Source organism: Rhinolophus sinicus, chromosome X, assembly GCF_036562045.2.
Source record: "Rhinolophus sinicus isolate RSC01 chromosome X, ASM3656204v1, whole genome shotgun sequence".
Classification (NCBI taxonomy): Eukaryota; Metazoa; Chordata; class Mammalia; order Chiroptera; family Rhinolophidae; genus Rhinolophus; species Rhinolophus sinicus.
In genome coordinates this window covers 82,874,638-83,018,816 of record NC_133768.1, presented here as the reverse complement: position 1 = coordinate 83,018,816, position 144,179 = coordinate 82,874,638, and the positions used below count along the sequence as shown (strand labels likewise).

The 144,179-nt window shown below is 40.4% G+C and overlaps 2 protein-coding genes, 1 non-coding gene and 1 pseudogene across 5 annotated transcripts; 1 reads left to right on the top strand and 3 right to left on the bottom strand.

Moving 5' to 3' along the window:
- The first annotated feature begins 38,789 nt into the window (after positions 1-38,789).
- Positions 38,790-119,105, top strand: TMEM255A (transmembrane protein 255A). Of its 3 annotated transcripts, XM_019719285.2 has the most exons (10): positions 38,790-39,061; positions 45,624-45,766; positions 54,192-54,254; positions 56,457-56,546; positions 77,827-77,895; positions 79,285-79,356; positions 79,780-79,868; positions 87,382-87,544; positions 109,083-109,226; positions 116,742-119,105. In XM_019719285.2, exons 1-10 carry the CDS (start codon positions 39,004-39,006, stop codon positions 116,898-116,900), a joined length of 1,050 nt encoding a protein of 349 aa, XP_019574844.2. In that variant the 5' UTR covers positions 38,790-39,003; the 3' UTR covers positions 116,901-119,105. The 3 variants fall into 3 exon arrangements, with proteins under 3 accessions (XP_019574844.2, XP_019574846.1, XP_019574847.1); XM_019719287.2 differs by lacking the exon at positions 79,285-79,356 and having other exon boundaries at positions 38,814-39,061; XM_019719288.2 differs by lacking the exons at positions 77,827-77,895; positions 79,285-79,356 and having other exon boundaries at positions 38,872-39,061.
- Positions 72,338-72,440, bottom strand: LOC141569764 (U6 spliceosomal RNA). The gene has a single exon (XR_012493564.1). It is a non-coding gene; the product is annotated as a U6 spliceosomal RNA (small nuclear RNA).
- LOC109439087 (eukaryotic translation initiation factor 4 gamma 3) lies at positions 103,187-107,996 on the bottom strand (annotated as a pseudogene).
- A 259-nt stretch (positions 119,106-119,364) lies between the features above and the next one.
- Positions 119,365-126,760, bottom strand: ZBTB33 (zinc finger and BTB domain containing 33). The gene is made up of 2 exons (XM_019719284.2): positions 126,622-126,760; positions 119,365-124,300 (listed from the first exon to the last, which is right to left on the bottom strand). The coding sequence occupies exon 2, from the start codon at positions 124,296-124,298 to the stop codon at positions 122,307-122,309; it is 1,992 nt and encodes a 663-aa protein (XP_019574843.2). The 5' UTR covers positions 124,299-124,300; positions 126,622-126,760; the 3' UTR covers positions 119,365-122,306.
- Positions 126,761-144,179: the final 17,419 nt, after the last annotated feature.

Below are 144,179 nucleotides of genomic sequence, written 5' to 3'. Positions count from 1 at the left end.
TCATTACAATATTATTGACTATAGTCCTTATGTTGTACCTTACATCCCTATGACTACTTTGTAACAACAAATTTGTACTTATTAATGCTTCCCCTTTTTTGCCCACTCCCTCAACCCCACTCCCATCTGGCAACCATAAAAATGTTCTCTGCATCTATGAGTTTGTTTCTGTTTCGTTTGTTTGTTTTGTTCTTTAGATTCCACAAATAAGCAAAATCACATTGCGCCTGTCTGATATCCTCCACTCAGCACAACACCCTCCAGGTCCATCCATGCTGCTGCAGATGGCAAGAACCCATTCCCTTCCATGGCCAAGCAATATTCCATTGTATATATGTACCACCTCCTCTTTATTCATTCATCCATCAATGGACACCCAGGCTGCCTCCACATCTTAGCCACTATAAACAATGCTGCAATGAACATATGGATGCACATATCCCCTCAAAATAGTGTTTTGAATTTTTTCAGATCAATACCCAGTGATAGGATTACTGGGTCCTTCTTTGTCTCTTATTATAGCCTTTTTTTTTTTTTAAAGTCTGTTTTATCTGGTATAAATATTGCTATCCCAGCTTTTTTTTATGTTTCCATTTTCATGAAATAACTTTTTCCATCCCTTTACTTTCAGTCTGTGTGTGACTGTCAATCTGAAGTCTTTTATAGGCAGCCTACGTAAGGGTTTTGTTTTCTTATCAATTCAGCTACCCTATATTTTGATTGCAGCATTTAATCCATTTACATTGAAAGCAATTGGTGATATGTAGCTGTTGCTATTTTATTATTCGTATTTTTAATCTTTTTCCATCTTAAAAAAGTCCCTCTAAAATTCCTTGTCATAATGGTTTAGTGGTGATGAACTCCTTTTGCTTTTTCTTGTCTGGGAAGCTCTTTACCTGTCCTTCGATTTTAAATGATAGCTTTGCTGGTTAGAGTAATCTTGGTTGTAGGTCCTGGCTTTTCATCACTTTGAATACTTTGTGCCAATCCCTTCTGGCCTGCAAAGTTTCTGTTCAGAAATCAACTAACAGTCTTATGGGAGCTCCCTTGTAGGTAACTAACTGCTTTTCTCTTCTAGCTTTTAAGATTCTCTTTTTGTCTTTAACCTTTGCTATTTTAATTATGATGTGTTTTGGTGTGGGCCTCTTTGGGTTCATCTTGTTTGGGACTCTCCTTGACATGTATGTCTATTTCCTTCACCAGGTTCGTCTTTCATCATTATTTGTTCAAATAGATTCTCAGTCCCTTGCTCTCTCTTCTTCTGGTACCCTTATTTTGCCAATGTTGTTATGCTTGATGTTGTCCCAGAAGTCGTTTAAACTATCCTCATTTTGGGGGGAGAGATTCTTGTTTCTTTTTGCTTTTCCAATTCGGTGTTTTATTCTACCTTGTCTTCCAAATCACTGACTGAATTGTCGGCTTTCATCTAGTCTGCTGGTGATTCCTTCTAGTGCATTCTTCATTTCAGTTATTGTATTTGTTACTTCTGACTGATTCTTTTTTATGGTTTCTATGTACTTTTTAATGCTTGCTATCTCTTTGTTGAAGTTCTCACTAAGTTCCTTAAGCATCCTTATAACCATTGTTTTGAACTCTGTATCTGATAGGTTGCTTGCCTCCATTTTATTTAGTTTTTTTTCTGGAGCTTTCTCTTGTTTTTTTATTTGGGACATATTTCTTTGTTTCCTCATTTAGACTACCTCTCTGCATTTGTTTCTATGTATTAGGTACATCTTCTATTTCTCTCAGTCTTGGCCAGATGACCTTATGTAGTAGGTGTCCTGTAGGGCCCAGTGGCACAGTCTCCCTGGTCACCTAAGCTGGGTGCTTCAGGAGCATCCCTTATGTGGGTTGTGTGTACCATCCTGATATAGTTGAGTCTTGATTGCTATTGGTGCATTAGTCAGTGGGATTGACCCTTATGCTGACTGACCTTGGTGTTTGGCCACATCCACAGCTTACAACTGCTATGCAGGGACTTACCCCCATGGGAGCAGGATTCACCCCAGTGAGCTCTGGGGCCTGTTGACATCACTCTTTGGGTATGCCACTTGTGGGGCTAATTGAGTGGTGCTCTGTTGTGGTGGTTCTGGGGCCTCTTGGTAGGGGCTCCGGTGCAGGCCCAGGTCAGCCACTGCCTGTGGCCAGCCAGGGAGTACCTGGCATGAGCTACAGTGATCCATGGTTGGTCACTGCCTATGTTGTACCTGGAGGCACGTGGGAGAGGCCATGCTGCAAACCGAGGATGGCTGCTACCAGGTCTGGGGTAGCTCTGCAAAAAGCCAGAATACTCTGAGGCCTGCTGCCATCTGTTGGTTTATGCAAGGTTCACCAGGTAATAAAGGCTCCTGCAGTACAGAGTTGGGTGTAGCAGAGTCTCAGTGAGTCACTAGGGTGGAGAAAGTGGAGCTTACCAGACCAATTCAGATTCAGATTTGGCCATGGGCATGGGGGAGGGGCTCAACACAGGAAAGATGTGCCCACCTGCTGGCTGCATGGGAGGAGGGCCTCACACAGGGAAAATGGTGACTGTCCCTCCAGTCCTCGCCCTGAAATTACCAAACTCAGTCTTTCCCCATATGTTCGGACTCCCCCTGGAGTCACCGTCCCTCCAGTGGAGCCCAGGATGAGTGCCTGTATGGGTCCTTTAAGAGAACAGCTGGGTTTCTTGCAGCCTTCCATCTCACCTGAACAGTTGGACTCTCCACTGTTTTTCACAGCCAGATGTTGTGGGGGCGCCTTTTCCCAGCATGAATAATCTGGGCTGGGGAGCCTGGTGTGGGGCTGGGGTCCCTCACCTCTCTGTGGAACCTCTCTCCTGATTTTCAACTGCCACACATGGGTGTGGGGCCAGCCCATTTTGCACATCTGCCCCTCCTACCAGTTTCAACTTGGCTTCTTCTTTATATACTTAGCTATAACACTTCTGTTCATCTAGACTTCAAATGGTTCTCCAGGTTGATTGTTTTATAATTTAGTTGTACTTTTGATGTGTTCACGGAATGAGGCAAGCACAGTGTTTGTCTACTCCACCATCTTGGATCTCCACAAAAGGGCACTTTTGCATCTCCAAAACATAGGTTCTGAATTAATTTCAACATTTGTTGAAATGCACCAATTGGTGGACCTTCACGGACTTAATCAAAACTGGGGCTCAAAATACAGTTATACTTGGGGGCCCATTAAATTTAAACAAGGTATGCTCTATAATCTTAAGGGAGTTACTGAATATAAAATAGAAGACAAATAGTTATGCCTCACCTGAACCCTCAGAATTATTATTTTGTCTAAATTCCCCATGGTTATAGTACCCATTACCACAAAATATCCAGTAATGGACATAGACACTCTGACCCAATGAGTAATAAATTAGAATTAAATAAAGTCTTTGGCACTTACAAAGTCATTTGCTTGACTAAATGAGATGCCATGAATTCCCCAGTTAAAATAGCTAATATGGCCCAATGTAAGTTACAATAGGGCCTTCAAACTTATTATATAAGATCTTATTATTAAAGGGGTGATTAGCCCCACTGATCTTGCATTTAGCACCTCAATATGGCATGTTCTTAAGCCTGGAAAGAGTGAATGGTGCCTACAGCAGATAACTACAACCTCAGTGTTGTGGTCCCATCCATTAAGGCCCCCATATCCAATAACTAGTATTTTTGAAATTACTAACTCCATCCACTCAGCAACTTGTAAATATTTTGCTATTATAGATTTGGATAATATATTCTGTTCAGTGTTTATTTCAACAGCTTCTCAATTACTATTTGGCTTCACCTCCAAAAGGACATAGTACACATTTACCAGTCTACCCATGGGGTACATCAGCAGCCTTGCTGTTACATACAGTCTTGCAGGCAAGATCCTAACTGCACCCACCTTTCTCTAGGAACAGATATGACACTACATTGATGACATCCTCCTCGTCCTCCATTTGACACATATTAAAGACATAATAATATTCACAAAGGAGCTCACATAAAGGGATAGACCATTACTCTACATATAGTGCAAGGTCCCGCCTTCTCTGTTACCTTTCTAAAATAATTTGTTAAACTAAGGGCTGCTCCATCTCTGACACTGCCAAGAAAAAACTACTGACCCTTTCAACACCCACAATGTTAATACAACTCCAACATCTTTCAGTTTGAGGTTTCTTTTTAGGGGGGTTCTGGAAGTACCATACTCTTCATTTACAAATTTTACTTAATATCAATGGTGTTGCTACTTGCAAATTGACTACCTTGAATGGGGACTTCTTCAATAATAAATGTTAGACTCTGTCCAAATTTAAATCAACAAGCTCTCATGTTAGTGTCCTCAGAGACTCCTTCATTGTCACTTTAGTAACTCCTTTCATGCCTCCTGGAATCTCTAGACCACCTATGAGGACCATAAGTTCTCCATAGGCTTCTAATGCAAGAAACTGTCCTTTGTAACCCTGCACTATATATATACCATTAGGGCAGCATACTGGCCACGTACTGACATCTGAAAATTGAGGCTCTTACAGTCCCTGAGCCTGTGACCTTCCATAACCAATTGCCCATTATGCCATGGGTCATGGAAGCACCATCCCACAAGCACAGCACAGCTATTGAGGCCTCGTGCCACAGGGTGGAACCAAACCTGGGACCTCTAGTAGATCCTACCTATAGGAGGGGTGGCCTCCTCTATCCTAAGTTACTTGCCAGATGCCATGATGTTGGAGTAGGTCAACCCTCTCCCAAACCCTTGGCTACCTGGGGACCACTTTCGGATCAACTGAGTGACAAACGATGGGAGTTCATACACTTTAAGAATGGCATTGCACCATCATACTTGATATAGTTCAGTAGAATGTTGCTGTTTTTTCATCCCTTAACCAAAATGTCCCTGAAAAAGCAAACAAGAGTCAGCACAATTGTAATTTTAACATTGGATGCCCTGGAAAAACAATAGTCCCATCTGTACATTTTTACAAAGTATTGGGAATCTCTTGCCTCATAAATGCCCAAAATATAAATCAAGGTGATGCATGTCTCTACATGTACTAATGCCAGAATACAAGGCCTTATCAGTATACTCCTTATCTCCTTGGAGTTACAGACATTACTGTGACAAAAGTACTCATTTCACTTCTCAGAATACACAGTGCTGGTTCTTAAATATTTAGTGGAACTTCCACCTCTCCTATAGGGTCCAGGAAGTTGGTTTAATTGAAAGGCATATTAGGGCCGGCCTGGTGGCTCAGGTGGTTGCAGCACTGTGCTCCTAACACTAAGGTCGCCGGTTCTATTCCCACATGGGCCAGTGAGCTGTGCCCTTTACAGCTAAGATTGTGAACAACGGCTCTCCCTGGAGCTGGGCTGCCGTGAGCAGACGGAGGTCAGCGTGAGCTGCCAGTGAGCTGCTGTGGGCTGCTGTGTGCTGCTGCGGGCTGCTGTGCTGCTGTGGGCTACCATGTGCTGCCAGGAGCAGCCAGTGGCTAGCGTGAGTGGCTGGCAGTCGGCGAGAGCTGCTGTGAGCTGCTGTGAGCGGCCCACCAATGACTGGTGACCAACTGCCTCAGCCGGGGGGAGCACAATGCTCATAATATCAGCACGGGCCAGGGAGCTGTGTCCTACACAACTAGACTGAGAAACAATGGCTTGAACCGGTGTGAGGGGGGAGGTGGAAGAAAGAGGAGGAAAAAAGGCATAGTGAGCCCCTCAGAGAACTCTTATTTAAGTTACAAACTGAGAAATGAACCCCCCCACTGGGTGTCACTATTACTATAGGCATTGATTAGTTTAAATTCATGCTCCCTATACCAATGCCACACAGTTCCCTCAAATGCCTTTATGGGCCACAAAGGGGGATGCCTCTAAAGTCAATGTTTTTTTATGATCACCTTGCCATGTGGCCCTTTTCCTTCTGGTCAAGTACCTATTTCTCTTCCTAAAGAGGCATTTTTCCTAGTCTGTAAAAGTCTCAGTCATAGCCAACAATTAAATTGATGTCAAGACATTCAAGAGTTCAGTTGTGATGTAAGTCTTAAAATTAATATTAAGTGCTGCCTTGACAGCTGGTAAAATCAGGAGGGCCTCAAATAGCCTAATTGTAAGTTCCCCTCCTCACTAATGTTCCCCGAGCCAAAGAACTCTCCTTATCATGGGAAACAGGCACAATTCTTGCTTATCTCTGAGTAATGGGCTTTGGTTCTGCACCAGCCCACGGAATTATTCAAATAATTACACCTTTCTGTGGGAAACAAAGGTCACCTCACCCTCTGGATACTACAAAGTTTGACTCTTATAGATCCTGTTTTTTCCCAAGTGCAACCCCCCTGTCGCCCTGCATGGCTTTCCCCTAGGCTGTGAGTATAAGTGACTGATAAACCGCTATCAATCTCATCTGTCCAGTACTGGGTGTTGTATATTTGACTATCCCCATGGCCCTAGGATGGAGAATCCATCCTTCACTGATAAGGTGAAGAGGGGAGTTATCAAAACAAGGAGTTATAATGAAAAAAATACACCTATATTGTCTTTTGTATTTACCTATACAATTAAATTTATCAGTTTATTTTTTCATGTGCATTTGAATTATTACCTAGAGTTCTTTCACTTAAGCCTAAAAACCTTCCTTTAGTATTTCCTCTAGGGCAGGTCTTCCAGCAATAAATTCTCTTAGTTTTTGTTTACCTGAGAATGTCTTCATTTCTCCTTTTATTATTTTTTTTTTTGAAGAAACATTTTGCTGGATATAGAATTCTTAGTTCACAGTCTTTTTCTTTCAGCACTTTTAATGTGTCATCTTACAGTTTTCTGGCCTCCATTATTTCTGATGAGAAATTAGCTGTTAGTCTTATTGAGCAACACTTATATCTAATGAGTCACTTCTCTCTTGCTGCTTTCAAGATGGTCTCTTTTTCTTTGTCTTTTGACATATTAATTATGATATGTCTAGATGTGGATCTTCTAAAGTTTATCCTAATTGGGTTTGTTTAGTTTATTGAATGTGTAAATTCGTGTTTTCTTTCTTTTCTGAAATAAAATTTGGAAAGCTTTCTGACATTATTTCTCCAAATAAATATACTTTTTGCCCCATTATTTCTCTCCTCTCCTTCTGGTGTCCCATTGTGCCTATACTTGGTTGTGTCCAACAGGTCTCTGAGGCTCTGTTTTTTTCTTTCTGAATCTCAAATTCAAAAAACTCAATTGACCTATATTCAAGTTCATTGATTCTTTCTTCTGCCTGCTCAATTTGTTGTCAAATCTCTCTAGTGAATTTTTCATTTCAATTATTGTTACTTTTCAATGCCATACTTTCTATTTCATTCATTATATACTTTCTGCATTTTTATTCATAATCACTACTTGGTGAGACATAATTTTCATACTTTGCTTTAGTTCTGTTAACTAAAACATCTCATTTAAAGTCTTTCTCTAGTAATTCCAATGCCTGATTTTTCTCAGGGACAGTTTCTACTGACTGCCTTCCCCATGTAAGAGCTAATCTTTCTTGTTTCTTTTCATGTCACATAATATTTTGAAACTGGATGTTTTCCATAATATAATATGGTATCTCCAGAAATTAGATTCTTTTTCATGCCTAGGGTGTTTTATATTTTGTTTTGTTCCTGATTGTTTTTATTATTGTTGCTGCTATTTGTTTAATAACTTTTCTGAAATAATTCTGTAAATTTTGTATTTTTTGTCATGTGTGACCCCTGAGAGTGCTGCTAGTCTTCTATTTCTTGAGCTGGATAGTGGTTTCCCCTATGGTGTTAGCTTTTTAAAATGTTTCATTAAAGCTGCATGACAATATATTATGCATCAAATTTGTACGTAATCAGTACTAAAATCAAATGAGCTATCAAGCCATGAAAAGACATGGAATAACCTTAAATGCATATGGGATTGGACAATTAAGTTTGCGAACTCATCCAAGAAAAAGTGCTACATACTTCATTGGTGAATATCACTATGGTCAACCTTGGGAAGCTATGCACCGATACCAGTAACTAGTCCAAACTTCAAAGCAATTTTGGAACTCTTTTTCTGGAATGGCCATCAGAGTTGTTGTCGTATTGCCCTTAATGTCCTGAATGTCATCAAAATATCTTCCTTTCAATATTTCCTTTACCTTTGGGTAAGGAAATAAGTCACTGGGGTCAGATTAGGTGAGTAGGGAGCGTGTTCCAATACAGTTATTTGTTTACTAGCTAAAAACTCCTTTACAGATAGTGCCATGTGAGCTGATACATTATCATGATGCAAGAACCATGAATTGTTGGCGAAAAGTTCAGGTTGTCTACCTTTTTCACGCAGCCTTTTCAGCACTTTCAAATAGTAAACTTGGTTAACTGTTTGTCCAGTTGGTACAAATTCATAATGAATAATCCCTCTGAGATACACACACACACACACACACACACACACACACACACATATATATATATATATTTTTTTTAAAAAAAAGTTAGCAACATCGTTGCAACAAGTTGCTTACTTTGCAGACCAGACCTCATATACTTAGTGAGAGAAGCCAATCTGAAAAGGTTATATACTGTATGACTCCAACTATACAACATCCCAGAAGAGGCAAAACTGAAAATAGTGAAAAGGTCAGTAGTTGCTAGGGGTTGGGAGGAGGGAAGGATGAATGACTAGGACAATTAAGTTTGTGAACATTCCACCATGTAAGTGCACAGTGGAAAGTTCGCAAACTTAATTGTCTGACCTTTGTATATGTAGCACAGGAGATTTTTAGGGCAGTGAAACTATTCTGTATGATACTATAATGGTGGATATATGCCATTACACATTTGTCAAAATGCATAGAATGCACAATACCAAGAGGGAACCCTAGTGTAAACTGTGGACTTTGGGTGATAATGACTTGACAATTTAGGTTCATTGATTGTAACAAATGTACCATTCTGCTGTCGAATGTTGATAGTGGAGGAGGTTGTATGTGTGTGGGAGGGCAGGGAGTATATTGAAACTCTCTGTACTTTCTGTTCAATTTTTCTATGAACCTAAAACTGCTCTAAAAAAAATTAAGTCTATTTAAAAATCTGTATGTGCATTATACTTCACAATTTTTTTAAAAGAGAAAATGTCTAGAGAGAAGTGATTACTGTGTTTCCCCGAAAATAAAACCTAGCTGGACCATCAACTCTAATGCATCTTTTGGAGCAAAAATTAATATAAAACCCAGTCTTATTTTACTATAAGACTGGGTATAATATAATATAATATAATATAATATAATATAATATAATAATGGGTCTTAAATTAATTTTTGCTCCAAAAGACACATTAGAGCTGATGGTCTGGCTAGGTCTTATTTTCAGGGAAACAGGGTAGTGTTGTAGAGCTCTTTAGGTGGTATATCAATATATTAACTTTAAACTTAATTGCATATAGTAGGCTGCCAAAATACAAATTCTATGCTTTTCTCATTACACCATCCTTCCTCTGTAGAATCAAGTTCAGAATTATTGACTTCCCAAGGTCTCCTATGGTAGGTCCAGTCCTGATAAGTAAACTGCAAAATTCAATGCCTGAGCTAATTTTTGCAGTTGTCATAGCTTCTTCCTCTTCCCTACTTGTGGAGGTCTCTTTGCTGTCACGTTTGAAAGTTCCTTCCAATCTCATTTTCTGCAATGAATTGGTTCCTTCCTTTGACCTCCAAGTTACAATAGCTGGGAGGTAATGACCTCTTCTCTCATGCTCTCCCCTGAAGAAATCACCTCTTACCCCCTGCCCCAGAAAGGAACAGTGACAGAAGCCTTGGCATACCACTTGGAAAGGTCCCTGACTTGTGATCAAGGGGATTAGACTAAGAAATAGACTGAACTAATGATTAAAGGGAGAGTTAGGGATCATGTTTCCTTGCTTCTATTCCTAGCAGTACTGTACTAGCATGGGATTGGTTTAAATAAACCCCTGCCTTTCTATCTGTAAAAGTAGGGAGACCAATCTATTTGGAATCACAAAATACTTGGGGAAAAATGTTTTTGTTGATACCATAAGAGTGACTGACCAGAGAAGTCTGGGAATTTTTATAAATAAATAACCATGAATCGGCTTGTAAGCACCATGCCATTCCATAGCATCAGTCCTTTTTTTAGCTAGTTATTTTTTTTAATTCTTTTAGAACACATTGTGTTACTGAACAGATGCAGGCTTTGCTAGGAGGGAAAGGAGTGAAAGTGTGTTACAAGAGAACTGTAAGGTACAGGTGTTGCCTTCACGGTTCTTATAATTCTATTGGAAAGAAAAAATATTCTTCTAGGAGGAGGAAGGGTGGTAGCACACCAGTGAAATGGCTCACTGGTTTGGAATCATGATCATTTCTTTATAAGCCAAATGTGAGGCTAACCTTGGAAGAAGTAGAGGAAGTTTGTGTAGATAATTAATTGTGAAAAATGAGGGCACTATGTCAGTTACTTAAGAGTGAAGGCCAACAGATTTGCTTTCAAACACTCGTTTGGCAGCTGTTTTGTCTTAAAGAATGACTCTGCTAATGTCAATTTGGATCTGTTCTTTCAAGTACTCAGCAGATTCTAGAAGCCTTATTTTCCTGGTTCTTTCTATCACAGTGCTGCTGCTGCCTGTCTTGGAAAGTAAGACTCTGGGCAGTGAACACACAATGTGATATATAGGTGATGTATTACAGAATTGTACATCTGAAATCTATGTAAATTTACTAATAATAGTCACCCCAATAAACTAAAAAGAAAGGAAGGAAGGAAGGAAGGAAGGAAGGAAGGAAGGAAGGAAGGAAGGAAGGCAGGAAAAGAAAGATGACTACATTCTTTGGACAGTGTTCTACATCCTAGCTGGTCCACAAGTTTAGATTGATGTTTTACTTAGTTAGGGCCCAGGAGTGGATTTTAACTCCATCAAGGAAGAGTGGTAAGATATATATGATCCATTGTGGACAGTGAGGCAGTGCAGATCAAATGAGGGAGATGGGGATAATTTTTTCTTCCATATGTTATGCTTTCCTGATGAGCAATAATTATGATTTATTTGTTTAATGTCTAGCTTCCTATCTAAAGAGCATGATCCATGAGGGTGGTGCCCATGTCTTTTTCATTATTTGTTGTATTTCCATTACCTAGCAGAGTATCTGACACATAGTAAGTGTTCTACAAATATTTGTTAAATAAATAAAGAATTAATTAATTACTTAAATGGGTCTTAAATCCTGACAAGATGTGGATGGAAACTAGCAAATGAGTGAGAAAAGGTGGTAAGAAGTAAACTGAGGTCTTTTTTGGTAGCCATGGAATGACTATAGAAATAGAACAGGAGGTGTGCTATAGTAGGGCCTTCTAGTAATAGTGATGAGAAAGTGAAAGTGAGAGGAATGAAACTAACATTCATTGAGCACCTCCTAGGTGCCTGGTGCTTTAACATGTATGAACTCAGTTACTCTTCACAACTCCATGAAGTACGTATTAATATGATACACATTTTACAGATAAACAAACAACAACAACAAACAACAAGACTCGGGGCAGCCGGATGGCTCAGTTGGTTAGAGCATGAGCTCTCAACAAGGTTGCCAGTTCAATTCCTGCATGGGATGGTGGGCTGCACCCCCTGCAACTAAAGAATGAAAATGGCAACTGGATTTGGAGCTGAAATGCGCCCTCCACAACTAGGTTGAAGGACAACGACTTGGAGCTGATGGGCCCTGGAGAAACATGCTGTTTCCCAATATTCCCCAATAAACAAACAAGCAAACAAACAAAAAACCACACAAGACTCAAAGAGGTTAGATAACTTGGATAACTTGCTCATGATCACTATTGTGAGACAATCTCCTGTGGATCTCTCATGTTTCTGCATGTCTTCTGAGCAGAAATATGGACTGATATTGTTCTAGAATGTTTTTCAAAGATGTTGGTATAGTGAACAGCTTTGGAGGATACAGTGCAGAGGAAAGGCATACTTATGGCCTATCTTAAGGATTCAGGTTCATTAAGCTCAATGTTGCTCTCCTGTAACACAACCCATAGCATGTGCAGGTGTTGCCTGGCCCTTTTTGAGTAGCTTCTTTGAGACTTGGGGGCAAGGGTAACTGGCACAAGAAAATGTTATACTCTGGCTATTACTATTGCTGTGAGAAATAAGGTCCCTTATTTCTGACCCAAGAGTCCCATGTCTTCCGCCAGCATCCATTAAAATGTGGCAGGCTAATTTGTTAGCTTGCAGGTACATCTATACAATGGCATACTATTCAGCCATAAAAAAGAATGAAATCTTGCCATTTGTGACAACATGGATGGACCTAGAGGGTATTATGCTAAGTGAAATAAATCAGACAGAGAAAGACAAATACTGTATGATTTCACTTATATGTAGAATCTAAGAAACAAAATAAATGAGCAAACAGAAACAAACTCATAGACACAGAGTACATTTTGATGTTTGCCAGATAGGAGAGGTATTGGCGGGATGGGTGAAAAAGGAGAAGAGATTAAGTACAAATTGGTAACTACAAAAGACTCATGGAGATGTAAAGTATAGCATAGGGAATATAGCCAATATATTGTAATAACTATCTATGGTGTCAGATAGGTACTAGATTTATTGGGGTGATCACTTTGTAAGTTACATAAATGTCCAATCACTATGTTGTACACCTGAAACTAATATAATATTGTATGCCAACTGTAATTAAAAAATTAAAAAAATATATTTAAAAAAGAAGTACAAACTTCCAGTTATAAAAATAGTCATGGGGATGTAAAGTATAGCATAGGGAATATAGTCAATAATATTGTAATAACTATGTATGGTGTCAGATAGGTAGTAGACTTATCGAGGTTATTACTTAATAAGTTATCTAAATGTCTAATCTCTATGTTGTGCACCTGAAATTAATATAATATGGTACGCAACTATAATTAAAAAATAAATTTTAAAAAATCTCAGAACCTTCACAATTCTTGACAGTCACACAGGTGAGCAGTAGCAGCACTGGGGATTGTACCCACATCTTTTTGACTCTGGAGCCCACACTCTTTTCTAAGGATGGTGTTGCTTCGTGAGCTATACTCCTAAGCTGCTACATCATATGATGTCATTTCTCCCTGCCCTTCCTCCATAACTGTGTCACTGGACCTGACCTTACTTCTCAAGTTGAATGACTTGGATGTCCCATTAATCAGAGAAGAGACTTAAAGTATCTGATTAATTGCCTTTCCTTCTGTTTCCTAGGTTAATGGAAGTCCTTACTCTGTCATCCTGTCTTCTCAATCATACAATTTTCCCAGAGCTACAGCTCTTGCAATAGTCAGGCTTGTGTCAGGGAGATTCATATTGATGGACAAGAATTCCCAGAGGAAACAAGAGCTGGAATACCTTAGATACCTCATAAATAACCAGCTAGGTTTAGTTCTTTGGGGGATACTTGCCAAATTCTACATGAAAAGGCACCTAGGTTCATGGGGTGTACAATGGTGGGATCACAAGATCACATTTTCCATATATTTCTAACCCCTAAATTAATTGTATAAAGTCGTTTCAGTAGAGATTTCTAATCTCAGGAGTCCCAAGTATCACTTTTGTTCATACAGGTCTTTTGCTCTCATTATCTACAAACTCTTTTTATCTTCAACAACATTGGGACATTAAACAATCAATCTCTCTTTTTACTAAAGCTGGAGCAGCAGCTGCCAGCATAAGGTTGGGGAGAGGAGAAATAGGAGGCTGCGGAGGAATGAAGCCATTCCCAATTATCATATCTCTAGAGAACTGCTCTACCAGAAGGTCTGATGATTTGTCTAGCACTTTCACCAAAATGATTACATGCTATCCTCACAACAGCCCTTTGAGGATATCGAGGTCCTAAGAGTTTGAGTGACTAACTAGTCCAACATTACACTGTGCATTTAGAGCAGATCTGGGTTAGAATTTCTCTCCCTACTCTGTGTACTTAGTGAGTTCATAGAATAGTGCCCTGGTTTCAAGGAAGTAGAGGAGTGGGAACTTTAAGATGATAATTCTTCCTTTTGACAGCTTGTGGTTTTCCTGGCCAGAAGATAGAATCTCAGGAGTCAAAGGGCAGGGCAAATTCAATGTCAAGCCATGGCATGATTCCTTCCACAAAGGCTGAGTGGAAGGGTGGTATAAATACTGGTATACTGCAAAGAGCTGAAGACTGGAAGGCCCAAAGTCTGACTGTACCATGAATTTTTCTTTCACCTCCTTGCATCCAAAATCTATAATGCGTAGGTATCTTTGGGCCTGAGATGGTAGTCCGCCTCCCAGGAGTCCAGCTAGATGGGTGGAAGCTTGGTCGAATGGCCCACGGGCAGAATCCTGAGCAATAGAAACAACGTCCTTACAGCCTCCAGCCATGCCATCCCCTGACCCCCTTCAGCAGTTGCTGCTCTTGCCTGAACAGAAGAGGATTGTCTCACTTCTTGACTTCTGAGCATGGATTTACCAAGCTTGGCTCTGGTTGGGTTGTAGAAGGAGGTGGTGGGAAGAAAATTATTTAAGAAAGTACTGAACAAGGTGAGTCTTCCACAATTATAAACCAAGGAAGGAGGACTGGATACAGGGAAGGGAGGCATTTGGGACACAGGCGTCTATAAAACAGGGAGGGTCTCAAGAAAGTGGGCTCAGAGTTTCTTTTCTTGATTTGTATATGTCTGCTTGAAGAGGCAAGAGACAAGGAGTTTGCCTATTTCTGTCTTGCCAGCTCCTCAGGCGAGCATCAACATGTGGTAGAGAAACTTTCTTTTTTGGTGTGAGCATTAGAAGTTCCCTAAGAACTTGGAACCTCATAGAAGGAGCATTAATTTAATCCTTTTGTTATAGATAACAGAAGTCCACTTAGGAGACCTCAAGAAAAGAAAGGTTACTTCCATGGTGCAGATAGCCTATGAAGCTATGAGATTCCAAAGCAGCTATAGTCATCAGTGTCTTGTTCTCTTGTATAATGTCCCTGCTTCCCTCTCTAAGTCTGCTCCATTCTCCTCCTGCCCCTGACTGGAAAATTCCCTCCATAGTCTATCATAAGAGTTCCACAGTGTGCTGGTTGAATTGCCTTACCTTGTTATTTTCAGTTCTATTGGGCAGAGCTCTTCATGCCTGGCTACCTCATCTGCCAATAAATAGTGGGGCTCATTCCTTGTACAGTCAAGGATGCATACCCCTATGCAACAACTAGCTGAATTTGCTTTCCTGAGCAGGAGGCAGTGAGCAGAGTATTGGACACGGCAGACACCATGACTAACAGGTCTAGTACAGAGGACTTCTCTCTGAAGGTTTATGTCAGCCTTGGTGACAATTCACCTATGACAGATTCAGCTGAATAGGAGAGACAGGGCCAGTTTCTGTGTATGCAGAATAGGCAACTGTTTATGCCAGTGTTTCCCAAGTCATGGTCCTCAAGCCCCTGCATCAGATTCATCTTAGTGCTTTTTAAACATTCAAATTTCTGGGCCCTACTTCAGACCTATAGAATCATAATTTTGGAGTTGGGATCAGAAAATCTGCATAGTTAACAGGCTCCTCACATAACTCTGTGCACACTAAATTTGAGGATCTATGTTCTATATTCTTTGAACTTCACGTGAGTTGTTCTTCTTTCTGGGAAGTTCTTTCCCTGCTATCTCTTCTTACAAAATCCTGCCACATCTCTGGAGGCTAAGCTCAGATGAAGCTTTCCATAATTTAATGTATCCTTAACCCAACAATCTCCAGTTGCTATGGGATAGGGGATATTAGGAATCTAAGAGCTGGGGTGCAGGGGACTGTTGGGAAAATGAGAAGGCACATCTGGGGTAGAGCTGTAAGAACGGATTTGTGTTTTACCCCCAACTTTTTTTTCAATTTATTTTTTAAATTTATTGGGGTGACAACTGTTAGTAAAATTACATAGATTTCAGGTGTACAATTCTGTATTACATCATCTATAAATCCCATTGTGTGTTCATCACCCAGAGTCAGTTCTCCTTCCATCACCATATATTCGATCCCACTTACCCTCATCTCCACCCCCCACGCCCCGCCCCCCCTTACCCTCTGGCAACCACTAAACTATTGTCCGTGTCTATGAGTTTCTGTTTCTCATTTGTTTGTCTTGTTCTTTTGTTGTTTTTGGTTTATATACCACATATCAGTGAAATCACATGGTTCTCTGCTTTTTCTGTCTGACTTGTTTTGCTCAGCATTACTCTCTCAAGATCCATCCATGTTGTCACAAATGTTCCTATATCATCTTTTCTTACTGCCGAATAGTATTCCATTGTGTATATATACCACAACTTCTTTATCCATTCATCTATCGAAGGACATTTTGGTTGTTTCCATGTCTTGGCCACCGTAAACAAAGCTGCAATGAACATTGGAGCACACGTGTCTTTATCTCTAAATGTTTTCAGATTTTTGGGTAGATACCCAGGAGAGGGATTGCTGGGTCATATGGCAATTCTATTCGTAATTCTTTGAGGAACCTCCACACTGCCTTCCATAACGGCTGCACCAGTCTGCATTCCACCAACAGTGTATGAGGGTTCCTTTTTCTCCACAGCCTCTCCAACATTTGTTATTATTTGTCTTGTTGATGATAGCCATTCTGACTGGGGTGAGGTGATATCTCATTGTGGTTTTGATTTGCATTTCTCTGATGATTAGTGATGTTGAGCATTTTTCATATGTCTATTTGCCATTTGTATGTCCTCTTTGGAGAAATGTCTCTTCAAGTCCTCTGCCCATTTTTCAATTGGGTTGTTTGTTTTTTGTTGTTGAGTTGCATGAGTTCCTTGTATATTCTGGATACTAGCCCCTTATCGGAGGCACTGTTTGCAAAATCTTCTCCCATTCAGTTGGTGGCCTCTTTATTTTGTCAATGGTTTCTTTTGCTGTGCAGAAGCTTTTAAGTTTCATATAGTCCCATTCGTTTATTTTAGCTTTTACTTCCATTGCCTTTGGAGTCAAGTTCATAAAATGCTCTTTGAACCCAAGGTCCATAAGTTTAGTACCTATGTTTTCTTCTATGCAGTTTATTGTGTCAGGTCTTATGCTTAAGTCTTTGATCCATTTTGAATTAACTTTGGTACATGGTGACAAATAGCAGTCCAGTTTCATTCTTTTGCGTGGCTATCCAATTCTCCCAGCACCATTTATTGAAGAGGCTGTCTTTGCTCCATTGTATGTTTTAGCTTCTTTGTCAAAATTATCTGTCCATATTTATGTGGTTTTATTTCTGGGTTCTCAATTCTATTCCATTGGTCTATGTGTCTTTTTCTGCCAATACCATGCTGTTTTGATTATTGTAGCCCTGTAGTACAAGCCAAAGTCAGGAAGTGTGATACCTCCATTATTGTTCTTTTTTCTTAAGATTGCTTTGGCTATTCGGGGTCTTTTGTGGTTCCAAACAAATCTGATGATTTTTTGTTCTATTTCTTTAAAATATGCCATTGGGATTTTGATGGGGATTGCATTGAATCTGTATATTGCTTTGGGTAATATGGCCATTTTAACTATGTTGATTCTTCCAATCCATGAGCACGGAATGTCTTTCCATTTCTTTGTGTCTTCTTCAATTTCTTTCAAAAATGTCTTATAGTTTTCAGCATATAGGTCTTTCACATCCTGGGTTAAGTTTATTCCTAGGTATTTTATTCTTTTTTGCTGCAATTGCAAAAGGAATTGTTTTTTGTATTTCTTTTTCTGAGATTTCATTATCAGTATATAGGAAAGCAATGGACTTTTGTACGTTGATTTTGTAGCCAGCAACTTTACTGTATTCGTTGATTGTTTCTAATAGCTTTCTGGTGGAGTCTTTAGGGTTTTCTATATATAGCATCATGTCATCTGCAAAGAGTGATAATTTAACTTCTTCATTCCCAATTTGGATGCCTTTTATTTCTTTCTCTTGCCTGATTGCTCTGGCAAGGACTTCCAACACTATGTTGAAAAGCAGAGGGGTTAGGGGACAGATCTGCCGTGTTACTGAACATAGAGCAAAGGGCTTCAGGTTTTCACCATTAATCACGAGATTAGCTGTGGGCTTGCCATATATGGCCTTTATTATGTTAAGGTATTTTCCTTCTATACCCATTTTATTAAGTGTTTTAAACATAAATGGATGTTGTATCTTGTCAAATGCTTTTCTGCATCAATTGATATAATCATATGATTTTTGTCCTTTATTGTGTTTATGTGATATATCACATTGATGGATTTGCGTATGTTGAAGCATCCTTGTGCCCCAGGGATGAACCCCCCTTGGTCGTGATGAATAATCTTTTTAATGCATTGTTGTATTCAATTTGCTAAAATGTTATTTAGGATTTTTCAATCTGTATTCACCAGAGATACTGGTCTTTAGTTTTCTTTTTTTGTGCTGTCCTTACCAGGTTTTGGTATCAGGGTAATGTTGGCCTCATAAAATGAGTTAGGGAGTACTGTCTCTTCTTCAATTTTTTGGAAGAGTTTGTGCAGAATTGGTATTAGATCCTCTTGGAAGGTTTGGTAGAATTCACTAGTGAAGCCATCTGGTCCCAGACTTTTGCATTTGGGAAGGTTTTGGATGAGAATTCAGTTTCCTTACTGGTGATTGGTCTGTTTAGATTCTCCACTTCTTCATGGTTCAGCATTGGAAGGCTGTATGTTTCTAAGAACTTGTCCATTTCTTCTAGGTTATTGAATTTAGTGGCATAGAGTCCTTCATAGTATTCTTGGATGATCCTTTGTATTTCTGTGGTGTCCGTGATAACTTCCCCTTTTTCATTTCTGATTTTGTTAATTAGTGCCTTCTCTCTTTTTACCTTACTGAGTCTAGCCAAGGGTTTGTCAATTTTTTTTTTTTAATTAAATTTATTGCGGTGACAATTGTTAGTAAAATTACATAGATTTCAGGTGTACAATTCTGTATTACATCATCTATAAATCCCATTGTATGTTCATCACCCAGAGTCAGTTCTTCCATCACCATATATTCGATCCCCTTACCCTCATCTCCCCCCCACCGCCCTTACCCTCTGGCAACCACTAAACTATTGTCCGTGTCTATGAGTTTCTGTTTCTCATTTGTTTGTCTTGTTCTTTTGTTGTTTTTGGTTTATATACCACATATCAGTGAAATCACATGGTTCTCTGCTTTTCTGTCTGACTTGTTTCGCTCAGCATTACTCTCTCAAGATCCATCCATGTTGTCACAAATGTTCCTATATCATCTTTTCTCACTGCGAATAGTATTCCATTGTGTATATATACCACAACTTCTTTATCCATTCATCTATCGAAGGACATTTTGGTTGTTTCCATGTCTTGGCCACGTAAACAAAGCTGCAATGAACATTGGAGCACACGTGTCTTTATCTCTAAATGTTTTCAGATTTTTGGGTAGATACCCAGGAGAGGATTGCTGGGTCATATGGCAATTCTATTCGTAATTCTTTGAGGAACCTCCACACTGCCTTCCATAACGGCTGCACCAGTCTGCATTCCCACCAACAGTGTATGAGGGTTCCTTTTCTCCACAACCTCTCCAACATTTGTTACTATTTGTCTTGTTGATGATAGCCATTCTGACTGGGGTGAGGTGATATCTCATTGTGGTTTTGATTTGCATTTCTCTGATGATTAGTGATGTTGAGCATTTTTTCATATGTCTATTTGCCATTTGTATGTCCTCTTTGGAGAAATGTCTCTTCAAGTCCTATGCCCATTTTTCAATTGGTTTGTTTGTTTTTTTGTTGTTGAGTTGCATGAGTTCCTTGTATATTCTGGATACTAGCCCCTTATCGGAGGCACTGTTTGCAAAAATCTTCTCCCATTCAGTTGGTGGCCTCTTTATTTTGTCAATGGTTTCTTTTGCTGTGCAGAAGCTTTTAAGTTTCATATAGTCCCATTCGTTTATTTTAGCTTTTACTTCCATTGCCTTTGGAGTCAAGTTCATAAAATGCTCTTTGAACCCAAGGTCCATAAGTTTAGTACCTATGTTTTCTTCTATGCAGTTTATTGTGTCAGGTCTTATGCTTAAGTCTTTGATCCATTTTGAATTAACTTTGGTACATGGTGACAAATAGCAGTCCAGTTTCATTCTTTTGCACGTGGCTATCCAATTCTCCCAGCACCATTTATTGAAGAGGCTGTCTTTGCTCCATTGTATGTTTTAGCTTCTTTGTCAAAAATTATCTGTCCATATTTATGTGGTTTTATTTCTGGGTTCTCAATTCTATTCCATTGGTCTATGTGTCTGTTTTCTGCCAATACCATGCTGTTTTGATTATTGTAGCCCTGTAGTACAAGCCAAAGTCAGGAAGTGTGATACCTCCATTATAGTTCTTTTTCTTAAGATTGCTTTGGCTATTCGGGGTCTTTTGTGGTTCCAAACAAATCTGATGATTTTTTTGTTCTATTTCTTTAAAATATGCCGTTGGGATTTTGATGGGGATTGCATTGAATCTGTATATTGCTTTGGGTAATATGGCCATTTTAACTATGTTGATTCTTCCAATCCATGAGCAGGAATGTCTTTCCATTTCTTTCGGTCTTCTTCCATTTCTTTCAAAAATGTCTTATAGTTTTCAGTATATAGGTCTTTCACATCCTTGGTTAAGTTTATTCCTACGTATTTTATTCTTTTTGCTGCAATTGCAAAAGGAATTGTTTTTTATTTCTTTTCTGAGATTTCATTGTTAGTATATAGGAAGGCAATGGACTTTTGTGCGTTGATTTTGTAGCCGGCAACTTTACTGTATTAGTTGATTGTTTCTAATAGCTTTTTGGTGGAGTCTTTAGGGTTTTCTATATATAGCATCATGTCATCTGCAAAGAGTGATAATTTAACTTCTTCATTCCCAATTTGGATGCCTTTTATTTCTTTCTCTTGCCTGATTGCTCTGGCAAGGACTTTAACACTATGTTGAAAAGCAGAGGTGATAGGGGACATCCCTGTCGTGTTCCTGAACGTAGAGCAAAGGGCTTCAGTTTTCTCCATTAATTATGAGATTAGCAGAGGGCTTGTCATATATGGCCTTTATTATGTTAAGGTATTTTCCTTCTATACCCATTTTATTAAGTGTTTTAATCATAAATGGATGTTGTATCTTGTCAAATGCTTTTCTGCATCAATTGATATAATCATATGATTTTTGTCCTTTATTTTGTTTATGTGATGTATCACATTGATGGATTCTGATGTTGAACCATCCTTGTGCCCGAGGATGAACCCCACTTGGTCGTGATGAATAATCTTTTTAATGCATTGTTGTATTCGATTTGCTAGAATTTTATTTAGGATTTTTGCATCGGTATTCATTAGAGATATTGGTCTGTAGTTTTCTTTTTTGTGCTGTCCTTACCAGGTTTTGGTATCAGGGTAATGTTGGCCTCATAAAATGAGTTAGGGAGTACTGTCTCTTCTTCAATTTTTGGAAGAGTTTGTGCAGAATTGGTATTAGATCCTCTTTGAAGGTTTGGTAGAATTCACTAGTGAAGCCATCTGGTCCCGGACTTTTGCTTTTGGGAAGGTTTTGGATGACTGATTCAATTTAGTTACTGGTGATCGGTCTGTTTAGATTTTCCAGTTCTTCATGGTTCAGCCTTGGAAGGCTATATGTTTCTAAGAACTTGTCCATTTCTTCTAGGTTGTTGAATTTGGTGGCATATAGTCCTTCATAGTATTCTTGGATGATCCTTTGTATTTCTGTGGTGTCGTGATAACTTCCCTTTTACGTTTCTGATTTTGTTAATCAGTGTCTTCTCTCTTTTATCTTAGTAAGTCTAGCCAAGGGTTTGTCAATTTTGTTAATCTTTTCAAAGAACCAGCTCTTTGTCACATTAATTTTTTCTATTGTCTTTTTGTTCTCTATTTCATTTAGTTCTGCTCTAATTTTTATTATTTCCTTTCTTCTGCTGACCTTGGGTTTTACTTGTTCTTCTTTTTCTAGTTCTTTAAGGTGTAACATGAGGTTATTTATTTGGGAGTTTTCTTGTTTCTTGAGATAGGCCTGTAATGAGATAAATTTCCCTCTTAAAACTGCTTTCGCTGCATCCCAAAAATTTTGGTAGGATGTATTTTCATTGTCATTTGTTTCTATGTATCTTTTGATCTCTCCTCTAATTTCTTCTTTGACCCAGTCCTTCTTTAAAAGTATGTTGTTTAATCTCCATGTATTTGTGTTTTCCGCTTTCTTTTTACAGTTGATATCAATTTCAAAGCCTTGTGATCAGAGAATATGCATGGTATGATTTCAATCTTCTTAAATTTGTTGAGACTGATTTTATGTCCCAATATATGGTCTATCCTTGAGAATGTTCCATGTACACTAGAAAAGAATGTATAGTCTGATGTTTTAGGATGAAGTGCTCTATAAATGTCAATTATGTCCATTTCATCTAATGTGTCATTTAGGGCTACTATTTCGTTATTTATTTTCTGTTTGGATGATCTATCCATAGCTGTCAATGATGTATTTAAGTCCCCTAGTATAATTGTGTTTTGGTCAATTTCTCCCTTTAGTTCTGTTAGTAGTTGCTTGGTGTATTTCGGTGCTCCCTGATTGGGGCATAAATATTGATGACTGTTATGTCTTCTTGTTGTACAGTCCCTTTCACCATTATGAAATGTCCATCTTTGTCTCTTGTTATGTTTTTCACCTTGAAGTCTGTTTCATCTGATATCATTATGGCTACACCTGATTTTCTCTGGGTACCATTTGCTTGGAGTGTCAATTTCCACCCTTTCACTTTGAGTCTATGCTTGTCCTTGTAGCTGAGATGTGTCTCTTGGAGACAGCATATGGTTGGGTTTAGTTTTTTGATCCAATCTGCTACTCTGTGCCTTTTTATTGGTGAGTTCAGTCCATTTACATTTAGGGTGATTATTGATATGTGAGGATTTCCTGTCATTCTATCTTTAGTTTTCTGGTAAGGCTGTGTCTCCATTGTTTCTTTGCCTTTTTGTTGTTGTCTATTATTTCTGTGTGGTGGTATTCTATGATGTTTCCCTCTGTTTCTTCTTTTATTTCAGTATATATTTCAGTTCTGGATTTATTTTGAGTGGTTACCCTTAAGTTTATGTAAAAGAAAGTTTGATATTTAGAGTATTCCATTTTCTTCAGCACGCTTACTTTCTCCATTCCCATATTCGGTTCAGGCCTTTACTCTCCCCATTTTTTGAGTTTTGGTTGCCACAAATTGTCCCTGTTGATGGTGGTCGAATAGCCTCCTTTAGTATTTCTTGTAGTGCAGGTCGTGTATTAGAAAATTCCCTCAGCTTCTGTATGTCTGGAAAGTCTTTATTCCTCCTTCATATCTAAAGGATATCTTTGCTGGATATATTATTCTTGGCTCATGATTTCTCTCTTTCAATAGTTTGAATATTTGGTTCCACTCCTCCTGGCTTGTAGAGTTTCTGCTGAAAAATCTGATGATAATCTAATGGGCTTTCCTTTGTAAGTTACCGTCTTCTTTTCCTGGCTGCCTTGAGGATTCTTTCTTTGTCGTTGATTTTAGACAGCTTCAATACAATGTGCCTTGGAGAAGGCCTGTTGGGATTGAGGTAACTAGGTGTTCTATTTGCTTCTTGGATTCGAGGGTCCAGTTCTGTCCACAAATTTGGGAAGTTCTCATCGACAATTTGTTTGAATATATTCTCTGTTCCTTCTCTCTTTCTTCTCCTTCTGGTATGCCCATTATTCTTATATTGCTCTTTCTGATGGAGTCAGAAAGTTCTTGTAGAGTTCTTTCATTTCTTTTAAGTCTCAAGTCTCTTTCTTCTTCTCTCTGTGTCATTTCCAGGTTTCTATCTTCGATGTCACTGATTCTTTCCTCCATCTGGTCAACTCTACTACCTAAGCTGGTTATTTCATTCTTAATTTCTTCTATTGAGTTCTTAATCTCCAGAAATTCTATTTGGTTCTTTTTAAGATTTCAATCTCTTTCGTAAAATGCTCATGCTGTTCTTTGATTGAGTTTCTGAGTTCCTTTAACTGCCTATCTGTGTTTTCTTGTATCTCGTTGAGTTTTTCAGAACTGCAATCTTGAATTCTCTGTCATTTAAGTCACATATTTCTGTATCTTTAAGTGCCTTCTCTGGAGATTTTTCACTTTCTTTCTGAGCTATCTTGTTGCCTTGGTTATTCATGGCGATTACTGGTTTACTATTTCTCTTCCTAGACATCTACAGGAGTGACTTCTGCAACAGGTTGATAGAAAGCGGTCTTTCTTTTGTTTGCCAGTACTTGTTGGTAGAATGTTTTATTATTTCTCCAACTGCAACTTATTTTCTTCTCCCACACGGTAGTGCTATGTTTTCTCTGCACTATTCCAACTTCTCACACAATGGGGGATTCCCTGGGAGCGGGCTTCTCCTCTGTTAATAGTTCGTCTAGGTCACAGGCGCAGTGTCCCGGTGGGTATGCGGAGAGCTTTTGATGTTCAAAGCTCTTCCAGCTGCTGATTCAGAGCCCGTATATTTCAGCAGTTCTGTTTACTCCTGCAGGGATCCGCCCAGATAGGTGGGGTCAGGGGCGGGGTGAGTTGTGAGAGGTGGCCCAGAGCAATGGCGGCGACCACCACCACAGCCGGTCCTGCTTCCACAGCTCTCTCCCTTTGCTGGAACTAGTTGGGCTGTGAATTTGTGTCTGCGGTCCACAGTTCTCAAAACAGCAAATTTTCTGTTGTTTTGATCTGACACTGCTACTGTTTCGCTTCTAGCACCGGGCAGGTGGGGGCGGGGCGAGCTCTGGGAGGGAGGAGGCGGCTAGTCTCAGTGCCTAAGGCTCCGTTCTCTGCTCGGCAGTGCGGGCTTAAACCACCGTTTTCAGCCTTTTTCCCTCAGTCTTTTCTCCGAGGTCTCTGCCGTGGCGTTGGGTTCAGCCGTGTTATATGCTGTCCCCTCAGCCCTGTGGAGCCCTGGCGGAGCCCTAGCAGTCCGAGTTCTTCCCTCTCCCGCAGCTGCGGTAGTTCCGGGAAGCAGCGAGCTCGGCGCACTGAGCTAGGTCTCGTCCTGCGCCCAGCGGCTCTGTCTCCACTTCTCCCTTTCCTCCTCCCTCCACTCGCGTGAATCTCCCACCTGTAGGTGATTTCAGTCGGTAGTGGGCCTCTTCGTGTTGCCTGTCTGCTGTGCAGGGAGTCCTTTGTGGAGTTTTTGTTGTTCGATTCTTTGTAAATTCCAGGGAGCTTTACAGAGGCTCACCTCACGCCGCCATTTTTCCAGTCTTAATTTTTATTTCCTGAAGTCTTTTATGACTGTCTTTTTTTGAATTTCTCAAATTATGCATATTATATTGTTTGAACTCTGATCTATATTTCTTGTCTCTATTTTTTTTTCTTCTAGCTTTGTTAACTTCATTTTTGAAATGTTTCTTTTCACATTTTTATCTCTGTGTTTTCTGAATTAGGTGCTTTGATCACAAAATTTTGGGGCCTCATGTAGTTCCTGTGGGACATTAGTCCTTCTATCTCTCCTCTTTGCAGCTGTTTGAGCCTTCTTTTTTGTGTTAATCTCCAGTTTAGTCATTTGCTGGTTGCACATCAGTGGGTTTAAGCTCATTATTTTCAACCCGGCTGTGATTTTAGGAAGAACTTTGTGAGGAGACTGATACATTACTTACTCTTGTGTCTGCTGCTTTATGTTTTCCAGATGGAGGTGGCTTGATGTCTACCCAGTGAAGGGAAAAATGCCAGCTGTAGCTCCTATAGTTCCCAAATGCAATTCTATTTTAGGACTGAGTCTGTGCCTCTTGCAACTAGGAGCCACTGAGCAACCCAGAGTTTTGGGTAACCTTTGCTGTTCTGTTAAGTTGCCTTGAAGGATCTTCATGTTCAGGCTGGCTCACTTGTTACCTTTTTTGTTGCTCTTTGACAGACCATTGAAGAAGAAATGTGTTTGTTTTTTATCTTTTCACCAGAATCTGTATGATATCTATCTCCATCCTGGGAAGATAGTATTAATTGATTTCACTTTAGTCTATAGTCCTTCTATGAGATGGACTCTTGATCAAGTGAAATGATTTTTTACACTGTTCTTCCTTTTATATAATGTCTGCATGCAGGGAATATTAAAAGAGGACTCAACTGGATTCTTCTTTCAGTTTTTTGTAAGCTGTGCTATTGTTCAGCCCTTTTGAAGTTATATGAAAAGAATTTGGACCTGGCACCTTTCTTCTGCACAGTATACAGAGTGAATCAGTATAACTTCCTTTGTGGTTATTAAAAGCAGGTGGAGCCCTCAAGTTCCTCAGGAATGTTCTGTTTCTCAAAGTTGCCTCTGAAGCACTAAAGGTTTTGTTGACACAAATGTCCTGAAACCTCTGTAAAATATCTTTCCTTATTTTAATTCAAAATTAGCATCTGCCCCTTGAAAGTCTCTAGATGTGTTCTCCTTCAGTATAAAAGTCAGTTAGATAGCTCTTTTAATAATCATTGTCTGTTTTTAGTTATGAATTGTGGTTTCACTGGACAGATTTCTCTAAACCATCATCTTAGCAGAAATTCTTTGTTATATTTTAATACAATTAAACCCTTTTTGAATTGAGGATTTGTAGAAGCCCTCAATATAATTTTAAATTTGAAATACATTAAATCATTTATTGTTTTGTAAAGTTCTGTGGGTTTGAAGATATGTGTAATATCTGTACCATTAATACAATTATAAATATTTCTGCACTGTACAAATAGGTCATATTTAAATTATTAATCCTTCTAAATACAAGAAAACTGAGAATTTTATTGAGTCTCTAGTTGCCTTTCAGGATGTCATAAGTGAATTTACATTATGAGCTACTCTTCAGACTGATTCTTTCAATCAACATGCATTTAAACTATTTATGTGTTTATTAATATAGTAATTTATTTTATTCACATGTGTAAATTCCATTCATGAGTTTCCCCATTGTTTTACATTCACAATCTGCCTTTCATTGCTTTACAGTTTGTTTAATTATGAATATTTTATAAAGTGTACAACTTTCTGTGCATGTTTTAAATTTGGAAGCAGACAAGTTAAATCAATTATTGAATTGTCATTTAAGATATTTATATTTTGAAATGCAACTTCTAGAAATGCATAATTACAGCACTTTAATAGAGTTTAATGCTCTACTCTTTTCTGAACTGATTTGGTATTTTATTGAATTTTAGCTTTGTAACTCATTGATGCTTTCTTATTTTATGATGTTGGTAGAATTCTTTAGCTTAATTACCTTGTCATTAGATTTATCTTTGAAATTATTTGAAAATTGTTTATTTTTATATTATTGATAATGTTCTGACAACTAGCATCAGCTAATGTTAAACTTCCTCAACCTATGAAAGCTTTACATAAGCATCTGTTATCTTTTACTTGTACAGATAGTTGACCCTCTTAGCCATACATATTAGATTGAGAGGCAAAACACCCATAGACCATTAACTTGATTTGACAGTTTCAGCTCATTGAGCAAATAAGAATCTATGGTCATTCCTGCGTTACAGACAAGACATTTAAATAGAGAAACAATATTTCTTAATATATCTTCATCATAACAATGGCCTTCAGCTCATGTTTCATTTGATGGAATAATTCCATTTTCTGGAACCCATTAATCAAAAATTCTACTCTTCTGTAGTCACCATGTTTTGTATAATTTTACAGGAAAATTCTCAACTTTGTTACATAAAGGTTCCAAAACAACATGTTTCTTTGAAATTCAATTGTGAAGAGCTGGATTTATCTACAATATCATTTCATAAATTGTAATTTTATGACATTTCAGAGAAAAATATAATAAATGGTTTTGTCCTGTCAGGACAAAGCTCAGACATCTTCTCTCTGAGCATTCCAGTTTCATTTACTAAAGTGACTTGTATTAAATCTGTATATGTTGCTGTCAGTATAACATGGTTGTTGTTTTTAATCCTGTTAGACATCTGATTGAAACAGGAATCTCCCAGATTCAAAACATTACTTTGAATTTCATTGAATAGTATTATAATTAGAAGTTTATTATGATGGTTTCATAAAGTAACAGCTCAAGTTTTTTCCAAGTTTTTCCATTTATTGGACTGTAAAATTATCAATCTTCAAAATAGATTTATTTTCACATTTATTGTATATTCACTAAAAAATTACTCAGTCTCAGGTCAGTTCTCTTCCATGGGACACCTATAAGATCCCAGGACTATACAGATCTCAGGTGCTCAGTAAAGCAAGAAAGTATTAAATACTCTCACTTTGTCTTGTTCTTTTGTTGTTTCACATTTTATATATGAATAAAAAACATATCAGTCTGAATTATGACTTAAGGAAACAGAATTACGGAACAGGCAAATCCACAGCCAGTGGCAGAAAGAAATATGAGATTTGAGGAAATAGCAGCAAATGATTCCTCTGAATAAAGGGTAGTTTTATATTTTTTGTTGAATTGATTTTTTTTTCTGATTTTATCTCAGGAATAAATTACATTAATGTATGCTAGCGACTACTCATTCTAAACATTGGAAGGAGTTAATGAACACAGAAAAGCAATCTAGGTTACAACTCTCACAGCTAAGTTATAGTGCTCCTACCATAGCTGCTCTGTTGAGGCTGCTGAAAACTGAAAAGCTGAAAAGCTCAGCTCTTCCTCATGTCAAGAATCTTTCTTTTCATCTCTGAGCACGTCAGATCAAAAGAACAGAATATTTGCTTGTTCTGAGAACTGTGATCTGCAGACAAATTCACAGCCCAACTAGTTCTGCAAAGGGAGGGAGCTGTGGAAGCAGGACGGCTGTGGTGGTGGTGCGCCATTGCTCTGGGCCACCTCTCACAACTCACCCAGCCCCTGACCCCCACCTATCTGGGCAGATCCTGCAGGAGTAAACAGAACTGCTGAAACACAGGCTCTGAATCTGGAGCTGGAAGAGCTTTGGAACATCAAAAGCTCTCCACATACCCATGGACACGTGCCCTGTGACCCAGGCAGACTATTAACAGAGGAAGCCTGCCTCCCAGGGAATCCCCATTGTGTGAGAAGCTGGAATAGTGCAGAGAAAATATAACACTATAACGTGTGAGAGAGAAATAAAAAGGCTGCAGTCAGAGAAAATAAAACATTCTACCAACAAGTACTGGAAAACAAAAGAAAGACCTCTTCCTATCAACCTGTTGCAGAAGCCACTCCTGTAGATGTCTAGGAAGAGAAATAATAAACCAGTAATTGCCATGAATAACCAAGGCAACAAGAAAGCTCAGAAAGAAAGTGAAAAGTCTCCAGAAAATGAACTTAAAGATACAGAAATATGTGACTTAAATGACAGAGAATTCAAGATTGCAGTTCTGAAAAACTCAACGAGATGCAAGAAAACACAGACAAGAGTTTAAATGAACTCAGAAACACAATCAAAGAAAAGCATGAGCATTTTAAGAAAGAGATTGACATTTTAAAAAAGAACCAAGTAGAATTTCTGGAGATTAAGAACTCAGTAGAAGAAATTAAGAATGAAACAACCAGCTTAGGTAGTAGAGTTGACCATCTGGAGGAAAGAATCAGTGACATCAAAGATAGAAAGCTGGAAATTACACAGATGGAAGAAGAAAGAGACTTCAGACTTAAAAGAAATGAAAGAACTCTACAAGAACTTTCTGACTCCATCAAAAAGAGCAATATAAGAATAATGGGCATACCAGAAGGAGAAGAAAGAGAGAAGGGAACAGAGAATATATTCAATATATTCAAGGGAACAGAGAATATATGTTGATGAGAACTTTCCAAACTTGTGGACAGAACTTGACCCTCAAATCTAAGAAGCAAATAGAACACCTAATTACCTCAATCCCAACAGGCCTTCTCTAAGGCACATTGTATTGAAGCTGTCTAAAATCAACGACAAAGAAAGAATCCTCAAGGCAGCCAGGGAAAAGAAGATGGTAACTTACAAAGGAAAACCCATTAGATTATCATCAGATTTTCAGCAGAAACTCTACAAGCCAGGAGGGAGTGGAATCAAATATTTAAACTATTGAAAGAGAAATAATGAGCCAAGAAAAATATATCCAGCAAGGATATCCTTTAGATATGAAGGAGGAATAAAGACCTTTCCAGACATACAGAACCTGAGGGAATTTTCTAATACACGACCTGCACTACAAGAAATACTAAAGGAGGGTATTCAACCACCATCAACAGGGACAATTTGTGGCAACCAAAACATAAAAGGGGGAGAGTAAAGGCCTGAACGGAATATGGGAATGGAGAAAGTAAGCGTGCTGAAGAAAATGGAATACTCTAAATATCAAACTTTCTTTTACATAAACTTAAGGGTAACCACTCAAAAAAATCCAGAACTGAAATATATACTGTAATAAAAGAAGAAACAGAGGAAACATCATAGAATACCACCACACAGAAATAATAGACAACAACAAAAGGCAAAGAAACAATGGAGACACAGCCTTACCAGAAAACTAAAGATAGAATGACAGGAAATCCTCACATATCAATAATCACCCTAAATGTAAATGGACTGAACTCACCAATAAAAAGGCACAGAGTAGCAGATTGGATCAAAAACTAAACCCAACAATATGCTGTCTCCAAGAGACACATCTCAGCTACAATGACAAGCATAGACTCAAAGTGAAAGGGTGGAAATTGACACTCCAAGCAAATGGTACCCAGAGAAAATCAGGTGTAGCCATAATGATATCAGATGAAACAGACTTCAGGGTGAAAAAGATAACAAGAGACAAAGATGGACATTTCATAATGGTAAAGGGGACTATACAACAAGAAGACATAACAGTCATCAATATTTATGCCCCAATCAGGGAGCACCGAAATATACCAAGCAACTACTAGCAGGACTAAAAGGAGAAATTGACCAAAACACGATTATACTAGGGGACTTAAATACATCATTGACAGTTATGGATAGATCATTCAAACAAAAAATAAATAACGAAAAAGCAGCCCTAAATGACACATTAGATGAAATGGACATAATTGACATATATAGAGCACTTCATCCTAAAACATCAGACTATACATTCTTTTCTAGTGTACATGGAACATTCTCAAGGATACACCATATATTGGGACATAAAATCAGCCTCAGCAAATTTAAGAAGATTGAAATCATACCAAGCATATTCTCTGATCACAAGGCTTTGAAATTGGATATCAACTGCAAAAGAAAGCAGGAAAAAACACAAATACATGGAGATTAAACAACATACTTTTAAAGAAGGACTGGGTCAAAGAAGAAATTAGAGGAGAGATCAAAAGATACATAGAAACAAATGACAATGAAAATACATCCTACCAAAATTTTTGGGATGCAGCGAAAGCAGTTTTAAGAGGGAAATTTATATCATTACAGGCCTATCTCAAGAAACAAGAAAACTCCCAAATAAATAACCTCATGTTACACCTTAAAGAACTAGAAAAAGAAGAACAAATGAAACCCAAGGTCAGCAGAAGAAAGGAAATAATAAAAATCAGAGCAGAACTGAATGAAATAGAGAACAAACAGACAATAGAAAAAATTAATGTGACGAAGAGCTGGTTCTTCGAAATGATTAACAAAATTGACAAACCCTTGGCTAGACTCACTAAGATAAAAAGACAGAAGACACTAATTAACAAAATCAGAAATGAAAAAGGGGAAGTTATCACGGACACCACAGAAATACAAAGGATCATCCAAGAATACTATGAAGGACTATATGCCACCAAATTCAATAACCTAGAAGAAATGGACAAGTTCTTAGAAACATATAGCCTTCCAAGGCTGAACCATGAAGAACTGGAAAATCTAAACAGACCGATCACCAGTAAAAATTGAATCAGTCATCCAAAACCTTCCCAAAAGCAAAAGTCCGGGACCAGATGGCTTCACTAGTGAATTCTACCAAACCTTCAAAGAGGATCTAATACCAATCCTGCTCAAACTCTTCCAAAAATTGAAGAAGAGACAGTACTCCCTAACTCATTTTATGAGGCCAACATTACCCTGATACCAAAACCTGGTAAGGACAACACAAAAAAAACTACAGACCAATATCTCTGATGAATACAGATGCAAAAATCCGAAACAAAATTCTAGCAAATCGAATACAACAATGCATTAAAAAGATTATTCATCACGACGAAGTGGGGTTCATCCCCGGGGCACAAGGATGGTTCAACATACGCAAATCCATCAATGTGATACATCACATAAACAAAATAAAGGACAAAAATCATATGATTATATCAATTGATGCAGAAAAAGCATTTGACAAGACACAACATCCATTTATGATTAAAACACTTAATAAAATAGGTATAGAAGGAAAATACCTTAACATAATAAAGGCCATATATGACAAACCCTCAGCTAATCTCATAATTAATGGTGAAAAACTGAAGCCCTTTGCTCTACGTTCAGGAACACGACAGGGCTGTCCCCTATCACCTCTGCTTTTCAACATAGTGTTGGAAGTCCTTGCCAGAGCAATCAGGCAAGAGAAAGAAATAAAAGGCATCAAATTGGGAATGAAGAAGTTAAATTGTCACTCTTTGCAGATGACATGATGCTATATATAGAAAACCCTAAAGACTCCACCAAAAAGCTATTAGAAACAATCAACGAATACAGTAAAGTTGCTGGCTACAAAATCAACGTACAAAAGTCCATTGCATTCCTATATACTAACAATGAAATCTCAGAAAAAGAAATACAAAAAACAATTCCTTTTGCAATTGCAGCAAAAGAATAAAATACCTAGGAATAAACTTAACCAAGGATGTGAAAGACCTATATGCTGAAAACTATAAGACATTTTTGAAAGAAATTGAAGAAGACACAAAGAAATGGAAAGACTTTCCGTGTTCATGGATTGGAAGAATCATCATAGTTAAAATGACCATATTACCCAAAGTAATATACAGATTTAATGCAATCCCCATCAAAATCCCAATGGCATTTTTGAAATAAATAGAACAAAAAAATCATCAGATTTGTTTGGAACCACAAAAGACCCCAATACCCAAAGCAATCTTAAGAAAAAAGAACAATAATGGAAGTATCACAGTTCCTGACTTTAGCTTGTACTACAGGGCTACAATAATCAAAACAGCATGGTATTGGCAGAAAAACAGACACATAGACAAATGGAATAGAATTGAGAACCCAGAAATAAAACCACATAAATATGGACAGATAATTTTTGACAAAGAAGTAAAAAACACACAATGGAGAAAAAACAGCCTCTTCAATAAATGGTGTTGGGAGAATTGGATAGTTATGTGCAAAAGAATGGAACTGGACTGCTATCTGTCACCACGTACCAAAATTAATTCAAAATGGATCAAAGACTTAAGCATAAGACCTGAAACAATAAATTGCATAGAAGAAAACATAGGTACTAAACTTATGGACCTTGGGTTCAAAGAACATTTTATGAATTTGACTCCAAAGGCAATGGAACTAAAAGCTAAAATAAACGAATGGGACTATGAAACTTAAAAGCTTCTGCACAGCAAAAGAAACCATCGACAAAATAAAGAGGCCACCAACTGAATGGGAGAAGATTTTTGCAAACAGTGCCTCCGATAGGGGGCTAATATCCAAAATATACAAGGAACTCATGCAACTCAACAACAACAAAAAAAAACAATCCAATTAAAAAATGGGCAGAGGACCTGAAGAGACATTTCTCCAAAGAGGACATACAAATGGCAAACAGACATATGAAAAAATGCTCAACATCACTAATCATCAGAGAAATGCAAATAAAAGCCACAATGAGATATCAGCTCACCCCAGTCAGAATGGCTATCATCAACAAGACAAATAGTAACAAGTGTTGGAGAGGCTGTGGAGAAAAGGGACCCTCATACACTGTTGGTGGGAATGCAGACTGGTGCAGCCGTTATGGAAGGCAGTGTGGAGGTTCCTCAAAAAATTACGAATAGAATTACCATATGACCCAGCAATCCCTCTCCTGGGTATCTACCCAAAAAATCTGAAAACATTTATCCATAAAGACAAGTGTGCTCCAATGTTCATTGCAGCTTTATTTACGGTGGCCAAGACATGGAAACAACCAAAATGTCCTTCGATAGATGAATGGATAAAGAAGTTGTGGTATATATACACAATGGAATACTATTCGGTGGTAAGAAAAGATGAAATAGGACCATTTGTGACAACATGGATGGATCTTGAGATTATAATGCTAAGCGAAATAAGTCAGACAGAAAAAGCAGAGAACCATATGATTTCACTGATATGTGGTATATAAAATGCAAACAACAAACAAGACAAAGAAACAAAAACTCATAGACACAGACAATATTTTAGTGGTTCCCAGAGGGTAACGGGGTGAGGGGTGGTAGATGAGGGTAAAGGGGATCAAACGTGTGGTGATGGAAGGAGAAATGTCTCTGGGTGGTGAACACACAGTATGATTTATAGATGATGTAATACAGAATTGTACACCTGAAATATATGTAACTTTACTAACAATTGTCACTCCAATAAACTTTAATTAAGAAAAATGAAAATATTTGATAATAGCGAATGGTAAATAGATGATCCTCCATCCATTTAAAATCAAGTTATCAAAAATTTCTTATTGGTATTGGAAAACACTTATGATATAGTGTTTGGTAACTAAAGAATGTCAGAGAATAGGAAGAAAACAATAACAAATTGAAGACAAGTACCAGTTTTGTTCCCTGGTGCTATGGTGACCCTCCTGGTACGCAAAGATAATGACCAGCTGACAATGGGAACCAGTAAAGCTTCGTGGGTGAAATCACACCATAGCCATGCTTCTCATCAGTGAAGATTCAGCTGCTTGTGGTGAGAGCACTGGGTACCAGGCATTGACCTAAGGTAGTCTAGTAGGCTCAACTCCAACCTCAATTAGGGATGTTTGGACTCTGAGGTTCTCTATTATTCTAAAGCTTCCTTTATATCCTTGGTCAATTCAAGTCTGGGAATTGAGAGGTGGATGGTGATAACCAGGGTGGAGAGAGAATGGCTGGGATGTGTGTGTGTGTGTGTGTGTGTGTGTGTGTGTGTGTGTATGTGTATGCATTTGTGAATAGTTGTGTGGCCACCATTTAAAATATGCATGTGTGTGTATATATCCATGTAGACATGATCCCTCTGCCCCACAGTCCCAAATTTAGAATCAGGAAGGTATTATGGTAATTTAACTAGTCAAATTAATCACCCAGACAAGGAAGTGTTCGAGGGCTATGGCTATTCCCTGGGTGAATGTTGAGCGCCTTCTGGCATTTTTCTAGTGTTCTGAATGAAGGCTTCTGAAGAACACTCTGGTCATTAGTTTGAAGAAGATGGAGAGAAGCAGGCTGAAGCCCCATTGACAAATGTTTCTTTGTGCTATAAAACAGTTTGCAACCTAGAGTAACATTGTAAGCTTGATTAAGCTTGCAGTGAAAGGGATTTATTTTAAGTCGCTTTAATGATTTCTTTTTTATCAGAAGCTAACCAAGCAGTTTTATAGTAGCCTTCACTGGCATGAAAGAGCTGTTCTTTCATCTAGGTGGCATGCCTATTGGTCAATTTTACTATGAGCCTATTTATGTATCAAATCCACATTTGTTTTGACATGAAGAAAATCAGAATGGAGGTCATGAAAAATTTCCTCTGCTTTTTAATTGTCCCGCTCATTCTGAGTTAAAACATTTTTTTTTTTTTTTTTTTTTTAGGAAAGGGGGTCTTTGATCTAGGCTTGGTTGAAATGGGTTGTTGTTTTTTCCGTGTTCCCATTCTAGTCCCTCCCCTTATCCCAGCTCCTCCGTCCAAACAAGCATACCATCTCTGGGGAGAAGACTGCTACTACTCACTGAGCTGCGGCTATTGTCACTGCTACTGGTCTCTTTTTAACTTGACTGAGAGCCTGCTGTGTTCCAAGTCCCGTACATACCTCAAGAGATTATCCAAAGGAAATATACAACATGCAAGTCTTTTAAATAGCCAACTCCTCTAACACTTTCTAAAATAATGTTTAATTTTCACAGAAGATTCAGGAATACAGATGTTACATAAACCAAGGCTCACCCCCATTAAGGTCACCTCACTAGTTTATGGTTTTGATTACAAAAGTCAAATTACATATGCATTCTCTGTCAATTGATGAGTAATGTGCTTCTCTCAAAAGCGAAAAGGCCTCATTCTGTCCCTCTGAAACCAGCGTGGTAACAAGTTTCTATTTGGCTTCTTTAGAGATTTCTAGCGATATGGTTGCTATAGGGAAGATAAAAATCTTTAAAGAAGGTGTAAAACAGTTTTTTTCTAGCCTGTGTAAACCCCTGTTTTCTTCAAGGCTACTTTCACAGAAACAAAGTCAGTTAATTATGAAGTATTCCTGAGAAATCAGTGCTGATTGCCAGAGTTCCTCATATTAAATATGAGATACTTAGAGTGGGGAAGAGATAAGTAAACAGAACTGAAGACAAACATGGCAAGAGTACAAATATGGGATTTATCTCTGCCTTTGTGGAGCTCATGGAAACTGACACATATGAAGGTCTGACAATTAAGTTCACAAACTCATCCTAGAAAAACTGCTACCTACCTCATTGCTGAACATCACTACGGTCACCTTCGACGTACTCCCCTTGGGAAGCTATGCACTGATGCCAGCGCTTAGTCCACTCTTCAAAACAATTTTGGAACTATTTCTGGAATGGCCATCACAGCTGTCATCATATTATCCTTGATGTCCTGAATGTCATCAAAATGTCTTCCTTTCATTATTTCCTTTATCTTCAGGTAAGGAAATAAGTCATTGGGGGCAGATCAGGTGAGTAGGGAGGGTGTTCCAATACAGTTATTTGTTTATTGGCTAAAAACTCCCTCACAGACAGTGCTGTGTGAGCTGGTGCTTTGTCGTGATGCAAGAGCCATGAATGGTTGGCGAAAAGTTCAGGTTGTTTAACTTTTTCACACAGCCCTTTCAGCACTTCCAAATAGTAAAGTCGGTTAAATGTTTATCCAGTTGGTACAAATTCATAATGAATAATCCCTCTGATATCAAAAAAGTTTAGCAACATCGTTGCAACAAGTTAGCAAACTTAATTGTCAGACCTCGTAAACCAAGTATGCTTAAGACACACACCTCTATAACAGTGGGTATCTTGTGTCTATCTAGGACATATATCATAGATTTCTAAACCATATCTATAGTGTAAGGCTGCTAATAATACCTGACACAGCGTTCAGTCAGGTCCGTGGGGTGTGCCCAAGTTCTTTACAAAGGGCTTCCTTTTTAACCTTCAGGAATCAATTTTTCTTCTTTTGGAAGATGGGAAAGAGCAAGGGCCCTCAGTTCTGTTTCCTGCATAAGGAAACAAAGCCTCAAAGTAGATTAGCAAAACAATGCTGTGAAAAAACAAGTACTCTTCTTCATTTCATCAACTCTCAGAAAGTTTTATACTTGATTCTGAGGTGATTTTTTTGTGATGGAAGGAATGGAGAGAGGGTTGCAGCAATCACCAGAGAGAGGCCGCTGGAAAGAGATTTGGCAAGTGGAACCGGGGAGCTCTCACTGGGGCAGAATGTATGCCTTCAAACAAGTCAGTTCCCTGGGATGCCAGTCCCACAGGGCTGAGTTTCCAGGAGCTGGAGCCCACTGCTATCCCTTTCCTCACCTTCTATCTCCCTTGGCCACCAGACAGATGTCTTGGGGCACTCCTAGGAGGCCTCATCCTGTTCTGCTACTGTCTGAGGACATCAGAACCACACTTCTGGGCCAACAACATTGTGCTTCCAGCCCAATATCCTAATGGGGCCTGGAAGGACAGGTAAGAGAAAGACTTGGCTGTCCTCCAAGATCAGGGACATTCCCACCTCATCGCCAGTTTCCCTTTGCAATCCAGAATGGATCTGTCAGCTATGACTTTTTCACTCTTTCCAAAGCTGCTTGTGTTATCATCCATTGCACCTCTTGGGGCTAATGAATTCCTTAGGTTTTCAATGTGGTATATAGAGTAATATTTAGTTTCAGCTGCCATAGCAGGAAGAGCACTAACCTGGGAGTCCAACAGATCTAGGTTCGAATCCCTCCTCTGCCACATACTAGCTGGGTGACTACAGGAAATTTTCATCCTTTCTGAGACTCAGGTTTTTCATTTGTAAAATGGGGTTCTTGATACCTCCTCGTCCTGCCTTGCATGGCTGCTAAGATGAGAAAATTAGATATTTGACATAAAACCACCTTGAACAAAAGCACAAACTGGGGCGCTGATGCAGTCAGATTTGTTTGAGCTGAATCTCCTTCTAGCCCTTAGGGTTCTAGAATAATCAGGAATCTGGTGAATAAGACTGTGTTCCCTCTCTCCATCTCTGCATGATTTTATATACTCTGGTCACATCTCTTCCCAGCCTTCATCTTTCTAGACTAAAGAGTCTGCATTTGTTTAATCTGTCTACATATGGCAGCCCCCTCCATCCTCCCTCATCCCTTTGATTATGGAGTGGCCCTTCTCTGGATCATCTCCAGCTTCATTATGTCATTCTGGAAGCACTAAGACCAAACCTGCACAAATGTGTGTGTGTGTGTGTGTGTGTGTGTGTGTGTGTGTGTGTGTGTGTGTGTGTTCCTCAGCTCGGAACCTCTGACTCTACCCCCTCCCCAATTATAAATCCTAGAACAGGATGCTTGCCCAAGACCCTCTCTCCAAACTACAGAGAAGGCTGGTTGGCCCCAGACTGTAGCCTCTCCCTCTTTTCTCTGTGGAGCCCTGGCTCCAACGGCTAAGACGGCTCCCTTTGGCTTGGGAGGCTAGGATGGGGGTGCTGAGATTGGGGGTGGGGGGTGCTTGCGCAAGCGCAAGCCGCTGCTCAGATCGCCAATGCTGCTGTCACCCAGAGCAGAGGGAGGAAGAAGAGAAGGGAGGGGGAGGCGGCATTTGGGCTGCAGCTTGCAACCAGAGGCAGTCTCTCTTAGCTTTGCGAGAGACCGGAAGCGGCAGCTGCGGTGTAAGATGCTCTGCGGGGCGCCCTGAGTCCGGGCGCGTGAAGCAGCTTCAGTGGCCAGGGCAACAGGGCAGCTTTCACCATGCATCAGTCTCTGACTCAGCAGCGGTCCAGCGACATGTCTCTGCCGGATTCTATGGGTAAGTCTAGCGGCTCTTCCTAGGGGCGGCGGCATCAAGGGGTGAGTGAGCTACGCTCTGGACTGCGAGCGCCCTGAGCGCCCTGAGCTCCCGGAGATCCCGGAAGCGGGAAGCGGGGATAGGGAAGCGGGTCCGCGTGCTCCAACGTCTGGGTGGTGGACCAGAGCCCCAGGGAGCAACCTGGCAGGGGCGACAAGCCGAGGTTGGAGCGCCCACCTTGCGTTGGGGTCTCCCTGCCCAGAGTCCGGGTGTATGCGTGTTTCTGTGCGTGTGTCGACACACTTGCAGCCGGTGGTAAATCCCAGCTGTCTGGGAATCAAAACACTTCCCTGCAACCTGCGCCTTCGCTTTCCATTCGACGCTCCCTCTTTGCAAAGTCCTCACTTTTAAGAGCTCATGACTAACAATAATTAGAAGCAAGGTCCTCGCCTCCTCCCAACTCTGTCGAAGCTTCCCTGAAATTCAGAGCTGCAGTGGAGGGCGGGGGCGACTTGCACCTCGCTGATGGGGGTGCTTGCGCAGCCCTGCGGGATGGGCGGGTGGGAGAAGAAAGCAGGGGGGCTGGCGGGAGGGGAATTCCTCAGGGATCACTCGAGACAGGCCAGCCCTGCTGTCTACAGCGGCAGGATCAACATTCCTAGAATTTGATTCCTATTTTGCTCCAAATGCACGAAATGTAATGTGCGTGAGTGTGGAAAAAAGGGGGAGGGGGTACGAGTGAGAACGGGAGAAAGACAGAGCCAGGGTGAGCCCGCGCACTTTGGAGGGGGAGGAGGGACCCACTAGCCTGATTTGGTTCAACACATTTCCTCATCAAAACTGGGGGATAGCTATCTTCAGGCGCCAACTCGGCTGCCCCTCGAAGCTGCTTTCTGGTAGTTACAAATAAAACACAAATCCAGTTCCCCTCAGCTATTAGGAACCTTCCCAAGACCTATGATTTCACTGGGTGGAGAAATTAATTTGGATCCCAGGAGAGCAAACAGATTGTCAAACCATTATCCCGCCTAATCTTAAAATTCGCCTCGGATACACTTAGCCAAATCGAATTATCTCTTTCCAACATACTTCACAATCTGCAAAATCCCTCCGTCCCGAATTTTTGACATCCAGTCTGCTCAGGTCTTCTCCGAAAAATTTGAGGGAACATCTCTGTGATAAGGGGCGGGGATAGAGAGTTTCACCCCCTCTGTGAGCTCCCTACTCCCTGGAAAAGGCTCAGTTTAAACAGAATTTGTTCACCGGAGGGGCCCCAGAAAGTATAGTCTCCTAGATGGTGGAAAGATCCGTATTTTTAATGTTTTGCATATTCAGAATAAAAATTTGCTCTTTTTTTTTTTTTTTTTTTTTTTTGCAATAAATGAGGCCAAGGACTCAAATCTAGAACCCAGCAGTACCAGACTCCCCCCAGCTCTCTCTCCCTAACATACACGCACATACAATGCACTTCTCACCTTGGCCAGCTGTGGCTCCAACGCTGCCCTGGCTCCCCGACGTCAGGTTGCTACGCTGGAGGGCTGGGGAAGAGCGCAAGGGCTCTGCAGCACCATACCCGCAGCCACCACAATCACCTGCAAACCTGCCTCCCAGCGCCCGGCCATGAGCCTGCGGGGGATGGGCAGGTTAGTGGCCTGGGGCTTAAACGTTGTTACTTGGCAAACTGCTCTGTGGGTTGAGGAACAAGATGAAGATAGTTCTTCTTGGGCTCCCAGGGGCCCTCAGCCAGTCTTGCGTTTCCAGAAAGGTCTGCACAACAAGAAGCGGAGCTGGCTTCGTCCAGACATTGCGAGAGAAGAATCAGAGATACCTTATAGCGGAAGCCCGCTCCACGCATCCCGCTTCGGAAAGTCCACAGACCTAGGGCACGAGCAAATTCCTGAGTGGAGTGGTAACCCTGGGTTTCCACACTTTGGACAGGGGAGTCTCGCCATAGTTCCCTGGCTCTGGTCCCGCACAGCCGAGGCCTGAATCAGCGTCTAGTCTACTTAGGAGCTAGCTACTCCCATTTAACTCAGCTCTGGCAACGTCACCTTCCCTTGCATGGGGTAGTGGAAGAGGAGGTGGGTGGGTTAGTGTTTCATCCTCCAAGGGCAACATTTCTGAGGGGATTCCCTCTAAAGGCAAGACACACCACAGCCAAAACAATAAAATTTAAAACACAGATACACTGCACCCAGGTGCGTGCGCTTTAAGCTTACTGGCTGCCTGGGGTTCAGAGGTTAGCCCAAGGATTGGAGCCGAGCAGGCTTTTGGCAATGGAAAGATGGTAATTTGACTTCAGCGGCCCTTCATCTCCCTCCCAGTACCCTCCTCCCTTTTGGCAACACCGCCCCCAGGCGCTAAGGCACCTCTACTACAGCAGGGTACCCCTTCCCTCCCAAATAACACATTTGTAATTCACGGGTGGCCTTGGGTGTCTCCTGTCAAAAAATTGCCCAAAGGGGGCTGGGGTGGGATTTCAGTACCTTTAAGGAAATGTTTGGGAGATTGGCAGAGCCTTGAAGCTCTTGTGTGGGCAGTTTCACGGATGCTCGAGGCTGGGACTTCCTGTGTGGCAAAGCTGACTCAGGTAAGCAACTCCTAATCAGTTCAAAAGATCAGCCCCGAGAATTAGGCATCAACAACTTAGTGCACAAGATAGGATGCTGGGCCCTCATCCTCACTGCATTTGGATTACACACCCTATAATTGAGGGGGTAACCGAGAACATGGACAAAGTGAAACTCGTGAGTAGAGACAATCATCCTACCTTCTAGCAACCCACACATTGGTTCCTGTCAGCTACATAATCCTGAACCTGGTGGACATCACATGGGTTGTGGACAGACCCACAATTACAATTATAATTGTAGCAGTTAATATACTTATTCAGTAAGGTACCTAGGAACACGAAATAATGAGTGATTCCAGTAGAGTGAGCTTGGTTAAGAAAACTTCTTGGAGGAGGTGAGTTTTCAGCAGGTTTCATAGGAAGGGAGGGACCAAGGTTCAAAGACTGCAGTGCACAGGCGGGGGAACCTCTGACCAAAGGGGAAACTGGGAGGATGGAGAAATTGGCTGTATCTGGAAGGGTGAAGACAGCAAATAATTGGGCACTTCTAGAGCTGAACATCCTGGTTGTCACGAATCTGGGGTGGGGTTGGGGCACTGCAGAGAGGGAGGGCTGCAGTACTTCTGCTGGGAGGCTGCTGGGGTGGGGGTGGTGGCAATGCCAATGACAGGATTTCAGACTCTCCCATGGCTGTTGGTTGCAGGGGTGGTGGTTGTTGTTGAAACAGAAATATACTGGGTGCCAAATAGGCAGGCTAGTGAGAGACATTGGAATTGTGACACTAATTGGCCAGACAGCTTTTATTTCTGGGGAGCCCTCAGTTGTACCCTATTTTTAAAAAAACAATTCTATGAACGTAGCACATATTTATTCACACAACCCCCCTCCCACACACACACATGCGACCTTTTTGATTAGAAGGGAAAAAATTCTGAGGTTACTTCTGGTTTATTCAACAAGTATTGACTGCGCACTAGGTATCAGACACTGATAGGTACTGTTTTCAAGTACCTGCTGCTTTGTTTAAGTATACCATGGTGTCTGAGGTTTTTTGATATACTGATTTAGTAAACAAATCAGAATCAGATGTTCCTGTGTTTATAGGAACATCTAAGGCAGGTCCAAAATTGTACCCTAATAAGAACAGGGCTCTACTTCTCCCTTCTAAAATGAAACAACCTCTCAGGAAAATATCCTAAGCAGACACAATAAGCTGCCTTTTAGGAACCTGGGTCACATCTTGAGAGAACAGGTGTGTCTTGCTCTAAGAAGATGTGACTTTTAAGTCAAATTGACACTAAAGATAAATGGAGGGGTGATTCTTTGCTTTTCAAAAAGATTCACCCCAGTGTCCCTTAAAATGGTCCATTCACCAAGGACAACTAGAAATAATTTCATTTTACACAAGTATGGTCCTTATAGTGTAAAATAAGGGGTGATTTGGGGGAGGGTGTGAGAGGACAGAGAATAGATATATTCAACCTAGTGATGGGAGAGTTTTCTTAGGAATTTCACCCAAAGCAAATCCTATCTAGAGGTAAGGTCCTGGTGGAACTATAGGATCTTTGCCTGGGTTTCTCAACTGACTAGATTTTCAATTCAGGTTCTAAAGCAGGAAAAACTATATAGATTTTCAAATGACACCATGTGGTTTGCTGAGTCACTTTTGTGAGCTGGCTCCTGTGCTTTTAAGAGTTAGAGTGATATTTGCAAAGAAGACCCAAGATCTGTGAATAGTATCAAAAGCTGGTTGGTGGGGAAGGAGCAGGCGAGTGATACAAAACAATTAAAAACACCATGCACACACATACTTCCTCAGTTTAGTCTCTGAGGTTACATGTTTTCCGTGTGAGGCATTGAGACACTTTCACGTGTCACAAAGATACCCTTGATGTATCCAGATGTTCGCTCACTCTCATTTGTCAATATGTGGCAGAGAGGGTGTGATCCACAAAAGAAAAAGGCAGATAGGAATGGGAACCAATGTTGGTAAATTTAGGTTAGAGCCCCTCTGTGGACCCAACTCGCAGATTCACTGAGAAGTGTCTATCATCAAATGGACTTAGGCACCCTGGTTTAGAGACTCATTTAGGGGCCCTTGAAATCAAGTGGAAGGATAACTAACCTTCAGGCAAACAGATGAAATAAATCCTGTCCCCCACCCCCACCACTAACAGTCCACTTCTCCCAGGCTCGCTCATCCTGTTTACCACCTGTCGTCTCATCATTTGCATCCCAAATAGCCCTCGCACACAAAGGGCCCTGATGTCACAGGTGTCTCTAGTGGTCCTTTCTATTTTCCCATGAAGGCTGGACTCAGGTCCCACTACAGGGAAGCCTCATTTCCCAACTCTCCTTTCTTCTCCTCCCAGAGTGTGATACGGCGATTTAGAATGTGTGCCTATAAACACTCATGCCACTTAGACTAGTATCCTATTATAAATGACCCTGATATCAAATATATGGTGGTGGAAGAAGAACTGACCCTTGGTGGTGAACACACAATGTGATATACAGATGATGTATTGTACACCTGAAACCTATGTAACTTTACTAGCAATGTCACCCCAAAAATCTTTAATTTTTTTTAAAAATGACCCTGATGAGTCATGTCCCTCACTTTCGAGGCTGATGTCAGGGGAGACCTCCAGCCCCTTCCACCTCCCTGGAGTCTAGCAGTGACCACACTGGGGAAGACAGGATGGATGGTGGGACTAACCTGGGGGGGGCACTCCTAATGCTTTTCTTCCCTATATGAGGGGATATCTGCTGGGGGTTGCAGGGCCAGCCACAGCCCTTCCCTCTCACCACCACCAGGCCTCCTGGGTCCTGCTGGTTTTCTCCCTTCCTCCTCCTTCCTTCATCCCCTCTCCCCTCCCAGTTGTGCAGTCTGGGCTGCTTCAATCAGCCGCTGCTTCCTGAGGCTGCAGGGAGGCCTCCCAAATTGACAGAGTCCTATGAACAGACCCAAGTGACCTGTTTAGGCCCATAAGTGACAGTCAAGCCACTGTGTGGACGACCCCATCAGAAGGCTCTCCACTCCTTCATCCTCCCCACTAGACAGCTGGACTCTCATAAGGTAACTCGTCCCTGGTATTTCCTGTTGAGAGCCCCCTCCCCAGGTCAGAGAAATGCATGCAGCATGTGCAGCGGTGCTCAGTTTCTTTAAAAAAAAATTAAATTGAAAAGCGAATCCAGATACCATTTTTTTAATCTGACTTAATAAGCCTGTTTTCAAAAAAATATATTGGTTTGTGCTATCATGTCTGATAATCACTGAGTAGGAGAATGGATTTCTCATCATCTATATTTATGTCACCCTCACATAAGCTTAAATGTGTGTAAGATAAAATCCTCTCTATCTACCTCCCCTGATACATATCTTTGCAGACTAATGGCCTCCAAACACTTAATTTATTACACACATTTGTTATGTGACAAATCTTGCCAACACACCGTTTTAAAGCTTATACATGAAGTGACAAATGTCAGAAATAAATGGAAAAAAAAATTCCAGTTCCTAGCTTGGTTCTGGTATTTACACTGAAAATGAAATTTCATACCTCCAGCTTATTAAAAAAACACTTCTTAGTTGCACAATGGCTTTAAAATATTTTCATTTAATCCCTCCACACATGCACTTTCCATTTATAATATACCTTATAATTTAGCCTAAAAAAACACTCTACTAAGTGGGTATGACCCATCTTTTATAGAATGCCGAAAGCACAAAAATTTGTTTTGTTTTTATGTAACTGGTAATATTTCTTCTGTTGTTTATTTTCGAACTGGAAATATACATTTTTATTGTAAATGTGATGACTGCAAAACAAATAAAACAAACAAACAAAAAACCCTAATGCTCTATTCCTTCCCTATAATTGCACTCCCCAGAGATAACCCCAGTTACCAGTTGGAGTAGGAAATAAAAAGGAAAACTTTCCTAGTGATTTTTCCCCCATCTCTTCTCCAGCAGAAATGAGCAATTTTAGTTTCTCTGTGTATTTTCAGGAGCCTTCAGTCGAAGGAAACGAAACTCCATCTATGTCACCGTGACTTTGCTTATTGTGTCCATGTTAATTCTCACGGTGGGCCTTGCTGCAACCACCAGGACCCAAAATGTGACTGTTGGAGGTTATTATCCAGGAGTTATTGTAAGTATAAAAGGCATAGATGGGTCTCAGTAGCTTGCTGGCTTCAGACATTCGGGTTCCACTATGAAGGTTTTCAATTGAGTTTGATTTTCTAGGGTTTGCTCAGTTTTTCTCCTTTATATATCTCTCTATATTTATATAGGAAGGCAACTGGGCCCATTAAGAAGAGCACTGGACTAAGAATCTCCATCTCTAATTAGTAGTGTGATCCTGAGCAAGTCATCTCATTCTTTAGGACCTCAGTTTCCTGGTCTGGCAGATGTTACTAACTAGCAGGGTTAACCTTAGGCTAAGATCCTTTCCTCTCTGGGCATCTACTTTCCTATATATAATAGAGGTCTCCTGATCTTACCTGAACTCTGAGAACCCTGGCAGCTTGACACTCTGTGACCAACAGCACTGATCTCCAGAGTGATCCTGCACTCCGATTAGGAAAAATACGTGAAATATTTACTCCTAAAATACGTGTGTTTATTTACAAATTATGTACATGTTCATAAAACATACACAAATGGAAATTTTAAAATTAAATAAAAATGAAATAAACAATAATTTTTAATATCTTCATACTAATATTAAATTTCAAGGACTGAGTTGCACTTCACATGAAGTCTGTCATTAAAGATAATGACTATAAATTCTTATTTCAAATAGTCCACTAGATAATTTTGAATATTTTTGGCTGACTTATCAGATATGATTAGATCGTCATTGGCATCATTGTTTTTTAATGTCGATCTCACCATATGGCTGACAAAAAGCTAACCTTGAGATTTAGAAGTGGTGACTCTTCCATTTTCTTGTTGCTGGCTTGTGCTTACATTATTAGTGTCATCTGCAATTTGTGGTTTCTCAACAAGAGGCTTTGCAAAGCTCTTGTCCATTTTAGGGGGACTAGTTTAGTTAAACCTAGGTAGGACAATTCCGGTCATGTGTCAAGTGCCCCACCATCAACACTTTGCTGCTTGGAACTTGCCCTCCTTCCGCAGGATAGCTCACCTTGTCCTCTGACATTCACACTGAAGAAGGGTTCCAGTGACTGTCTGTTTATTGAACATTTGTAATGCTTAATTCCTTTCTTATTATTTTAGATAAACAATAAATAAGAAACAAGAGTTCAAATAGTTTCTTTCCATACTTCAGTGCATTGTTTGACCCACCCCCAGAGTGTATGCAATCTACTTTGGAAACCACTGAACTCTTTATATACAAAACCTCGTTTAATATCAAATCATCACATTTTACACTTAAATACATACAATTTTATTTGTCAATTATTTGTCAGTAAAGGTGGGGGAAAGAAAAGAAAACAAAAACAAAAATCTCATTTAGATCTACACACACTGCTGTTGAACTCAAAAGCCTAACTCTAAAGTTAGGATCATATTTTTAATATCAAGTAAATGGGTTTCCAATTCAAATTGCTAGACAGACAGCAGTGAGGAATTTTAGTATGGTTCATTAAAAAAATATTTTAGGGTAGCAAAGAGGTCAGATGTATTTGTTGTTTTGTTTCATATTTTCTCTCTCTCCTCTCTCTCTTTTTCTTTTCCTTTTTTTTTTTTTTTTTTTTTTTTTTTGGAGAGGTGGGGATGGGAGAGAGAAGCAAAGAGCAGGAAAGCGATTAAAGATGGATGTCTTTGAGAAGCCAGCACTTTGAGTGACCAAGACTGACACCTGTTGCCTAGGTCACCGATTCTACAGTCAGCCTCCTCAACAGCCCTAGCAAAGCTGGGGACTCACGTGGGCTGGCCTCCCACAAGCTGAAGACTGCCGGGGAAAGTTCCTTCACAGCTCTTGGGCAGGCAGGGCTCCCCCCAGCAGAGGGCAGGTATTCTACAGACACCATTTGGTGCCCTCTGTTAAAACTGTGATGTGAGAACTCACCCAGTCCACTTCCTGTGGTGAGGCAAGAAAACCAGTCATCAGCAAAATTGGATTTTATTTTTAAACAGCAAGGGGTGGGGAGAGGAAAGGAGGGTAAGATTGCATTTTGATGGCTTGGAAGAAGAATATATGAGGTCTGTGTGACTTTGCGGGCTTCAGGTAGCTGTGTTTAGTGAAATATGTCTGATAGATGAGATAATACTCAAGTCAAGATTCATATTCTCCATGGGTGAGGGGAAGGTATTTTCCAAGACATTTAAGAATAGTAACTCCTATTCATGATCAGTGGATATGAACCTTCTCTGTAGAATATCTGACTGTGGGTGGCTAGGCTGGAATACATTAACAAAGGAAGGAGGGTGCATGATTGTTGTTATTCTAGTACCTGATGTTCAGCTACCATTTCAAGTTGAAGCAGTGGGGGCGTGTGTCAGTGTGTATGCTTTTCACTAAAAGCTAATCTGGAAATGTTAATAGGAGAGCCATCCCAAACAGATAGTGCCCCATGGTTTTAACCTTTAAAAATTTGCTCTTATAGTTCCTGTAGATTGTTTATTTAAAATGGGTTTTAATTATAGAAAGTGAAAGGGGAAGATTGCAGATTGAAAAGCAGAAAAATCCATTTGAGTTTATAGGTCAGATCATGTTGTAACAAATACAATAATGACTCATATTTCTGAAACAGTAAATGCCTGAGAATCAAGATTTGTCCAGGAATGGGGCACTTTGACTAATTGAATAGTTTGGTTATTAGAGGTACTATATAAACGCTAAGCCAGTGGTTTCCCCACCTTGTTGTGCATAATGATCTGCTGAACCTGTGGAGAATACAGAGCTCCACTCCCTACCCCCAGAGTTCCTGATTTAGTAGGTCTGGGTGGAACCCAAAAACTTGAATTTATTTTCCAGAGCTAACCTTTGATTGAAAAAGTAAGACATGCCGAATCTGCATTTTAATAAACATCCCAGGGGAGTCTAATTCAGGTGGATCAGCAACCACCTGGAGAACTGAAACATCATAAAAATAGTATGCTTAGCAATAAAACCAGAGTGAGCATAATGTGGCATTTTAAGATTCCACACTACCAAATTGGTCACTTTGAATATAAAATGCCGTTGTATGAAAAAAAAATTCAGGTTATTTGGAACTCTGCTGTTTTGGACCCTAGTTAAATGTGTTAACAGTATATGAGAAATTAAATTTCAAAACAGACAAATTAGGGAATAGTTATTAGATTAAAAGAAGACTTACCATACCTTTCATTTAAATATTGAGATCTCAGGCATTTTAAAATATAATTGTGTTTGCATACTTTCAGTTATGTGAAACTTTCTAGGGCATCTTAATTTTGCCAAAAGAGGTACTCCTGTATAGTGAGATGCATTATAATAGGGTGTTAGCTACTCTTCCTGAGCTAGAATGTGGTATCATCACCCTACAACACATACACATGCATGCATCTTTAAAGATATTCCTATCAGTACAGGCTTAACTATATAATTTTTTTAAAAAAATTAAAACCCATAAAGACAAACCAGTTTAGGATTTTCACTGTCCTTGAATATTCAAGACATTTTATTCCAGAAGAGTTCTAATTAGATTTCTACTCTGGAGGCTCACCAGAGAGCCTTGGTTGTTGTAGGAAGTTTAAAAAGACAGGTGAGAGAGCCTGCTTCTTCTTTATAACCCTCTAACCTTAGATCCAGGAGAGGGAGACCTCTAAATGTGTTTCTTAAGCAACCCACAAGATGCAGTTGACCACCTGATCAGTGTGGAAAGCCTTTCATTCTTGAGCCCTCTCCCCAGCTTTGTAGTGATAGGGCCCACATCAGCATGGGTTTTCTTTCAGGAAAGAATCCAGGAGTTTCTGCCCCATTTCCCAGGGGGTGTGGGGACCAGTTAATTGAAAACATGTCAGAATTATTTTATATGTGGTAATAATTACATCAATTATACCAGAGTTACCTGAAAATTACATCAGGAGAGAGGAAAAACAGGGATCATTCAAAACAATTAATAGCCCAGAAACTGTCTTTAGGCCAATGTGACTTGAGCTTCATAGGTAAAGACTCTTGATAAATCCAACCAAGTTTTAACTAACTTGAATGCTCAGGAAATATAAGAAGCTCTGGATAGGGGGATTTGGTGGTTTATTATGAATTAGGCAAAAATTTTGTCCACCTCTTGTTGAAAATGTTTCTAAAATAAAGTTCCTACCTTAGTAAGTACTTTTCAAAGACGAGACTTGAATCTTGATTTGCTAGATAAGACTTATAATGCTAGAAGATTCTAATCTTCATTGGCTCCATGTTGCCTCCCTAGTGTTGTCATTCAAAGCTCTCTGAAGATGACTTCAGTTTGGCCTCCCATTACCTCTCTTTTGCCACAATTATTAATTCATAGTCCCCTGAACATGACATGGGCTTTTCTGCCTTGATGCTGTCACTCTCGTTCCTCTTGGCCTTGACCATCCTCCCTTTCTCTCTCTCTCTCTCTCTCTCTCTCTCTCTCTCTCTCTCTCTCTCTGTTCTGTCCTATCCCAGCTTAAAGACACATCTGGGATATTTCTCAACTACTGGGGTCCACAGTGGTGTTTATCATCTTTGAACTCCCTGTCATAGATTCCTCTTACTCATGGTTCCTAGAAAATTCTCACATCCAGCTTTGTGGGATGTTGAGCTATATTCTCATTTAGCTACATTTATGCAGGTCTACAATCCCTTATCTGAACCCTTGGGTCAGATGTGTTTGAGAATTTAGACTTTTTTATATTAGAAAGATAATACAACACGTATATCATATATGATCAAACATCCCAGTGGGGTCTTGAGAAACATCCCATAATCAAGCACTTTTATATTTCTACTATAAACTGTGTGTCTTTACACTAAGCTGATAAAGACAGTTTTTAAAAAAAAAAAACAAAAACCCTCACATCAGTTTAGGGTCTGGTTTTGCCACCAAGTTAGTTACAGAAAAAGTCCTTTTTAAGAGCTTTGTGGATTTCAGGATTATGGAAAGGGATTGTGGAACAGTTTACTTAATTATACCTCTTGAGGCTGAGTCTTGTTGGTCCTGGTATCATACTGTATCCTACTTCCTGGCCTCCAAATCGCAGATCCAGCACAGTGCCTCTCACAGAGTAGGTGTCCAATTGATATCTATTGAATGACTAATCCTTCTGAGCCTTGGTGTTGGGTGTCTGGGGCAGTGGATGGAAATAGGCATAGGTTATATAGAGCCCAGATCTCTTGACACTGACTTTGATTTCTAATGATGTCTTTTTTCTTCTTCAAGTGGAAGGGAGCCGAAAACAAAGCAAACTCGTGATTTGTTCAGGTAATAGTGGGATCAAGATGAAGATCCAAAGGTCTGAATGTTCCACAATTCCATGCAGTTCTCAAGGGGCAGAGATTACCTTTCTGAGGCCTCAGGAGAGCAAACAGTTCATTAGAAAGCAGCTGCCTATTTTCAGGAAATTCTGTTGATTTTTTTCTTCTTTACTTTCAACTCCTCAGCTCTTCCTCACATAGGACTTCTTACTCCATCCCTGAAGAGAACTTTTTCCCTGGGGGGGGGGGGGAGCTATGAAGATGTTCTACTAACACTGGCTACAAATGCAGCAAAATATTGTTGAAAGCACCCCAGCTGTTAGGAGACCTGAGTGGCCCTGCCAGTAACTTGCTGTAAGAGGGGATGAGTCCATACAATTCTCTAAGCCTCCATTTTCCTATCTGTCAAATGAGCTCCGCCAAACTCCATAACACTACTGTGACCAAAAAGGAGGGCAAGTAGTTCTATAAATTAAAATGCTTTTCAAATGTAAGGTAGTTTTAGTAACACTGGTGAGTTTGTCAACTTGTCATCTAGTGAATGAATTCTTCCCGCCATGACTCAATTGATATTAGTTCCCTGCCTGGTGAACTCTACCTATCCTTTGAGCTCATGTTAAAATGTCTCCTCTTTTGTGAAATCTTAGAGTTACCATGTATTTAGCAGCCTACTTTATGCAAGTCACACTACATACAGACACACTTCGTTTTATTGCGCTTTTTTGCACTTCACAGATATTGCATATTTGGGGGTTTTTTTTTACAAATTGAAGTCAAGACCCTCTACCAGCAGATAGATTATGACTCGCTTGACTGTGATACTAGCTTTATTGCAGTGATCTGGAACAGAACCCACAGTATCTCTGAGGTATGCCTGTACCTTATCTCATTTAATCCTAACAGCCCTGTGTGGTAGGTATCATTATGACTCCCATTTTTTAGATGAGGAAACCGAAATACAGAGTGGTTAAAGGCCTAGCCCAAGGTCATACCGTTTTTAAGTGGCAGAGCCAGGGATATTACACAAATTGAATTATTCTCTGTTCCTATAGCACTTTGTTTATACCTCACCTGTGGTCCTTTAACACACAATCTGTCTCTCCTTCACTAGACTATGGAGATCATGAAGGGCAGGGTCCATGTCTTCATATTTATCTGACAAAAGTACTCAGTGAATGTTAGAAAATTGAATGAGTTGAAGTGGAATAGAAGGAAAGGGGAGGGAACTGGATGAAGCAACTGGCTGGCCTGGGATTTGCAGTACCATAGTGCTTTGTCTTTCCAGTTAATTCCATGAGACTTCAGCCCACCTCTTCTAGTCCCTGCAATTACAGAGGTATTTGAGAGTGCAGAAATAGCCAGTGTCTTTCCCTTCTGTCTTAAGGTAAAGACTGCTGTTGGCGTTCAGAAGACATTCAGTGAGTATCTGTGGAAACTGGTGAACTCCTCAGTAAAAGGATTTATTTTTCCATGTAAGAAGCTGGCTCCAGCATTCTCTCAATCTTCACAAGTGGCCCAGAGTGACATAAGCACAGACGATTCATAGAATTCTTCCTAAAAAACTAAAAGCTGTGGGACATGTTGAAGGGGAAGATAAGATAGAACACGAAACTCTCTTATGAAACAGCAAATAATGATAAGATTTCCCAGCTCAAATCAAATTAGAGATGCTCAAAAGTTAAATGTCTTTTAAAATAATAATCACTAGAAGAGTAATATTTGCTTAGTATGTACTGTGTTCCAGGCACTGCAAAGTTCTTTGAATGTATCATCCTGGCTAATCCTACAAAAGCTCTATAACATAGCCACTACTATAGTCCCCATTTTCCAGATGAAGAAACTGAGGTCAATAAGTTTGTTCAAGATTGCACAAACATAAGTGGAAGAGCTGGGGTTAGAAGCCAGACTTGTCCGATAACCAGATTTTAATCAGTACACTTTAAGACAACACATTTTAAATAGCTTTAAAATAAGACCAGTTGGGAGACAGGCATAATTTAACAGTTGAGTGAAGATGCTCTCAGTAGAGTCTTGGATGGCATGGGATCTGTATACCCTTATGAATTTCAGCTTCTATTTCCCAAGAGGGATAGCTGGCTGAGTGGGCCTGCAGAGTGAGTCCTTAGAAATTTGTATTCATTCCTTCCCTTCATTCTCTTTCATTCTTGGATTTCTAAGACAACTACCCAGTCCCCCTACATTGCTCCACCACACTCCTGCCCAGTCCATGGGTCCATTCGATTTCCAAGCCTAGGTGTAAGATTTGGGGCCTCAGACTGAAATAGATGCCCCTGTGAGCCAAGGTAAGGCTGCAGATGGAAACCCAGATCATTAGTGAGGCTAAAGAGATACGTAACTACATCACTGAATTTGTGTTAAGCTTTGTTGGTCCATTCTGACCACTTTATTTCATTTTCACCCCTGTCAACAGCCATCCACTAGTGATAGTTTTCAGCTGAGACTGGCAGACTCAGTCCACTAATGGCAGAACTAAGAGGAAAGTGGGATCTACTACATGAACCATCATCCTAGCCTCTTAGGCAGGGAAATTGTTTTTCAAGGTTTTATGCTGCCATTTCTGTTCACCCTTTAATAAATGCTTTCTGTTCATAAATGAAGCAGAGATGGAAGAAGAGGTGAATGAGTGCTAACATAAATTGCAGTGGGTCAACCACAAATACAGGCTTAAAAAAATAGTTCTCTGTTTTTAAGTCTAAAGTGCTTGCTAATTTCTGAAGTACTTCCTGGGTTTTATTAATGTGCCAGATGCACCAAAAATTGCTATTTCAAATCTTTATTTTCTAATCCAGGCATCAGAGTGAAGGTCACTTGAAAAAAAAGGTATAAAGATCAGAATGTAATGCATGCTTTTCACTAGTATATGTCTCTCACTGATTCACCAGTCACATATTAGGTAATGGATATTGAAGTTGAAATGGGCAGGCTCTGAAAAGCTGTGGTTGACTTTGACTTTTAGTTTTTGGGCACATGCATATCTTTTTAGGTGTGACTTATATCTACAAGGAAAAATTGGCAAATGGTGTGAGTGATACTTTTATTGCACATACTGTATTTGTGTAATGACTGCATGTGGCTTTAGCATGTATACTCCAGTTACTTTTCGTTAGCCTGAATCATATCCAGGAGTTGAATGAATGTGTGGTCAGGCTGACCATCTCACAACATATGCCATGTTGCTTTGCAGCTTGGCTTTGGATCATTTCTTGGAATCATTGGATCCAACCTTGTTGAGAACAAACGGCAGATGGTAAGTTTTCATTGCTATGGAATCAAGTTATTCATCTGAAAGTAACACAATTCTTAAGGTTACTCAGATTGGGCCACAAAAGAAACTGCTACTTTGCCTTTTCTCCTAAGCCTCCAGGGAACTTGTTTTCCAGTGACCTTGTAGTATGGGACTTGTTCTCATCTTGCCTGATGCTCTCTCAGTGGCCTAGCTAGTCTCTTTAAGTCACAGGGATAGAATATTCTGGATCTTGCCCTTTGCTTTCCTTCTCACTTCCAAAAGAGTGCCCCAGCCTATTCAGTCAGGCTACTGTCCTCACCTAGAATGCCTTTGCTTCTGTCATTTCCATTGCTGCAGCCCTGGATTATTGGTGACTCTCACATCTTCTCTGATGCATAATCTTTTGAGGGAGTTTCCACAGAGAGTTCCCACCTTTTGAGATTACAATCTAGGGCACTTTGATTAAGAGAACAAATATACTTGGGACACACAGAAGACAAAATAAAATTATGAAGCCAACCCAAATTATTTCCATTACCCATAGTTCATAGGTAAATACGTTATAAGTTCAAAAGGAAGGATGAACATATAACAGGAGGTAAATCTTAGAAAGTTTTATGTCCTAATGGGGGCCCACAAGGGCAAGCTGTTGCATTTTTCTGATTCAGTCTGAGAAGGGTTCCTAGAGAGCAGGCAAGGAAGGTACAGACCAAACTGCAAGCATACTGCAGTTTTATAGGCTCACAAATCAAGATGCCTGGTGAGTGGTCAGATGGTGAACCGACTAGGCTCCCCCAGTACAAGTCTCTGTGGTATTTTAACTTTGATAAGGGGTCTATTTAACAGCAACGTTAATCAGGTAACATAATACAGAGAGCTCTAACCATATATTCTCCCCCAGCAATGTGGGGATTTGCCCTCAGGGGAGTTCTAATAGGTCTCTTCTTCCATTTCACCTGGACTCACTCCCATCCCCACCTCCTACCAGTTGTGTTTACATTTTTGGCTGAAATTATTAAAAATAATAGGGGAGTTTTAATTTTACAGCCGATTATAGCATAGCTAATAATTTCAATTTCATGGCATCATTCATCCATTATTTACTAATTCTCTGTAGAACTGTGAAGTGAAATTTATGGAAAAAGGTTTCTGAACAACTCCTGAAGGAGATAAGTATTTCCTCCTAGCCTGTTGACATGGGAGAACCTTAGGGTGGCCTTGATTTTCCTTCCTCCTTTTCCCTGGAAGCGTGCTTAATTCCAGTCTATTTCCCCTTCTTTTCTTCCAAGATGAGAACAAGTCCCATACCACAAGGTCACTGGAAAACAAGTTCCCTGGAGGCTTAGGAGAAAAGGCAAAGTAGCAGTTTCTTTTGTGGCCCAATCTGAGTAAGCTTAAGAAGAAAAACACCTCAAGGAAGAAAAACACTGATTTATCTAGTTCTGCAGGTCAATGCAAGCAGATGGTGGACTCAGGCAACACCTATCCCTGTCCCTAGAAATACCTTGAAACACTTACTCCCACATTGGTTTGTAAAGAAAGACAAATTATTAGGAACATTTCTGTTATCTAACATAATCAGAGAATAAGGCAGTCTGGTTCAAGCAAACATTTTTCCTACTTGAAAATATTCATATGTACCATACAGAGTTGATCAGTTTCAGAGACGTCAACCCTTATAAAGTGTCTTTAACATTTAAGTCTTAATACATTGAATGTTCTCTTGCTTTAATGATGCAGAAGGCTGTGAAGGGTTGTGCAGGGCCTCAGAATCATCCCTGTCTTCATCAGTGCCCACAATGAGGGATTGGGAAGAACACTGGACTAGATGGTGATCCTGGGCACATACACCACTTCCCCTCTCTGAACCTCCAATTCCACAATAAATAAAATAGGGGGTTGGGACTACAGGATGTCAATAGTCCAAAATTTTTCTGACTCTGAGAATGGAAGAGTCATTCAGTGAAATTCTGCCATGGACATCATGCAAGCCTCCTCTTCATTTAGTGCTCACAGATACAGAGTGAATTTCTTAGCTTGCTCTAAAAATGTTAAAAGTGCTTCACTGGCCCCATCTCTGCTTCCACCTTCCCCAGCTCGCACTCATCTTACATGACTGAAAAGAGCATCCTCATGGGGTGGCAGACTCTTGGGGATCGCCTTGTTTCCAGATGCAGCAAGAGTGGAAGGCTAACAGACACTTTTGTTTTGTTCCCTCCACAGCTGGTGGCTTCTATCGTCTTTATCAGCTTTGGTGTGATTGCAGCCTTTTGTTGTGCCATAGTTGACGGGGTCTTCGCTGCCAGACACATTGTAAGTATTTTTAGACCTGGGTTAAAGTAAGTGTGTAATACAATAACACTTCATTGAGTGTATGCTAAATGCCGTGAGGGGTAACAGACGAGGGAGAAGACAGGATCCCTGACAGACAAGATGAGGACACTGATGGACACGCAGGCATCCAAAGAACTGGGTCTAAGCTGAGGAGGTTAACTCTAAGTGCCAGAATGGTTTATCTTGGACTCTGGCTTGGACTCTGGGGGTCAGGGCAAGCTTCCTGGTGGTGGTGAAGCTGGAGTCTTTGACATGTGGGTGAGATTTGGAAAGGCAAAGACAAGGACAGTGAGGCCAGGGGAACTGATGTTGGGAGTATGAGGTAGTGAGAGAGGGGCAGGAAGCCACATGACTTCCTGACAGACTTAGAGGTTTCAATAGCTGGCTTCTCTGCCCTTTAATAGCAACAAGTGTCGACAATGAGGACAGAGACACCTTTTCTCAGGTGTATGAACTTTGCTGTCCCTACAACAGTAGTTGGAGAGTAGAGGTGTGATTGGGTTCTGAGGAAAGCTCCAGAACTAGAAGCCTCCACTCACAGCCTAGTCCTGGAGTTAAGGTGCCAAATGCTTCCTACTCTGATGAATCTGTGCCTGGAGAAAGGTCATTTTATTCCTGAAACCCAAATCTGTGCTCCTTCTCTGGGGAATCTTGGGATTCAGGGTGTTCCTATGTGGTTCTCCACTAGATCCCTCACCCCTTTTTCACCACTTTCCATTTCATGCTATTCCAGATATTTGGCCAAGGGCCGACCTGACCTCTTCATTAGGCACAATAGGCACAATGCCTATTACCCACAGTATATTCAGGGTCACATAAAGATGTCACCATTTCTTTACAAGTGGAAGAAAAACGATGAACTTTTAGGTCAAAAGAAACTTTTTGCATATAATATAAATATATATGTTAATGCAGTCATAAGACATGATTAAAATAAATAAAATATAATTTTCAATAGGTTTTAATGGAGGAAGGGGCCCACAAAAGTAAAAGTGCCTAAGTCTCAGGGAAGTCATAACATGGCTCTGATCTAGCCCACAGACCAATATCAAGAGTGAGCCACAGCAAATTACTGAGCCCCCACAGCAAACTCAAATGCTCATTTGATTCCAACTGAAGCAACATTGAAAATGAAAACATCTCATGAACAAGTTGCAAATTTTTTGTTTTCTAAAACAATTGAATTGGCACAAAATTGTATTTTCAGAATCTTCTGTGGATCGATGATATTTTATTCCATGTCGAACTTTGACTAATAGTGCAGGTCATACTGAGGGAATGTCATGGGTATGGTTGGATCTGGGAAAGGATGATTTGCAACATTTCAATTCCAACTTGTTCTCGGACCCTTCTCCCAGGTATAAGAGTCAGTACCTCCTTTGCCAAGATTACAGGAGTCCACATGGTCAGCACTGCCACCAAAGCAGTCTCTGAAATGTTACTTCAGGAGATAATTTCTGAGCAGGGAGAAAATAAAGGGGTGGGACAGAGAAGCCGGTTGCCCAATTTTCTTTTAAGGCCATGAATATAAATATAGGCCCTTATATCAGACCCATCTCTTCTGATTTTAGCGGAGAGCAGCCATCTTCTTCTTCATCTTTTTCTTCTTAAAAAGGCAAATAACACATCAGGAATTTGTAACATCCACACTCCTACCACACTAACATAATAATTCTTATCATTTTTGCATATTACCCTCCAAGTACATACCTATTTTTGAAACACGGTTGCAGTCAATCGTAGTACACATGCTATTTTGTATTTAACAGGAACTATCTTAATAAAAATAATGCCTTGCTTTTGTGTAGTGCATTTAGATTTTCAATGTGCCTTCACATGTATTACCTCATTTGAGACCCACAGCAATTCTGTGAGGTATCCCCATTTGACAAGCAGTATTCACTCTGAGACAGTCTTCATGGCAACATAGGCCTTGTGGCCTAGAAGCCTGCAGCAGATATTGATGGCATCATGAAATAAAATGGCTTCCTCCATTCCCGCCCACCCCCATTCCTATTTATTTTTATTAGTTTCAGGTGTACAAAACAACATAATGATTAGATATTTACACCCCTCACGAAGTAATAAACCCACCAAGTCTACTCCCCATCTGACATCATACATAGCTATTACAATACAATGGACTATATTCCCTATGCTGTACTTCACATCCCGTGGGGGGGGGGATATATATATATGTATATGTATATATGTATATCTACATATATGTACATATGTGTGTATATATATATCTATATCTATATATGTATATATCTATATATACCTATAGATATAGATATATAAATATCTATATATCTATATAGATATATATACTACAGGTGCCAAAGAAATATATACACATGACTTGTACTCTCTTTTGTTATTGGTATATATTGAATATTACAATTTTAATACAGTTTTTTCCTTTCTTAAAATGTGTGTACATATTTTGGCACCCTGTGTGTGTGTGTGTGTGTGTGTGTGTGTGTGTGTGTGTATCAGGGGTACCAAAAAATGTATACAAGTGGACACTTTGGTCAATGTTGAGCAATCAGTAGTTCGCCATAATCAGAAGTGTCTGAATGCTGATGGTAACCACTTTGAGCACCTCTTGTAATTGCAGAAGTCAAATGTGACTTGTATTCATCTTTTATTATTGGTATATATTGAGTATTACAACTTTAATACATTTTTACTTTCTTACACTGTGTATACATTTTTTGGCACCCTCTGTATATATTTATAGTTGACATTCAGTATTATTTTATATTAGTTTCTAGTGTACAGCACAGTGGTTAGGCATTTATATAATCTAAGAAGTGATTCCCCCGATAAGTCCAGTACTCATCTGACACCCTATATAGTTTTATATGTGGGAGAAGAGTCCGAGAACAAGTTGGAATTGAAATGTTGCATTTCAATATTAACATTATTAATTATATTTCCCATACTGTATTTCACATCCCTGTTACTATTTTGTGACTACCAATTTGTACTTCCTAATCCCATCACCATTTTCACCCCTCCACTAACCCCTCTCCAGTCAAGCAACCATCAGTTTGTTCCCTGTATCTCTGAGTCTATTCTGTTTCATTTGCTCATTTATTCTGTTTTTTAGATTCCACATATAAGCGAGATCATACGGTATTTGTCTTTCTCAGTTCTAACTTATTTCACTTAGCATAATATCCTCTAGGTCCATCCATGTTGTTGCAAATGGTAAGATTTCATTCTTTTTTATGGGAGAGTAATATTCCATTGTATAAATGTACCACAAATTCTTTATTTTTTATTTTGCTTCCCTTACTAATATGGTTACTGACTGTTTTCTAATCCCCTCACCTTCCCCTTTATCCCCACCCCCCTCCCATCTAGCAACCCTCAGTTTTTCCTCTATGTCACCAAAACTGTTTCTGATTAGTTCATTCACTTATTCTTTTCTTTAGATTCCACATGTAAGTGAGATCATATGGTATTTGTCTTTCTCTGTCTGACTTATTTCACTTAACATAATGTTCTCTAGGTCCATCCATGTTGTTGCAAATGGTAAGACTTCTTTCTTCTTTATGGCTGCGTAATACTCCATTGTATAAATGTACCACAGTTTCTTAATCCAGTCATCTACCGATGGGCATTTCGGTTGTTTCCATGTCTTGGCTATTGTGCATAGTGCTGCAATAAACATAGGAGTGCATAAAGTTTTTTGAATTAGAGTTTTGGATTTCTCCACATAGATACCTAGGAGTGGGATTGCTAGATCATAAGGTAGTTCCATTTTCAGATTTTTGAGATACCTCCATGCTGTTTTCCATAGTGGCTGCACCAATCTGAAATCCCACCAACAGTGCACGAGTGTTCCCTTTTCTCCACATCCTCGCCAACACTTGTTGTTTGTTGATTTATTGATGATACCCATTTTGACTGGGGTGAGGTGGTATCTCATTGTGGTTTTTATTTGCATTTCTCTGATGATTAGTGAGTTTGACCATTTTTTCATACGTCTGTTTGCCATCTGTATGTCCTTTTTAGAAAAATGTGTCTTCATGTCCTCTGCCATTTTTCAATTGGGTTGTTTGTTTTTTTGGAGTTGAGTTGAGTGAGTTTTTTATAAATTTGTGATATTAACCCCTTATCAGATATATCATTGGCAAATATCTTTTCCCATTCAGTGGGGTCCATTTTTGTTCATTGATGGTTTCCTTTGCTGTGAAAAAGCTTTTTAGTTTGATGTAATCCCACATGTTTATTTTTCCTCTTACTTCCCTTGTGCAAGGGGATATATCAGTAAAAATCTTACTCCGGGTAATGTCTGTGAAGTTTCTTCCTACATTTTCTTCTAGGAATTTTATGGTTTCAGATCTTACATTTAAGTCTTTAAGCCATTTTGAATTTATTTTTGTATATGGTGTAAGGAGGTGGTCCAGCTTCATTTTTTGCATGTGTCTGTCCAGGTTTCCCAGCACCATTTATTGAATAGACTGTCTTTACCCACCGTACATTCTTGCTTCCATTGTCATAGATTAAATGGCCATATAGGCATGGATTTATTTCTGGACTCTCTATTCTGTTCCATTGATCTATGCGTCTGTTTTTATGCGGTACCATGCTGTTTTGATTACTGTAGCCTTGTAGTATAATTTGATGTCAGGTATTGTTATACCTCCCACTTTGTTCTTATTTCTCAAGATTGCTGAGGATATCCGGGGTCTTTTATGGTCCCATATAAATTTTAGGATTGTACGTTATATTTATGTGGAAAATGTCGTGGTAGTTTGATAGGAATAGCGTTGAATATGTATATTGCCTTAGGCAGTATGGACATTTTACCTATATTAATTCTTCCTATCCATGAACATGGTATGTGTTTCCATCTATTTGTATCTTCTTTCATTTCTTTCTTCAGTGTCTTATAATTTTCTGAGTACAGATCTTTTACTTCTTTGGTTAAATTTATTCCCAGGTATTTTATAGTCTTTGGAGCAATTGTAAATGGGATTGTTTTTTAAATTTCTCCTTCTGATGTTTTATTATTGGTATATACAAATGCAACTGATTTCTGAATATTAATTTTGTATCCTGCTACTTTACTAAATTCATCTATCAGCTCTAATAGTTTCTTGGTGGAGTCTTTAGGGTTCTCTCTATATAGTATCATATCATCTGCATATAATGACAATTTTACTTCCTCCTTACCGATTTAGATGCCTTTTATTTTTTTTCTTGTCTGATTGCTGTGGCTAGAACTTCCAGCACTATGTTGAATAGAAGTGGAGAAAGTGGGCAACCTTGCCTTGTTCCTGATCTTAAGGGGAATGGTTTTAGCTTTTCCCCATTGAGTATGATGTTAGCTGTGGGTTTATCATATATGGCCTTTATTATGTTGAGATATGATCCCTCTATTCCCACTTTCTTAAGGGTTTTTATCATAAATGGCTGCTGGATTTTATCAAATGCTTTTTCTGCATCTATTGATATGATCATGTGATTTTTATTTTTCATTTTGTTAATGTGGTGTATCACATTAATTGATTTGATGTTGAACCACCCTTGCATACCAGGGATGAATCCCACTTGATCATGGTGTATGATCTTTTTAATGTATTGCTGAATTCTGTTCACTAATATTTTGTTGAGGATTTTTGCATCTATGTTCATTAGAGATATCGGCCTGTAGTTTTCTTTTTTGTGGTGTCTTTGTCTGATTTTGGGATCAGGGTGATAGTGGCTTCGTAAAAGTGTTTGGGAGTCTTCCTCCTTCTGGATTTTTTGGAAGAGCTTGAGGAGAATAGGTGATAATTCTTTTTTGAACGTTTTGTAAAATTCACCTGTAAAGCCATCTGGTCCAGGGCTTTTGTTTGTTGGGAGATTGTTGATTACTGATTCAATTTCCCTGGTGGTAATCAGTCTATTCAGGTTTTCTGTTTCTTCTTGAGTTAGCCTTGGAAGGTTGTACACCTCTAGAAAATTGTCCATTTCTTCCAGATTGTCAAATTTGTTGGCATATAGTTGCTCATAGTAATTTCTTAAAATTTTTGTATTTCTGCGGTGTCTGTTGTCACTTCTCTTTTATTTCTGATTTTATTAATTTGGGTCATCTGTTTTTTTTAATGAGTCTGGCTAAAGGTTTGTCGATTTTGTTTATCTTCCCTAAGAACCAACTTTTGGATTCATTGATCTTTTGTATTGTTTTTCTGGTTTCTATTTCATTTATTTCTGCTCTGATCTTTATTATCTCCTTCCTTGTACTCCCTTTGGGCTTATTTTGCTGTTCTTTTTCCAGATCCCTTAAGTGTGAAGAAAACTGTTGATTAGTGATTTTTCTTGTTTCTTCAGGTAGGCCTGCAATGCTGTGAATTTCCCTCTGATGACTGCTTTCATGGCATCCCATAGATTTTGGGTCATCGTGTTTTCATTTTCGTTTGTCTCGAGATATCTTTTGAATTCTTCCTTGATCTCCTGGTTGACCCATTCATTATTTAGTAACATGTTATTCAGCCTCCATGAATCGGTGTGTCTTCCATTTTTTTCCTATAGTTCTTTTCTAATTTCATAGCACTGTGGTCAGAGAAGACAATTGGTATGATTTCAATTTTCTTAAATTTATCAAGACTTGTTTTGTGGCCTACCATATGGTCTATCTTGGAAAACGTTCCATGTGCACTTGAGAAGAACATGTATTCTGCAGCATTGGGGTGAAATGCTATGAAAATATCGATTAAATCCAGTGGTCCAATGTGTCATTTAAGGCCATTGTTTCCATATTGATTTTCTGTCTGGAAGACCTGTCCCTTGTCAGAGGTGTGTTGAAGTCCCCTACTATGATAGTGTTAATGTTGATCTCGTCTTTATGTCAATCAGTATCTGTTTTATATATTTAGGTGCTCTTATGTTGGGTGCATAGATGTTTACTAGGGTTATATCCTCTTGTTGGATCAATCCCTTTATTATTATATAGTGCCCATCTTTGTCTTTTAACACGTTCTTCATTTTAAAGTCTATTTTGTCAGATATAAGTATTGCAACTCCAGCTTTTTGGAGTTGCAAATGGAAATGATTTCTCATTTCCATTTGCATGAAATATATCACTCCAAACCTTCACTTTCAGACTTTGTGTGTCTTTTGATCTGAGGTGAGTCTCTTGTATACAGCATATACAAGGGTCTTGCTTTCTTATCCACTCAGTCACCATATGTCTCTTGATTGGAGCATTTAAACCGTTTACATTTTTTTAAATTTCTTTTTTAAATTTATTGGGGTGACAATTGTTAGTAAAATTACATAGATTTCAGGTGTACAATCCTGTACCACATCATCTATAAATCTCATTGTGTGTTCATCACCCAGAGTCAGTTCTCCTTCCATCACCATATATTTGATCCCCCTTACCTTCATCTCCCACCCCCCACCCCCCACCCCCGTTACCCTCTGGTAACCACTAAACTATTGTCTATGTCTATGAGTTTCTGTTTCTCATTTGTTTGCCTTGTTCTTTTGTTGTTTTTGGTTTATATACCACATATCAGTGAAATCACATGGTTCTCTGCTTTTTCTGTCTGACTTATTTCGCTCAGCATTACACTCTCAAGATCCATCCATGTTGTCACAAATGTTCCTATATCATCTTTTCTTACCGCCGAATAATATTCCATTGTGTATATATACCACAACTTCTTTATCCATTCATCTATCGAAGGACATTTTGGTTGTTTCCATGTCTTGGCCACAGTAAACAAAGCTGCAATGAACATTGGAGCACACGTGTCTTTATGTATAAATGTTTTCAGATTTTTGGGGTAGATACCCAGGAGAGGGATTGCTGGCTCATATGGCAATTCTATTCGTAATTTTTTGAGGAACCTCCACACTGCCTTCCATAACGGCTGCACCAGTCTGCATTCCCACCAACAGTGTATGAGGGTTCCTTTTTCTCCACAGCCTCTCCAACACTTGTTACTATTTGTCTTCCTGATGATAGCCATTCTGACTGGGGTGAGGTGATACCTCATTGTGGTTTTTATTTGCATTTCTCTGATGATTAGTGATGTTCAGCATTTTTTCATATGTCGATTGGCCATTTGTATGTCCTCTTTGGAGAAATGTCTCTTCAAGTCCTCTGCCCATTTTTCAATTGGGTTGTTTGTTTTTTTGTTGTTGAGTTGCATGAGTTCCTTGTATATTCTGGATATTAGCCCCTTATCGGAGGCACTATTTGCAAAAATCTTCTCCCATTCAGTTGGTGGCCTTTTATTTTGTCGATGGTTTCTTTTGCTGTGCAGAAGCTTTTAAGTTTCATATAGTCCCATTCGTTTATTTTAGCTTTTACTTCCATTGCCTTTGGAGTCAAATTCATAAAGTGCTCTTTGAACCCAAGGTCCATAAGTTTAGTACCTATGTTTTCTTTTATGCAGTTTATTGTTCAGGACTTATGCTTTAGTCTTTGATCCATTTTGAATTAACTTTGGTACATGGTGACAAATAGAAGTCCAGTTTCATTCTTTTGCACGTGGCTATCCAATTCTCCCAGCACTATTTATTGAAGAGGTTGTCTTCCCTCCATTGTATGTTTTTAGCTCTTTGTCAAAAATTGTCTGTCCATATTTATGTGGTTTTATTTCTGGGTTCTCAATTCTATTCCATTGGTCTATGTGTCTGTTTTTCTGCCAATACCATGCTGTTTTGATTATTCTAGCCCGGTAGTACAAGCCAAAGTCAGGAAGTGTGATACCTCCATTATTGTTCTTTTTTCTTAAGATTGCTTTGGTTATTCGGGGTCTTTTGTGGTTCCAAACAAATCTGATGATTTTTTGTTCTATTACTTTAAAATATGCCATTGGGATTTTGATGGGGATTGCATTGAATCTGTATATTGCTTTGGGTAATATGGCCATTTTAACTATGTTGATTCTTCCAATCCATGAGCATAGAATATCTTTCCATTTCGTAGTGTCATCTTCAATTTCTTTCAAAAATGTCTTACAGTTTTCAGCATATAGGTCTTTCACATCCTTGGTTAAGTTTATTCCTAGGTATTTTATTCTTTTTGCTGCAATTGCAAAAGGAATTGTTTTTTGTATTTCTTTTTCTGAGATTTCATTGTTAGTATATAGGAAGGCAATGGACTTTTGTGCGTTGATTTTGTAGCCAGCAACTTTACTGTATCCGTTGACTGTTTCTAATAGCTTTTTGGTAGAGTCTTTAGGGTTTTCTATATATAGCATCATGTCATCTGCAAAGAGTGATAATTTAATTTCTTCATTCCCAATTTGGATGCCTTTTATTTCTTTCTCTTGCCTGATTGCTCTGGCAAGGACTTCCAACACTATGTTGAAAAGCAGTTTTTCAACATTAATTATGAGATTAGCAGAGGGCTTGTTGTATATGGCCTTTATTATGTTAAGGTATATTCCTTCTATACCTATTTTATTAAGTGTTTAAATCATAAATGGATGTTTTATCTTGTCAAATGCTTTTTCTGCATCAATTGATATAATCATATGATTTAAACCGTTTACATTTAAAGTGATTATTGATAGTTACATAGTTATTGCCATTTTTAAACTTGTAGTTAGATTGTTTTCATCTTTCTTCTATTTACAGAAGTCCTTTTAGTATTTCTTTCAATGCTGGCTTGGTGGTAATAAATTCCTTTAGCTTAATTTTTTCTGGGAAGCTCTTTATCTCTACATCAACTTTAAATGATAGCCTTGCTGGATAAAGCGATCTTGGTTGTAGGCCTTTGTTTTCCATCACTTTGAGTATCTCCTGCCACTCCCTCCTGTCCTTCAATGTTTCTGTAGAAAAGTCATTTGATAGTCTCATGGGAGTTCTCTTGTACGTAACCCTCTGTCTTTCTCTTGCTGTTTTTAGGATTCTCTCTTTGTGTTTAACCTTTGCCATTTTAACTATAATGTGTCTTGGTGTGGACCTGTTTGGGTTTATCCTGGTTGGAACTCTCTGCACTTCCTGGACTTGTATGTTGGTTTCCTTCATCAGGTTAGGGAAGTTTTCGGACATTATTACTTCAAATATGTTCTCAATCCCTTGCTTCCTTTCTTCACCTTCTGGTATTCCTATGATGCGCATGTTGTTGCACTTGATGTTATCCCACAAGTCTCTTAAACCATTTTTATTGTTTTTTATTCTTTTTTTCTTTCTGTTGTTCTGTTTGGGTAATCTCTGCTAATTTGTCTTCTAAGTTGCTGATTCGATCCTCTGCTTCATCTAACCTGCTGTTAATTCCTTCAAGTGAGTAATTTATTTGAGTAATTGTGTTCTTTATTTCTAACTAGTTGTTCATTATGATTTCTCTATCCTTCTTTATGTCGTCTCTAAGCTCCTTAAACATTCTTTTTTTTTTTTTATTAAATTTATTGGGGTGACAATTGTTAGTAAAATTACATAGATTTCAGGTGTACAATTCTGTATTACATCATCTATAAATCCCATTGTGTGTTCATCACCCAGAGTCAGTTCTCCTTCCATCACCATATATTCGATCCCCCTTACCCTCATCTCCCACCCCCCACCCCCTGCCCCCGTTACCCTCTGGCAACCACTAAACTATTGTCTGTGTCTATGAGTTTCTGTTTCTCATTCTCCTTAAACATTCTTATCATCAGTGTTCTGAACTCTGTCTCTGATAGGTTGGTTACCTCTGTTTCATTTGGTTCCATTTCTAGAGGTTTCTTCTGTTCTTTTATTTGGGATATGTTTCTTTGTTTCCCCATTCTGGCTGACTCTCTTTGTTTGCTTCGATGTATTAAGTAGATACCCTAGAGTTCTTAGTTCTTGCTGGGTTATCTTGTGTAGTATGTGTCCTTTTATTTGACTTGCACTACTTCGTTCTTCTCCTCTGCGTGTGCTACGAAGATGACTCTTGTGTTGTGTATATTGTCCTGTTAAAGAAGACGTTTAATTGCTTTTCGCTTGTGAGTAGGTGGGATTAACTCCTAGGCTGACTAGTTGTGAGACTTGGCTCTGCCCACCGCAGGGTGTTCTGCTGCGTGAGGGTTGACCACTTAAATGTGGTTTGGCCTCTATGGACTCTTGTGTCTGTAGAGAATTCCCTCTGGGTGGGTCACTTGTAGGTCAAACCCAGTAGTACTCTGGTTTGGTCTAGAGTTGGCCTCTGGGTGTGTTGAGTCTTTTGCCTCTTAATCTGGGCCCTGGTAGTGCAATTTCAGAACAAATCAAATCACCAAGCACAACAACAACAACAACAACAAAAAACATCAAATACATTCACATGTTAAAAACAACCGACATCCCACACTCAACACAGGCAAAGATATCAAAGATATAAAGACAAAACAAAACAAAACAAAAAAGCAGCGCCAGTCTTGGCTTAAGCCCACGAAGTAATCTCCAGGTTGTCCTCTGCTGTACCAAAGATTCCCCTGCGTATTGTGCAGGCAGAGCCGGTCACCTGGTGCCCAGAGTGACGTTGGGTCTGCAGACTTAGATGCGTGGGGCGGAGGGGTCTGGATGATAGTTTCTACAAAGTCAGTGCAGTTTCTGCCCTTGCCTGCACATATGCGCACTGAGAGTAGCACCACCAGCCCTGTGTCCACCAGTCCTGAGTCTTAGGGCACTTCTTCCGTGTGTATGTGTGTGTGTGTGTGTATGTGTGTGTGTGTGTGTGTGGCTTGCGGGAGATTTCTGAGGTGCTGAAAGCCCAGAGCTGGTCTGCTGCCTACTGCTGATCCCTGGGAGTGCCTTCGCAGTTGTATTTGCCCTGCCCTAGGCAGGCCAGAAATGATGGGGGCTGGGGATGGAGGGGTCTTCTCTCTCCTAGCCCAGCCTTGTCACACTCTTCCCGCAGTCCAGAAAATGTGGTGGCTGGGGGTGGAGGAGTCTCTTCTCTCCTAGCCCAGCAAAAAATCACACTCTTCCCAGCCTCTTCCCTGTGTCAGAGTTACACGCTGGTCTTCCCAGAGCCTGAGCACTAAGGCTCCTCTGTAATCTGACACTACTCCTCAGTTCAGGGGCCAGTTTAAGTCTCTGGAAGGGCGGGGGTAGGATTGGAAGAGTGGGGGGAGGGGCCCAGGTATGGAGTTTGTGTCCTTTGCCCGACCTAGGGCCCAACTGGCTGCCCCCTCGGCGCGAGAGATCAGCTGTGGGACGCAGGGAAAGAGCCCACCTCCTGGCTTTTGTGTTTTCTGTTCTGTCCTGGGATCCCCTGTGTCTCTGAAGCTGCGGATGCCTTCGGCGTTTCCACCGCTGCAGATGCGGGCCACATTTCTACTCCGCTCCCTTCCCTCTTCCCCTGCTCGCCCAATTTGCCCACCTTCAAGTAATCCTTGCACGAGTCTCTTAGCTGTTCTGCGTGATGAGCAGAGTCCTTTGATGGGTTATAGATGTCTCGTTTGTGATAAGATCCGGAGGAGAACTCAAAAATTGCGGCCCACTGCCGCCATTCCTATGACGTCACCCGACATTTTAACTATATTAATTCTTCCTACCCATGAGTATGGTATATGTTTCCATTTATTTGTATCTCCTTAATTTTTCTCTTCAATGTCTTAAAATTTTCTGAGTACAGGTTTTTTACTTCCTTGGTTAAATTTACTCCTAAGTATTTTATTTGATGTAATTGTAAATGGGATTGTTTTCTTCATTTCTCTTTCTGGTAACTTGTTATTGGTACATAAAAATGCAACCCATTTCTGAATATTAATTTTGTATCCTGTTACTTTACTAAATTCATTTATCATTTCTAAGAGTCTTTTGGTGGAATCTTTGGGGTACTCTCTATATAGTACGATGTCATCTGCAAATAATTACAATTTTACTTCTTCTTTTCACATTCGGATGCCTTTTAGTTACTTTTCTTGTTTTATTCCTGCAGATAGAACTTCCAGTACTATGTTGAGTAAAAGTGGTGAAAATGGGCATCCATGTCTTGTTACTGACCTTAAAGGGAATGCTTTTAGATTTTCTCCACTGAGTATGATACTAGCTGTGGGTTTGTCATATATGGTCTTTATTATGTTGAGATATCTTCTCTCTATTCCCACTTTGCTGATTTTTTATCATAAATGGATACTGGATTTTGTCAAATGTTTTTTCTGCATCTATTGATACAACCATATGATTTTTATTTTTCATTTTGTTTATGTGGTGTATCACATTAATTGATTTACAGATATTGAACCAGGCTTGCATCCCAGGAATGAATCCCACGTGATTGTGGTGTATGATCTTTTTAATGTATTGCTGAATTTGGTTTGCTAATATTTTGTTGAGGATTTTTGCATGAATGTTCATTAGGGATATTAGCCTATAGTTTTCTTTTTCTGTAATGTCTTTGTCTGGTTTTGGAATCAGGGTAATGGTGGCCTTGTAAAATGAGCTTGGAAGCCTTTTCTACTCCTGGATTTTTTTGAATAGTTTGAGATGAATAGGTTTTAATTGTTTTGTGTTTTTTTTTGAATGTTTGGTAAAATTCACCTGTGACGCCATCTGGTCCAGGACTTTTGTTTGTTGGGAGCTTGTTGATTACTGATGCACTTTTGTTGGTAGTATTGGTCTGTTCAGATTTTCTGTTTCTTATTGATTCAGCCTTGGAAGATTGTAAACTTCTAGGAATTTACCCATTTCTTCCAGATTGTCTAAATTGTTGGTGTATAGTTGCTCATAATATGTTCTTAAAATTTTTCTGTATTTCTGAGGTGTTGGTTGTCACTTTTCTTTCATTTCTGATTTTATTGGGGTCCTCTCTCTTCTTCTCTTGATGAGTCTAGTTAAAGATTTGTCCATTTTTGTTTATCTTTCTAAAACTAAAAAACAAGCTCATCGTTTCATTGACTTTTTTTTTTTAAGTCTGTTTTTCATTCATTTCCACTCTGATTTATATTATTTTCTTTCTTGTACTCACTTTGGGCTTTGTTTGCTGTTCTTTTTCCAGTTTCCTTAGGTGTAAAGCTAAACTATTTATTTGATATTTTTCTTGTATTCTTAAGGTAGGCCTGCATTGCTATGAATTTCCATTTAGGACTGCTTTCACTGTGTCCCATAGATTTTGGGTCACTCTTTTCATTTTCATTTTTCTCAAGGTATCTTTTGATTTCTTCTTTGATCTCATTGTTGACCTATTCATTATTATTATTGTTATTTTAAATTTTATTGGGGAATATTGGGGGACAGTGTGTTTCTCCTGGCAGTTGTTCTTCAATCTAGTTGTGGAGGGCACAGCTCAGCTCCAAGTCCAGTCGCAGTTTTCAATCTTTAGTTGCAGGGGGCACAGCCCACCATCCCATGTGGGAATTGAACTGGCAACCTTGTTGAGAGCTTGCGCTCTAACAAACTGAGCTATCTGGCTGTCCTTCCAGAAGCTCAGTGGCAGCTCGTTGTCTTCAATTTAGTTGTGGAGGGTGCAGCTCACTGGCTCATGTGGGAATCGAACTGGCAATCATGTTGTTCAGAGCTCACGCTCTAACCACCTGAGGCATCTGGCCGCCCCACCTATTCATTATTTAGTAGCATGTTATTTAGTCTCCATGTGTTTGTGTGTTTTTCAATTTTTTTTCTTGTAATTGATTTCTAGTTTCATACCATTGTGGTCAGAGAAGATGCTTGGTATGATTTCAATCTTCTTAAATTTATTGAGAACTGTTTTGTGGCCTAATATGTGGTCTATCTTGGAAAATGTTCCATTTGAAAAAAATGTGTATTCTGCTGCTTTGGGGTGAAATGCCCTAAAAATATCAATTAAATCTATCTGGTCTAGTGTGTCATTTAAGGTTGCTGTTTCCATTTTGATTTTCTGTCTGGAAGATCTGTCCATTGGTGTCAATGGGGTGTTAAAGTCCCCTATTATGATTGTGTTACTGTTGATCTCTGCCTTTATGTCAGTCAATATTTGCTTTATATATTAGGTGCTCGTATGTTAGGTGCATAAGTGTTTACTAGGATGATGTCTTCTTGTTGGATTGATCCCTTTATTATTATGTAATGTCCTTTTTGTCTCTTATTATAGTCTTCATTTTAAAGTCCATTTTGTCCAATATAAGTATTGCTACTCCAGATTTTTGGTCTTTTCCATTTGTGTGAAATATTCTTTTTCCATCCTTTTGCATTCAGTCTGTGTGTGTCTTTGGGTCTGAGGTGGGTCTATGGTAGACAGCATATGCATGGGTCTTGTTTTCTTATTCACTCAGCTATCCTATATCTTTTGATTGGATTGTTTAATCCATTTACATTTAAAGTAATTATTGATAGGTACATAGTTATTGCCTTTTTATTATTCATGTTTTTGATCTTCATTTATTTGTTTTCTCCTTTATTCTGCTTAAAGAAATCCTTTTAACATTTTTTGTAATACTGGCTTGGTGGTAATAAATTCCTTTAGCTTTTTTCTTGTCTGGGAAGCTCTTTATCTCTACTTCAATTTTAAATGATAACCTTGCTGGGTAGAGTATTCTTGGTTGTAGGCCCTTGTTTTTCATCACTGAATATTTTCTGCCACTCCCTTCTGACCTGCAAAGTTTCTGTTAAGGAATCATCTGACAGTCTTATGGGAGCTCCCTTGTAAATAACTAGTTGGATTTAACCTTTAGCATTTTAATTATGATGTGTCTTGGTGTGGGCCTGTTTGGGTTCATCTTGTTTGGGACACTGTGTGCTTTCTGGCCTTGTATGTCTATTTCCTTTGCTAAGTTAGGGAAGTTTTCAGTCATTATTTCTTTAGGTCCTCAATTTCTTGCTTCCTCTCTTCTCCTTTTGGTACTCCTATGATGTGAATGCTGTTGTCCCAGCATTGATGTTGTCCCACAAGTCCTTAAACTATCTTCATTTTTTGTGTGTCATCCTTGTGCAGGGGCCATGCTAATCTTCTCTGTATCGTTACAATTTTAGTGTATTCTTCATTTCAGTTATCATATTCTTTATTTCTGACTGGTTCTTTTTATGGTTTCTATGTCTTTCTTTATGTCTATCTCTTTGTTGATACTCTCACTAAGTTCCTTAAGCATTCTTATAATCCTTGTTTTAAACTCTGTCTCTGGTGGGCTAGTTGCCTCCATTTCATTTAGTTCTATTTCTGGAGGTTTCTTCTGGTCTTTTATTTGGAACATGTTTCTTTGTTTCCTTATTCTGGCTGCCTCTCTGTGTTTGCTTCTATGTATTAGGTAGATCTCCTATGTCTCTCAGTCTTTGCTGGGTGGCCTTATGTAGTATGTGTCCTGTGTGGTCCAATGGTTTCATCTTTCTTATCTCCTGTGCATGTATTACAGGAGAGTCCCTTGAGTGGGTTGTGTGTTTTCTTGTTGTAATTGAGCTTTGATTGCTTTTGATTTGTCATTGAGTGGGATTGACTCCCAGGGGGCTGACTGACAGTGAGGACTGGCTATGCCCACACTGTATGAGCTGCTGTGTGGGAGCTGACCCTTCAGAGGAAGCTTTGCTCCCATGGGCTCTTGTGTTTTGGGTGTGCCATTTGAGGGGCTAACCAGGTAGTGTTCTGGTGTGATCTGCAGCTGGCCTCTGGGTGTGTTTATTCTGGTGTCTCTTGGGAGGGGCTCCCATGGAGGCCAATTTCAGCTTTGCCTGTTATCAGCTCACGGCTACCTGGTAGGAGTCATAAAGCTATATGTGGCTGGCTGCTGTATGTGCTGGACCTGGAGGCTTGTGGGGGTGGCCTCGCTGTGAATTCAGCCTGGGTGCCACCTGTGGGCCTGAGGCAGCTCAGCAAAAGGCCCAGGGCTCCCTAGGCCTATTGCCACCTGCCAGCTGCCCATAAGTCCCAGCTGTGGAAAGAGCCTCCTTAGGTGTGCAGGCTGGGCTGGGTGACCCAATGTTGAGAGTGCCCTTGGCAATGCAGCACTAGCTGGGTGAGACAAAGTCCCAGGGAGTCACGAGACATGGCCCATGGTTTTTACAAAGTTAATACAGACTCAGTTCTTATACTGGTGCCTGGCCTGTGACCACTTCACACAATAGCCCAAGAATATCACAGCCAGCCACCACTCACCTCAGGGCAGTGTCTGGCCTGTGAACACTTTGCAAAATGCCCTTAGAACACCACAGCCAGCCAGATTTGCCCCAGGCTTGCAAATCCCCCAGAGCTGCCCAAGACTGGCTGCAGCACAGGTTTTGGGTCACTGTCCACCACCAACATCTCCCTGGGCTGTCACCTGCCATCTGCTGTTGTAAAAGTCTTTTGTGTCTTGTGAGGCAGGACTGGCTACCCAGGCACTGAGAGTGCCCCTGGCAATGCAGCTCTAGGTGAGCAGAGTGGGTTTCCAGGGAGCTAAGGGGTGTGGTCAGTGGTTTCTACAAAATCAGTCTTGGCTCCGGGCACTGGTGCTGGACCTGCAACCACATCGCAAAAATGCCCTGAGAACACCTCAACCAGCCACTGCCCATCTCTGCACCACAGGTTCCTGAGAGCTGACCAAGAGATGCTGCAGCACAGGTTTTGCATCACTGCTTACCAGCAAATGTTTCCCAGACTGCCATGCGCCATCTGCCACTGCAGAAAGACTTCTGCAGCCTGTGGGGTGTGGCCAGCAGTCCAGCAGTCAAGAATGTCCTGGGCAATGTAGCACCATCTATGCAGGGGGTGGGCATGCACTCACGGATTCTACCAAACCAATGCTGTTCCAGACTTAGACATTTAGGGGAGGACATATTCAATACTGAAAAGATGGTGCTCTGCTGTAGGCCAAATGTGTGCCAGGCTCCACACAGGGACAACAATGGCTCCTGTCCCTCTAGCTCCTGCCCCAAAGCCACACAACTCAGTCCTTCCCCGCACGTCCCTGGTCCTTCCATGCTGCCACCCATCCACCAGAGACCAGGCGAATGCCCACAAGCAAGCAAGTCCATGTGCAGTCTCTACAAGAGGGTATCTGGGTTTCTATCCATCCTCCACCCCACAGGGATGAGCAAAGTGGTCACTGATTTTCACTGCCAGATGTCATGGGAACTTCTCTTCTTGGCACAAGACCCCTGGGCTGAGGAACCTGGTATGGGGCTGGGACTCCTCCCTCTTCAGGGGGAACCTCTGACACCAAGGTTTCCCTCTCATCATTCAACCAACATCTGTGGGTTTGGGTTCAGCCTGCTTCGCGTCTTCTCCCCTCCAACCAGTCATAATGTGGCTTCTTCTTTATATCCTTAGTTATAGAGGCTCTGTTCAGCTAGTCTTCAGTTGATTCCTGAGGTTGCTTGTTCTATAACTTATTTGCAATTTTGGTGTGATCCTGGGATGCAGTAGGCATTGTATTTACCTAATCCACCATCTTGGACTTCCTAACTCCTATTTTTTTTAACAGCTTTATTGAGATGTAGTTCACATCCCATATAATTCACCCACTTAAAGTGTACAATTCAGTGGCCTTTATATCTTCACAGTTATGTGCAAATTATCACCACACCAATTTTAGAAGATTTTCATCATCCCCAAAAGAAACCCTATACCTTTTAGCTATCATCTCCCCATCCCCCTATTACTCTCCAGTCGTAGGCAACAACTAACTGACGTTATTTCTCTATAGATTTCACTATATTAATTACCATCGATATTAATGGAATCATATACTATGTGATCTTTAGTTACTTGACTTCTTTCACTTAGTATAATATTTTCAAGTTTTATTCATGTTTTATAACATGTATCAGTGCTTCATTTCTTTGTATGGCCTAATAACAGTCCATTGTATGGCTATACCACATTTTGTTTTTCCACTTACAAGATGATGGACTTCTGGGTTGTTCTTACCTTTTGGCTATTATGAATAATGCTGCTGTAAACATTCATGTACAAGTTTCTGTGTGGACATATGTTTTCATTTTCCTTAGCTATACATCTAGGATTGGAATTGTTGACTCATGTGGTAACTATGTTTAACCTTTTCAGGAACTATCAGACAGTTTTCCAAAGTAGCTGTGCCATTTTACATTCCCACTTCTGTGTATGAGTGTTTCAATTTCTCCACATCCTTTCCATCTCTTGTTAATATCTGACTTTTAAATTCTAGCCATCCTAGTCGGTATGAAGTGGTATCTGATTGTGGGTTTAATTTACATTTCCCTGAAACTCCTAATGTCTGAGATCACTGGTCTCAGTAAAAGGCAAGGGGGAAAAATCCAAATTATATTTACTGGAATTTTCCTTTAATGACCCCTGCCTGCCCCTGACTCCAGGCCTTCTGTACCTCCTGCAGTTAGTGGCCTGTAGTAAAGCACTGGACTCAGGGGTTTGGGGTAAGGTTGGGTGAATCTTTAAGGAAAGCTTTTTGTTTCCACTGTACCTGTCCTAAGACATCTGCCAGTTCTCATTGACACCCAGTGAGTTTTGAGGCAGGAGGTTTTATTAATCTATGGTGATATCTGTTGGCCAACTTGAATGAAAGGCACATTTGGACCCTGGCACCACTTGGATGTGTTAGAGCCAGCCTTTCCTGTTTTTGAGGCCCTTTAGTCATCTTGCCCTGTCCTTGGGCTTGGGGGCATATGAGCTTCTACTCAAGACCTATATTTTTACACACCCCTCTAAATGTGTCTTGTTCCTTCTTTCTTGTCCCTTATTTCCTTCCTATCCTTCCCCCGAATATAACCATTAACTAGATGGGAAAGTCACTTTTTCCCCTCCTCCAAATGGATATAATAGTAACCTAACTCTCAGGGTAAGTATGAGGATGACATGAAATCATGGGTATGAACTTGCCCTAAGAAGGTCTGGCACAGAGCAGACACTTACCATAAAGCAATTTCCATTTCCATCCCTTCACTCCAGAGCTGGTAGTCCTTCAGATTAAAAAGGTAGCTGACCCCTGACTGAGTGATCGTTTTTTTACCTCCCAATTGTGTAAGCTTATTCCTCCTCTGTGGTCTCAATGCAGAATAGCAGCCAGAAGCAGCAAATGGACAGCCATGACATATGTTTGTTTTCATTTAGGGCAGTTGGTGGCTGAACGCTTTATGCAGAACTAGGAGGTCAGGAAGACTGTGACCAGCACGTCAAGCCTCCCCCTCTGTGGGATAATAATGACTTCTGCCATCACTCAAACATGGAAAATAAACCTGCTGGGTGTGAACATGAGAAACCTCGTTCCTTTCCAGCCTGATTCCAGGCTAAACCAACAGGGCAATGTACTTTTAGAACATTGAACAGCCAGGAGGTTCATGTAGAAGCAGCTGACAGAAAATCCTAGGTACTTGATGGGGTGGCAAGCTTGGAGACAAGAGGCACCTGAATGCCTGAAACAGGAGATGCTAAATTACATGTGTGGGGAAAAACAGCTACCAGGATTATTGGAAATTGTGAGAGAAGTGCAGGCGGGTTAGGGAGCAATCAGTAAACTCCCTCTGCCAGGGTGCTTTGGCCAAATCCCTAAGGCCAGTTTGCATAAATTGCTTGTCCTGTCCTAACCTGCTTTTGGCCAAAGCCCCCTACCACTGAGGGGATATTTAGTGTCTATCTGAAAGTGAACAACATCCCCTGCCTGCAAGTTTCCAGGCAGAATTGGATTGAGTCTGTCTCTTCTATACCAACCTCCCCACTTCTCACCCTTCACCCCCACCCACCCCCAGCAGCCCCATGACTGACAGCTCCCTTACCTGGAAGCCGGCCAAGCCAGTGGGGGTAAATCAACTGTCCTGGAGCCCCATGTTAGTTTTCTGGGCTTCAGCAGTATTTTTGGAGTTCACTGTCTATATCTAATGTGTATAATTGAGTGAAAATGGCTCATAGTTCAGTTGAGTTAATCTCAGTAGCTGCCCATCCCCCTGGGGCTTGCTCCCTGAGCATTTCTTTCTGGAAAAGCGTGTGACCACAACAGCAGGGAGTACATGTCAGCCAGCCCTGGTCCTGTTCCCAGGTGATACGAGACCCCATTGTTGGAGCTGAGCTCCCCATTTGGAAGTGTGATGTTGCAATAAACTGGAGTTTTGAATCTTATTCCTTGGTGACTCTCTGAAAGAAGACAAAAAATAAAAATAAAAGAAAACTAGAGAGGAACTTTCCAGAAACCCATTTCTCAATCAATTTCCTAATTTCTCATTAACTAGTGTTCCAATGGAAAGCAGTTATTTGAACACTTTTATCTTATCCTCACATTCTGAGTCTTCCTAGATGAACAGCTTTCAAAAATTAACCCGGCCCATTGCCGCCTCTGTGGTGTGGTGTGTGTGTGTGTGTGTGTGTGTGTGTGTGTGTGTGTGTGTGTGTGTTTTCAAATCTTTTATAACCAATCAGAGCACTTGCTGCTTTGTTTTCCAAACCAAAACCCTTTTGGTTTGGTATTTTCATTTCTAGGATCTGAAACCACTCTACGCTAACCGGTGCCACTATGTTCCCAAGACATCACAGAAGGAAGCTGAGGAGGTGAGCCAGAATGAGGCTGTATGTGTTATCTTTTGGGAAAGTCTCCTGTTCTGTGCCTAAAACCTTCTTTCTTCTACTCTTTTCCAGGGGCTTAAAGCTTACTGCTAGGTATTTGTAATTGATTTGCTCAGTGGATGAGAGCACAGTGCTAATGAAGCTATGGTAATAGGTTGGAGCCTCAGGATGCCTAATCAGATTTATTCTGTTCTGTGGCCATAGGCTGCCCCCTCTGAACCCAGCAGGCAGCCTCTCAGTGTTTGGTTTTGATCCCAAGAGGGACAGATGAGAGTGGAGAAGCCACAAGGCAGGGTCCTCCCCATGTCTATGGATGATGGTTCAGTTGCCCATGGTTCAGGTGCCCAAGCTGGAAGAAAAGCAGGAACCCCACCAAGGCACTAGCCCTGGACTAGGGGGCACAGCCTGAGTCCCACACACAGAAGGAGTCAAGAATCCAAATGAGGGTGATTGAGATGCCTTGTCCACTTGGAGATTCTGGAGTGGCCAGGACTGTCAGCCTGCCCCTCTCATGACACCCCCAAGAGGCCATTCTGATAATGCTTGAAGTGGGCACATAAGACTCTCTCCTGCCCCACAGAGCTCTCCTTGTGTTCCACGTTGGTTCACACAAAAGCTTTCATTTCAGTACACAGAAGCCCCTCCACAACCCAGAGATTACTTTCATAGGAAACTCTACTGTGTGCTTCTAGGAACTTTGACAACTTGGTTCTCTGTTAACCTCAAATTAAAAGTCAGTTGCTCCCCCTCCCCACGCCAGAATAGTTAGAAAATTTTTAAACTTGTGATTGGGAGAAAAGAGAGACAAGTAGATATAAAATGGCCAGTGCATTGCACAATTTCAGGGGAAGCCATTCTACATAAAATACAATGTGAACGGTGCCCTTGCAGTGGGGCGAAGCAATGGCCCTGCTGTCAAGGCATCAGGGCAAATACGCTTTTTTATGGCTCTGCTGTCCACTTACCTCCTTTTGCTAATCTTAAGCACAAATTTACCATTTTCTAACTATCCTTGGGTTAGAAGGGAGGAATAGAAATGTGTATGCTTGTCCAAAATACAGTGAGCATTTTTGGATGAAGGACCTAATATAGAAAAAAGAACCCATTTACTAGGAATATTCTCTATAACACAGAATTTACAAGCACTTCATTGCATCCATGATTAAGAGAGCCTGGAAAATTTCTTACCAACAAAGGACAGTAAATGGAAATTAATCTTTAAACATTTTGCCAACTCAAGATGTATAAAATGTAATTGCTCTTCTCTTCATTTCATCGTGATTGCTTTCTTGTGTTAACTGTAAAAATATTAATAATGACTTCTGTAGGTTCACTTGTAACCCTGGTCCCCTAACCCTATTTTTCCTACATAAGGTCATAAGTTCCTCAACCAAAAATTCTCCTTCCACGAGGGTTATGAGGAACCTTACCCAGGCAGCTAGAGAGGTACCATTGTACTTCAGAGTGCATGTGATTGTCCCTCTGCCTTCCTTCACATCTGATCCCCTTTCTTCCTGTACCTACCCTGATTTCTCTTTCCCTTTTTCTCATTTCCTACCATCCATTTGTTCTTCTGTCCATCCTTCCATCCGTCGTTCCTCCTCTCAATCTCTACCCTTCAGGGATGGGGCACCCTTCAGTTTATTAGGGCTGTGGCTGAGGCTGGACATAAGCACAGCTACACAGTGACTTGCCTCATGCACAAGTTCAACCAACACCCTGTCCAGCCTCATCCCTCCCATGTGTTTGTGTGTTCATCTCACAGCCATCTTTACTGTCTCCATCAGTCGCTAACTCACATTTCCAATCCCAGAGTGTCCTGGCTCCCGTGCAATATCAGCTCATGTCCTCACTGTTGTGTGCCCTCAGGTGAACTGCCCTCACCTCAGCCGTGAATTCTGCACTCCTCGCATCCGGGGCAACACCTGCTTCTGCTGTGACCTCTACAACTGCGGCAAGTAAGAGCTGAGCCTCTAGGCACAGAAATAATGGTTTTACCACAATGGATACTAGAAAGGCTAGGGTGGGTGAAGGGCGCACAATAAAGATCAGAGAAGTAGAAGACACTGGTCGGTCAACAAATTTCAGCTCACATTCATTACCTGCCTTCTCTGTGCCAGGCAGCATGCTAAGTGTTTTTAAATATTTGATCTCATTTAATTCTTATTTATGATGTATATAGAATTATTATCCCCATTTTACAGATGATGAGAGTGAGGCTCAGAGGAAACAGACAACTAGCCCAACGTCACACAGAGCTTGAAAATGGTAGAAGTGTCCAAACCCAGTTCTAGGTCCAATTTCAACAACATTCAACAAGTTGTTATTGAGCACTTTCTCTGTGTATGGCCTTATTCTAGACACTGGAGATTCAGCAGCAAACAAAGCAAAAGTCCTTGTCCTCGTGGAACTTGTATTTTATTAGGGAAGGCAGTCAATAAACACATGAATACATAACATGCCACGTGTTGATCAGAGCTCTGAATAAAAAATGAAGCAAGAGAGGTAGATATATAGTGACAGGAAGGGACTGTGTGTAGTGTGTTAGATGGAGTAACAAGGGAAGGCCTCTTTGAGGAGGTGACATTTGTGCAGAGACTTGAGTGATATGAGAGGGCAACGCAAGTAGGTACCTGGAGGAAAAGAGTTTCAAGCAGGGGGAACAGTAAGTGCAAAGACCCTGAGGAGCAGGCTTGGTGCTAGTTCTGTTACTACCACTTGGCTCTCTGCCCTTCAATTGTGAAAACATCATTTAGTCTTTTTAAAAAAACATATTTAGGAGCTAGGAATACAGAGACTACCGCTGAGGAGCTTACAGACTAGTAGGGAAGACAGACATGTGAACAATTGATTGAAATATAGTGTGATAAGTGTGGTAGGGATCAGAGGATGTACTGGGGACACTAGCAACCCAAATAACTGAAAGTCAGAGTTGCTGAGGGGTGGGCAATGTCAAGTATGACTTCATGCGGAAGCTGAGACTTAAAGCATAAGTGGGGAGTCAGGAAACAAACAAAAATGGAGGGGAGGTGGAGAGGGCATTCCAAGGAGTTGTGGGGATGGGGGTAGTTATAAAAGGGGATAGTAAGTGAGGGCAGAGTTGTAGTCACAGGTCATATCACGGAGGGCTCATTGGCCATAAGAATGCCTTTGGACTTGACCTTGTAAACAGTTGGGATCCATTGAAGGGTATAGCATGGAAGACGGATTTGAGTGGTTAGAGAGGATGCAGCTAGGGGGCCCCTGCAAGAGTTTAGGCCAAAGAGAGTGAAGACAAGATTAAGTTGGTTTGGGGACAATAGAATATTATATATTTTAAGAACAATTTAGAAGGTGGAATTGACAGAAATGTGTGAGCAGGTAATGCAGAGCGCAAGTGAATAGACCTGCCTGTGGGGTGTGTCAGCCAATGCCTGCCCGTACACATATTCTCCAGATTCTCAGTGCAGGAGTGCTGAGGGTCAGGAAAGGGAGGGAGGAAGGGAGGAGTTTGCAGAAAGGGCCTGAATGGAGCCGGATCCAGAGGGGTTGATGGATGCAGCCCCCTCCTCACTTATATCCCCTACTCTCGGTATTGGGAGGCCAGTTTCTCTGTGTTGTGGATTAAGACCTGACAGACCAGGGGTGGGGAGAAAAAGGGGGTTCTAACACCAGCCCTTTACTGTGTTCACTATCACCAGTCTCATTTCATTAACAGGTTTAGCAGAATAAGAGAAACTTAAAGACTCAAATGAGGTTTGGGGATTATCTGGGAACTTCAACTATTCATGGTGTAATAATAACTAACACTTGTAAAGGACTTCCCTCCTAGCAGCCATGAGTGAGAGCTGGCTATAATTGTACTTCCTGAGCCCATCCTTCCAAAAATGGTCAAAGGAATGGAAAATAGGCCCCAGGGCAATTGGGATTCTTTGCTATCTTTCCTCTTGCTTCTCCTTATCCCTTTCTCCCCTTCCCTCTCTTTTTCCCTCTTTCCTCCTCTTGACAGCCTCTTCCCTTCTCTTTTTCACTCCTTTCTACTTCTCCCCACTTCATGGCCTCCTGGGGCAAGGGCTGGGAGCTGGCCAGAATGGAGCCTGAGATCCAAGAAGAAGACAGGAGGCCTACTGAGGGAGTTGAAAAGTGATTCCTTGCAGACACACCTTTCTTTCTGCAATTAGGAATATTTTCTGAAAAAGGTTTGAATAAACTAAATCCTACTTTAAATTCCATTTAGCTGAGGCCTTAGGTGAATTTTTTTGAAAGTGGTGACTCAAGCCCAATTTATCTTACTGTCAATCTGAACTTCATAATAACTGACTTTCTAACAAGTTATGCCAGTATTGTCTTCAAGGCTTTAAAGGAATTTTGTGAAGAGCTGTGATAAATTCTGGGCTTCCTAAAGGTAGTGAATGTGACTTCATCTTATCTATATCCCTAGGCCCCAGCACAGAACCGGTCATGAATAAAGACCTGATGAAAAAGGAGTGACATTTGTTGAAAAGAAACAGAAAGAGTAATGTCCTTTTCACAAGGAAAATAATATATGGGACTAGGCAACTAAGAGGGGTTATAGGAATGCTGCTCCTAAAGATCTTCAAGCCTGGAAATGGTTTTCACCTACCTGATGCTGGGAGAGCTGTCCCAGGCAGCAGTCATTGCCCTTTCTCAAGTCTGTCATGCTAAGATTCCAAGGACAAGGACAAAAGCACTTACTGAGCTTTTCATCAGGAAACAGTACTACTAGTTCATAAACTAAGACCATGAGACTTAAGAAGTGGTGATCCTACAACAGAGGGAAAAGTTTTATTTTGACCTGAGCTTTTTCCAGCCATCACTGATGAGACTTAAACTGCAGGCCTAAATATAGCTAGCCACAAACATTCTGAGGCTCAGAGACTTTAATTTTGCCGAATGCATATTTGTTTTCCTCACACAAAGCCTATTTTTAATCAATTGCCAGCTCCTCCAGTCCATTTCCTGGAAATGAGGCCAAGAAAAAAAGTGGGAACAAACACATCAGGCAGTCATTTGTACAGTGCTATGGAAACACAGAGTTTCTACTGTCCCCTCAAACCCACAGACCTTCTCTGACGTCAGGGGCAATGAGGTTTTAATACCAAGCATAGATTATTCCATTTAGCTTTGTGCAGGATGGTGGCTTTCTCTAGGACACAGGTCTTTAGCAGCAGCTTTTCAGAGTACTCTACTCAGCTTTGGAGAGGTCAAGTCAATATCACTGGTTTTCAGTGTATAACCTAAAGGAAATGAAAGAAAATGGGAGTGGTTTGTGAACTGCTTCAGTTGGTAATAAAATGAAAGACGAGAGCCTATTTTCATTCATTCCTCCCTTGACAAAGTTTTATTGAGCTCCTACTATGTGCCAAGAACTGGTCTAAAAGAATACCAATCAATAAAACATAATTTTGCCCTTAAGGGACTCAGTTTACCAGGGAGATTGTAGGAGGGGGTTTTAGAGCAAGTACATGCAATGAGAGAGATATGCACAGAGATTGCCCATTGCCACTGCCTATCCATCAAGTTGGTGAATAGTTCCAGGGCCCTGTTGAAGAGCAGAAGCATGCCCTTCTGCCTTATCCAAGATCTGTTGTCTCCTACTCTGTTAAAAGGGGTCTGAAATACAGAGACGTTATCTGTTTCTCCAGGCATACCCAGCACATTGAGAGCAAGGGGGTGAGAGCCCATACTGGGTAATCAATCTCATGATCAATGCAATGATCAGTCTTTAAACTCAGTTACTCATTCACCAAGTACGTATTTATTGATGACCTATAATGTTTCTACCACTGTGCAAGACAGTGAGGGAGAAACAAAAGAAGTTAAGAGATGCCCCTTGCCCTCAAGAGGTTATAATTTGGACAGAGACATCATGTCCACCTTGGCCTTGGTTGTAGCTTCACCACCCAGCACAGTACTCAGCACTGAGTAGGCTCTCAATAAACATTGGATTAAATGAATAGCTGAATTATTGACATATGCAAAGTGCCAAACTAAGGAAAAAACAGACTCTCTGAGGCTCTAGGAGTCCAGGGAAAAAGCTAATGAATGGGCACTGGAGTCATTGAAGAAGGCACTAGAGAGTGAGTATTGAAGCTTTTAACAATGGGAATGATTAGGACAGGGAGAGAACAGAAGGCAGTACCTTCCACACAGGGAAAGAAATATAAGCAAAGGTTTGAGATAAGTGCCCAGCATGGCCAGTTTGGGGCTTCTGAGGACTCCAGCATGGCTGGAGTGTGAACTCCATTTTGGAGTCAGATTACGGCAGGCTGAGGAATTTAGACACGTTTTCCTGAAGGTAATGGGGAGCCATCGAAAGGCTTTGATTAAATGAATGACTTAGTTTTAAAAATGTTTTAGGAAGCTTACTCATGCAGTGGTAGGGGCTAGCAGGAGAGCCCTGTAGTCATGAAGGTTTGAGAGTGGGAGTATTGAGAATGCAAAAGGTGGAATTTCAGAGGAAGCTCTGCCTAGAGACTGAATCAAATAGAATCGTGAATCTCAAACAGAAAAAAAGCACATTATTTTGCTAAATCCTGAACCAGATATAAGAATTAACATTCTCTTGCTTCATAGTTCAATAAAAAAATATTTCAATAGCTGCTGAACCTGCTCAAACTGAAACTAAACATATATTCTCTACAATTATTGAATATTATAAAATGAGCTACTGACCTAACCCCAGGTTGTGGCCTGTGCCTTTAAAGTCTTAATGCCTTTAAGAACAAGATTCAACTGTTTGAATCGTGTTGCCAGAGGTTGGCTCTTAGAAGGGAAAAAAGTACAGTTGCATGTTTTTGTGAGGGTTCTTATTATGTGCTGGAATATTGCTTTCGTGCATTCTCTAATTAAATCCCCCAGGCCCAGAAAGGTTAAGAAAGTTGCTCAGGGTCAGATAGCAAATAAGTGACAGAACCAGGTTCAAATGCAGTCCTATTCCAGAGTCTGCCATGCCATACTGCCTATCTATATGTATTATCAGCCTGCCCTCAGTGTCTTAGGAGGTAGGCAAAGATAATTTTGGGGCAGTCAGAAACTGACTCTTAAGCCTCTCCTGGGCCTCTTCAACGCCATATTCCCCCTTAACACAAGCCTGCTCTTTCCAGGGCATAGTCTTTGTCCAGCTGTGTGCTTTTGAGCAGTAAGTAATCTGTGTGTCCTCCCGGCCCCATCCCCAGGACTGAGTACATTGCCAACTAACAGGAGACACTCAGTGTATGCTTGTGGTCTCCTCAGGTATGTTCTGGAACTGAGATCCAGTTCACATTCTGCTGAATTGAAACACCTTTAAAATTCCACTGTGGAAGCTTACTGTGCAAAATAGTGGGTCTCTAACATCAGCACATAAAGGCAGATTCTTGAGCATCGCCCCCTGCCCCTGCAATTCTGCCAGATTCAGTCAGATTGGGGCTTGGCCTAAGAATCTGCATGATAACCATCTTTTTCTCAAAGACGCATACACATACACACAGAGACATCCACAGGCACACACAAATAATGCACTGACACACACAGGCAGGCACACAAACACAGATGATTCTGATACAGGCTGTCTTGTAACCACACTGATTTCAATTCCTTAGAGAAACACTGATTTTAAAGAATTCTAAGATAAATTCATCTGTCAAGTTTAAAAGTGTTTTCTTGTGTGAATAGTGCCCCCTGCCCTGCTCCGATTCATTTGGAGGTTAACCTTTAATTTTTTTCTTTTTCATTTTCGGTGTTCTTATAGCGGGGGAATCACATGTGTTAACCATCGTGATCCCATGGCATTGGGTGTGACTTTCATTTTAAGGATCACAGTGTTTTAGATTCATTATGGATTCCAGTGACCAAGTTTTAAATTAGATTACAACATCCAGGAGGAGAGGAACTTTTATTTAATTCATTCACCAGGTATTTATGTAGCACCAACTATGTGTCAGGCACAGCAGTGAACAAAAGTAACCAACTCTCTGTCCTCAGAGAGCTCATATTCAAGTTGGGCAGACAGATAGACAGTAAAGAAGCAGACAAATTAGTAAGGAATGAGTGTTACAGAGGAATTAGAGAAGGGAAATGTCTTAGCTTGGGCTACTATAACAAAATACCACAAACTGGGTGGCTTCAGCAACAGATATTTATTTTCTCATAATTCTAGAGGCTGGAAGTCTGAGATCAGAGTGCCAGCATGGACAGGATCTGATGAGAGCTTTCTTGCTGGCTTGCAGACAGCAGCCTTCTTTCTGTGTCTTCCTTCACATGGCCTTTTCTCAGTGACTGTGTATGGAGATATCTTCTCTCTCTCTCTCTCTCTCTCTCTCTCTCTCTCTCTCTCTCTCGCCACCAATCTATTAAATTAAGGGCCCCACACTTACAACCTCATTAGCCTTAATTACCTCCTACAAGCCCTTCTCCAAATACGTTACAGTCACATAGAGAGTTAGGGCTTCAACATATGAATATTGTAGGAGGACACAATTCAGTCCATAGTAAGTAATGTGATAGAGTGACTGGGCCTGGGGGGTAGGGATTGTCTTTAAACAGGTTGGTCAGGGAAGGCCTCTCCAAGGAGGTGATAGGTTTTGTGCAGCAACTCAGCTTTAGTTTTTTATTGGGACATTGTTTTTTATGTTCATTGGTGTTTTGCTTTGAGAGAGGAAACACTGAAATCTTTGAAGCCTGAATTTAGATCCCAGCTCTACCTCTTATGACTTGACCAAGTTCCTAACCACTCTGTGCTTCCATTTTTTCATTGGTAAAATGGGAATAGTGATAGTACCTACCTCATAGAATATTGTAAGGATTTGCAGTGCTGTCTAACAGAACTTCGTACAATGATAGAAATGTTCTATTATCTGCTCTGTCCAGTCCAGTCCAGTAACTAGTGTGGCCCTTAGAACTGTGGCTATTGAGCACTTAACATATGGCTGGTGAGAATGAAGAACTGCATTTTTTTATTTTACTTAATGTTAATTAATTTAAATTTAAATACTGGGAGTGCCAAAAATGTATACACATGACTTGTATTCATCTTTTGTTATCGGTATATATTAAGTATTACAATTTTAACACAGTTTTTTCCTTTCTTAAAATGTGTACACATTTTTTGGCACCCTTTGTAGTTACATGTCACTAGTAGCTGCCATATTAGTGCAGATTTAAAATCCTTAGCACTGTGCCTGGCACATAGCAAGTGTCAATAAATGTTATCTAGGATTAGTGTTAGTGAATGATAACAAGTGTTCCTCTGGCAGGTAGGAGTTTTTTGTTTTGTTTTCTTTTTTTTTTTTTTTTTTTTTTTTTACATAAACAGCAATTGTACTCGGATTTATTAAGTGTCTTGTTCCCTAAGTATACTCATGGCTGTCATGTCCCTTATAATAGTTCCCTACCTACCCACTTGTTTTTCACTGAGCTACATGGTAGCCAAAGGCCTAGAGGCCAGCCTGCTCCATGGGAACTGACCGGAGTGTGCTTCTCCCTGTCCAGCCGGGTGGAGATCACCGGTGGGTACTATGAGTACATCGATGTCAGCAGCTGCCAGGACATCATTCACCTCTACCACCTGCTCTGGTCTGCCACCATCCTCAATATCATCGGCCTGTTCTTAGGCATCATCACTGCCGCTGTCCTTGGAGGCTTTAAGGATATGGTAAGGAAGGAAGTGACTCCCCATTCCACACAGGCCCCTGTTGGTGGCCACAGCCAGGCTCAGCAGTTAGGAGCAATGGGGACCCATGTTTTGAATGGAGGAATCAGAAGCAATTGCTTCAAGAATGTAACTGCCTTCAAACATCTCAAGTGGAAGGAGCCAGATAATGCCATCAGTCTGCAAATATTTCTCGTTAATATGAGTTGCCTGTGTTTTTGAGGCACATTCTGAGGGCAGGTGGGAGAGGGAGGGTGTTCTCAATTCTACTGTTCATGCTAGTTATGTAAACATGCCTTCCAAACCCCTCTCCCCACACATGCTTTTAGCAGAAAACTTTTTGTGTAGTCTTTCCCCTAATAGACTTGGGGAGAGAGAGAAGGAAACAGGTTATTTAGCTACAGGTAAAAATAATCCTAGTTTCCCCCTCCCAGGAATTTTGCCCTGGAGTTTCTCCAGAAAGAACATCTGGACTGTTTTTTGTGATTTATTTTTTTGTGCATTTGAAGGGCTAGCCCTAGGCTAAGCTGCTTACCAGGTCTTGTCCTCAACCTCAGCCTCAATCTTAGCTTCCTCACCTTCCCTTTCCTCCCTTTCAACACTTTTCCATCTTTGTGTGTGTGTGTGTGTGTGTGTGTGTGTGTGTGTCTGTCTGTCTGTCTGTCTGCAAAGGCACACCAGGATTCAGCACCCAGTAGGTGCTACATAATAGTGGGCTCCTTCTTTGTTTTGCTTTTAAAGAATTTCTGAGCATTTATTTGCTTATTTAATAAACTTTTTTTTTTTAATTAAATTTATTGGGGTGACAATTGTTAGTAAAATTACATAGATTTCAGGCGTACAATTCTGTATTACATCATCTATAAATCCCATTGTATGTTCATCACCCAGAGTCAGTTCTTCCATCACCATATATTCGATCCCCCTTACCCTCACCTCCCCCCCCCCACCCCCCTTACCCTCTGGCAACCACTAAACTATTGTCCGTGTCTATGAGTTTCTGTTTCTCATTTGTTTGTCTTGTTCTTTTGTTGTTTTTGGTTTATATACCACATTACGAATAGAATTGCCATATGACCCAGCAATCCCTCTCCTGGGTATCTACCCAAAAAATCTGAAAACATTTAGAGATAAAGACATGTGTGCTCCAATGTTCATTGCAGCTTTGTTTACGGTGGCCAAGACATGGAAACAACCAAAATGTCCTTCGATAGATGAATGGATAAAGAAGTTGTGGTACATATACACAATGGAATACTATTCGGCAGTGAGAAAAGATGATATAGGAACATTTGTGACAACATGGATGGATCTTGAGAGAGTAATGCTGAGCGAAACAAGTCAGACAGAAAAAGCAGAGAACCATGTGATTTCACTGATATGTGGTTTATTTAATAAACTTGATCTCAAATTACAAAAATAATAGCTTTAGAGCTCTGATTATCATCCTGGCTTCGTATGAGAATAGAATCACTTGAGGTGCTTCAAAAACCCAGATCCCTGGGCCCCTCCTTAAGATATTCTCATTTAATTGGTTTAAATTGAAGCCCAGGTAATTCTGATCTGCAGCCAGGGTTGAGTACCACTTCTTTCTTTCCTTCCTTCCTTCCTTCCTTCCTTCCTTCCTTCCTTCCTTCCTTCCTTCCTTCCTTCCTTCCTTCCTTCCGTTCTTTTTCTTTCTTCCTTTCTTCCTTCATTCTTTCCTTCCTTCCTTCCTTCCTTCCTTCCTTCCTTCCTTCCTTCCTTCCTTCCCTTCCGCCTTTGGTTTTAATACACTTTTTTTTTTCCTTAATTTTATTAAATTTATTGGGGTGACAATTGTTAGTAAAATTACATAGATCAGGTGTACAATTCTGTATTACATCATCTATAAATCCCATTGTCTGTTCATCACCCAGAGTCAGTTCTCCTTCCATCACCATACATTCGATCCCCCTTACCCTCATCTCCCACCCCCCACCCCCCTGACCCTCTGGCAACCACCAAACCATTGTCTGTGTCTATGAGTTTCTGTTTCTCATTTGTTTGTCTTGTTCTTTTGTTGCTTTTGGTTTATATATCACATATCAGTGAAATCACATGGTTCTCTGCTTTTTCTGTCTGACTTATTTCGCTCAGCATTACACTCTCAAGATCCATCCATGTTGTCACAAATGTTCCTATATCATCTTTTCTTACCGCCGAATAGTATTCCATTGTGTATATATACCACAACTTCTTTATCCATTCATCTATCGAAGGACATTTTGGTTGTTTCCATGTCTTGGCCACAGTAAACAAAGCTGCAGTGAACGTTGGAGCACACGTGTCTTTATGTATAAATGTCTTCAGATTTTTTGGGTAGATACCCAGGAGAGGGATTGCTGGGTCATATGGCAATTCTATTCGTAATTTTTTGAGGAACCTCCACACTGCCTTCCATAACGGCTGCACCAGTCTGCATTCCCACCACCAGTGTATGAGGGTTCCTTTTTCTCCACAGCCTCTCCAACACTTGTTACTATTTGTCTTGTTGATGATAGCCATTCTGACTGGGGTGAGGTGATATCTCATTGTGGTTTTGATTTGCATTTCTCTGATGATTAGTGATGTTCAGCATTTTTTCATATGTCTATTTGCCATTTGTATGTCTTCTTTGGAGAAATGTCTCTTCAGGTCCTCTGACCATTTTTCAATTGGGTTGTTTGTTTTTTGTTCTTGAGTTGTATGAGGTCCTTGTATATTTTGGATATTAGCCCCTTATCGGAGGCACTGTTTGCAAAAATCTTCTCCCATTCAGTTGGTTGCCTCTTTATTTTGTTGATGGTTTCTTTTGCTGTGCAGAAGCTTTTAAGTTTGATATAGTCCCATTCATTTATTTTAGCTTTTACTTCCCTTGACTTTAAAGTCAAATTCATAAAATGATCTTTGAACCCAAGGTCCATAAGTTTAGTACCTATGTTTTCTTTTATGCAGTTTATTGTTTCAGGTCTTAGGTTTAGGTCTTTGATCCATTTTGAATTAATTTTGATACACGGTGACAGATAGCAGTCTAATTTCATTCTTTTGCACGTGGCTTTCCAATTCTCCCAACACAATTTATTGAAGAGGCTGTCTTTTCTCCATTGTATGTTTCTGGTTTCATTGTCGAAAATTATCTGTCCATATTTATGTGGGTTTATTTCTGGATTCTCAATTCTATTCCATTGGTCTGTGTGTCTGTTTTTCTGCCAATGCAATACTGTTTTGATTATTGTTGCTCTATACTACGAGCTGAAGTCAGGGAGTGTGATACCTCTAACATTGTTCTTTTTTTCTTAGGATTACTTTGGCTATTTGGAGACTTTTGTGGTTCCATCCAAATCTGATGATTTTTTTGTTCTATTTCTTTAAAAAATGCCATTGGGATGTTCATGGGGATTGCATTAAATCTGTATATTGCTTTGGGTAATATAGCCATTTTAATTATGTTGATTTTTCCAATCCATGAACACAGAATGCCTTTCCATTTCTTTGTGTCTTCTTCGATGTCTTTAAAAAATGTCTTATAGTTTTCAGTGTATAGCTCTTTCACATCCTTGGCTAAGTTTATTCCTAGGTGTTTTATTCTTTTGTTGCAATTGCAAAAGGAATTTCTTTTCCTGTTTCTGAGATTTCATTGTTAGTATATAGGAATGCAGTGGACTTTTTTACATTGATTTTGTACCCGGCAACTTTACTGTATTCATTTATTGTTTGTAATAGCTTTTTTGTGGAGGCTTTAGGATTTTCTATATCTAGTATGAAGTCACCTGCAAAAGGTGACAATTTGTTTCTAAGAACTTGTCCATTTCTTCTAGGTTGTTGAATTTGGTGGCATATAGTCCTTCATAGTATTCTTGGATGATCCTTTGTATTTCTGTGGTGTCCGTGATAACTTCCCCTTTTACGTTTCTGATTTTGTTAATCAGTGTCTTCTCTCTTTTTATCTTAGTAAGTCTAGCCAAGGGTTTGTCAATTTTGTTAATCTTTTCAAAGAACCATCTCTTTGTCATATTAATTTTTTCTATTGTCTTTTTGTTCTCTATTTCATTTAGTTCTGCTCTAATTTTTGTTATTTCCTTTCTTCTGCTGACCTTGGGTTTTACTTGTTCTTCTTTTTCTAGTTCTTTAAGGTGTAACATGAGGTTATTTATTTGGGAGTTTTCTTGTTTCTTGAGATAGGTCTGTAATGAGATAAATTTCCCTCTTAAAACTGCTTTCGCTGCATCCCAAAAATTTTGGTAGGATGTATTTTCATTGTCATTTGTTTCTATGTATCTTTTGATCTCTCCTCTAATTTCTTCTTTGACCCAGTCCTTCTTTAAAAGTATGTTGTTTAATCTCCATGTATTTGTGTTTTTTTTCCTGCTTTCTTTTTGCAGTTGATATCCAATTTCAAATCCTTGTGATCAGAGAATATGCATGGTATGATTTCAACCTTCTTAAATTTGTTGAGACTGATTTTATGTCCCAATATATGGTCTATCCTTGAGAATGTTCCGTGTACATTAGAAAAGAATGTATAGTCTGATGTTTTAGGATGAAGTGCTCTATAAATGTCAATTATGTCCATTTCATCTAATGTGTCATTTAGGGCTATTATTTCTTTATTTATTTTCTGTTTGGATGATCTATCCAGAGCTGTCAGTTATGTTTTTAGTTTATCTATCCATAGCTGTGAATAATGTATTTAGGTCCCCAGCTCTATTGTGTTTTGGTTATTTTCTCCTTTCAGTTCTGTTAGTAGTTGCTTGGTATATTTTGGTGCTCCTTGATTGGGGGCATGAATATTGATGACTGTCATGTATTCATGTTGTATAGTCCCCTTTATCATTATGAAATGTCCATCTTTGTCTCTTGTTACATTTTTTATCCTGAATCTGTTTCATGTGAAATCATTACAGCTACACCTGATTTTCTCTGAATACCATTTGCTTGGAGTGTCAATTTCCACCTTTTCACTTTGAGTCTATATTTGTCCTTGTAACTGAGATGTGTCCCTTGGAGGCAGCATATGGTTGGGTTTAGTTTTTTGATCCAATCTGCTACTCTGTGCCTTTTTAATCTTGACTTCAGTCCATTTACATTTAGGGTGATTATTGATATGTGAGGATTTCCTATCATTCTCTCTCTGGTTTTCTGGTAGGACGGAGTCTGCATTGTTTCTTTGCCTTTTTGTTGCTGTCTATTATTTCAGTGTGGTGGTATTCTGTGATTTTTTTCCCTCTGTTTCTTCTTTTTTTATGTTATATATTTCAGTTTGGGGTTTATTTTTGAGTGGTTACTATTACACCTATGTAAAAGAAAGTTTTGTATTTAGAGTATTTCATTTTCCTCAGCATGCTTCCCTTGTCTACTCCCTTGAGTCGTTTCAGAGCTTTACTCTTTCCCCTTTATGATTTTGCTGTCACAAATTATTCCTATTTATGCTGTGAGTTGATTTCTGCACTGCAGTAGCAAGTTGTCTTTTTCTTCTATCTCTCTTTTAAGTGCTTTGTTTTCCTCTTTACTCTGTATGTTATGTTTAAGTGTATGGTGTCCTGTTTGGCATAGGGGTTGCCATTCCTGCTTCTGCCTATTCATAGTTCTCTTCATGGTTTAGCATTATTTTGCTTTTTTGTTTCAGGTCGAATAGGCTCCTTCAGTATTTCTTGTAGTGCAGGTTGTGTGTTAGAAAATGCCCTCAGCTTCTCTATGTCTGGAAAGGTCTTTATTCCTCCTTCATGTCTAAAGGATATCTGTGCTGGATATATTATTCTTGGCTCATAATTTATTTCTTTCAATAGCTTGAATATTTGGTTCCACTCCCTTCTGGTTGTAGAGTTTTTTCTCTAAAATCTGATGATGATCTAATGGGCTTTCCTTTGTAGGTTACCATCTTCTTTTCCCTGGCTGCCTTGAGGATTCTTTCTTTGTTGTTAATTTTTGACAGCTTCAATACAATGTGCCTTGGAGAAGACCTGTTGGGATTGAGGTAATTAGGTTTTCTATTTACTTCTTGGATTCGAGGATCCAGTTCTTTCCACAAGTTTGGGAAGTTCTCATCGACAATTTGTTTGAATATATTCTCTGTTCCCTTCTCTCTTTCTTCTCTTTCTGGTATGCCCATAATTCTTATATTGCTCTTTCTGATGGAGTCAGAAAGTTCCTGTAGAGTTCTTTCATTTCTTTTAAGTGTCAATTCTCTCTCTGCTTCCTTCTGTGTCATTGCCAGATTTCTATCTTTGATATCACTGATTCTTTCCTCCAACTTGTCAGCTCTATTACCTAAGCTGGCTATTTCATTCTTTATTTCTTGTATTGAGTTCTTAATCTCCAGAAATTCTATTTGGTTCTTTTTAAAAATTTCAATCTCTTTCATAAAATGCTCATGTTGTTCTTTGATTGTGTTTCTGAGTTCATTAAACTCCCTTTCTGTGTTTTCTTGCATCTCGTTGAGTTTTTTCAGAACTGCAATTCTGAATTCTCTGTCATTTAAGTCACATATTTCCATGTCTTTAAGTTCATTTTTTGGAGACTTTTCATTTATTCCTGAGCTGCCTTGTTACCTTGGTTATTCATGGCAATTTATGAATTATTGTTTCTCTTCTTAGGTATCTACAGGAGTGGTTCTGCAATAGGTTGATAGGAAGAGGTCTTTCTTTTGCTTTCCAGTAGGTGTTAGTAGAATGCTTTATTTTCTCTTCGACTTCAGCTTTTTATTCTTGCACACTGTAGTGTTATATTTCTCCTGCAGTATAGCAGCTTGTCACACGATGGGTGGGGGGAGTTCCCTGGAAGTTGGTCTTTTCTCTGAGCAGGTTGCCTGGGTCTCAGGGCACCACCTCTGCTGGGGGACGGGGTGTGGAGAGTTCCTGAAGTTCCAAATCTCTTCCTCCACCAGTTTCATGGCCTGTGTGTTTCTGTGGCTCTTTTTACCCCTGCAGGGATCTGCCAGGACAGGAAGAGTTAGGTTGTGAGTGGTGGTTATGAGCAATGGTGGCTACCACCAGCACAGCCAGTCCTGCACCCAAGGCTCCCTCTCCTTCACTGGAACTAGTTGTGCTGCGAGTCCACGGCTGGGATCCAAAGTTCTCAGAACTGCAAATATTCTGTTCTTTTTATCTGACACTGCTACCATTCTGCTTCTAGCACTGGGCAGGTGGGGGTGGGGCAAGCTCTAGGATGCTAGAGAGAGGTCAACTTGGTTCCGTGCCTATGCCTTCCATCCTCTGCCTGGCCGTGAGGGCTTAAACCGCTGCTTTCACCCTCCTTCCCTCAGTCTTTGCTCTGAGGTCTCTGCCATGAGCTTTGAGTTCAGCGGTGTTATATGCTGATCCCTCAGGCGGAACTATGGGCCATAAGGGGAGCGCCAGCAGTCCGAGTTCTTCCTTCTCGTGACAGTGGTAGCTCTGGAATGCAGGGAGCTGGGAGATCCAATGTATGACCTGCGTGAAGCCCACGTCTCTGAACTTCCACCTTCCCTCCTCCCCTGCTAGCCCAATTTGTCCAGCTCAGATGATTTCAATTGTGTGCACATCTCCTAGTCTTGCCTGTCTGCTGCACAGGGATTTTTTTGTGGAATTATAGCTGTTCAATTTGTCGTAAATTCCAGGGGAGATTTCAAGGGGCTCACCTCATGCCACCATTTTTATTATATAATCTCCACTATTTAGCTTTTTCTTATATAGGAAAGGGGGAGTGTCAGGCAGGTCCTAGGGCTGACATCACTTCCTGGGGTCTGGTCTGTTTTGAGATAATGTTATCTCCAGACTCCAGACTTGTACTGGGCCATGGCCTGGGAGTTTATGCATCACCAGTGAAAACTGCAAGGTAGTTGCAAATTGGATTCCAGTGTCTGTGTGGGGGCAGAGCCCCAGAAAGTAGTTTCCAGGCTCTCGGCCTCACATAGACAGGTGCTGGCTCAGGTAGTAAATGGCCAACTGTGATTGCATGGCCATCAGCTGTGGCTAGTTGGCCGTCAGCTGTAACCGTGAGCCATTGGCCACAATATAACTGCTGTGGCTATGCTAGCAGGGAGGAAGAGAGAGAAAGAGTGGGGGCTAGCAAGAAGATGGTGGCTGGGCTGGCAAGTGTGGATGGTGGTTTGCGGACAGTGTGGATCCAGCCTCCAGTGAGAGTATAGTGCCGCCAGAGAGAATATAGTGGTATGACTCCCCTACCTATGGCTCCGTGGGTGTTCCTTTTTGGCCTCACCATACCCTGCGTTCTTACGTGGGGAGCGGGAGCAGAGACCCCACAGGCCTCCCTGCACGACAAATGGCGCAGCGAGCAGGGTCTCCCGCCTGACAAATGGCGCAGCGAGAAGGGTCCCCTGCATGACAAATGGCGCAGCGAGCAGGGTATGGTGCCAGCCAAAGCTCTCCAAAGGATGGTGGAGCAGTTTGTGCGTGTGACCACCCAGTCTCAGGAAGACCAGGAGGAGCAGCTGCCGGAGAGCTGGACCCCCATGGAGGGTTGGGAGGACGTGGACGGTTCTCCCACCAGCACAGGAAAAGCCATGCAGCTGCTGGAGAAATGGAGCCCCGTGGAGAGGTGGAAAGATGTGGACGGTTCCCCAACCAGCACAGGCCGGAGAAAGTGAAGGTCGTTGCAGTCCTGTGGGCCGGAGAAGTTCCTGCTCAGGCAGCCCGGATGCAGGACTTGTAGTCCCAGGAGGTGACGCTTGCTGGGTCCTCCGTGGGAGATGAGGGTGAGGTCAAGGTCGTCCCTCACTCCCAGGACAGTCCTGGCGAATGACTGTGGACTATGGGGAATTGCCTTCCATCCCTAATTTAATGGACCGCTTGACTGTTTGTTTGGGAACTGTTGTTAGTGGAACTGGGGGATATTTGCTTTTGTCTCTTGACTGGCCGCCATTGAGAATATGTAAGCACCTTGATTGTGAGTCGCTGTTGTTCCAGCAGGGTACCCTGAGAGGCACAGAGAGTGGCAGTGCCCTGAGAGCCCTGGCTGAGTCCAGGAAGTCTGGCTGAGCCCTGAAGATACCCTGGCTGTGCCCAGGAAGTCGGGCTGTTCCCAGAGAGAGTGGCAGTGCCCTGAGAGCCCTGGCTGTGTCCAGGAAGTGTGGCTGTGCCCACAGAGAGTGGCAGTGCCCTGAAAGCCCTGGCTGTGTCCAGGAAGTGTGGCTGTGCCCACAGAGAGTGGCAGTGCCCTGAGAAATCCTAGCTGTGCCCGGGGAAACTAGTGGTACCCTAAGAAGTCCAGGAAGTCTGGCCGTGCCCAGAAGCACTGGTGGTGCCCTGAGAAACCCTGGCTGTGTCCGGGAAGACAGGTGGTACCCTAAGAAGTCCAGGAAGTCTGGCCATGCCCAGAAGCACTGGTGGTGCCCTGAGAAACCCTGGCTGTGCCCAGAGAGCCTGGCTGTGTCCAGGATATTGCATTCACCCCCAGGCTCCTCGCATAGGGACCCTCGCGGAAGACGCTTGTCGCGTAGATTGTGAGGCGAGAGCCTGTAGGGGTGGAGTGTGGGGGCAGAGCCCCAGAAAGTAGTTTCCAGGCTCTCGGCCTCACATAGACAGGTGCTGGCTCAGGTAGTAAATGGACAACTGTGATTGCATGGCCATCAGCTGTGGCTAGTTGGCCGTCAGCTGTAACCAGTGAGCCATTGGCCACAATATAACTGCTGTGGCTATGCTAGCAGGGAGGAAAGAGAGAAAGAATGGGGGCTAGCAAGAAGATGGTGGCTGGGCTGGCAAGTGTGGATGGTGGTTTGCGGACAGTGTGGATCCAGCCTCCAGTGAGAGTATAGTGCCGCCAGAGAGAATATAGTGGTATGACTCCCCTACCTATGGCTCCGTGGGTGTTCCTTTTTGGCCTCACCATATCCTGCGTTCCTGTATGGGGAGCGGGAGCAGAGACCCCACAGGCCACCCTGCATGACAGTCTGTATGGGGACAGAGTCCCAGAGAGCAGTTTCCAGGCTCTCAGCCTCACATGGAAAGGTGCTGGCTGAGTTACTAGATGGCCATCTGCTGTAATCAGATGGCCATCATCTGTAATCAGATGGCCATCCACTGTGGCTGGGTGGACATCAGCTATAACTAGTGTGGGGGCAAAGCCCCAGAAAGCAGTTTCCAGGCTCTCGGCCTCACATAGACAGGTGCTGGCTCAGGTAGTAAATGGCCATCAACTGTGATTGCATGGCCATCAGCTGTGGCTAGTTGGCCGTCAGCTGTAACCAGTGAGCCATTGGCCACTAATATAACTGCTGTGGCTACGCTAGCAGAGAGAGGAGAGAGAGAAAGAATGGGGGCTAGCAAGGAGATGGCGGCTGGGCTGGCAAGTGTGGATGGCGGTTTGCGGACAGTGTGAATCCAGCCTCCATTGAGAGTATAGTGCCGCCAGAGAAAATATAGTGGTATGACTCCCCTACCTATGGCTCCGTGGGTGTTCCTTTTTGGCCTCACCATATCCTGCGTTCTTGTATGGGGAGCGGGAGCAGAGACCCCGCAGGCTTCCCCGCCGGACGCCGTGCACAACAAATGGCGCAGCGAGCAGGGTCTCCCGCACGACAACTAGTTAGCCATTAGCCATTAATATAACTGTTGTGGCTATGCTAGGGGGTTGGTTGGTTGGTTGGTAGGTTGGCAGAGAAGCGTGGATGGTGGATTGCAGATCGTGTAGATCCTACTTCCTGTGTCTTGCCCGGCCACCAGCAAGACTGGGGTGCAGGAAGACCCCTGTGGGAGTACTGGTAGATGTTTGCTTTTGTGTCTTGACCAGCCACCATCAAGAATATAGTGGTATGACTCCCCTATCTATGGCTCCATTGTTGTTCCTTTTGGGCCTCACCATATCCTGCATTCTTGTGTGGGGAGTGGGAGCTGAGACCCTGCATGACACATGGCGCAGCGAGCAGGGTATGGTGCCAGCCAGAGCTCTCAGAAGGGTGGTGGAGCAGTTTGTGTGAATGAACACTCAGTCTCAGGAGGCCATGCAGCTGTTGGAGAACTGGAACCTCGTGGAGGTTTGGGAGGACATGGATGGTTCTCTGACCAGCATGGAGCAAGCTGTGCAGCTGCTGAAGAACTGGGACCCTGTGGAGGGGTGGGAGGATGTGGACAATTCTCTGACCAACATAGGAAAAGCCATGCAGCTGCCAGAGAGCTGGACCCCTGTGGAGGGATGGGAAGACATGGATGGTTCTCCAACCAGCATAGGCCAGAGAAAGCGAAGGTCGTTGCGGCCGTGTGGGCTGGGAAGTGCTTGCTGAGGCAGCCCAGATGCAGGACTTGTAGTCCCAGGAGGAAACGCTTGCTGAGTCCTCGGTGGAGGATGTGGGTGAGGTCAAGGTCGTCCCTCACTCCCAGGTTGGGGAGGACTTGGAGCCCTTGCCCTTCGCAGAGGGCACATGTTGTGAGGCCAATGCACAGCCCTGGCGAATGACTGTGGACTATGAGGAATTGCCTTCCATCCCTGATTTGACGAATTGCTTGACTGTTTGCTTGGGATCTTATCACCATGTAGTGGATAGTGGATTGCAGATCGTGTTGATCCTACTTCCTGTGTCTTGTCCAGCCGCCAGCAAGACGGGGGTGCAGGAAGACCCCTTGTTGGGGTACAGGCGAATGTTTCCTTCCTATATCTCACCCGGCTACCAACGAAACTGTGGTGCAGGAAGACCCCTCATTGGGGTACTGGCGAATGTTTGCTTTTGTGTCTCGACCAGCTGCCAGCGAGAATATAGTGGTATGACTCCCCTATCTATGGCTCCATTGTTGTACTTTTTTGCCTCACCATATCCTGTGTTCTTGTATGGGTAGCGCGACCAGAGACCCTGCATGACAGTCCAGGTTAGGATTCTGTTAATTAAATGGATTAACGAGGTATGGGTAGCCTTGAGAAAGGGAACAGTACAGAGTTATTAAGTTAATCAGTGAGCAGAGAAACAAAGAGAAAACAGCTGAATATCAGGATGGATCTAACTGCGAACTAAGTTTAATTATAGGTGGCTAGATAGTGAGCTGTGTGGTGAGTCAAACTGCAAACTAGCTAAGTGTGATTACAGTATTGATTTACTGAATTTCACCCTTACCGTTGGGAGCTTCTTTAACGGTAAAGGAGGAGAACTAGGGAAATTTTGATTACCATCCAATGCCAAGTCTGGGGACTCAGGCAAGGACCAGCAGAGAAAATGAAAGATGAAAGCAAAGATCCAGGGGGCAAGATATTTGATTAGTGAAGTGAGAGAACATTAGTGGGAGTATAAGATGAGGGCGTCAAGGAAGAATCATTACTTAGCTCACTTTATTAAAATGAGGCACGGTATAGAATATCCTGGAACATCAACCAAGTGAACCTGAATAAAATCCTTGGCCTATGTCCAAATGTGGTTGGTGACTTGTGGTGTACCTCCTCCCTGAGTAGAATGCCCTGGGGTCTGCAGGGAGGCCCAAGGGTGCTGGCTGATCGAAGCCACTCCCTGGGGAATGAGGATAGGAGCAAAAGGCTGTGAGCTGGCAGCTTTCAGTAGGATCAGCCAGGAGCCATCATTTCCAGAGTTATGGGATCCTGAAAGGAAAAGGGATATCTTCATTCCCTGACCAGAGGCAATTGGTAAAAAAAAGATCTTAAACAAATATTTGATGAAGTATTTGTTGACTAACGCTATAAGGATTTGACATGAATCTTTCAAACATGATTATATCTTGTCATTTTCTCCTAATTGGTGTCTCTGGTTTGGAGTAAAGTGGGGAGGAATAAAAGTGGCATTCTTTCCAAAGTCCACAATCATTATCTCAGAACAGACTCAGTTTTGTTCAGACAATATTGCTTTCACCGTTTTCTGCACTACCTAGTACTACCTAGTAACCTTTGTTTCACTAGAGCTCAGAATGCTACTGATCAGTAATGGGGGGTCTCATAACTTAAGCCCCAGAATTTTAACAGAAATACACACTCTTATATGCACACACAAATAGAGACAGTGCCAAATTTATTGTAAAATTAGAATTATTGATTTAAAACAACTAGATCATTATTTGGGGCCATCTCTTTTGCTCCTTCCCTGCCTAACTCTTCACTTCACCCCTTCTGCTCCCTCCTCCTCTCCTTGCCTTGTCCATTTTCTTTACATCCTCTACCCGGACCCTCTTCCCTCCGTGGCTTTCCCATGCTCATTCAATCTTCCTCTCATGTTTCTTCTGTGTTTCTTTCTCTATAATAGTCAACTTCCTTTCAAAGATTATCCTGTACTTCTGGCCTTGCTGCACACACACAAAAAGTTTTTACAGAGTTTACATTGTGGTTGTTTCTCTATGGTTAGGCTTAATTTATTTGCACAGAAGAACTGGTTTAATTTTGCAAGACCTGGAGGGTGTGTTTTTAATTGACAGAAGGCCTAGGGAACCTGGTTTCTGGGACTTCTTCAAAGATGAATTTTTTCTTAGAATTCTGGTGGAGATGTAAGGGCATTTCTGAGTATTCTTCTTCTGTAAAGCAAGCCAACCCTTGAAATGGCGAACATCTCAGTCCTCTCCCAAACATGAGAGAGGCTGACAAATATTTCTCTGGTTGTCTGTTAGCTTCATTGTAATGACTAAGGTTTGTAGCTCTTCAGTTTTATAGAAATGTAAACAGTAACCCACTCTAAGGAAGAGAGCAACAGAACTGTGTTGAAACTTGCTGTAAGGGAGTTTCTCCCCTGCCAACACCCCAACATGGTTGCCTGTGCCACTGCCAAAGCCTGCCCACACATTTTCATCACTTGAGAGGAAGCTTCTGCTCTTTGTTAATGTGGCATAGATGTGTATCAGAAACAAGGCACACTGATTTTGCAGACAGCTCTCAATTATCCACAGGAATGGAGGAGGTGTCAATGACATGGAAAATGGAAAAAACATTTGCCCAACACCTTGACCTATGTGGTACTCAATAGGTAAAAATAATGGTCTTGTTTGGGAGCTAATGAGCAGTGGTGATTTCCTTTAGCAATGCTTTGGCCCTGTTGGGAGCAGGACTCTCATCCTGGACAAAATTAGCTTTAACTCTTGAAAGACTACACACACCACCATGTTATAAAAATGGTATACAATTCTTTCTGCATTGTTTTGTTTTAAAAAAATAAGGATCAATATATTCTGCTTGGTCTGTCATGGTTTCTGTACACTGCTAGGGTTTTGCCTCCAGCCTGCAGGGCTGGTGAGAAATAAATACCCTTCCTGTCTGCATGAGAGCTTAGCAAGGTTGGAATCTATCAGAATCCTCACAACTTTTACAAACACTTTGTGATTCGTCACATTTCAACAGGCAGTAGCCTGTTCAGCCTTGTCAATTTGACATTGTATATTTTGGGTCTTATTTTTTCTTTTTTGTTTTAAAAAAACACGTAAATAAGATTTCAACTTTTCTATAGGTTTGAATTTTTCAAAATAAATTGGGAGGAAATGACACAAGTAATACATATTAGTTGTAAAAACTTTGGCTGTGTAACAGAAAGTAAAGAATCCCCATTTTCCTCCTAATACGACTCCCTTTCCCAAAGATAACCATAGTTAACAGTTTCTTGTGAATCTTTCCTGATTAATTTCTTTTCATTTATAACATTCATATGTATATAATTGTTTGGGTCTTTATTTTTACATAAATTGGGATCATGCTATATAAATGTAACATGGTGGGTTCTTTTTTAAAGACTTTATTTTTTTAACTTGCAATGTTTGTCTTTATTTTGTTCTTTATATTTTGAAAGTGAAAAGAAATAGTATTGTCAATTTATAATATTTCTGTTTTTTTAAATATTTGTTCTATGTATTTATAAGCCTTAAAGTTGCTCTAAAGATTTCAAAAGTATTAAGAGTACTTTTCCCAGGGTATCACTTTTTTAAAAACAATTCTTGGGGTTCTCTAGTCCTCTAGTTCTGTTCCGAGGTTGTATATATTTTGATTACTATTGTGATTTTGTTTTCTGAGAGGCAGGCAGAAAGATTTGATGCATATATATTTCTTACCTTGTTTACCCCAAACCTTAAATCTGAACTAACGACTATGCTTTAAAACAAATGTGAGGTTAATCTGAAGGGGAGGGAAATTTATTTCTCTGCTTTTCTATTATACAAGTTGTTTACAGAAACTGCAAATTAAAAAATTACACTGGCATTTGCAGTCCTTAAAATAAATTAAAAGTTCTCAACTCTTTTTTTTTTTTTGCTAAACAGACGTGTGTTGTTATTGTTTTTTAATTTATTGGGGTGACAATTGTTAGTCCTTCCATCACCATATATTCAGCGTTAAGAAAAGATGATATAGGAACATTTGTGACAACATGGATGGATCTTGAGAGTGTGATGCTAAGAGAAATAAGTCAGACAGAAAAAGCAGAGAACCATATGATTTCACTGATATGTGGTATATAAACCAAAAACAACAAAAGAACAAGACAAACAAATGAGAAACAAAAACTCATAGACACAGACAATAGTTTAGTGGTTACCAGAGGGTAAGGGGGGTGGGTGATGGGAGATGAGGGTAAGGGGGATCAAATATATGGTGATGGAAGGAGAACTGACTCTGGGTGGTAAACACACATGTGATATATAGATGATGTAATACAGAATTGTACACCTGAAATCTATGTAATTTTACTAACAATTGTCACCCCAATAAATTTAAAAAATAAATTTTAAAAAAAAGCTCAAATTGTTCTTTTTGTTTCTTTGTGTATGTGAAGTTTTAGTTATCTTCAGATTCCTCTTCTGCTTCACGAAGCCAAGTCTAGAATGCCTTGACAGATTTGAGGGCCATACCCTTCCTATTCTGCTCTGTGGGATCCTTGCTGCTTTCCCACTTGTAGAAGGCATCCTCAGAGATTATCTCTTCAGTCATATAGGCAATCAAAAAACATCCATAGCAAATTGGCAGGTTGATCAAGTTTTACTATTGATGCTTTAGTGTGTAAAGCACTTGCATTTCCTTCTCTGTGTCCAAGTCTAGGTACTCGAATAAGATCGGCATTCCCTGCTTGATAACAGCAGTGTCCACTCGGAAGGTAGAACACTTGGCTATTATAGCTGCTTTACAAACGGCTATCATTAAAGCTCTAAGGAATGTAAGTGAACTCATCTGTCTTTCATCTAGATTAGCCTCTACCCAAAGATCTGTTCATCATTTGCTTTGTCCTCAATAATGAGTTTCTCGAGTCACTTGTATAGCTCGTCAGCAGAGAGTTCTTTCTTTCAAAGTATTTTGGAGAAACAGGAACTGTCAGACTCCATAAAGTACAAGTTCTACTCCAAGAGAAAATTATGTACATTTTCCCCTTCTGGTAAAAAGTGCTTCCAGCTGAGGTCAACCTCCCTCCATAAGGCTCCCACTTTCTTATGGCTCATTTGTTTGCATAAAAGGTACAATATTTCAGACAGCAAGACCCCAGGTCTTTGAACAGGAAGTAAAGGTTTGGTAAATTCTATGATAAGTTATTTCATGGAGATTCCTCCTTCTTTTAACATGGGAGTAGCCAGTTCAGCAAGATACAACCAATATGGGGAATATCAATGGCTCTATCATCTGCCAATTCCAATGTTTCTGAAAAAACTTTTTAAAAGTTCTGTTTGCTGAGTTTTCCTGACTGCCCAAGCTGATCCAGTAGTTGGCCTATGTGATCCCTGGTGATTTGGCTGCAGGGAGGACTCCATTCCCATTCTCACAAACACATGTAACAGGCCCTAGGCATTCAGCTCTTCCACACACTGCATGGCTTCCTTAAAATCATTAATGTGTAGAAATTCATCAGTGACAGATTTAGACTTCCTTTCCATCTCTTCTGACAATGCAGACATGTCAGGGGTGGATGTTCCTGGAATTTCTGGTTTTGCCACTGACTCCCTGGTTTTGTTTCAGTTAGCCTCAGTGCTGTTCCTGTCCATATTCATTCTTCCGGTAAGCTGTTTCACGGTCTCTAGCATCTCTCTCTGTTGCTCTTCTTGAGACTGATTGTCTAACAGGTCTTTACTACTGCTACTCCTCATGGAAGTGTTTGGACAAGCTGTTGCATATGGAAGGGGCTTCTTCCTGCCCATGTTAAGGTGTGGATGATGTAGACCCTGAGGTTGCTGGAGGTTGCACAGCAGATAATCTGTTTAAACTGGAAGTACTTGACCATAAGGCATCTGTCTCGCTTGCCTTTGCTCCATCACTACTGTGTTTTTCCCAACTGCCCAGCTGCACTTTAGGTACCAGCTGAATTTTCTCATCAATTGTGGGCTTAGTGATTTTCAGGAATTTTGAGGGGTCCAGAACCTGACTATTCTTGGCCCCCTGTACAGTGTTCTACCCACCTTCCTCCACTCTCTGGATTCCTGGTCTTCTTTTCTCTTTGGTCATGAGCTGCTGGACCTTCCTTTGTTCTTCTTGTTCTTCTATTTTAGTCTCTTTGTGAATCTGTTCAAGGCCCTTGATCTGCTCTTCAAGATACTGAATTACACAGCCTTAGGTCTATTGCATCCTGAAGCATGAATTGAAACTTAGATGAGGTTTTTCTTTCTTTCACAATTTTCTCCATCTGATTAAAATATTGGTCCATAAGTAGCTTTGCTTTCTCAAAATCCAGGTCTTTGCCAATGGTGGTGAGTAGGTGACATAGACACTCTAGAGATTCTTTATCATGGTACTTTAGCAGCTTCACTACACAGTCATGCATAATGGCTTCAGTTAGCATTCTGTGTTTTTAAGAGTTCCCCAATAAACTCGATGTTACCAATAGATTTCCTTGGGGCTTTGTCCTTAGCTTCTTTCAGTTTATCATGAAGCCTTGTCCTCTCCTCTGGAGCACTGACAGCCTTGAGTTATTTCTGCTTCTTCTCAAAGACATGATCATCTGCTTTATCTTTTTCAAACTCTTTCTGGCAACTGTTTAATAGCAGCTTTCAGAAATTCACTGTGTTACCAGGCTTGTCTGCCATGGGAACTTTCAGCATTATTTGACATTGACACATGTTTGTGTAAGCCACAGAGAAACTGGGTTCATCAATTGCTTTCTCAAATACCAGGTCAATGACTCCTTTCAGCTGCTCCTCTGTGGTGTCCTAACACTTACTTTATCAGTTGGTTGAACATCTGTGGCGTCAATTTATTTAAGATACTTTGCATTTTTCTAAAAAGTTCCTGGGTTCTAATGTTTTGGGACCCTCAGCTTGTCTGTTTCGTTTTTGGCTGGGTTTCCAGGTGTTCTCTGCCCTTTTCAGGTGCACGTCTTCATATGCACGACTGTGATGATCTTCCTGGGCTTTGTTCTCTGGCCAGGTTGAGATCTCCATGATCAAATGTTCAACAAAGGTACACCGCTTCCAACAGGGGTTTGCCTTCTAAAATCTGCAAAGGCAGGAGTAAAATCTGGTCCTTGAAGCAAAATCCGAGGATCCAGAGTTTGCATTGGCAATTTGGGTTGGTTGGTCTTGTCAAGAACCACGTTAGTGATGGGAGGGAGGCGCCTGGTTTCTGTATACAGGCTGGCTTGAACTGAAAGTCCAACAAAAACTCTCTGCCAGGATTCTGGTTTAAATGGGAATGTGACCTCTTCACCAGAACGATCAGTGGAGCCTGAATTAGCATCTATTGTTTCACCCTCAGAAACACTCTCAGCACCATTATGTACAGGCTCAGCTTCTCTCCATTGTCTTCCATAACTTTCACTTTTTTTTATGTGTGAGGAGTCTCTTTCAGGATGAAACCTTGGCTCATTTTATCCTGTTTGGATTCAAGTATTTTGTTCAAGTATTGTCACCTGAAAGCTCCTCTTTAGCTTTAGGCTCCAATTCTGCTTCTAATACCTCTTCAGTGGTTCAGGTCTGATCTTTTTGTTTCTTCCACATCTTTGGTGCAGTTATAGCTGTCTGATCTAGGACAGGACTCTTTCTTGAACTTAAGTTCTGAGAATCCATAATCTGTTCTGTTTGCCCATCTGCTTCTACCTCTGTTTTGTTCTGAATCTCTTTTGCATCTTCACTAGGCAAGTTCTTATGCTCTCTTCCTCTTCTGAGACTCTCTGGACTGCGGTGGCAGCACCAGCAGTACTAACATGAGTGGCGGCAGCAGGAACAGTGACTGGTGTGGGGGGAGGAGAGGCGGGAGGAGTTGGAGGAGATGCAGCAAAGGAAGGAACTGGGGAAGGGGCAATGGGAGCGGAAACACACTCCACTTTCATTTCTTCTGGGGGATTTTCCAGAATCTCCAATTCAAGAGTCAATGGCAACACCTCCTGTTTCACTAATTCCACAATGCTCTCCGTGGCTGGTAGTTTTTCACTAACTCCATTCATTTCATTAATTAGGTTAGTACTAGAAATCAGTGGAATATCTTTAGGTGCTACACTACAAGATTTCTTGCATATATCATCATCAATAACATCTGTCTGCAAAGGATCTGGCGTTTCTTTGCAAGACGTTGGGCTGGGAAGAGGAATTGCGTCTTCTTTTATGGAGGAGAGTTCACATCTGTCATCTAGAGCAGTGGTGAATACCGGCTGGCTACTAAGAGCAGCAGAGATGGGGGAAGCAATCGTACTTCGAGCAATTAGAGAAACAGTGGTCAGTGATGGAGGCAGAGGAAGCTCTGGTATGGATTCTCCTGCAGTAGTCTCTAATATCTGGCCCACTTGTTCTTTCTTCTCTCCACTAAGGACTAACTTAAGCATTGGGGAAGGAGACTTTAACACTGGATCTGGTTTTGGCTTCTCTTTTTGCTTCTGGTCACTAGCTGCATGGAAAGGGGTGCTGGCAGCAAGATGAGTGCTCTCCACAGTCCCATAGACCACAAAGCTATGCTTGGGGACCTGGCTGGGTAGCTGAGTAGGAGTAGGTGTGGATGTGGGTCTCGCTATGAGTGGAGTAGGATTTCTGCAGCCACCTCCAGACAAAATCTCCTCTATTATGTCTTTACCTCCTTGGTTTGGATCCCGAATTCTTATGTTTTTGTCTCTTTCTTGGCTGGAGGGGGCTGCTGCTGCATAGGAACTATGATAGGTACTGACTGACACACTGGCTGGCTTGGGTTAAATGGTGTTCCATAAACATTGAGGAAGTCCCCAGGTCCCGGTCCAGAATAAAAAGCAGCTGACCATGGTGGTTGAATGGGATACTGTTGTGGCCCAACATGAAGATGGCCACTATGACGGTAATGTAGTGGTATATAGTACTGAGGCCTCTGAGGCAATGGGTATGGCATGGGCAGATGGTTAATCATCATGATGTGCTGATTGGCCTGACCCACTGCAGTGGGTGTCTGTGTACCAGGGTGAATAGAAGGACTGCTGTTCGTGATGGTAGCTTAGGAGGCTGTATTTGAGGCCTCTGGGGGAAAACATGTAGTATTTTATCCAGCCTCTTCCAACCAAGGACCAGTAAATGGGAGTCTGTTCCAAAATCTTCCTCCTCTTCCAGTTGCATGTGCAATGTACTGGCACTGTTCTGCTGTGCAGAGAACGGGTTTGAGGTTGTGAATTCATTGTCTAAGGGGCTTCAAGGTATACAAACGTGGTTGGGTCTGCATTCTGTCCAGAGGGATAAGGGGTTTGAGAGAGTCCAGGGGATGATGCATGTCCCAGGGGCATTGCTGCAAGATATGGATGCCCCTTGTTTAGTTTATGTGTTCAATAGGGGAAGGGGTTGGGGGTCCCAGCTGTCTTGCTACTTGTGTTACTGTGCTATACACTGCCGAGACAGTAGGAGTGAGGATTCGATTCTTGAAAGGCTGCTGCATTGGTTCTCTGGGAATTTTAGGGGACACCTGGGTCTAGAGGGCCCTGATGTTGTGGTGAGGAGTGGCCTCCACCACTGCTGCTGCCTCCCTGTGAGGAGGTGGTGCCACTGCTGCCGCTGCTGCCTCTGCTAAGGTGCTGGGTCTCATTCCTGCTGCAGCCACTGAGGCTTTCACGGCAATATGCTCAAGGGCCTGGGGCGGGGTGGGGGGTGTCTTTATCCCCCTCCCCTGGGGGATGCGGCACCCTTCTCAGTAGCGGGGCTCAGGCAATGCCTGCTGACTTTATTATTTTTTCTTTCTTTTCTTTTTTAATTAAAGATTTTTGTTGTTGTTTGTTGTTGTTTTAGAGCAGTTTTAGGTTCACAACAAAATTGAAAGGAAGGTGCAGAGATTTCCCATGTATTTCCTGCCCTGATCCCCCACCAAAGTAGTACATTTGTTACCAATGATGAACCTGCACTGATGTATTATAATCACCCAAAGTCCAGTTTACCTTAGGGTTTACTCTTGCTGTTTTACATTCTATGGGTGATGTATAATGACATGTATCCGTCATTATAACATACAGAGTATTTTCACTCCCCTGAAAATCTTCTGTGATCTGCTTATTCATCCCTTCCTGCAACCCCAACCCCTGAAAACCAGTGATCTTTTTATTGTCTCCATAGTTTTCCTGCTGGTTTGTTTCTGTTTTTGGCTTAACAATATATCCTGGAAAACTTTCTCTGTCACCACGTTGTTTATCAATAGCTGAATGGTATTCCATAGAATGGATGAGCCACAGTTTATATAACCATTTTTCTAGTGATGAATATTAATGTTGTTTCTAATGTGTGGTTTTCTACAGAACCCAACTCTCCCAGCACTGAACTGTTCTGTTGAGAATGCCCATTCGACTGTTTCTTACTACGCTCGTCCTCAAGTGGCATCTTACAATACCTACTACCATGGCCCTCCTCATCTGCCACCATATTCTGCTTATGACTTTCAGGTACGTTTTGAGAAAAAAAAGAACTCTCCATTACCCTTGCTCTCATTCATGCTCTCTTATTTTCTCCCTATTCATGAAACTTCCCTAATTTGTATGAGGTAGCCAGTTTCTTGATCCCTGATAGCCTTTAGCAGCCTGTAGGTACCAGTGACTAACATAAGGACTATGTAGGCAAACAATGATAGGATAGATGGGAAAGATTGGAAAGACACAGAGGAGAAGAAACAGAGAGATGGAAGAATAAGTGAGAAAAGGATATAAGATCAAGGTGTTCCAAATTGCCTTGACCTACACCAAGGAGAAGATGGTACTCATTAGTACCAAACCCTGGACCCCTGTCCAATAGTGGCTTTTTGCATTCCTCTGCCTCAGGGAGGGGCCTGGTCTTGCTCCTTAGTATGAGGACATTCTGAGCTACACAATGGTTTGAATCATATCTATAAGTCCCTTCCTTTTCTCTAGACTTTCTAACTAGGACTACACATAGAAAATATTTTTTATAACACCCTCCTCCCCTTTGTTGTCCTATTAATCATATAGGTCAGGGATAATGTTATCAAATTCGCACTTTCCCCTTTTCATTTTGAACTGAGACTAAAGCACAGAAAAACAGAACCAAAAAAGGTGCTTGATTAAAAGAGATTCATTGTGTACAGAGCACTGAACTAGGCACTTCAGCAAAACAAATAAGATGATACTTCACGCATTTACAGTGATTGGAAACCCTTGACCACAGAGGAGTGGGATTATACTGAAATCTGGTTAATTCAAAATTTGGGTACCAAAGGAGATACCTCTGAAGGAAGGGAAGCTCACAACGAATTTACTTCCATTGCCTAAGAGCCCGTAAATGCTCCAAGGGGACATAAATCATGAGCATTTGGGGGTCCTTCCAATTAAACAACCAGTTTAGAAATGCAAAACCCTTGGACAACCTAATATCAGCTACAGATTAACAAAATGATTGAAACTGAAAAACGCCATTTAGTTGAATAAAGTATATTTTTGTTTTTGGTTTCGATCCTATTTGGGGGAGGTCTAGGACTCTTTATTGAAAGTAATACAGTTGACACTTGAACAGCACAGGTTTGAATTGTGCGGATCCACTTACATGTAGCTTTTTTTTTTTCAATAAATACACAGTCAGCCCTCTGTATGTCAGAGATATGCAACTGCAGATTCAACCAATTATAGATCGAAACAGTATTTTTGATCAACAGTTTGGAATTGGGGGATTTGGAGGGCCAACTGTCTTCATTGTTCTATGCCATTTAGTATAAAGGACTTGAATATCCAGGGATTTTGGCATCTGTGTAAGTGCTCCTATAACCAATCCCCTGCAGATATCAAGGGACAACTGTACATACAGTGTGAACATGGACTTGTTCACTATATAAAGTACAATATTAGACCAAGGAGGGATCCATTAAAGCTGAGAAAAAATAGATCTGGTCATAAAAATGGCGGCATGACGTGAGCCTCTTGACATCTCCCCTGGAACTTAAAACAAATTGAACAACGACAACTCCACAAAGGACTCCCTGCACAGCAGACAGGCAAGACAAAGAGTCTCCCTACTGAATTCACCTAAAGGTGGGAAAATTGCATGAGCAGGGGAGGAGGGAAGGGAGAAGTGCAGAGACGGGGACACTCGGACGCAGGATGCAAACTTAGCTTGGTGCTCTGAGCTCACTGCATCTGGGAACTACTGCAGCTGCAGGAGAGGGAAGAACTTGGACTCAAGGGCTCCACTTATGGCCCACAGGACTGAGAGGACAGCATATAACACGGCTGAACCCAACACTCACGGCAGACACCTCAGAGCAAAGATGGAGGGAAGAAGGGTGAAAACAGTGGTTTAAGCCCTCACTGCCAAGCAGAGAACAGAAGCCTTAGCCACTGAGACTACCCGCCCCCTCCATACCCTCCCAGAGCTCGCCCCGCCCCCACCTGCCCAGTGCTAGAAGCAGAAGAGTAGCAGTGTCAGATCAAAACAAGAGAATATTTGCAGTTCTGAGAATAGTGGCCCGCAGACACAGACTCGCAGCCTGACTAGTTCCAGCAAAGGGGAGGGAGCTGTGGAAGCTGGACCAGCTGTGGTGGTGGTTGCTGCCATTGCTCTGGGCCACCTCTCACAACCTACCCCACCCCTGTCCCCACCTATCTGGGTGATCCATGCAGGAGTAAACAGAACTGCTGAAGCACACGGCCTCTAAATCTGGTCCAGGAAGAGCTTTGGAACTTCAAAAGCTCTCCGCATCCCCACAGGGACGTGGCGCCCTATGACCCAGGCGAACTGTTAACATAGGAGAAACCAAACCCTAGGTTAGACTCAGTAAGATAAAAAGAGAAAAGATGCTAATAAACAAAATGAAAAATGAAAGAGGGGAAGTAATCACGGATGCCACAGAAATACAAAGGATCATCCAAGAATACTATAAAGGAATATACGCCACCAAATTCAATAACCTGGAAGAAATGGACAAATTCTTAGAAACATATAGCCTTCCTAGGTTGAATCATGAAGAACTGGAAAATATAAATAGACCGATCATCAGTAAGGAAATTGGATCAGTCATCTGAAACCTTCCCAAAAGCAAAAGTCCGGGACCAGATGGCTTCACTAGTGATTTCTACCAAACTCTTCCAAAAAAATTGAAGAAGAGACAATACGCCCCAATTTGTTTTATGAGGTCAACTTTACCGTGATACCAAAACCAGGTAAGGTAAACACAAACAAAGAAAACTACAGACCAATCTCTCTGATGAATACAGATGCAAAAATCTTAAACAAAATTCTAGCAAATGGAATGCAACAATGTATTAAAAAGATTATTCATCATGACCAAGTGGGAATTCATCCCAGGGGCACAAGGATGGTTCAAAATATGCAAATCCATCAATGTGATACATCACATAAAATAAATGACAAAAATCATATGATTATATCAATTGATGCTGAAAAAAATGTTTGACAAGACACAATGTCCATTTATGATTAAAACACTTAATAAAATAGGTATAGAAGGAAAATACCTTAACATAATAAATATATGACAAACCTCAGCTAATATCATAATTAACGGTGAAAAACTGAAGCCCATTGCTCTACGTAAAGGAACATGACAGGGCTGTCACCTATCACTTCTGCTTTTCAACACAGTGTTGGAAGTCCTTGCCAGAGCAATCAAGCAAGAGAAAGAAATAAAAGGCATCCAAATTGGGAATGAAGAAGTTAAATTGTCACTGTTTTGCAGATGGCATGATGCTATATATAGAAAACCCTAAAGACTCCACCTAAAAGCTATTAGAAACAATCAATGAATACAGTAAAGTTGCCGGCTACAAAATCAATGTACGAAAGTCCATTGCATTCCTATATACTAACAATGAAATCTCCGAAAAAGAAATTTAAAAAAATTTTCTTTTGGTATTGCAACAAAAAGAATAAAATACCTAAGAACAAACTTAACCAAGGATGTGATAGACCTATATGTTGAAAACTATAAGACATTTTTAAAAGAAATTGACGAAGGCACAAAGAAATGGAAAGACATCCTGTGCTCATGGATTGGAAGAATCAACATAGTTTAAAACTTCGCATTACCCAAAGCAATATACAGATTTAATGCAAGCCCCATCAAAATCCCAATGGCATTTTTTAAAGAAACAGAACAAAAAATCATCAGATTTCTATGGAATCACAAAAGACCCTGAATAGCCAAAGTAATCCTAAGAAAAAAGAACGATACTGGAGGTATCACTCTACCTGACTTCAGCTTGTACTACAAAGCAACAATTGTCAAAACAGCATGGTATTGGCAGAAAAACAGATACATAGACCAATGGAATAGAATTGAGAACGCAAAAATAAAACCACATAAATATGGACAGATAATTTTTTACAAAGAAGCTAAAAACATACAACGGAGCAAAGACAGCCTCTTCAATAAATGGTGCTGGGAGAATTGCAAAGCCACATACAAAAGAATGAAACTGGACTGCTATCTATCACCGTGTACCAAAATTAATTCAAAATGGATTATAGACCTAAACATAAGATCTGAAACAATAAACTACATAGAAGAAAACAGGTCCTAAACTTATGGACCTTGGATTTAAAGAGCATTTTGTGAATTTGACACCAAAGGCAAGGGAAGTAAAATCTAAAATAAGTGAATGGGACTATATCAAATTTAAAAGCTTCCGCGCAGCAAAAGAAACCATCGACAAAATAAAGAGGCAACCAACTGCATGGGAGAAGATTTTTGCAAACAGCGCTTCCGGTAAGGGGCTAATATCCAAAATATGCAAGGATGTCATGCAACTCAACAACAAAAAAACAAACAACCCAATTGAAAAATGGTCAGAGGACCTGAAGAGACATTTCTCCAAAGAGTAAATACACATGGCAAATAGACATATGAAAAAATGCTCAACATCACTTATCATCAGAGAAATGCAAATAAAAACCACAATGAGATATCACCTCATACCAGTTAGAATGACCCATTTAATGAAAGGCTTGCTTTAATCCTGGGAGAGGCGGTGTATGGCACAGGTTGCTGAGAGCTTTAAAAGGTGTTGCTGCCACTTAACTTTTTCTCTTTATTTTCCCTCTCCTGCTAAGATTTTTCTTTCTTCTCCTCCTTTTTCTGGTTTCTGATTCCGAAATCTCCCTTCTTCCTCTTCCTTTTATCGAGATGGAGAAGATCTCCACCTCTCCTGGCTTTGCTTTCTGGGGCAGAAACAGAGGGGGAATGAAAATAACCAGGAGATCCTGGATTTTCCCCTAGGGACACAGCATCTCTTGCTGGTAAACTTTATCACCTGGCCAGGGCTCTTTTGGGAGTCACTGTATCACAGTGCTGAAGAGAGAAGCCTGTTGTGACAGAAGTGCACATTGGTTTTGAAGAGTGTAGGTCAGCCATCAGGCAGAGAGGGAGCAGGCTAAGATGGCAGAGGAAAAAAGGTGTGTCCTAAAAAGGTGGCACTCCTCTTACAGCACCATCAGCTTGTACGTTACCCCAGCGTCTAAGAAGCAGCTCAGGAAGCTCGAGCTGACTAGGCCCAGCAATAGGCTCTTTAGATGCTTTTCATGCTTTGTGGTGCACAAGGATTCAAGGCTCTGTTCTTCTGAGGTGCCTCTCCAATTAGTAAAGTCGACTCTCAGGCAGGAATCAAAATGCAGCAGGCCAGCTCCCCAGATGCAACAAAGCCAGATCTTTCCCAAGATGCCTACCTGTTGCTAGGAAACTACTCACTTGTACTGTGGGCCTTCCCCACACACACACACATACCCCAAACCCAAACCCCAAAGGTGTGTGGACTGCAGCCAGTGAGCTCCCTAGCTATGCCAGGAGCCCTTTGATTTTATCTTTAAGACTCCCAGCATCCTTAAAGAGAAGTGAGAATCATCCTACCTCCTTTCCCCCAAAACTTCCCAAACATGCAACTGAGAAGTGAAAACTGAAGGCCGTTACACCACCATCTCCTTTTATTATCAAAGTGTATAACTGCAACCCACAGCAGGTGCTGCCCACAGAAGCCTTTAAATGCCTCTCAGGACAGAACTGCCTTTAGTTCCACTGTAGGAAACTCACCCCTACCTTCTGTGGCTGGGAACACCTAAAACCGGCCTCCCTACACTCACCATCCTGGAGAGGGATTTAGAAGGGCAGAGTACCACACCCCCGGCACAGAAATCTTGTCCCTGGTGGGTTTTTGCTCTCCTCTCTGGTTAAGACAATGGTGTTCTTAGTTGAAGAAAGCAACTAAGTAGGTATTCAATAAATGTTGAATGAGTGACTATGAGGGAGGGAGAGAAAGGGAAATAGAGACTTCTGGGATGTGGAGTTGAAAACTAGGAAATCACAATACTGATGTCTTTAAGAAAGCATATCTTCTTGGAGGGAGGAGAAAATTTGAGATTTTAGAGAGGAATCTGTCTTGTTTCAAGGCCACTGCCTCAAGATGTTTTGCCTTGAACGGCTCTGCAGCTTCTATGACCCTGTCATTCCTTCACTTGGGGTAAAATGAGTGGAGTGGGAGGAGGAGGAGGGGGGATGATGGCAGCTATAATCTCTTCTCAGTCCTAACATTCTGTGGTAAGGGACAGATATTTCAATATCTCAAGCAAGACCTAGAAATCTGGACATACCATTCTAAGGAGTGCAGTGGTCAGGACTGGGATAAGGATAATCAGCCACTGATCTCAGGCTTCAGAAACCTCATGTCAAGCCTTACTCTAGATTGCTGGAAAATGACATGATCTACTCAGACTCTGGCCAACAGAACAAAGTAAGGCATGACCTTCGCAGCACTTGAACTCTTGAGAAATTTTGGTGTAAGTGGGTCTTTTTTTTTTTTTTTTAATATACCAGTTCCTTCTAGATTTGACACACAACAGAAAACTACAGTTCCCCAGCCCTGTTTGCTGGCTTATGTTTAATCTTCCTGAGAGCCTAAAACTAGCCCCTTGCTTCTTGTCTCTTGCCATCCCTGTAGTCCCCTCCGGGCTTCAGGCCTCAGCCATGTCCCACTACTGGAGCAAGGCAACAGTCTCCACAAGGTGTAACCGTATTTTTGAAAATAGATTTCTTTTTTTTTTTAATATGCTAATTTTATCTCATATACTCCTCAATTTATAGTCATTCATTCAACATTTATTGAGTACCTACTACTTGCCAAACTCTGTTCTGAGCCCTGGGGGATACAGCAACAAACAAAACAGGCCAACTCTCCTTGAGCAGGAAAATCATTAGGGTCAAAGGTAGGTATATGTGGGCCAGGGAAAGAGAAGTGGCAAATGACTGCTAACATGCCAATTCACTGGATATGATTTAAATCCAAATCTGCTCCCTTCCCAAACACCATCAAAGTTAGACAACACAAAGTAAAATTGAATCCTCAGTGTCTCTACAACCTGACAGATTGCTCTTCCTATTATTGGTATTCCCACCTCCATGCCTTTGTTCCTCTTTGTTCTCCAATCTGCCCTGCCCTTGGAGGTGGTGGGCTTCAGTTAAGATGAAATCAAAATTGTTGGACTTAAAGTAAGAGTACAGATCCAAGAAAGCACTTAACCTTTCTGACCTTAGTTTTTGTTTTGTTTCTGAGATGGGCTCTGTGATATATTCTTGTAGCAAATACTTTCCCAGGTACTAGTAAGTTAACCTCAAATGTTCTTAAGGCCTCAACTACCTTTTCGAAGACTAGTTGAGATACTGTTGCCATAGCTCAGGAAGAGGTATTCATGGCTTGAGTTGTAAACATGGAAAAGGGGTTCAAATTGAGGGGTAGGAGGAGCACAAGATATCTCTGCAGGAGCATCACTGCCCAAGTGACTGAGAGAAAGTGGGACCAGCTCAGTGTCATGCCCCTCATTAACTTTGTGAGGTTTCTTTGTTGTTCCAAACAGAAACAAACTTGGCCCCTATTGATTTTTAAATAACAACTGACTTTGGGGAATTGCAACTTCACTGCCTAAACTGATGTTTTATTTTCATTACACAGCATTCTAGTGTCTTTCCATCCTCCCCTCCCTCTGGACTTTCTGAGGAGCCCCAATCTGCCTCTCCTTCACCCAGCTACATGTGGTCCTCCAGCGCACCACCCCGTTACTCTCCACCTTATTACCCACCCTTTGAAAAGCCACCACCTTACAGCCCCTAAAGCGGAATGCTTGCCAGCTACTGGGATTATTGTGGCTTTCGTATCTGCCTTAGTGAAGTGTATAGGGTACACAATTTAAAGTGTCATTCTTATGTATAGTTTCAAGTTTTACAACAGCCTTCCAAGCAGGCTAGGGAAAGATAGGAAAGCAGCTTATTTGTTAATCAGTGCAGAGCAGGAGTGGCTAGGCTGAACCCAGGACTTCCAAGAAGGGAAGCACACACAATCTAAGGCTGGGGAGCCTGCCCAGCAAGAATCCTGTCATGTTTGGACGTGCATTACTCCGTGGCTCTGCCTCTGTATTCAGCAGAAGCGTGGTTTTCATGTTTCATTTTGTGTAAATAAGAATATTGTCCTCAGGCCTTTGGCAGATTGCCACTCTAGTACCACCGTTGAAGTACCTGGCTTTTAAGCCCTATCTTTCCCTATCATTAAGGTCAGTTCCTAAGTTTCCCAGACGATGGGGCTACACAGTAGTTCCAATACAGACAGTCCTGGCTAAGATTTTGTTTGCTTGTGGCTGGACATTGAAAAAAGCTGCCTGTATCTCTTACTCCTTTCTTCTCTATATTGTAAAAATGGCTGTCGTGAGCATTCAGCTCAGCTTTTGTTAATGGTACCTCCCAAAGGGAAAAGTGCAATATTCCCTCAAGTAGTGGGGAACAGGATTGTTCTACAAGCACTGAAACACACAGAGCAACATGAGATGTTTTAAATAGATGTTACATATGTGATAACTTAGGAGACAGTGGTTCTACTACATGTTGCAGTATTACAAAATACATTTGCTACAGGAGATATAAATCTTATGGTTAAAATTCAGAGTTAAAAATGATAGATTAGGTTCTTGGGTCATGAAATTGTTATTAATCTTTGTGACTATTTAATCCTTAAATATTGTGCTTCAACTCTAGCAAACCGCACGTATCCTGCACCATATCCCAAAAGAATCATCTGTATTTTAATGCTACTGTTCTTATTGGTCTCTTTTTCTGTTGAGACCAATCATGTCAGCTTTCAAGATTATGAAGTGTTACAATGCCGCTTTAAGTCTGCAAAACCTCAAATGTAGCCAACTCGACAAATTCTTAAGTGTTACCGTAGATTTAAAATGCATCTGGCACATTGTGGTAGGTATCTGTACAATTCTTTTAATTATACATAGCTTTAAACCATCAACCTGATGGACTTAATACTTTGGCACCCATGCCTTCACTTCAAAATGAACACTTTCGTTGTGATTTTATGTTAACCTGAGAAATGACTGATTTAAAGGAAGATGAATAATCGTATACTTGTATAATGTAAAAATACAGGAGGGTACCTAAAGACAGTCATGCAAACACAGAACACATACTGGAAAATTTTCCAGCCAATTTTGCTACCTCCCAACTTGATGGATTAGAAGCAGCAGGCAAATGCTGGTGCTCCCATCTACCTTGTAGACACCCAGCCATCAAGAATTATCAAGGCACAAGTGCACTCATGCATGGTTCACAGTAAATGTTTGCAAAACATTCAGTTTAGCTTTCAGCATCATGAATGATGCCTCATCCAGATTTCAGATCTGAAAAACTATAATCCTTTTGTTATATAAAATTACTGTTATTTTCTACAGTTCTGAGATTAAAATTCTATTGGATTTTAAAAAGGGACTAATAACCAATTGACTTACAATACAAATATCAACTTGTAATACTCAGTGATTTGTTTTTGCTGTTTACACTTGACCTTTTGCTTTAGTGAATGTGTATGAGTATTTTTTAAAAGGCACCATTACAGTATATCCTACATTTATTACATTTCTTAGTATTAAGGTTCTGACTCATTTTTGTTTTTCTTACTTTACAAAATAACTTGAAACAGTATAGATTTTGTAACTTAATTTGAGCTTTTTATTACATTGAATTATATAAAGTGCATGTTACCTTAGAAAAAATATTATTTGCTGCTTTACTTTTGCAAAACATTTGCTGTAATGAAGGAATTTGTATTTCCAATATGTACCTTGACTGCATTTTGTAATATTTACTGCTTTGTTCCTATTTCTGCTCTAAAGTATTGAACTGGGCATGAAACATTAAAATATTAATCCAGGACCTGTATAAACTGGATGTTGCTTTAAATCTGTATCACTGCCATGTTGGAAACCCAGACTGTTTTTGTGATGTTTCAAATTAATAAAACTATCCTATTCGTTATCCACTTACATGCATCTTCATGGAATCTACGAAAGTGTCACAAACTCTCCAAAGCGACTGACAGCAGCTGACTCACTTTTGACTATTATGGTTCAAGATACATTTGGCATGTGAATAACCAACATATAAAACCTAAAGGGAAATTTTGTCATGCCGCCATCAGAAATATAGCTCCAATCTCCTGCTACAAAAATTGAAAAACAAAAGAACGTTAAGTCTATATAATTTCTGAAAGACAATCTTGTAAAAGATGCACTCAAAAATCAGAATTAAAAATTTTATTTTTGCCATAAGAAGCTCTACGAACTAGTATCAGGTAACAGTTAATGATAAGTAGAACTTAAAGTCATGATAGGGAAGATTGTACAAGTATGAGTATTACAGTATTGGGTGGAAATGAACAAGGTTTCATATGATTGACAGAGGTGAGGAAGTCAATACTGTCGAATTAGCAATTATTTCTTTAGAATATGTAAGCCTTGACCATACAAAATACCTTGATCATTTTTACCATGTTTTATCTTTTTGGTACAATGGGGGGAAATGCAGCATCAATTCCTCATAGTAATTGTATGTGAGGGATCATTACTACCAAAATGATAATGATCATTTAAAATATATTTTAAAGTGAATCTTCCAAGATTGCTATGGCATTTTAAAATCTTTGCTTAGTTTGAGCATTTTCACTGTCATCTCTTTTAACAAACTGCTATTTCAAACAGTTCCTATCCAGAATATTTACAGGTAATTTATCACAGGGGCAAATCTAAAGCCAACCTGACAGAAAAAAATGAAGTTTAATAGCCAGCAAGCTAAGTATAAAATAAGAAAACCCCATAAGTTTTAAACAGCATCTTGCTGCAGATTTCCAACCCAATAAATACTGGTAGTGAAGGGTTTTAGCCCCCAAGGAGTATTCCACATGAATTCCAAATTCTGGATGAAGAAACTTTTAAAAAACTGAAGACCCTGACATACATGCAAGTATGAGTCTTCTGGCAAAAACACAATTTAATTTTCCAGTTATTCTCCTAAAAAAAACTCCAGAAGATACCTTCAGTAGGTACAGTTTAAATTTCATACTCAATTTACATAGAGCAGAGCAGCAGCAAAAAAATTATATCCATATTACTCAGAATGGATAGTTTTCCATTATAGAATTAATTTCTGGTTTGTTCTAATAGCCTTGTAGAAACTACCAAGTTTTATGACAACAAACTAATTTACCTAGCAGGTAATTCTGAAAGGTCTGGAAGCTCTGCTGGCATCAGTATCATTCACACTTGTAGAAGTAATTATGTCTAACTGGTTGAAATAGCATTAATGAAACTCAAATTTCCACTGAAAATATTTCAGAATGCACCCTATAGCCAAAGAGTAACGTTATAAATATCTACACAGAAAGGAAACTGATATTGTGATTCCAGAGACCACAAGACTTGTTATAAGGTAATTTAAAATTTTCCAAGGCTTAGTTTACAAAACGGTTTGTAGGTCTAGACTCACAAAACACAAAAAACAGTTGCACATCATTCTTGTCCTCAGTAAGCAAAAGATTATTTTTCTTTCTCCTTGTATTATTGCAAATACTGATGCCTGATACCCTCAACTACCAACTTAAGAAACACTGAAACCGTTATCTTCAAATCTAGCTTACCATCAGAAAGATGTATACATGAGGAATTACGATTAAAGCTTTAAGTTCAAAGTCAAGAAATAGACTATTTTTAAAAATACATAGTTAAGGAGAAAGAAAATATCTATGTTGAATTAAGAAATACTTAAGTAAGGTTACAAATGACTAATAACTATGCACAACAATCTTTTTCAGTATCTATTTTTTTTTCCTTTGCAAAAAGTCATTTACAGAAGTTCAACAAGTTAATCCTGTTATAAATGCTAGGTTATATATATTTGTTCCAACCTGCTTCCTTTTAGTACTAGCACTTCAGTAAGTTTTATTTTCAAAATGTTTAAATATGTGTCATTTAAAAAAAGGAAGAAAGGTGGCATTTACTGTTCTCAAGATAAATGGGAATCAACAAGCCTATTATTACATTCCATATAGTTTCTGATTGCTATATTGCAGCAACTTGCAGATGGAATGGAACTTATTTTAGAAGGGGTAAAAACCTAAAAGGTCTTGCTGAAAGGAAAATACTAGATCACTGATTCAACTATTTCAAATGAAAACTTCTTATTAGAGATTCTAAGTAATATGAACATTTAAAAATATATGCCAGTAGCCTCCCACCCAAAATATGTAGGAGTCTCATTTCTGGAATCTATCATGTATAAACATTTATACAGAATTAAAGATTTATTTGGTGGCTTTCAGATTCAAAATTTGAAAAAAATTAATGGGAATATTTTCAACCCTAATGAGCAAAAAGGCAATCTCCTTTCACTTCCCCTCTGTATCATGTAAGAGCCAGAATTTTTTAAAAATGTGACAAAACTTTTCATCTCCTCCTGTACGCATTACAAAGATTAGTATTTTTGCTCACAGGTACCACATAACAAAGGTATATATACAGTAGTCCAGCCACCAAAGTTTTTTCCAAACTATGACAATAATATCAAGATTTAATTCTGATTAGCTAAAACTAATTAATTCTTCAGATGAGACTTGTCTGCGTGGCCATTTTCATGGAGGAAGGCAGGAAGCTGCTATCCATTTGGACTAGCAGAATACACAACCAAGCAGACTTATTCTGAAATTTTCCAGAACAACTTTAGAAGTTCTTGTTTACCTTTTATGCCATATACAAGACAACACACGTTTATAGTCTCAATATTAAGAAAATTGAGAATTCAGCAGTAAAGTGCTAACAGAAGGGGAAAGTTGTAAAATATACTAAGGTATGCTTAATAACTCCAGTTATTTTAAAAGACCATTCAGACTGCTTCAAATTCTATTCAGGAAACTCTCTCTCCAAGCTTTTTTTTTTTTTGCTTTTTTTTTTTTCCTCTTAAATGAGCTGAAAGCTAACTATATAAACAAATACTTAGTGGAGAACTTCTCAATCTCTACTCAAACTTTCAGAATAATTTGCTTCTAAAAATTATCAACAAATAATCCAACTAAACTACCTTCAGATGATGTGGCAGATCAAATTAACTCATTTGCAACTTAATTTGTTTTATAGGTCTTCTGAAAGCCCTGCCCCTTAATCCAAACCAAAACTTTCTGGTATTTCAAAGTTCAGTAAGATTCTGGTATTATAAATTCAAACTCAGTACTGCCATCTGTTACATTCTGTTTAAAAATTGAATCATTTTCCTGCTGAATAAAAATATCTTCCCAGGTCATTGGCTTGTTCTGAGTAGATGTGGTCCCTATTGGAGGTTCTTTCCCAGCATCAACCTTATACCCAATACTGTCATCCTTCATTACAGGCACAGTGCCTGACCTATCAGAAAGATAAGCATATTGTCTGATTTGTAAAGACCTGCATGGATGTAAACGATAAAGCTTTGATTCTCCAGAAGGATCTTGACTATGAACTGACTTTATGTGTGAAGACATAAACTGATAGTTGATGAAAGATTTGCCACAGGCCAAACATTGATACCTTCGTTCCCCTGTGTGATGAATTTCATGCTTTGTGCGATATTCTGCAAGAGGAAATACTTTCTCACAGTAACGGCAAGGATACTTCTTTTCCCAAGAATGAATGTTAAAATGTCTCCGCAAGCTGGTCAGACAGACATATGACCTTTTGCATACAATACAGATATAATAGACTCTTCCATCTACTATTAACTCATAGTGATCATCATGTTTTACTTTCATACGTTTGTTTGTTGTCTCACTGCTAGATGTTTTTGGTATCTCATTCTCAATTCTGGCATCCCCTTCATCAGGGTCATCTTTGACAGGGATCACTATGTCATAGGTATCTTCACCAATATTTGCATAAACCTTGCAACCAGTCGACAAGCCTTCAATTTCTGTAGCTGTATCTAAAGTAATGATCTTCTGACCTTCCATTAGATGTTTTGATTCTAAACCTGGATCATTAGTGTTTCTAGTAATTATATCTGAAATTTTTAAAGAATTGGAAAGTGGCTCTTGAAGAAGTGTAGGAATCTGCATCTTCTGTATCAGTGATCCATCAAAAGTGGTATTTTTCGGAATATCAGCCTGTGGGACCAAAGAGGTATTACTGACGGCCGAATCTGGACTGGAACTAATAGTGTCATCATCATCATCTATAATTTCTTCCTCCTCCTCTTCATTGGACTTGTTTCCTGGTAAAACAGCACTATTTGGTGTCTGCTGCTGCTTCTGCACAAGTAAGTTGATTGAAGGATTTGGAAGTGAAGGACTGACATTTGGTGATGTAGAAAGTGGTGTCTGATTTAACAAAATAATATTAGGAGTCAGATGTGTTGGGGCTGAAGATCCTTGTGTTTGGCTCAGAGTTGCCTGATTCACAGGAGCAGGAAGTTTCTGAGTAGATGTGATATTTGTTAAAGGGGGAGAGTTATTGCTAGCACAAGGTGCGACACTTGAAATAGCAACAGAGCCTGGGTTAGGCTGGACCTGTGCCACTGCACTAGTACTCGGCAAAGTCTCCTTTGCAGGCAGAATCTCAGAGCAGAAAATGACGTCGTCATCATCATCATCTGAATCAGTAACAATGATCTTTTTTGTCTCATAATCTTCAGCAGATAAGGAAAAAGACTCTGTTATGATAGGCATTACAGTGGCCCCATTATCTTGGGCTTCATCTTTTGATTTTTGTATTTCAAGGTTCTTGTCACTAGAACCAGGAGGTAAGATTTCTGCATTACCATCCTGAGTTGTACCTGAGATGCTTTTAACCTGTGACAATGGGACACCAAGCTCTGCTATAAATTTAACTCCTAACAACTGACCTGATTTAATTAACTCATCAAGTAAATCTGATCTAACACGAACGATTTTAGAACTATAGATATAATTGAGAATTTCTGCAAAGATCTCTGCTCTTATAAAGCTCAGTTCAACAACCTGCCCAGCAACCGAGAAGAGCTGGTGGAAGTAAGTACTAGAAGCAGAAAGAATATTCCTGTGGGCTCGGAATTTTCGGTCTTCCACAATAACAGTAACATCACAGAAGAGTCCATGGCCACGTTGTTCATTTAAGGAGTTCAGCAGACTGCCAGAATATTGAATGTCTGTAGCAGAAATCAATTTTCTACTCTCCATGCCTATAAGGGAAAGGGAGGAGAAGGGGATGAGAGAAGATTAGGAAAGAAAAACAAAAGTACTTTACCATTTAGAATTTTGGCTATTGCATCATTAAATAGTTTATTCAAGTTTTTGGCATAATTTTTTGGCTTTTATATAAAATGTTCATACAGGCTGGGTTTTGGACCATGTGTGAAATCTCATGACTTCCCCGAAAGAGACAAGCAAGTTTTAAATTGATCCACAGATGAGATTAGAATTAATTTTCTTAGTTCCAATTTTGGGTTTTTCTCAAGAAGAGTTAAGAGTTAATTTTCAGCTGTGTTAAGACTTTTTTAAGAAAAATCTTATCATGAACATATAAAAGTAATTCACCTGTAAATGAATGATTTAAATGTCAAAAAAGCTTAGTGTGCGCAATAGTCAGAAATATATACTCTTCCTAAATTTTAACTTATCTTTAAGAATATATTCAAAAGCTACTCCCTGCAACCAATAAATCAGCATTTATAAGCACTGACAATTATTACCTCTAAACTTCCCATTATTTTTCTGTTCTTATTTAAATTGGGTTGCCCCATCTGTATAAACAATTAAACACTTTTCTTACATGCTCCTCTTTCTTTATTCCTTTTCCCCTTACCTCTCTACCCGTTACAATCTCCAAAGGTAAAATGTTAAAGAGAGTGCCAAATGAAGTCAACAGATGCTATTGTAAAAAAATAAGACAAAGGAAAAGGAAAGTTTACCATTTCTTAATGCTTACATTTGCATGAAAACATTTTGTTGGTAAAAAATTACGTCCATTGGTATGAGAACTTTTCTCACACCAAATTAACTGGTGAAAATTAAAACAAAAACTTATTAGAACAGAGCAGACATTACTCTAGGAAAAAACGGGGGGAGGGCAGGATGTCAGTAAATAGCATTGCCACTCCCAAAATATTTTTTTTACACTTCTCAGAGATATTCCTGGTAACAATGATGTTGAGTTGCCATACAGCTGGTAAGTACTACTTTTGGTAAGGAAACACTTTTATTGCTAATATTCTTTCCCTTTAGTGTTACCAAAATAATAGTACTACTGCTAGTGTGTAAGTTATATACACATGGAAAGCAGGGTGTCTCAACTATCTTCTCAATTTTTCAAAATTATAGCTTAAAAACAAAAAGTAGGTGAACAGTTCAGAGATCATCAAAAAAGTCTACAAAATCTAGAGATTATTTAAAACATTATCTGTAACAAGATATTGCTTGTTAACAGTACTAAGGAATTCCAGGTTACCATAAAGGCATTCATGGAAAGGGTGACCTTTGGACAGCGAGCCTGCAATCAGGGCTCCTGAAATACGGGGATTTCGACAAAAGTCACTTTTCAGTGGATAGATAGGTTTTTGAATACAATCTCACAATTTTTGTCATTTGCAAATGCTTTTTTTTCCAATAGAGGAATGCGTTAACTGGACGTGTCCCAGTGACACTGGGACTTGGTTTCATTTTGTTTAGGTTTCCTCCTCCTCCCCGTTAGGGTGGGCCCAGGAACAGCACAAATCGGTCTGAACCCACTCCAAGATTTGCGACCTGACTTTGAAAAAGTCATTCCGCATCACTTCCAGAGAAATCCTTGACTGGGGGCAGGTGATGGTGCAAAAGCAAAAAACGCAAAACGCCATCCGCTAGGGATTGAAACAAACCGACACGCGGCTCGCTGCGGCAGCTGAACCCCATCTTCCTTCCTCCACCCCTTCCTCCCCATTTGCACCCACCTGGTGGCAACCGAGGTTTTTAACCTCAATTCACGAGAAAAGGCAGCTTTTTGCAAATACAGATGGAGGTAGGAACAGCACCGTGAGGGCGAGGGTAATAAGCGAGCTGGAGAAAGTAGAAGGTGGTGAAGATGTGGGGGTGCTGGGAGGGGATGAGGCCGAACAGGCGGCATTGTTATGCCCTGGGAAGGGGACGGAAGGGGAGGATGGGCCCGGCAGAAAAGCTGTAAATCAAAGTAGAGACGAGGAAGAGAGAAAAAGAGGCACAAAAAGGCAGACAGAGGGGCCAGGAAAAAGCCAGTGGGTCTCTGTGGAGGGCTCCCCACGCCCCGGGCCTACCCAGGGCACCACCGGCAGCTCTCGGGCCCCTGACGGCGAAGGAGACCGCGCCGCGTCCCTCCCGGTTCGTCCCCTCCTTCACTCCGGGGCCCACACAAAGAAAGGGCCGGAGCAGTGGAGCCTCGGACTCGGCCGCTTCCTGGTTCAAGTGAGGAGAACGCAGACACAGGCGCAGCCCATGGACCGAAGAAGCAGCGCGCCCCTCACCCCCTCCCGGGTCGTGGCGGGGTCCTCACCTGCTTCCCCGCGCCGCCGCTTCTCCTCGTCTGGCCGCGCCAAAGGGTAGGAGTCTTCCAACAACAAGAGGCCGGACTCCGCGGCGATTCGGCTCCTTCTTTAAACGTCGCTCCAGTGTTGGGCGACGTCGACGCGGCTGCCGCTTCCTGCCGCGACCGCTGCTACCGCTGCCCTACGTCGCCGACAGAGGGCACAGCGCGGGGGCGAAGCGCTGAAGTCGAAGGCGTCCTCCTCTTCCGAGCTCACTTCGGGTCTTTCCGGAAGGACCCGAGCTCCAGGCTGGCCCCCTTCGGCGCCCCACTCGGCCTTCCGCTCTTTCCGTAAGGGGGCGGAGGAAGACTGGGAAGCTCTTGGAATGTTCGGCCCTTTCCGGAGGGCGAAAGGGTGGGAAAAGGGAAAGCGGGAGATGGGGTAATGCCATCACAAGCGGTGGGGATGCAAGGGAAGCTAGTCGCTTGCAACCGAATTCAGTGTAAGCATCTAAGGCATAAAAACTTTGCGAGACTATCCGGGTTTCATTTCTTCTACAAGTTTGAAACTGCTTTGTTAACTTGTTTCTTAGATGATAAACCACCTTGAAATATAATCTGAATAAATAAAATCAAATACATTTTATCAACTCATAATTCAAGTTCTAGGATAACAAGATAACAACTATTTATAGTAACTATTTTAAAGAAATAAACTAGTGTCTGGAGAAGTACTATCTTCTTAATTGACTACTAAATGATGCAGTACTATGTTAATTCCTTCATTTCAACTATCTTTTATTGACCACCTGTTTGATCTGTACCAAATCTTATGCTAGGTTCTGTGGAATACAAAAATAAATAAGCCAAGGTCTCTACCTTTTCAAAGAGCTCAGTAGATAGGTACCCAAACATGTACAACAGTGTTTATACAAGATATAAAACAGAGAAGGGCATAGCAAACTGAGTGTTAACATTTGAGCTGTATCTTGAAAGATGAATAATATTAACACTTGCATTGTTGAGTTGGTTTTTTTAAACATAGCATTTCACACTCAGAGGGCTTTAATGTCTGACACATACTAAGTGTGCAATAGTTGTTTAATGAATTGAGTAAATGAGTTGTACGTAATATTTTTTTTTTTTCCCCTTACCCCCACCCCCGTAATATTTTTTTTTTAAAAATCATCTGGTAATTCACTTCCGACTGAGTACCATGATGAATGAAACAACAGGAATGGTGTTTGGAGAGCAAAATATTTTGCTTTAGGTTGGTTATTGATCATATTCAACTAGGGAACCAAAATAGTAGCTTTTTTTTTTCCCAACAATAAAGGCCATTCACTACCTTCATTTCCTTTTTCTAAAAATATGTATAGGATAATATTGTATCAGTTTCTAAAAGCTTGAATTTGCACCCATTTACCTGTGCTTCTTTCCTACAGAAATCTAACTGAAAATGTCCATCAGAATATTTCATAATAAAAATAGATCTAACTACATCTAGTTTTCTTCAACATGAAATCTGACAAGGATGACATCATCTGTCCATCCCCTATCTATTCTACAATCTCCTCAATAAACTGCCCTGTATTCCCAACAAAGGGTGAAAACAGATCCAAAGTCATAACTCCAATGTAAAAACAAAAAAAGTAAAGCCATGTAGCAAAACATCAAAGTGGTATAATACAGTTGTGTTTTCACATGTAAATAACAAAAACAACAAAAGAACAAGACAAACAAATGAGAAACAGAAACTCATAGACACAGACAATAGTTTAGTGGTTGCCAGAGGGTAAGGGGGGCGGGGGGTGGGGGGGTGGGAGATGAGGGTAAGGGGGATCGAATATATGGTGATGGAAGGAGAACTAACTCTGGGTGATGAACACACAATGGGATTTATAGATGATGTAATACAGAATTGTACACCTGAAATCTATGTAATTTTACTAACAATTGTCACCCCAATAAATTTAATTTAAAAAAAAAATTCACAAGACATCCCTTAGTTTCTTCTCCAAGATTTTGTATTATGGGAAATTAAACTATGTGAGAATTATTGCATGATTGTTTTTTTTAATTATGACAAAATTATGAAAGTTCTGTTGTTCAATATAAGGACACTTCATGGGAAATGGGAATGTTCTGTTGTAAAAAAACTAAAGCAGATAGTAGTATTTTCCTGGCAACTGAGCAATTAACAAAACTATTTACCAGGTTAATGAGTCATTTCTCCCCCAAAATTTAGTAGCAAAAAAAAAATTTTTTAGGAAACAGGACAAAGTACATCTTGAAACTTTAAGGTCAATTTACCTTTCAGTATCTAAGTTGACTTAAACTAAAATGAGACTTAAATGACAGCATAGGGAATATAGTCAATAATATTGTGATAACTATGTATAGTGCCAGGTGGGTATTAGACTAATTGGGGGATTCACTTCCTAAATTATATAAATGTCTAACCACTATGCTGTACACCTGAAACTAATATAAAAGAATATTGACTGTAAGTGAAATTGAAAATTAATTTTAAAAAATAAAATGAGACTTAACTTTGAAATACAGATCACAGTGGCAGTAGCTGCCACACTTGATATCAAATGTTTGTTGGTTACCTCTCAGTAAATTGGAAGATGCAATACAATTTATTTTGCAGCAGCATTAATGACACCAAGGCCACCCACAGGATTGCCTTGCCTTTGTCCCTTTCCTGAAAGGACTTTTAAAGTGTGGAGCCCCAACTGAGGTATGATGAAAACCTGTTAATTCAAAGTTCTAGAAATCTATTCCCTTCTGCCCATGGCCTTTACCCTGTAGCACAGCAAAAACTAAACAAAAAGTTAAAAAGGTACCTATAATTAAAGGAGATCCAATGATCAGGAAAGGATTTTCTTTTCCTTGGTAGGAAAGCAGAGCAAACCAAGAAACCTGAGGGGCCATAATATTTGTCTTTGGGACAAGACCATTGGAAAGTTTCAGTAATTTTCTGTTTCTCAGCAAGTTATTTCACTTTTCACTTTCTGTTCATCTGCGGGCTTAACCCCTGTTTCAAACTCAATAGATTTTAACGGGAAGAATCTATATCACATGGATTTGGAGTTATGAATTATTTCACATTCTAGAAAGGTTTTGATTGGCTGATGATAGAATCAGTTCAGTTTTATAACCACATGTCAGTGTTTGCTTGCCTTGGTTGAACTTGATTCTGAATTCCATGAAGGCAGCAACTGTCCTCTCCTATGTTAAAATGCCAAGAATCTTGTGAGTGCTTAATGTATATTAATTAATGATGATAAAAAAGAAAAATGACATTCATTAAGTCCTAGAGCGCTACCTCTGAGTTATACTTAGCTTCACAGATTTAGTAAAGTCACTACACAAGTATAAGAAGAAACCACAGGAGGGTATAGTGGAAAAAACAAAGACTTGAGGAGCAGATGTTAGTGGTTTGGGATTCTGGTACTGCCACTTAATAGCTGTGTAACCTTGAGCCTGATTCTTCATCTGTAAAATAGGGATGATAATAATACTTTCCCATACAGTTGTTTGCAGGATTAAATGAATTAACTACATGTAGTTTCAAACTGCTTACAGTTTCCAAAATATGACATGCTGTTTACCTCTTCCATCTCTAAACCTGGAACCCTGAACCTGGAATAACCAACCATTGCTTTCCTTTAGTATCCACTTTGCCTCTCCTGTTGTTTTACAAGTGCCTGGGCATCCAGAAAGACACAATTCAAGCACTAACTTATTTGTGAAGCCTGTCTTAACCCAATAAATGGTAGATAAATATGGTTACTTAATGTTGAATGAATGAGTGTCTGGAACGCGCTAAGTGCTAAATATACGTTTGCTTTTTAATCACTGTCCCCTTTCCTGCTTAACCCCAACAATTCTTTCTTTAAGTGACTTGTTTAATATTGCTAATTCTCCTTTTCTTCTTAAATCCTTTCAAAGTCAATTGGATAGACATATTTAACCCTCCTACTGGGAAAGAGGAGGTGGATAATTGCTAACAATAATATAATCTACCGGAAAAAAGCAACAGGTAGCTTATTTCAAATATGAAAAAAAAATTAAGAGAACAAACTACCCATAAGTCCTTTGTGAAAAATTACATGGCAATATGAAATCAAATCAAATAAGAAATGAGTCAAAATAAAGAATTAAGAATGGACATTTTGCAGTGAGCCAATCTATTTAAATGGACGAGTAATACCAAACAAAAAGGTTGACTTTGAATAAGTGACATAATGAAACTACTATAAACCCTAACACAGTAAAAATTCATTCATTCATTAATTACATAACATTTAGTACCTATTCTGTGCCTCTCTGAAAATATGTATGAGCAGAGAATGAAATGAACCAAGGGAAAGAGCAAGTCAAATATCATGTTGCATTATTATTGTATGTGACATACTTATATGAAAACATTATTTGTTGTGTATCTGATATTCTAATGTAAGTGGGTCTACTGTATTTTTTTCCTGCTAAATCTGACAATACTAAAATGAACACAGTCAGCTGCTTAGGAAATACTTTGTGCCTTTTCTTCCCATCCCACTGAGATTTTTCTTTTAATTCAAGATAGACTAAAACAATATGTACAGTTGACCCTTGAACAATGGATGGGGGATAGGGGCCCCAGCCTCCCAGGCAGTTGAAAATCTCTGTATAAGTACATAATTTGATTTGAGCTATTCCTGTATATTCTATATGTACATGTGTATGCACATACTTGTGCATATATTATGTATGCATTCATATATACTATTCAAACTGAGTGCAAGTTGTTCCAAGATTTGTGCCTGAGAAGCCACAAGCCCAAAGAATACACCAGGTGGCTGAGTGTGAGACACAGGTTTATTGAGACTTACAGACCAGGGAGTGTCTTCAGTGGTGGCAGCAGGGAAGAAGCGAGGTTATAGAGGTATAGCAAAACAAAGAGCAGTCCATGGGAGAAATCATCTGGCAGGCCCTGCAGGCCTGCTTTCATTTGCACGGTGTTCTGAGAACCCCGGAGACCTTGACTGCTGGCCAGTGTACAGAACTGGCTGTCTGATAAGCAACATTCCCATGGAGTGGGAAGACCTTGAGGGCCCGCTAGCTTATCTGCCTGTGGGCAGGTCCCACCGCTCCAATCCCCTACCCTGGGCAGTCATAGCTCTGTGATTCTTGTGGGTTAAAGATGTACATTGTAACCAGACACTGCAACAACAATATAGGCAAAGGAAAAACAGTATCAGGCCCAGGAGGAAAGCAACAATAACCCAAAATGGGGTGGGTGGGGAAGACTAGGAGTGGGCAAGGGAAACTAACCAATTAGAAAAGGGGTCATACATAGGAAGCCCTACTTTATTGTAGGTCCGGGGTTCTGAATAGTTACATGGGGAGGGATTTTAAAGACAAAGGTTGGGGATATTACTAGTCCCTATTCTATACCATACTCCCTCCATGGGGTTAAGATCCCCAACCATCAAGGCTTGGCTTGCCAGTGCCATGGCAAAGAGACCACGTATGTCCCCATGGGTAGGTCTTGTGGCACTGGCAAAAGGAGGTTGTTTTTGGTACCTCACTGGGGCATGAGACTGTGTGGCCTAGTCACTTAAATTTGGAGGGCTCAGCTGTCAGGACAGCATACAAGCGGGGCGTTTCTCTTTGAGAGGAGTAATTGATGGTCCTGAGGGCCTGGTGCAGCCAGGTGATGCTGTCTGCCTCATGATTTCCAGGTGGAGTATTTAACCTTGCATGAGCTGGGACATGTTACACTGTGACAGTTTTCAGCTGTACCAGCTGCCCATATATCTTGCCATAAGTCCTTGTCTCACAGTGGTCACTTTGTAACAATCCACTCATTTGCAGTCCAGGTGGGGAGCCACAGAGTGAGGCCCTTGAAGATTGCCCAGCTGTCGATACACAGAGTGAGATCACTTGCTTCTGAGACAATCACCACCCATGCTGCTCATAGTTCTGCCCATTGGCTGCTTTGCACCATAGAGTTCTAGATGGAGGGAAGGACATTAGAATACATTTAATTCAACTTTATATTTTCAGAGATATAAAAATTGAGGCCATGACTTTGAATAAAATAGTTGTGTGTTCATAATTACAAAAGCCTCTGATTCTTATTTATTCCTCTTCACACTCTCCTGATCCTCAGTGACATCTTGATGACAGTCCATCAGGTAGTTCATGGGTTATAACATCTGTGCCTACTCTGATAAGTTAATGCTTTGTCTCAAAATGTTTCCTCCAACCCCATATTACATTAAAGAACTAACAAATTAAGCCATCTATACATTACCACAAAGTTTATTACCTGCATTCGTTAAGACTTTAGCCACATGATAAAAGACAGACCCAGAAGGGACTGAATCCCAGAATCTCCCTGGAGAGTTATATCTGGCCAGGGGGACCTGAGCAGCCCGTGGGCGATGAGTATAGTGGAGTAGGAGGGAACAGACTGTAAGGACGTAATACATTTTCTTTTTTAAAAATTAAAATTTATTGGGGTGGCAATGGTTTATAAAATTACATAGGTTTCAAGTGTACAATTCTGTATTACATCATCTGTTTATCACATTGTGTGTTCACCACCCAGGGTCAGTTCTTCCATCACCATTTATTTGACCCCCTTTACCCTTATTTTTGCCCTTCATAATTTTCCAATCGGTTCTAGGTTGTCTTACCCATTTGGAAATTATTTAATAATTCAACTACAACACACCAAACACAAATGATATAAAATATAAATGTACTGCTGAATAATTTATCACAAAATGAGCACCATGTAACCACAAGTCTGGTCAAGAAATTGAAATTACCAGCAGCCAGGAGCTCTTCTCAAGATGTTTTCTTTCTAAAGGTAAGCACTGTGACATCTATCAATGCAGATCAGTGTTCTCCTGGTTTGGACTGTTGTTAATAGGAATAATCTGATAGATTTATTAATAGAATAGAATAGAGTACTCCATGGTGTCTGGTTTATCTTGCTCACATTTTGTTTGTGAGTTTCATTCATGTTCTTGAATGGAGCAATAGTTCATTTACTGTTTCTTTTCTGTATGATGTTCAAGCCTCATAATATTTCACACATAATCCGCTCTGATGTTGATGGACATCTGGGTTTTTGTAGGGCTTGGCTATCACAAATGATGCTGCCTTGGATATTTCCAGCTCTGTTTCTTGGTTCACAGGGCCCCTGGTCTCTGCTGAGTAGTTTGCTAATAGTGTGCGTCTCTTTAATTTTCATTAATGAAGCCTAACTTTTTCCAAAATAATTGCACCAATTCATGTTCCTTTTCCAGCATTTCTCCAAATCTTTCTCAAATTTTGAAATTATCTGTCTTTTAAAATTGAGTCATTTGGTTAGCGTTTTTGAAGGCAAATAATTACTTAGCAACTTAAAAAGAACTTTCATTTGGTTTTACTGTGGTTCATTTTCATGATCAAATTCAGTAAACTGTCAGGTACAATGAACACACAATATACTTGTGGTAGCTGTTTTTCTTTGATAGTTGATTACTTTTTAAATTTAAAAGCCTTAATAGATATTATCATTTTTTAATTGTAATCTTCCTGTATTTCGTCATTTAGAACATTCTTGAAAAGAGGATGCAAGCTATTCAAATTATTTCTACAATATAGAACATAGTTCACTGGGTTTAGAAAAGTGATAAGTCATGTCCCCTGGATCCCAAAAACCTCTAAAGTTTTTTAAACTCGTATTTTTACCAATTCTTTCTTCCTGCCAAAATACTCAAGTAATAAATTGAACAAATTAGTATTTTCTGTCAGTCCTTTCAGCATTCTTAGATAAAGACTCTTTTCATACTAATGCAAGCAAACTGGAATAACTATAATGATTTAAGACTGCTTTCCTTATAAGACAAATCAGTATATATTAATATAGTCAAGAATGTCATACAACTGGCAGCATGAGAGGAGCCTCTTGAAATCTACCCTAGAATTTACAACAAATTGAACAGCTATAATTCCACAAAGACTCCCTACGCAGAAGACAGGCAAGACTAAGAGACACACAGTTGAAATCATCTAAAGGTGGGCAATTGGGTGAGCAGGGGAGGAGGGAAGAGGAAAATGTGCAGACATGGGCCACAGGATGGATGCAGACTGGAGATCGGAGCTCCGAGCTCCCCAAATACCGGAAGTACAGCAGTCACGGGAGAGGGAAGCATTCAGACAGCTAGTGATCTCCATATGGCCCACAGTCCCGCCTGAGGGATCAGCATATAACACAGCTGAACCCAGTGCTCACGGCAGAGACCGTGGAGCAAAGACTGAGGGAAGAAGTGTGAAAGCAGCCATTTAAGCCCTCACTGCCAAGCAGAGAATGGAAGACATAGGCTAGGAGCCCAGTCGATCCCTCCGTTCCCTCTCAGAGCTCACCCCACCCCCACCTGCCCAGTGCTAGAAGCAGAACCATAGCAGTGTCAGATCGAAAGAACAGAATATTTGCAGTTCTGAGAAATGTGGCACACAGACACAGACTCGTGGCTCAACTATTTTCGGTGAAGGGGAGGGAGTCTTGGGTGCAGGATTGGCTGTGAAGTAGTCACTGGCATTGCTCAGAGCCACCTCTCACAGCGCACCCCACCCCTGTCCCCACCTATCTGGGTGGATCCCTGAAGGGGTAAACAGAGCCAGTGAAACACACAGGCCCTGAAACTGGTGCAGGAAGAGCTTTGGAACTTCAGGAGCTCTCCGCATCGCCCCATGGAGGTGGTGCCCTGAGACCCAGGCAACCTGCTCACAGACGACAAGCCCACCTTCCAGGGAACCACCCCATCATGTGAGAAACCAGGACACCGCAGAGAGAATATAACACTACAGCATGAGAGAAGATAAAAGGCTGCAGTTGGAGAGAAAATAAAACATTCTACAAATACCTAATGGAAAGCAAAAGAAACATATCTTCCTATCAACTGGTTGTAGAACCCACTCTTGTAGATACCTAAGAAGAGAAATAATAATTCATTGATTGCCATCAATAATCAAGATAACAAGGTAGTATGAGGGGAGGTCATACAAGGCTGCTTATGCCATTACAAGACTTTGGCCTTTATTCTACATGTGGCAGAAAAAGACCTGAAGCTAAGTGAGCTAGGGAGTCACAGGATATGATTTCTGATGCTATAGCAATAAGAAAAGTAGTTAGTGTTTATTGAACTTTTCCTGTGTTCTAGGCACAGCACTCAGACTTTCCATGGTTTATCACATTCAATTATTGAAAGGTTGCAGAAGTTTTGTAAAACTTAATGGGATCATTCAGCCTCAGCTTCCTGCTCAAGGTGTTTGTCCCTCTTTGCTCCCAACCCCCACCTGTCTGTTTCAGGGGAACATAGAGAAGTGATAAACTTTTATGGATTGTGTAGTAAATTCTATTTGTTTTTATTATTCAACCCAAAGCACAGGATCATTTGGGTTGGGAAAGTGAATAAATCATTCTTGCTGGACTTAAGGAGCCTCCAATGCATTTTCAACCACTTTTCAGTATTTTAGTCAATTCTCCTGACATGCGTGTGTATTATAACAGTAAAATGCACAAAATAATATTCCTTGCAAATTTACTGTTGGATTGGCTGTTTTATTTAAAACCTGTATATACTGACTGAGTTTTCTTCAAGCTTAGGAAAAAAAACCCACAAAAATGGCTATCTATTTTATGATACAAGTAATTACTTATTAATATAAATAGTGTGTTGTTTAATTTTACTTGGTGTATTATATGATATCAGACACTTAAGCTCACAAACTTGTTGCAATGAAGTTGCTAACCTATTTTGATGTCAGAGGGATTATTCATTATGAATTTGTACCAACTGGACAAACAGTTAACCAAGTCGGCTATTTGGAAGTGCTGAAAAGGCTGCATGAAACAATTAGACGACGTGAACTTTTTGCCAACAATTCATGGCTCTTGCATCACGACAACGCACCACCTCACACGGCACTGTCTGTGAGGGAGTTTTTAGCCAGTAAACAAATAACTGTATTGGAACACCCTCCCTACTCACCTGATCTGGCCCCCAATGACTTCTTTCTTTACCCAAAGATAAAGGAAATATTGAAAGGAAGACATTTTGATGACATTCAGGACATCAAGGGTAATACGATAAGAGCTCTGATGGCCACTCCAGAAAAAGAGTTCCAAAATTGCTTTGAAGGGTGGACTAGGTGCTGACATTGGTGCATAGCTTCCCAAAGGGAAGTACTTCAAAGGTGACTGTAGTGATATTTAGCAATGAGATATGTAGCACTTTTTCTAGGATGAGTTCTTAAACTTAATTGTCAGACCTTGTATACTTTTAGTTAGAGAATGATTAATCAATTGCTGACATTTGGACCATTTTCATGAATGAATGTTTAATGAAATAGATGAAGGTCATTGATTGTAGGCCGTTTATTTATTTATTTTTTAAATTTTATTCAGGAATATTAGGGATCAGTGTATTTCTCCAGGGCCCATCAGCTCCAAGTCATTGTCCTTCAAACTAGTTGTGGAGGGCACAGCTCAGCTCCAAGTCCAGTTGCCGTTTTCAATCTTTGGTTGCAGGGGGCACAGCCCACCATCCCATGCAGGAATTGAACCAGCAACCCTGTTTTTCAGAGCTCATGCTCTAACCAACTGAGCCATCTGGCAGCCCCATGTAGGCAGTTTATTACCTTAATCATTAAGCGTAGTGTGGGTCCCTGTGACTTCAAGAAGCTTGATATTGTTTAGAGAAACTAATAAATGGCCACAAGGATGAAGACAAGTTCTATAGCAGAGTGGAGATGCCTATAAGGCTCCTATTTAAGTTTTACATCATTTCCCAGGTCATTTATCTTCCTATTCATTGGCATCAGCATAGTGTGCGTCCAGCGTAGTGTGGGTCCAGCATAGATACCTAAAAATGAACATCTCTTCCATTTCGTGGATTAATTGCTAGCTAAGGCGGGCCCAATTGCAGCTGACTTAAGTCTTGTGTTCTTTTTTAAGAAAGTCAACTAACAGGTAGGTGTATTAGGAATTTTTGTCCATGTTGGAATACAAAAATCAAATGTTTATTTCACTCGGACTACATGAGGCTCCTTTTTTCTTTACCTTCAAACCTCATCTCAATTTCAGTGGCAACCTGCCACAATTGCTACAGTGCATTCTCACAGTATAGTGTTTATATATCATATGAAATATGGCTTATATGCACGGCACAGTCCTGGAGAACACAGAGTTGTAGTTAGATGGTCTGGATCCAGTTCTTGTCCTGCCACTTAATAGAATCATGATCATAGGCAATTCACTTGACTCCCTGTAAAATAAAGATAATAATACAACTTTTCTTATGGGTTTCCTGTGAGGATTAATACTTTGCAGAATCCCTAGAAACTACTCAGTGTTCAAAATATGTTAGTTACAATTCTGACATAATTAATTTTTTGGGTAATGGATCATGCACTTTCAATCTCTTAATTTATCCTGAAAATAAGCCTCATTATTACAAGTTTCAGCTGTTGAACAGGATGAGATAGACACTAACATCTCTGTGTCTTGCATAAGCTACTTAATCTTAGTGAGATCATTGGGGTTCAGACTCGGGTATTCCTCCATCTAAAACTCACACTCTTCACCTCTCAACAATACTGTTTTCCTTAAATATAGTATCTCGGTCAGGGGGACAAGTGCACCTCCCCCATCTCCACCAACTTCTGAGAAATAATAAATATTTTCAATTGTCGAAAACTTAATGGAAGTGGATAAAAATGCCTCATAGCTTCATAAATTTCATAACATAAGTCAATTCTGTTTTTTTCTAAAAAGTGAATATTTTTAGTTACATATGTGATTATAAGTCAAGGAAATCCAAACATCTTGGATCAGGGTAGACTGGGTTTATTAGTCTCCTGCAGCTTGGAGAGTCAAGACAGCATTGACATTTTAGGCCCATAGACAGTAACAGCCCACCCCTAAGCACCCATGTATTTGTAGGTTCCCCTGCCTCAGTAATCCTGTGCTCACTGGTAACCACTTCATGATCCCTAGGTTAGGAAAGCAGGCAGAGTGATAATTATGACTTCTAATTTTCTCTGATTCTGTTCTTGTTTCTTTAGCACGGGGCCTTCTGGGGACTAATCACTGGACTTAGGCCGCCTGATGGCAGAGTTTGTCTACGGAAGAGGAAATGTTATCTCTCAATCACTGTCTGAAGATTATCTGTGGGGATCTCTATCTTTACTTTGCTATCATTCTCCTTTTGGTGTCCATATGGTCATACTTGGAATTTCCCTCATAATCAAACTCATTTCTGATATACATGTGAGTAATGAGTATTGAACTTATGAACATATTTAATTTTAATTTTTTACTTCAACTTTTATTTGTTTACATTTAGGTACTTGTTTTGGGGTATTATAAGGGAATTTTAGCATTTATTTTTTAACAGTATGGTACAAGAAGTTTTATGTAACAAATAATTACAAAACACAAGAACAGGTACAAGAAGAAGAAATTTTATGCACTGGTAACAAATTCACAGTATTTACACGTCATAGAAGGCCAAGAACTCTGTCATTGCAAGTTTGTGGTAAGTCAACAAAATTGATTACCATATTCCAGGGTATTATTTTGCATATGGATATCGTTAATTGATTTCTAGAGTTACACTTTTAACTCATAAGCATAAGTAAAAAGAATTAAAAACATTTATAGACTTCCGGAAAAATGGCGGCGTGAGGAGAGCCTCTGTAAAGCTCCCCTGGAATTTACAAAGAATCGAACAACAAAAACTCCACAAAGGACTCCCTGCACAGCAGACAGGCAAGAAGAAGAGGCGCACTACCGATTGAAATCACCTACAGGTGGGAGATTCGCGCGAGCGGGGGGAGGAGGAAAGGGAGAAGTGCGCGGAGACGGAGCCGCGCGGGCGCAGGACGCAGACCCAGCTCAGTGCGCCGAGCTCACTGCTTCCCAGAACTACCGCAGCTGTGGGAGAGGGAAGAATTCGGACTGCTAGGGCTCCACCAGGGCTCCACAGGGCTGAGGGGACAGCATATAACACGGCTGAACCCAACGCACACGGCAGAGACCTATGAGAAAAGACTGAGGGAAAAAGGCTGAAAACGGCAGTTTAAGCCCGCACTGCCGAGCAGAGAACAGAGCCTTAGGCACTGAGACTAGCCGCCCCTCCCTCCCATCCCAGAGCTCGCCCCGCCCCCACCTGCCCGGTGCTAGAAGCGAAACAGTAGCAGTGTCAGATCAAAACAACAGAAAATTTGCTGTTTTGAGAACTGTGGACTGCAAACACAAATTCACAGCCCAACTAGTTCCAGCAAAGGGGAGAGAGCTGTGGAAGCAGGACCGGCTGTGGTGGTGGTCGCCGCCATTGCTCTGGGCCACCTCTCACAACTCACCCCGCCACTGACCCCACCTATCTGGGCGGATCCCTGCAGGAGTAAACAGAACTGCTGAAATATACAGACTCTGAATCAGGAGCTGGAAGAGCTTTGGAACATCAAAAGCTCTCCGCATACCCACCGGGACACTGCGCCCTGTGACCTAGACGAACTATTAACAGAGGAGAAGCCCGTCTCCCAGGGAATCCCCCATTGTGTGAGAAGTTGGAATAGTGCAGAGAAAACATAGCACTACCATGTGGGAGAAGAAAAATAAGTTGCAGTTGGAGAAATAATAAAACATTCTACCAACAAGTACTGGCAAACAAAAGAAAGACCGCTTTCTATCAACCTGTTGCAGAAGTCACTCCTGTAGATGTCTAGGAAGAAATAGTAAACCAGTAATCGCCATGAATAACCAAGGCAACAAGATAGCTCAGAAAGAAAGTGAAAAATCTCCAGAGAAGGCACTTAAAGATACAGAAATATGTGACTTAAATGACAGAGAATTCAAGATTGCAGTTCTGAAAAAACTCAACGAGATACAAGAAAACACAGATAGGCAGTTAAATGAACTCAGAAACTCAATCAAAGAACAGCATGAGCATTTTACGAAAGAGATTGAAATCTTAAAAGAGAATCAAATAGAATTTCTGGAGATTAAGAACTCAATAGAAGAAATTAAGAATGAAATAACCAGCTTAGGTAGTAGAGTTGACCAGATGGAGCAAAGAATCAGTGACATCAAAGATACAAACCTGGAAATGACACAAATAGAAGAAGAAACAGACTTGAGACTTAAAAGAAAAGAAAGAACTCTACAAGACCTTTCTGACTCCATCAGAAAGAGCAATATAAGAATAATGGGCATACCAGAAGGAGAAGAAAGAGATAAGGGAACAGAGAGTATATTCAAACAAATTGTCGATGAGAACTTCCCAAATTTGTGGACAGAACTGGACCCTCGAATCCAAGAAGCAAATAGAATACCTAGTTACCTCAATCCCAACAGACCTTCTCCAAGGCACATTGTATTGAAGCTGTCTAAAATCAACGACAAAGAAAGAATCCTCAAGGCAGCCAGGGAAAAGAAGGCGGTAACTTACAAAGGAAAGCCCATTAGATTATCATCAGATTTTTCAGCAGAAACTCTACAAGCCAGGAGGAGTGGAACCAAATATTCAAACTATTGAAAGAGAGAAATCATGAGCCAAGAATAATATATCCAGCAAAGATATCCTTTAGATATGAAGGAGGAATAAAGACCTTTCCAGACATACAGAAGCTGAGGAATTTTCTAATACACGACCTGCACTACAAGAAATACTAAAGGAGGCTATTCGACCACCATCAACAGGGACAATTTGTGGCAACCACAACTCAAAAAGGGGAGAGTAAAGGCCTGAACGGAATATGGGAATGGAGAAAGTAAGCGTGCTGAAGAAAATGGAATACTCTAAATATCAAACTTTCTTTTACATAAACTTAAGGGTAACCACTCAAAATAAATCCAGAATTGAAATATATACTGAAATAAAAGAAGAAACAGAGGAAACATCATAGAATACCACCACACAGAAATAATAGACAACAACAAAAGGCAAAGAAACAATGGAGACACAGCCTTACCAGAAAACTAAAGATAGAATGACAGGAAATCCTCACATATCAATAATCACCCTAAATGTAAATGGACTGAACTCACCAATAAAAAGGCACAGAGTAGCAGATTGGATCAAAAAACTAAACCCAACCATATGCTGTGTCCAAGAGACACATCTCAGCTAGAAGGACAAGCATAGACTCAAAGTGAAAGGGTGGAAATTGACACTCCAAGCAAATGGTACCCAGAGAAAATCAGGTGTAGCCATAATGATATCAGATGAAACAGACTTCAAGGTGAAAAAGATAACAAGAGACAAAGATGGACATTTCATAATGGTGAAGGGACTGTACAACAAGAAGACATAACAGTCATCAATATTTATGCCCCCAATCAGGGAGCACCGAAATACACCAAGCAACTACTAACAGAACTAAAGGGAGAAATTGACCAAAACACAATTATACTAGGGGACTTAAATACATCATTGACAGCTATGGATAGATCATCCAAACAGAAAATAAATAACGAAATAGTAGCCCTAAATGACACATTAGATGAAATGGACATAATTGACATTTATAGAGCACTTCATCCTAAAACATCAGACTATACATTCTTTTCTAGTGTACATGGAACATTCTCAAGGATAGACCATATATTGGGACATAAAATCAGTCTCAACAAATTTAAGAAGATTGAAATCATACCATGCATATTCTCTGATCACAAGGCTTTGAAATTGGATATCAACTGTAAAAAGAAAGCGGGAAAAACACAAATACATGGAGATTAAACAACATACTTTTAAAGAAGGACTGGGTCAAAGAAGAAATTAGAGGAGAGATCAAAAGATACATAGAAACAAATGACAATGAAAATACATCCTACCAAAATTTTTGGGATGCAGCGGAAGCAGTTTTAAGAGGGAAATTTATCTCATTACAGGCCTATCTCAAGAAACAAGAAAACTCCCAAATAAATAACCTCATGTTACACCTTAAAGAACTAGAAAAAGAAGAACAAGTAAAACCCAAGGTCAGCAGAAGAAAGGAAATAACAAAAATTAGAGCAGAACTAAATGAAATAGAGAACAAAAAGACAATAGAAAAAATTAATGTGACAAAGAGCTGGTCCTTTGAAAAGATTAACAAAATTGACAAACCCTTGGCTAGACTTACTAAGATAAAAGAGAAGACACTGATTAACAAAATCAGAAACGTAAAAGGGAAGTTATCACGGACACCACAGAAATACAAAGGATCATCCAAGAATACTATGAAGGACTATATGCCACCAAATTCAACAACCTAGAAGAAATGGACAAGTTCTTAGAAACATATAGCCTTCAAGGCTGAACCATGAAGAACTGGAAAATCTAAACAGACCGATCACCAATGTGAAATTGAATCAGTCATCCAAAACCTTCCCAAAAGCAAAAGTCCGGGACCAGATGGCTTCACTAGTGAATTCTACCAAACCTTCAAAGAGGATCTAATACCAATTCTGCACAAACTCTTCCAAAAATTGAAGAAGAGACAGTACTCCCTAACTCATTTTATGAGGCCAACATTACCCTGATACCAAAACCTGGTAAGGACAGCACAAAAAAGAAAACTACAGACCAATATCTCTAATGAATACCGATGCAAAAATCCTAAATAAAATTCTAGCAAATCGAATACAACAATGCATTAAAAAGATTATTCATCACGACCAAGTGGGGTTCATCCCAGGGCACAAGGATGGTTCAACATACAAATCCATCAATGTGATACATCACATAAACAAAATAAAGGACAAAAATCATATGATTATATCAATTGATGCAGAAAAAGCATTTGACAAGATACAACATCCATTTATGATTAAAACACTTAATAAAATGGGTATAGAAGGAAAATACCTTAACATAATAAAGGCCATATATGACAAGCCCTCTGCTAATCTCATAATTAATGGAGAAAAACTGAAGCCCTTTGCTCTACGTTCAGGAACACGACAGGGATGTCCCCTATCACCTCTGCTTTTCAACATAGTGTTGGAAGTCCTTGCCAGAGCAATCAGGCAAGAGAAAGAAATAAAAGGCATCAAATTGGGAATGAAGAAGTTAAATTATCACTCTTTGCAGATGACATGATGCTATATATAGAAAACCCTAAAGACTCCACCAAAAAGCTATTAGAAACAATCAACGAATACAGTAAAGTTGCGGCTACAAAATCAACGCACAAAAGTCCATTGCCTTCCTATATACTAACAATGAAATCTCAGAAAAAGAAATACAAAAAACAATTCCTTTTGCAATTGCAGCAAAAGAATAAAATACCTAGGAATAAACTTAACCAAGGATGTGAAAGACCTATATGCTGAAAACTATAAGACATTTTTGAAAGAAATTGAAGAAGACACAAAGAAATGGAAAGACATTCCGTGCTCATGGATTGGAAGAATCAACATAGTTAAAATGGCCATATTACCCAAAGCAATATACAGATTCAATGCAATCCCCATCAAAATCCCAATGGCATATTTTAAAGAAATAGAACAAAAAATCATCAGATTTGTTTGGAACCACAAAAGACCC

Bases quoted from the DNA above. Each gene is read 5' to 3' on its own strand.
- TMEM255A (XM_019719285.2), top strand. From the start codon at position 39,004: ATGCATCAGTCTCTGACTCAGCAGCGGTCCAGCGACATGTCTCTGCCG. The intron at 39,062-45,623 runs GTAAGTCTAGCG...GTGTATTTTCAG, and splicing joins GTCTCTGCCGGATTCTATGG to GAGCCTTCAGTCGAAGGAAA. The intron at 79,869-87,381 runs GTAAGAGCTGAG...CTCCCTGTCCAG, and splicing joins GACCTCTACAACTGCGGCAA to CCGGGTGGAGATCACCGGTG.
- ZBTB33 (XM_019719284.2), bottom strand. From the start codon at position 124,298: ATGGAGAGTAGAAAATTGATTTCTGCTACAGACATTCAATATTCTGGC.